General features: G+C 35.6%; 5 protein-coding genes across 9 annotated transcripts; 3 read left to right on the top strand and 2 right to left on the bottom strand.

Annotated features, from left to right (window-relative positions):
- Positions 1 to 6366: 6366 nt before the first annotated feature.
- Positions 6367 to 9305, bottom strand: LOC120626573. Its single transcript, XM_039894124.1, has 3 exons — positions 8908 to 9305; positions 8070 to 8271; positions 6367 to 7505 (listed from the first exon to the last, which is right to left on the bottom strand). Exons 1-3 carry the CDS (start codon positions 9155 to 9157, stop codon positions 6794 to 6796), a joined length of 1164 nt encoding a protein of 387 aa, XP_039750058.1. The 5' UTR covers positions 9158 to 9305; the 3' UTR covers positions 6367 to 6793.
- Positions 9306 to 11599: 2294 nt separating this feature from the next.
- Positions 11600 to 28506, top strand: LOC120626154 (geranylgeranyl pyrophosphate synthase). 2 transcript variants are annotated; one of them, XM_039893484.1, is made up of 8 exons: positions 11600 to 11816; positions 12521 to 12645; positions 16603 to 16747; positions 19771 to 19891; positions 21121 to 21260; positions 22857 to 22959; positions 23739 to 23866; positions 26445 to 28506. In XM_039893484.1, exons 1-8 carry the CDS (start codon positions 11772 to 11774, stop codon positions 26538 to 26540), a joined length of 903 nt encoding a protein of 300 aa, XP_039749418.1. In that variant the 5' UTR covers positions 11600 to 11771; the 3' UTR covers positions 26541 to 28506. The 2 variants fall into 2 exon arrangements, with proteins under 2 accessions (XP_039749418.1, XP_039749417.1); XM_039893483.1 differs by having other exon boundaries at positions 11601 to 11816; positions 12491 to 12645.
- Positions 28507 to 44111: 15605 nt separating this feature from the next.
- LOC120626153 (geranylgeranyl pyrophosphate synthase-like) lies at positions 44112 to 56121 on the top strand. Of its 4 annotated transcripts, none has more exons than XM_039893481.1 (10): positions 44112 to 44263; positions 44880 to 44995; positions 46846 to 47000; positions 48058 to 48199; positions 49082 to 49202; positions 50284 to 50423; positions 52047 to 52082; positions 52439 to 52538; positions 54170 to 54297; positions 55578 to 56121. In XM_039893481.1, exons 2-10 carry the CDS (start codon positions 44948 to 44950, stop codon positions 55644 to 55646), a joined length of 939 nt encoding a protein of 312 aa, XP_039749415.1. In that variant the 5' UTR covers positions 44112 to 44263; positions 44880 to 44947; the 3' UTR covers positions 55647 to 56121. The 4 variants fall into 4 exon arrangements, with proteins under 4 accessions (XP_039749415.1, XP_039749414.1, XP_039749413.1 ...); XM_039893480.1 differs by lacking the exon at positions 44112 to 44263 and adding an exon at positions 44270 to 44652 and having other exon boundaries at positions 44779 to 44995; XM_039893479.1 differs by lacking the exon at positions 44112 to 44263 and having other exon boundaries at positions 44270 to 44995.
- Positions 56122 to 64274: 8153 nt separating this feature from the next.
- LOC120626495 (geranylgeranyl pyrophosphate synthase-like) lies at positions 64275 to 92147 on the top strand. The gene is made up of 13 exons (XM_039894022.1): positions 64275 to 64319; positions 67599 to 67753; positions 68265 to 68406; positions 69948 to 70068; positions 71155 to 71294; positions 79596 to 79750; positions 81205 to 81346; positions 83507 to 83627; positions 86972 to 87111; positions 88513 to 88548; positions 89832 to 89931; positions 91124 to 91251; positions 92058 to 92147. The coding sequence occupies exons 1-13, from the start codon at positions 64278 to 64280 to the stop codon at positions 92145 to 92147; spliced, it is 1512 nt and encodes a 503-aa protein (XP_039749956.1). The 5' UTR covers positions 64275 to 64277.
- Positions 92148 to 93067: 920 nt separating this feature from the next.
- Positions 93068 to 101460, bottom strand: LOC120626494 (geranylgeranyl pyrophosphate synthase-like). The gene is made up of 9 exons (XM_039894021.1): positions 101410 to 101460; positions 100545 to 100705; positions 98662 to 98803; positions 98049 to 98169; positions 97463 to 97602; positions 95937 to 95972; positions 94212 to 94311; positions 93960 to 94087; positions 93068 to 93145 (listed from the first exon to the last, which is right to left on the bottom strand). Exons 1-9 carry the CDS (start codon positions 101458 to 101460, stop codon positions 93068 to 93070), a joined length of 957 nt encoding a protein of 318 aa, XP_039749955.1.
- Positions 101461 to 102306: the final 846 nt, after the last annotated feature.

Genomic DNA, 102306 nt, shown 5'->3' with positions numbered 1-102306 from the left:
CTCTTAAAGGACAGCTACAAGGTTGCTAACCGACTCCCTGACTGGTGGCTTGTCGTATTCTGTTATTCTCTGACAGGTTACCGACTCGTCGTCTTCATACAAGAGATAACTTGACGGTTACAATCTCGCCTCAAATTTAGCATCGGTCGCCATCGCGGGCGTACAGCTGTCAAAAAAGATAGTTACAGAATACGGAGGTTCGGTTTCGTTTTCACCCAAAACTTTAGATGACTCTCGATCAAGGTCACCGTTACGAGACGTCAGTTGGCAACTGTGTTGCGAGTCTTTTAATTAAAACGTAGAATCATATATATAATGATGGCTGTGAGGTAAATTATGTAATAATTTAAATTTATATTATGTAAATGAAAATATTAAAAATAGTAAGGAAAAATTTTCGCTATATCGCACCGGTCAGACGATGTCGTTTGCTTTGTATCGGCACTGACGTACGTTAGTTAGTATAGGCGTCCACAAAAATAAACCTAGACTGCCTAACGTTATAATGGTCAAACCTAAGGCATTATTTAGCCACTTATGAATTTTAGATGTTAAGTAATATATAAATGCTTTATGTACGTTTAATGTCATATAATAATTATAATAATCTACACGTTACGCCAGTGCCGAAAGGAGCAATAAGTCCAATGAGTTTACCAGATTTTGGACCGCCATTTTACGTCGCGGGTTGCCATTTTTTTATGTTCAACCTCCTCCTTTGGCTCACACATGCTCATTTACAAATTTTATTTCATGGCCTGAAATATACAAAAACATTTTGTATCATTTTGATTTTAATGAATATCATTATTGTTATCTCATGGCAGCCCAGGAACTCAAGCTCACAGCTTTCTTCGCAGTTGCTCAAATTTCGCATTATCTAACTCCATAATAATATCACCGCTTTTAGGAGAACATTTATAAGGTTAAAAACACCATTCACGCGGTTGGATATGAGGCGTTTAATGGCTGCCACTGACTTACACCACTTCGCTCAAGCACAGCACTCAACTCGTCATTCAAATGTGAACTTTATGTCATGGTTTGTGGATACAACATTGATCAATGACAGAACAGGGCTTGTGACAAGACCTATATTTTTTTAGGGGTCAAAGATACTTAAAAATAACACTATCAACACAACCACAACCGCGACGGTCAATCGCCCCAGTAAACGCCCACACAAAGAAGCCGCTCATGAATCAGTTAATGAACTGCGTTCTCTGATATCGTTATGAAATATAGACCGGTTAAAGTATTTTTCTGTATTTAAAGGATCTGGATAATCTGACAAACCTTCGACAAGAAATACGGGGTAAGCGAGCAGAGGCCCGCTGACTACATACATTAATTAGCTACAGCCAATTTTCTAATATTTTCAAAAGCTCAATGACGCGTTGATTAAAATTAAATATCCAAAACATCACATATGGACTGTATTTGTAATAATAGTGTAATAAATTTAATAAATTATGTAGCCGCCCAAAGTTATGCCCGCCGTCGATGCTTATGTAAAATGTCAAAATGGCCTTTTGACTGGATTTTCTCTATAATATTGTGGTCATTGAAAAAAGTATCTACTATTAAAATATACATTACAACAACGAGGTCTGAGATGTGCTGAAGCAATATGGCGTGGTTTAGTGGTGGAACTTAATGAAGGAATTTACGAGTTTCCATTCTCACATAAATTCTCTCTAGCATAAAGCCACGTATTAAATATATTTTTTAAAGACAAATTTGTTATTTAAAACGGAAACTTGTATAATACCTTATATTGCCATTGCTGTGTCTATAAAATCGAAAAGCGACGAAAATATTATCGCTTTTATAGTTACAGTGTTACTAGATCTGTAAGCCTATTCTATAAATCAGTTTATATCAAATTATGTCAGAAACATTAAAACGTTGTCATCCAATAAATAACCTATATTTTGTATTCTGTTACCTCAGATATTGAGTTAATCGTACCAATTCTGTTAAACACAAATCTCCAAACAAAACTAAATTGACTATTCTAATACGAGTGCTGTCCGTTTCATTGTGTTATTTGTGGAAAATAATAGCACTTTTATAGAATTGTCAATTCAGTTAAGAAATTAGTGCACACCAATGACGTCATCTCTGTAGAGAATTTTTAAGGTTACACAATTCATTATATTGGTTGGCAGAATCTAACATACTTGCATATAAACTTGATACAGAATAGGCCTAATGTACCCTTAGTACGAAGTGGCACAACTCGCAAACGTCTGAGTTTTTCAAAAACCGAAATACTTTACCGAATATACGACTTTAAAATAAGAAGTAATAAGTTTATTTTACTCTTACGATGGAGTGTTTGATATTCTAAAATAAAACGCTTGCGAGGTGGAGAATGATGCCATTCCTGTTGCCCACAAAAATATCTAAAAGAAACTAAATTGACAGGTCAAAATGTAACTCACTTGTCAATTTGGTTCAGTTTAGAAACTTGTGTACAACATAATTGACACAAATAAACAACTTCGTAATTAGGGTACTGAATAGCGAGTCAAATGTTCTGTGTTGCCGTTCTCGCGTAATATTACATAGTGTATATTAAAGATCTATATTTAACGATACTTGCCAGCTATCTATGTATTACCGAGATAAGTCTATGTAGACCACAGAAAAGGAAATTAATTTGACTTTTTATAGATATATTTAATGACTTAAGAAATGTTGTTCGGAAATACATACATAGACAGTCAATTGGTATGATTAAATGAAGATGATTAAAAACATTGATTCTTGTACAATAGCAACACTTCTCATACAAAATTGCCAAAAATGTCAAGCAAATATACCTCTTACGATTTTAGATACAGTATATGATGTTCGTCGACTGCACACTAAAGATAAACTAAATTGACACGTCATAAGGTGCCATTTTGTTGTAGTCTTGATAAAGATCATAGTTGGTTACCTGCTGTCCCCATGCCTCGTCCTAAATAAAAGAGATAAATATAGAGCTTAGACCCGCCACGTTGCTCGTTTTTGTAATTTGGCTATCAATAAAATTTAAAGTTATGTCTCCTTATACATGCATGCTCGATGAGGAACCATAATTTTGCGTCAATACATTCAAAATAGCTATAGTGAACTCAAAAAGGCTCTTTCAAAGACATTGCGCTCTAGTTACTTTCTTCAATTTAATTGCGTACCAGAGAAAAGAACAGCAACTCTCTGTCTCTATAAAAATATAAATGATGTGCAATAACTTAATACTTACATATATATTTTTTAATTATTTGTTGCGTTTTGCGGGCTTTTCTTTAGACTGGGCGGTCTATATCTACTGAAATTAAAGTTGATCTCTAATGAAATTACACCAACGGCATTATTTATGTCATGTCAATTTTGTTTCAGTCAAGCAAACCGATTTTTATAACCGTATATATACGATACGCTTCTTAAAATTCAAGCACACCTCAAATAGTAACAGACGCTCTTAGTGATCGTACAAACCCCCTCATTTAACATTTTGAGTTGCGCTTAAATTTTAAGTAATTTTTAAGTACCTATCCGGTCATTAGCTTGGTATAACTTTTGTAGACGGAAATGTTGCTGTGTACCAACCTAAATAACACAGATTAAACGAAAAAGACAGACAGGAAACCGGAAGTCGAAATTGAAATCAGCTTCTTTATATATTTGAAAAGCCATAAGCAAGTTTGAGACCCTGATTCATTATGACATTAAACTCGCAACACACTTAATTTATGACGTTAAATTCTGACGTTTCTGCTACGTTTATCTTCATTTATGGTGCTCTCGTTCAAATGGATATTATTTTGAAATAAAAGTATCAGCCAATTGTTAGCTAAAGTTCAGTGTGAAGTCGGCTGGTATGGAATGGATCTTTAAAGTCACAGTCCTATAACATCCTGGAGATGTAAACAGGATACTTTGAAATCAAACTGGCCCACGGGATTTAAATAAATATATAATACGTGATACACAAAAAGTTATTTTGGCACGTTCACGAAGTATTTCACTTACTTTCATTTTATAAAATAGCAATGGCATAGATGCACCGCAAAGCAATTTACCGTGCAAGTAAAATGCCTCGCCTTTTATAGGTTAGCGCACTTTCATCTTAGCCTGCATCGTCACTTACCATCAGGTGAGATCGCAGTCTAGCGCTAAAAATAAATAAAAAGGAAATTTAAAAAATGTTACAAAGAATCAGGGAGCTGCTGTATAGTGTAACTCTTCTCACCGGTTTGTCAACCAGTCGTCTTCATACAAAACACCGGATTAGACAGTGGCATTTGTAGACCCATATATTTTATATGGAGGCAAAGAATTACCAACGATTAGCAACTGGCAGAAAAGTTACATTTTTTACTTGTTACAGTTTTCACTTTTATCAACAAATTTGTTCTCGCGCTTCTTGTCTCGCTATTTCATCGGAGTCTGTGCTGGGCCCTAATTCTTTACGGCATAACAGCTTCCACACACTACATAAACTCAACTCGATCTCGACTCGAATTAAAGCATTGTAATACGAGGTATATTACATAGATATATCATAAAGTAATTTATTTAAAGTATTATAGTAGATATGTACTTTGTATTGCGAATAAATATCTATATGCATAAATCGAGCCATTACCGTTGACTAAAACATAAAAATTAATTTAACATTTTTAAGTTTTTGTTTACATTTTTGCATATACATGTGCTGTTTAAATATAATTTTATGATATAATGGTCAATAAACAGTACATTCATATGTTAAATATTATAATAAAATGGCTTCTGTAAAATTTGTATTTGTCGGTTACGTCAAACTCTTTTGTAAAAGTAGTTTTAGAGGATTGGACCTTATCCTAAGTGAAAACTAAACGACGAGTGTTACAAAGCTGGCATTCAATGCTTTAATTTGAGTCGAGTCGGTGTTGAGTTGATGTTGTGAGAAGACCTTTAAAATCGTTTTATGACGTCAAAGGGCAACTTTGACAAAATTTACGTCATGAAATGCATATCGTGCATAGAAATCCGTGTTGGTTGTGCGACAGAAATCGGGGCCTAGAACGACTACATAATATGTGGTAAAATGTAATATTACCCCCCGCCCCAGACTGTACGAAAAAATGTATCACCACAGAAACAAAATATTTAATATTGTTGATGTTGATTGTTAATAAAATGCAAATAATGTAAATATCAAAATAAATTCTGTATTTGTATTTGAACAATGTGTTTTATTTACTGCACGTTTTTCTATTTACTCTTAGGTACAGCAAATCAATTTGAATATTTTAATATGAAGATCTGCTTGACTACTGACTGCAACGTTTTTCTAAATAGTAGCATTAAACCTGTACTAATCAATCATCAATACAAATATATATGGGACAAAATCTTTAAAGATATAATTAAAGTATAATTTTAAGTCATCATCATCATCATCACCTCAACTAATTGACGTCCACTGCTGGCCATAGGTCTTTTGTAGGGAGTTCCACAATACACGGTCCAGCAGGGCTAGCACGGGCGGGAGATAAAAATTATATCCCCTGACAAGGCATATAATTAACGTGCCCACCTGCTAAATCACTGGAACATGGAATAGGAGAAGTTTACCCCGTTTATTAATACACATATATTATTTGGTTAGTATTTCCACTTGTGCGCCAGTGCTCTGAGAGTTGATAAAGCAATGGGAAGAGATAAATTTATATCCTTTCCCTGGGGTATAATTGTCTCCTGCTCATGCTAGCTGTGCTCTTGCCTCCAGCGGCTCTCAGCTACTCGCCTGATGTCATCTGTTCACCTCGATAGGGGCCGACCTACGCTGCGTTTACCGGTGCGGGGTCGCCATTCCAGCACCTTAAGACTCCAACGTCCGTCGGTTCTCCAAGCTATGTGCCCCGCCCATTGCCACTTCAGCTTCGCGACTCGCTGAGCTATGTCGGTAACTCTAGTTCTTCTACGGATCTCCTCATTTCTTATAATTTTAGGTATCAATGAAAATACTTAAAACTTAATAATGCAGTAGTAACATCATCATCATATCAACCCACAAAAAAACTAACCGACAAAAATTCAATTTCATTAATTACTTTTTTAAGTTCTTTAATTTAAATGTTTACTTAAAAACAACATCAATACCTTATTTTTCTTAAACACTTAAGAAAAATAAGGTATGATATTCGCGATTATTCAGACAGTGTGATTAGGCCAGTTGACTATGATGACTGAGAATTTTCTTAAGTTTATAAACTACAGGTTACTATTAATCAAATAAAAACCGATTATAAAAAATAAGTTTTAAACAATATAATATCTTCATATAATTGTGATAATATACTATTTTACAAGCACATCTTTTTACATAAATTAAAATAATGAGAGAAATTGTTTTCAAACAACAAATGCATTTTTATTCCTCACATCAAATCATACAAAAATAATAACTCAATTACCAACAAATAATTTGATTTGATTAGCACATACCAATAGATTTATAAATAATATAAACTTTTTCCAAAATAACATGACCTACCTATAAATTAGCTAACTAGAACTGCTATGTTAAATCAAATTTTTCAAGAGAATTATAATGAGTCAATGAGGGCAAAAATATTGCTGGATTGAATGTTGAAGTCATGGACATCAATAAAGAAATTTTCCTATTCTTGACTCTATTTGCTCACCCTGTATAATATTTATAAGAAAAACTTACCATGAACAACAGCTTAACTTAAAAATCTTGCTAATAACATTTGAAAAAGTTTAACCAAAAGAGGCAATTTTCACAATATCAGTGTTTTGCTTTTTCAGAATAAATTTTTGATGTGGGTTTCCTAGATTTATTAAACTTCCTAGCAGAACCAACAGTCACTTTTCTTTTTTCCTCTTCCAAGAGCAAAGGAGGCAGAGATACTTTCCTTATATGATAATGTTGCATACCATTACCCAGCTTACTAACTTCATTTTGGGACTCAGGTGTATATAAAGGCTCAAGTCTCGCCATGTCTCTATGCCTGGCTGTTAGAACTCTTGCATTCAAAATTTTACTATTATCTACTCCCAAATAATTTCTAGTATCTAATGAAACAAATGACTTTGCACTATTTCTCTCGTAAATTGAGGATTCTGGCCTTTTCCTCATCCATTTTGATGATGCTAAATCTGATCTGACTATAGACTGACTTGTCTTCTTCCTATATATTGGGCTTCGGATTTGTATTGGAGTAATATGTAGTAAAGAACAAAATGTATCTGGTAAATCCATTTCTTCGTGAAGTTTGAAAGACACTTTCTCACGAGATAACTTTGGTTCATGAATATCGCTTGTAAGTGAGATTCTTGGGGAGTTCTGTGGAGTCACATCAGTACTGCTTTGGGATAATCTGTCCTCACTTTCACTGAATTGTTCATAATTACTGTAATGCATTGCAATAACCTCTTCATGTTCTATCTGACGATAGGATAGTCTCTTTTCAGGTATTGGTACAGCTTTGCCAATAACCCTGAAATCATATACAAAGTTAGTAATTTAAAACTATTTTTTTAAGTTGCATGCAGAGCTTTATGGAAAAGAATCACAACAGACAGTATAATGGTATCAGTTGGAAAAGGCCTTCAACTGTAACTAGTTATCACTGCACTGTTGAAGGAATGATTAGACTGATTTAGAGTTTCTTATCACAATCAAATTAGGATTTGCATGTCATAGATTTTAACAAAACAATGACAATGTTTTACACAAATAAAGGAATATAATGAATAGTTGACACTAAAAAATAATATATACTATATACTACGACAATACACACATCGCCATCTAGCCCCAAGGTAAGTGCAGCTTGTGTTATGGGTACTAAGATGACTGATGAATATGTTTATGAATAATATACCTACATAAATACTTATAATATATACAAATAAACACCCAGACAGTGAAAACTTTCATGCTCATCACACAAACATGTTCCAGTTGTGGGAACCGAACCCACAGCCATGGACTCAGAAAGCAAGGTCGCTGCCCACTGCGCCAGTCGGTCGTTTAAATCACTGCAGAATACTTGTATTACCTAAGCTGCGGGTGCAGTTGTCTCCACTGCCTGCATTCCTCAAGTATCTGGGGCCGAGTACACTTTTCCCCGTCTTCATCATACAAAGTTCTTTCAATCCTCTCCCACTCTGTAGCTAAGCTTTTTGAAGCCTCTGCTGTGTTCCTCAAAAACGTCGACCCAGCACTGCTGTCACTTTCTTCACTATTAAAGTCTGGGGTACCTGAAATTGTTATTATTTATTTATGCAAGCAATATACCACAGGGAGACCCAACTGTTGCCCTGAGTGTTGTCTGTCTTCCCAGCAGAGCTAGCATGAAATTTAGAGCTACAAATGATCTCTACCCATTACCTTCTCTTAATAAAAATACAATAGGTAGAGATAACCCAGTGGCATGCATGCTAGCCCTACATGACTATAAAACTGAGTTTCTTGACAGCCTCTTCTTGATAGAATCTGCACGAGAAAGTGACAGAAATAAGCTTGACGAAGTGCTTATAAAATAGACCAACTTTGAAATATATAGTATACTAGCTGTTGCCCGTGACTTCGTCTGCGTTTGATTTTGTTTTTAAAGTATTCAGTATCGCTAAGCCTTAAATGATTATAGTAGTATATATATATATATATATATATATATATATATATATATATAACATGTGACTGTCAATTAATTATAGACAAATAATTTGCAATAAAATAAAATTGCGACTATAATTAAAGATCTAAGCTATCCTATCTCTTAAGTTGGACCAGACTGCTCACGGTGTGCCCATTTAATTCAAAATCGGTTAAGTAGTTTAGGAGTCCATCGCGGACAAACATCGTGACAGGAGATTTATATATATTAAGATTACCAGTTTCACTTCCAGAGAAAAAGTCTGAGAATGGAGTGCTCGCCCTTTCTAGACTATCTGCAGTGTACGATGGTATATTGTAGGAGAATAGTAGATTTCTGTTCATTAAACAACCAGCATTTGCCGAAAGTGCCGGTAGCTCTTGCCCGGGACGATACCCACACTTCTGCTGATTAATTTGCGGCAAATAATCAATAAGTTTACTAATATTTCTATCACGAGCGGATGTAATGTAATTTCGAGCCGACATAATACGTTTTTATTAACTACAACTAGTATATTTAGTATCCATGTTTTTTAAGGATCAACTTTTTTAGTAAAGTTGGAAATTGAATACTTTTTGAGTTATAAGAATTTATGTCGTAAGCAAATCAAAGATTCAAACAACTTGACCCAAACTTGACAATGACAATTTAAATTACTGAATTTGACAACAAACTATTCAGCTGGACTTAGATGCTACTGGCAACACTGATAGTCAAATAAAACATATGACAGCTTAAAAAGTAACATTTTTAACGAGAAAAGTAACATAACCTTATTGAATGTGAAAATGAATCAGGGATTATGTTTAAGTAACAAAACTCAAAAAAAATATAAACTTAATCGAACTGACGAAAGACGCTCGCTCGTCTGAGTGGGATAGATAATTTAGAAATACAAGCGAGTGAGTGAATCTGCGATATAGTAAAGTCGAATGCGCCAACCAACACGTCAATGATTTAGAAGTAGTGTTCGTTTTACGATAACTTCTCTTTTGCTGGAAATGGAAAATATTTATCAAGTTTGTTTAGCAAAAGTAGCATCCTGAGTCGTGTAACATACGCGATACTTCAATCACGTCAAAAGTATCGCAAAATGTTATAAATAACATTTTGGCAACGCTGATTACTATTGCTTGTATATTGATTATAATCGATAAAATAGAAATCCTGTTTGTACGACGACTAAATCAAATAAGATGGTGCGGCTCGTTATTAATTTTTTGAAAAAAGTCTAAGCTTTGTCTTGGTATTATGACGCATACAGTTTACACGTTTGAGGCTTTGGTATGACCCATATTTATCGGTAGTGCAACGTGTACCCGAGTACTGGTTTATGTTTTACAAATATTGATTTTATATCCTTCATAAAGTCAAAGTCAAAGTCAAAAATATCTTTATTCAAGTAGGCCCACAGGTGGCACTTTTGATGCGTACATAAGAATTACACGGTAGTGAGATGATGGCGATAACCACATTCGTAAACTTAAAACTAAAGCTACGAGGGTTCCAAACGCGTCCCGGTCTAAGAAGAAGCCCACAACAAACTTAGCCGGGTATATAATCTTGATGTCTATGTTTATTATTTATTGAGCCAAGCGGGCTGCTAAGCTAATTCAATATTATTAGGTACACTCTTTGGCTGTTATAAAACTTGCAATGTATCTAGAATAGTGTTTCCCATACTTTATACTTTATATATGTAGACCATATCGTTAACATTTTAAATTTTGTTAGGATGATAGGTAGGTCTATTGATTGAATATGACATACAGACAAACAGACAGACAGACAGAAGATAATATTTCAAAAATGTTTACGTTCTATTGCTTATTTCTATCGTCTCCTAGTTATCTTTAATATACTAACATGGCTAGTCTAGGATTTTATTATATGCATAGATAATCGACTGACTTTGTATCAATGAAGAAAAAACATGTCTGGTGACTCAGATGGTATTAGAAACGGTGGTAAATCTACTTACTATGACTGTTTAATTTAAAAAAAAAAAACAATTTTGACAGCTATTTTTAGAAACCTCCAACTAGAATGATACATTTTCTCCTGTAGTTGAAGCAGTAAATTATATTGCTTGATAAATAAAAGTGTAATGTGAGGAAAACAGTAGAAATAGTTCGTGAAATTGTTAACAAAATATATTAAAAGCATGACGCAAAGAATTTACTGGGCAAAATAATCAGAGAAAACCATCTAAAAGCAATTTACAGCATTATGCAAGGATTACTAATGTCAATCATGTGTTTATTATTGGCCATTATACGACATTGGCCCATTATATTTTTTTGAAGCTAAGAAACAATAATTTTACATATTGCGTTAAGAGTAGATGTTTTAGTAAATCTTTCCTGAAACATAAATTAAAATAATATGCTATAAAATTTGCATGATATTCGATGTAACCACTTTGATATTCAAATTTATCATCGTTGTAACTATCTATAAAATAAATACAACAAAAGTTTCAGTCGATTTTGAAATAACTGCCTCATATTATATGCAAGGGATATAAGGCGCTACTTTATAATCCAGAAATTGAAACCGTACCTGAAGAGGTTGGATTGTAATTGGAACATTATCTTATGCTTTTTTAAGTTAGGCACATTTATAAGATAAATTCAGTTAAGTAATTATTATTTATTATAGGGACTAAAACCTGTCTCTTGAGGAGTGAAATAGGGGGAAAGTTTACAAACATGGTTATCGCCATCATCTCACTACCGTATAATTCTCAATAATGCGTAATATACGCATCAAAAATGCCACTTATGGGCCAACTTGAATAAAGATATTTTTGACTTATCAAAAATATTAAGTATACGATGTCACGGAAAACCGCTAGTCATTTATGTATTTATGCTTTGTTAAAAGTCTACTGCATACACTCAGTATTCGCTATTACTTATTAGTCTGTGCTCGCTAAATAGCAATTACATTTTCCTTGCGGTCAGTGGTATAAGGTTTAGGTGTTTGCTCTTTGTAGTTAGAGAAATCGATTTTTCGTGTTTGAATTATTGTTTCGTTTTGTTAAAAAAAAAATATATAAATTAACACCTAATAAAGGCACAGCAAATAATTTATAAAATGTCTCAAATTACGACTAGAAGTGGTGATACGAGCCAGGACGAGGTGAGTGCTACAAATAATTATTTATTTAAAAATCTAGTGGTAATAAACTTCAGTTTTTTATGGTGTCCTTGTCATATTTCTTTTTATGTAGAACCCTGCTTTAGAAACAATATCTACTTATTATTAGTATATTAAAAGAATTAAATTGTTTTATTGAAAAATTTCAATATTGAAGTTAAAATTGTAACAAATGATTGATTTCTTAATTTTTATGAATTTAATTACATAGATAATTTCATAGATTATTTAAGACTAGTCTTAAGTTAAGAAAAATTAATATTATTTTATAATATATTTAAAAAAAATATGGGTAGCATGTAGCCTGATGTTAATACTAAGGCTTGAAGTAAAATTTTTAAAATTATAATTTCCAAGTTTTTTAAAAGCTGTTTGCCCATATTGTTTTAAAATTCATAACATTCCTTACCATCTGTCCAAGAAAGTGAAAAGGTATTCTTAATTCTTTGTTCTTAAATGAAAACAGAATTTAAAAAATGTGTATTTTGTCATGCTGCCAGATATTCAATTTATTGACATGTATTTTATTTTATGTCTAATTTTTTAGACAATTTAACAATCATGCTTTTTTAAATTAGCACTGAATTTCATATTCAACAGGCTACTTATAAGATTAAGGGTTTTCTCAAACAATATTCTGGTCTTTCTTTTCATAGAAATTGCTGATGCCTTTCATATATATACAGCAAGTTCCAGGAAAGCAGATCCGTTCTAAACTAACTCTTGCATTTAATTACTGGTTAAAAGTGAGTGACGAGAAACTAAGAGCCATTGGAGAGATTGTGCAGATGTTGCACAATTCCAGCTTACTGTAAGTATTGGTTTAATGCACTGTGAGTAACAATTTTGAGCAGTACTAAAGCATTTTGTGAGAGAGTTAATCTACAGCTACCAACTACATTGGTAGCTGTAGAATCACTCATTAGCTACTGCCAAACAGCAGTGCTGTGTACAGCTTTGAAGGGTGTTATTGATGTAATTACAGGCAGGTGGGGCTTAACAACTAAGACTCGGGTTGATGGACACAGACCTCCATTTTGTAGGATGTTTTCTGACATACATTTACATATGGAATACTTGAATGGACTGTAACAATATAAATATTAGAAGCAAAAATAAACTCATTGTGCAGTTTACTAGGCTACACAAAATTGCAAATTCATTCAAGGGCAATTGTATATTATTTTATAACAAATTACCAAATTAAATCTTTGAGATGTCTCTGTAAGCTTACAGATAAATCCTACTATAATATTAAGGATTACTTAAACAATAAAAAAGCTTGGGTGTGAATTGCTTCATAGCTTCATAGCTTAATATAAATTTACTGTGAGATGTTGATAACAAAAAAAAATATTCGACTAAGTTTGTTGTGGGCTCTTCTTAGACCAGGGCGCGTTTGGAACCCTCGTAGCTTTAGGTTTAAGTTGGCGAACGAAGTTATTACCATCCCCTTACTATTATGTATTAAAAATTTGTATGAACGCTTCATAAGTTTCTGTTATAGGCCTACATGAATAAAAAAAATTTGAATTTGAACATCAGAGGAGAATGGATCTTATTTGTACTGTTTTAAAGCTTAAATTTTGCCTACAACAATTTAGCTCGGGCGTTTGACAGAACGTATGTAAAACAAAAATCAGTACAGAATTTGCTACTCTAACACTAGTGACATTAGGTCCATATTACTTTGACGATATAGATTTTAATACTCAAAAACGACTTCGATTCTGAGCGAAGAAAATTGTACTATGGCTACTGTAAAAAGCCTAAGAGCTAAAGAATTGGAGGCAAAACTTGAGCTTTAACTAGGTGCAAATAAGATCTATTTTACTCGAGTCTCTCCATACTCGAAAAAGACTCTTCGATTGCGAGCGAGCAAATCTTATTCTAAGGCTACTGTAAAGGCTCTTAGTATTAGATTTATACGCTCGCCCTCGGAGAAGTTTTCGAGTATCGAAACGCTGTATTGATTGACAAAGTCACCATCTAGTGCCATACGGCTACTTTTTAACCCAGGAAAAGAAACGGCTTTCTTGGAGTTTGTAAGAAAAAAAACTATAACTAACAAGGGCAATAAAAAATAATAATAATAATATTATAAATGCGAAAGTGTGTTTGTTGATTTGTTTGTTTTTCCTTTCTGTACGCCCTACCAAAGCAACCAATCAACTTGATTTCCGTCATTGAATTTGTTGAAAGGACGGAGAGGAACATAGGCTATTTTATATTCCAGGAAGATAAAACTGTTCCCACGGGAATTATATAAAACCGTAATAAACACGGGCAAAACATTTTCTTGTCCTTGTCCCACGCTATTTTTGATCGGCACAACATGTCGTCATTGATTTCTATCTATCCGATATTTCTTGATCCACTTCTTTTACACGCATATCCTCTACTCTATTGAAGACCTATATTTAACATTCTTCTGGTAACATTACATTTTTCCTTCTACAATACATTACCATACCGCGGTTGCCTATTACTCCTCATCTTTTCTGTCGCTATTTTTTGTCTTCCTATTTTATTATGCTTATTTCTTATCTTATCCATTCTTGTCACCCCACAAATTCATCTCAAAATTCGCATTTCGTTCGCGTGTACTCTTTTTTCATCGTTCAACATTCTGATCCATGCAACGTGACAGGTCTTATAAATTTTCCCCTTGAGTTTTAGGGGCATTCGTGGGTCGCATATCCCTCCTAAGATCTGTTACCATTTCATTCATCCCACATTCATTCTATTACTCACGTCACGATCAATATTGTCGTGGTTTTGGAAGAGCAATCCGAGTTCGATTCGGCACAGACATGACCACGAGTCACAGAACAGATGGGCTGTTTTTGTTCGGCTGATCCTTAACCTAACGCTCGATAATTTCTCTTGGCACTATCCCAGACTGCTCTGGACCTAAGACGCTTTCCCCAACAAAAAAAGGCGTAAATCCGATCCCTGGTGCAATCCCTCTCCTACATTGTATTTATTAGTCAAACCAGTTTCTGACCGGACTTTCGTGCTCGCTTCCCTATACATTTCTTATACAAGCTTTACATACTTAAGGTATTCTTTTACATGTCATAGCCAATCGCAAAACGTCTCGAGGAACTCTATCAAATGCTTTTTCTAGGTCAATGAAGACCACGTGCAAGCTTTTATGTGCACCCCTGTATTTTTCGCACCGTTTTCGGTGTGCATATTGCATCCTTTGTTCCCCGCCCTGTGTGGGAAACAGATAGTAAAAAATGAAATAAGAAAAGGTTCGAGGACAAAGTTTGTTAAGCGCATCAGAGAATTAATAAGCGCATGCCAACACTGCCTACTAAACAACAAGAGATACTAATGAATTAATTGACGCTCGGAATTAATTGTGTCCATCACGCATCATGACTCACGGGCGACGGCACATTCTTTCATTTAAACAATCTAAACCAATTATTCTGCAGTGCACTTTATTTACTGGGCTTTGATAAATGTTAAAGTCAAGGTTGAGCCGCATTGGTCGGAAATGCGATATCCTATAGACTTATACAAGACTAGTTGTACCCTGCCACGCTTCGCTGTGGCACATTGCGATTGAATGGTTGAGAAAAATAAATAAAAACAACCCTTGATGCGTATTATATATCATTCTAATATTTCAGGCCGATCATTGTAGAACTTTTTGAGTTTTTGAAGCGTACACAAACCAACATAACATTTTTATATATATAGATATGTGTTTTAGCACTAAAGATGTCCCTACTACTTCCTACTACTTCCAGAGGCAACCAAAATTATTTGGAAATTAAAGATAGTTGCAATCATTGACTGCAAATCTTAGTACCTATTAAAGCATTTTGTGGCCAAGCTTATCCAGGGAAGTCCCTACTACCCCCATGCCTATTTAAGCTGCTAAGCTAAGTTCCACTCCGAAGGGTGTCATTTCATAGGATGTGTTCCTTGCATGGCATTCAAAGTGTTCCTCTGTTTATGTAACAAATTTTGGTTTTTCACTAATCATTAGGTTACCACAGCTTGGTCCATCATTTATTACTATAAAAAAAACCTTTAGGATGTTATCAACAATTATAATTATATAAATAATTTTCACACCCCCTCAATCTCCTCTAAGGCTAAAATTTATCGAAATCTGATAGTAAGTGGCCTTAATTTAACAAACAAACATGAAACTTTTATTAAATTTTAAGTCTGTGGGAATTTTAGTATAAATTTTTTTTATTTTTTTATTTTTTTATTAGCACCCCCGTAACCAATTTTGTGATTTAAACTTCATTCAATACATTCTTGTTTGCTCGTAACATAGCCCAAAAAAAATCTGTCCAAATTTCATGTCTAAAAGAGTTGAAATTCAAAATTTAGTTTTTTATGATTTTTTCTAATCATTAACGCCCCCGTTATACACTTCGGAGATTTAACACTTATAAAAAAGTTAGCCTATCCATTAAGTCAATGTATCCTCCACATGGTTGCAAAATTTCAATTCAATCGGATGTATAGTTTAATAGTTTTAACGGAACAACCGTAAAAACTATAGATTTATATATTAGTATAGATTTACACGCTCGCAATCGAGGAGTCGTTTTCGAGTATCGAAATACTTGAACATATGGATCTATTCGAATTGTACTCAAAGTTCAAATTCGCCTAAAACTCTTCAGCTCAAGCTGTTGATAGAACATTTATATGCATAAATCAATAATCAGAAGTACGATGTTTGCGATTCGAGCATGTTGTAAAAAATAATTTTCATTCTTTGTTACTACAGAGTAGATGACATAGAAGACAACTCGATCCTGCGGCGAGGTATACCAGTTGCGCACTCCATCTACGGCATCGCTAGTACCATAAACGCCGCTAACTTTGTGGTCATCATCGCTTTAGATAGGACCCTGCAGCTCGGACATCCTATGGTAACTTCCTCCTTTGTAGCACGTTACTTTAAGCTCAGAACTTTTCTTATTAAGAACCGTGGTGTAGCGGGCCATTGATAGAGATGTTTTTAAAGGTATACACCGTCGAGAGCAAGATAAGTTAAAACCGCTCTGACATTTGAAACTTGCTGTCAGTTGAAGTGTGCGAAAACACTGCTTAACCATTCTGACGTTACGCAATGTCTATTAATAAGGGGGTGAGAGACGGGACGATCAAGTACAATATCATACAGTTTAAAAAAAAATTGAGAACGCCAGTGGTTCGAGGTTTTATTGCAACATACTACAAATATATAATGACCTAGTCCAGTACCCTAAGTACAAGATTCGCTACGTCTTGGAGTCGTTTTCGCGTACCGAAATACTTGAACCACGGAGTAAAATGGATCTTAAATATATTATTTTAAGGCTCAAATTCGCCTAGAATTCTTCAACTCAGGCTTTTGGCAGAACGTTTGTAAAATAAAAATGAGTAGTACAGGATTTGCGACTTCAAACATAAAGACATAGGCCCCTGTTTACTTTGGCGGTATAGAGTTTGATATGCGGAAAGGAATCCTCGATTGCCAACCAGAAAATCTTGTACTGACGCTACTGTAAAAGAAAACGAAGATATTCAAAGACAAGCCAAAAACACCTGAAATAAAATTAGCTCTTTTCCAAAAAAACAAACCAACTTCTGCGTTAAGAAATTCATCAATTGCACAGTAAACTCCTAACGTTTATATAAAAAAAAAAAGAACTAAGCTAATCTTAAGTAGTATGAAACCTAATATGTAACAATTAATATTACATTAGTCATAGTGTGTTATACTTAGCATGTTTATCGAAATTTATCTATTTATTGTTCTTAGTTTATTTACCTATATTAATCTTGAGTGTCATTTGACGAAACATATTTGACGCGTAAACGATATTGTACCACCCTTATACAATGTTTCTTGCAAATTAAAATTATTAGTATTTTCTATCATGGGGCTTTTGAATGCCCAAGCAACCGGCGGTCAGGGCTCCAGAGTGAGGAACCTCCTCACAATACGCGCCGTTTCAAGGACTACTGTATCTGATCCTTGATCCAACAACCAAGCGAAAGCTTCTTAAGATGTCGGTCGAAGCTTTTCGCGAGAAGACCATGGACTGAAACGACAATCTGAACAACAACGGTCGTCTCAACATTCAACAACAACTTATTAGTATTATTATTATGCAAAATATTTTTTTAAACATATGCATGCTTATGTGGGTCCAAAATTATCTTAGGAATCATATTATACATTCATAATATACTCAAATCCCACACATGAATTATCTTGTGTATGCAGTGCAGTATCACACTGTATCTTTGTTGTATGCAGATTACATCATTTATCATAATTCAAAATAATAGGTTTTTTTGGTTAACGTAATATTAGATGTTATAAAAATTCATCGCGCTATTATGGTGATCTTTATGTGTGACATGAATCAAAGGATTGTTGTTTATCATTGTAATGCAATTTAATAACCTGGTCAGTGACGAATGAATTTGAATATTAAATCGAATTGTCAAGGTCAAGTGCGTATTGTACGTGCGTAAACGTACCAGCTACGTGGAAAACGTCGACTGAATAGGGCAGTTTGCACGAGTGTATTGTGCCAAATGTTTTTATAGTAATAGTTGACGGGCCAGGCCCACATGATGTTAAATGGGAAACCATCGCCCAGTAGCTTGCAAACATATTTTGTTTTGTGGGAGGCTTCTGCCGACAAAGACGTGTCGCTAAGTGATTAAGCCTTCCTGTATGTCGCGTTGAAATCGATTAGGGGGAGGGGGGGGTTAATATAATTGCCATACCCCTAATAGGTTAGCCCGTTACCATTTTACCTAACTAACTTTAAGCTAACTTGTAGTGAATTAAAAAAAAAAACAGTGTATGCATTGGGTATTAGCTGTAGTTGAGCTTTTTGTGGGGAAAGTACTACCACAATGTTTATTTCTGCCGCTAAGCAGCATTGTTGCAATGCTGTTTTGCAATTGTAGGTCTGAATGGCGTGGTTGCCGGTGTAATTACAGACACATGAGACAATCTGTGATAGCTCAGCGGGTAGGACATTGACTTCACTTTCGGATGGCCAAGTTCGAATCCCAGCAGCAACAACAGCATAAACCTCTAATTTTTCTTAGTTATGTGCAGCAGTAAAATATTACTTGCTAAAACGGTGACGCGAAAAATCGTGATGAAACCTGCATGCCTGAGAGTTCTTCTTAATGTACTTAAAGGCTTGTGGAACCACCAACACCCATTGGGCCAGCGTGCACAGGGTTTTCGACCAGGGTGTGCAACGGAAAATTAAATTGCATAAAATCCTGCCCCCTTATGAGTTACTAGCTGTTGCCCGCGACTTCGTCTGCGTTTGATTTTGTTTTTTGATGTGTCATTAAATTTAGTTGTACATCTAAAAAAAATTAAAGAATTCAGTATCGCTAAGCCTTAAATGAGGGGTTTGCTGCCGTCCACTGAGGAGTTCTGTCCTATATCTCCAACCACAGTTTGGGCAAAATTAAACACATATTATAACCTCTATAGTACAAAAATTAGTATTTAAATCGGTTATAATTTGTCGGAGTTATGGTGTATAATCGTCAAACACTCTTCCAAAGGAACCGAGCTTAAGGTCGGGATAAAAAGTATCCTATATTATATTACTTCTAACACTTCCATGAATATGTGTACAAAGTTTCATGAGGATCGGTAAAGTAGTTTTTGCGTGAAAGCGTAACAAACAAACTTACATTGACATTTATAATATTAGTAGGGCTACCAAAATTTTAGGGTAGGCAGTGCTTTTGTGCACGTATCAAGTGCACGTCACTGAGCGTGGAGCCCTGTAGTGGGCTAGTAATCGGTTCATGTCGTTTCAAAAGTGCTCATAAAGAAAGCCTACTTAAAATAAATGAATTTTGAATTTTTGAATTTGTATTGAATTTGAACATAATAAATAAATATGCTCTCTTGTTCCAGGCTACAACAGTGTACACGGAGCAGTTACTGGAGTTGCATCGAGGGCAAGGCATCGAGATATACTGGCGGGACAACTTCCAATGTCCCACAGAGCAGGAGTATAGTGAAATGACTATGAAAAGTAATATACTTATACTTACGTATGTTTGTGTGATTAATGTAAAAGTTTTCCAGTGTCTGGGTGTTTCATCAGCTATCTTAGTATCCACAACACAAGCTACGCTTACCTTATATTTATTTATTTATCATTTATAGGTACTTATTATATTTCATCATCATCTGAAATTTCAAAAAGTATTCTGAAAAAGGAGGAAATTTCGAATAAAAAAACTCCCAGTTACCGGAACTCTTTCTCCATTATTTAATTTAACGCTTAAAATACGTCTGCGCGCGACATTTTTGGCACATTTTTCTATGCACCATTCCGGATCCAATGAGCTACCTAATTTTAAAATTTTAAGAGCAGTGTCTCCATTTTGTACCATTCTCAACATGTCGCCTAGACTATTCTGGAATGTCGCAACGAACCTCGGGCGGAACCCACAGCAGGTCGGCGCAGTGGTCGCAGCCCGCGGGCGCGGCGGCGACCATTACCGGCCAACTACAGAGCACGGTTATCCTGCCACAATAAAAAAGGGATAAGTTGGTCATCGCAGTTGGTGGACCTCACGCCTTTGAGCACAATATGGAGAACTCCCTGAGAGTTCTCCATAATCAAGAGTCAAGAGTCAAGGCATCTTCTAGGCAAGCGCGCTCCACCTTAGGCTGCATCATCGCTTACCATGGTGTGATTGCAGTCAAGCGCTGTTCTATAAACATGAAAAAAAAACAAATAATGTGCTCAATGTATGGTATTTTATGTATGGACGCCAACAAGGCAAAGGTTTAGTTAATTACTTCATCATCATCGTCATCATCATCATCATACCAACCCATTACTACTCCCCTACTGGCTACGGGTCGTCTCCCACAATGAGAAGTGTGAAAACCGTAGTCCACCACGCTGGCCCAGTGCGGATTGGTGGATTAATCAAATAAACAGCAATAAATATAATAAGTATAAATAATAGATAATAAATAATAAATATATACTACGACAATACACACATCGCCATCTCGCCCCAAGGTAAGCGTAGAATGTGTTATGAGTACCAAGAGGACGATATGACTAATATACATAAATACTTATAACATAAAGATAAACACCTAGACACTGATAAACATTCATGTTCATCACGCGAAGATTCTCCAATTGTGGGAATCGAACACACGGCCTTGGAATCATTAAGCAGGGTCGCTGCCCACAGGCCAATCAGTCTTTAATCTCAGTCTATAATTTCTATCTTTCAGAAACCGGAGGACTTTTCATGCTGGCAATTCGACTTATGCAGCTATTCAGTGACAATAAATCCGACTTCGGTAAACTCTCTTCAATCCTAGGCCTGTACTTCCAGATTAGGGACGACTATTGCAATTTATGTTTACAAGAGGTGAGTGAGTATCATCATATCAACGATTTTAACGGACTTCAAACGCCTCTGTGTACACAATATATATAAACACAGTGTCCCGCGTTAGAACTTCCATTCCTATTTCGGCGCTAAATGCTTTGCTGACGGAGTCACCTCACTGTGACATATTTGCGGATCCTTGTAACACCGTTCTTAACCATTGCCTACAGTACTGTGAGAAATGTAATAGCACTATTTTTTAACATGATTGTGTAAGAGGATAGCATATTTACACCCCACCAATCGGTTTCCCTTAGTTTCCTAAGCCCAATTAACGTTGCCTGCAAGATATCACTACTAAGCGATAAGGCCGCCCTTTGTATCTTACTTTTTAAGTTTATTTTTATTGTGACCATTGTTTTTTTTTTCTTTCTGTGGTGTACAAATAAAGAGTATAAATAAATAAATAAATAATTACTAGTAGGTAAAACTATTGTAAAGTTAATTGAATTCTTATATATACGTTTTTTGTTTTTATTTTTATTTTTTTATTCTTTTGTTCTCGTTTTAATCTGTATAATTTAAACGTTACGTATTTAATTTGTGCAATTCGTGTTGACCGTACTAATGGAATTAAAAATAAATAAATAAAATAATTTAATTTGTTCCATTGGACTTAACCGTACTATAATAATAAAATAAATAAATAATAAAAAAAAATAAACAATCGACTTAATAGAAACGGTCATAAATTTGTCATGGTCTGTATCAGCATACAGAAAACTTTTGTGAGGCTGAGTATATGCTTTTATAACATGAAACCGATGTTACTTTTAGATTGACCTTTACATAAGTTCAAAGAATGTATAAAACACATTTAATACATCAAGGTTACTATACTACTGATGAATTTCTTAATGACATGTTTGCCTGGAAGCAAGCCGCTCCGCTTTCATCTCACACAAGATAGAACAATGATTGTTAAATTGTAAAATGATGTTGGAAAAGAGCAACTGCTCAGTTTCTTGCCATCTTCTCATCGGTGGAATCTGTCTTCCGAACCGGTGGTAGAGTCACTGGAAACAGACATATTTGACGTTTCAAAAGTGCTTATATTAGGTCTACTTGAAATAAATGAATTTTGAATTTGAATTTACAGTATGGGGAACTCTCAGTGAGTTTATTTTACTTCGGTACATAGTATGTAGTATAATGGTCCTGTATATTGAACTTTTGTGGCGGTTTTGTTCTTAATCGAAACAGTTAGTCAGTTTTGTCAAACTAAACTCATTTCCTATCTGTGTTAATCTTAATTTTCAGCGAGTATTTTTTTGTTATTCATAATGATTTATGTATTCTATTGTTTAACTCATATTTTTATTTGTTATGAATAAAATGTACATTGTTGATGTTGTAAAAGAGCACGTGCTGAGTTTCTCTCCGGCTCTTCTCGGTAGAATCTGCCTTCCGAACTGGTGGTAGAGTCACTACAAACAGACATACTACACGTATCCAAAATACTTATAGAGTAAGATTTCTTGAAATCAATGAATTTTAGTTTAGAATTATGTGTTTTTTTAAAAAAAACATACGTGCCTACATAAATACACACGAGGTTTTTTTTGTGTGTTACAGTATTCGGAGAATAAAAGCTACTGTGAGGATCTGACGGAGGGCAAGTTCAGTTTTCCAATCATACACGCGATACAAAACCAGAAAGGCGACAACCAAGTACTTCGTATCCTTTATAATAAAACTGGCCAAGTGCGAGTCGGACTCGCGCACGAAGGGTTCCGTACCATTATCTTTAAAGACGGCGACGGTGAATCATCATCTGTGAAAATTCAACTAACTATCATGAGATATAGCCTAGTGTCAGACGGATAGACGGAGGGACGGCAGGGTCTCAGTAACAGGATCCCATATACCTTTTTCGTACGGAACCCTAAAAACACCTCTGCTACAGTGTTCAGCGTTATCGCATTAGGTACAATTCTGAGGTCACAGGTCAAGGTCGAAGGATCAAAAATTTAAGGTTTTTAGAGGTTAAGAGTTATTACGCCGTATGTTGCGGTTTTCTCACAGGCATAATATACACCGTGGCTCTTTTGTCATTTCACATCAGTGACCCAGTTAATCTGTCCAATGTCTACGATTCCTTGGTATAAAGGAATAAACAAAAAAAGTTTAGTGTTTAAGAAGCATCCTATAACGAGTGTCAATGGCGCGGTGTGGCGGAGTTATCACTTCAATAAACTGCAGTCGTTTCATACCTGGGAAAAAAAAATTATTTAGTTTGATCTGCTGTTTACAAATTTCTAAATGCGGAATTTTTTAAATTTTTATCACTGGTGAAGAAAATTAATGAAGTTAGGTACCGTAGACGTACGACCATAAAATTACAAAGGACTATCAAAAAACAATCCTTAATCCTTTCGTTTTTGATACCGATGCCTGTTCCCAACAGTGGGCCTTGATAATATGGAGAAGACGATGATTATTCTTAACGGAGATCAGATATTCTAAGACAAAGGACAAGAGACGTGGAAGTGAAGAGGTACTGCATCTCGCTTTTGGAAAAGTTTGGCAGCTTCCAGTACACGAGGGAACGTCTGCAACAACTGGACGACGAGGCTAGAGCGGAGGTAAATTTTCTCTTCTCTCTCTTCTCCTATCTGTCATTTTGATAGCCGACTGGCGCAGTGGGACCCTGCTTTCTGAGAAGTGGAAAATGAATGTTTTTCAGTGTCTGGGTGTTTATCTGTATACAATGAGTAGGTACTTATTTAATTATATTATTTATAAAAATATTCAACAGTTATCTTAGTACCCATAACACAAGCTAAATTACATTGGGGCTTGATGGCGATGTGATGAGCATTAATAAATAAATAATAATAAATATACTACGACCAGTGGCGTGCATAGGGTTTTCGGTCAGGGTATGCATAAAAAAAAATAGGTACTGAACATGCTATTTTGATGTTACTGTATAATTTTATTTGTGAGTAGGTACCTAACCTAACATTGTTTGTGATACCCATGTAGATCTTCTCATCATCTCCTATTTCCAGTAGGTATAGTAAGCTCTGAGACGACCGACTAGCGAGTTTTTAAAATTGTCTGCCATTGCGGCAATTACATTAAATAATGTTTTTTAGTGTAAACAATAAACAAACATAGGTATTATTATAAATAAGTAATGAAACAAAACATTGATCACTGCTATTCGCCTGTTTCTGTAAGTCAGTCAGAGCTCTTTTTACGTGCCGCTCCTTGTAGGTGCATTCCTTCCTTTACGAATAATCTCAATTAAACGTTAGTTAAGAATTAGCTCTAAACTTACCTACATTTTCCAAGCACACTGAACCATCAGATCACACGCCGAATATAAGAACTTTCTTACACTAAGAATATTCCTCACAATCATTTACAAACAGTACACTGTCATGTTAACAATAATAATTGTAACTATTTACAAACAACCGTACAGCAAACGAAAAAAACAGTAATTACCTAATTCTAATTCGGTGAATATAAGTTGTTATGACAGAAGGTAAAAGGTAAACAATAATGGCGCTGAGCGATCGCCAGCGATAATGAGAATATCATAGTCAAAATATGTCCGTAATATTTTCTTAGTACACAAATGCTATTAAAAGTTGTCATTTGAAGAATATTACTTCATCAGTTACCAATGACACCTGGTATACGTTAATTATTTATTTAACATAATTCGGCAACTTTTAATTTGGTTATTTTAATATACTTTTTGAACAAATTAGGTACTTATAAATTTCTAAAGATCTTGAATGTAATAAAATTCATTGATAAATTTTTTAACTACAAAAAAGAATTATTGCCGTTTAAAACAATAACAAACAAAGCAAATTACTTGTGCTTATAAAAAAACAAAGCATACATTTGGATTTAAAATTTCCGTAAGCAGTGCTTTTAAGATTTGCACACAAGCGAAACCCCTATACTGGAAACCTGGAAAACTCGCACACATAGAAAGAGCCAAATATTGTGTAAGCACGCACGCGATTATATCACTACACACCAGAACTTCCTTGTGTGCTGGTGCACACAAGTAACGACAGATGCATTCAATCGCCGTGCTTCTATGGAGACCGCGGCGGCGCGGCGCATTAATTCGAGCGACGAATAAACGATTTGCCCGGCAATGGATACTTAATCGTGAAAACCCCAGCTAATTTTATGAGATTTAAATTATATTTAAAGCGTTACTTTTTATTTAGGGATACTGTTTACAACTCAAAATTAAAATATAGTCGAAATATTATGCAGTTTGTCTATTTTAGTTCTAAACCATGACACGGGACTTGTCCATTGATTTACATAGAAGTGCGGCCGGTTTTAACTAGATGGCGCTTTTATAGTTTTCTATAAATTGTTTAATTTTTTTTCAATTTTTCAATTTTAAGTCGTCCTTATGGTCTGAGAGGCCCTGAGGTCAGGGTATGCACTGCTTATTTGCATCTATGAGATGCACGCCACTGACTACGACAATACACACATCGCCACCTAGCCCCAAAGTAAGCGTAGCTTGTGTTATGGGTACTAAGATGACTGATGAATATTTTTATGAATTATATATAGGTACATAAATACTTACAAAATACATATAAACACCCAGACACTGAAAAACACTTATGCTCATCACACGAACATTTTCCATTGAGATTATCACGATTAGAATGCTAAACTAATAAGGCCTTGTGCCTTGGGTGTATTGAAATCTTCCTTCATATAGTTAGTTGCTACATTAATTTTATTTATTTCCTTATTTTGTCAAACAAATATTGGACCCTTAATGAATTTATCACAAATGTATTAATTAATACATAAATAATTAAATAATAACACAAATATTGATAATAAAAGAAGAAAAGAGAACTATCTAGACCGGATTTTTTGGGACGAACTATTTCTATTAGAAAGGTGAAAGTGAGGGCCTTTGACAGGGAAGGTTGAACCGACAAGACCTCTTAAGAGAATATATAAAAACAAATAAATTACATATATATGACTATGAAAATAACCTAAAAGCGCAACTTTAATTAACGCTTAAGTATAAGCGTCTAATTCCCAAAAGATTATGTTACTTGAACTTTTTTATCCTTGATACAACGAGCGAGCTCGCAAAATTTTTGTAGAGGTAATTATGATCTTTTCTTACTTCATATTAAAATTTTTCAGGTAAAACGCTTAGGAGGCAACCCGCATCTAGAAGAATTACTAGATGAGCTTCTGAGCTGGCGTCGAGACAGCAAAAAACGAAACAACGAAGAGTAACTGTCGCCCGTATAGTTTTTTTTTACTTTCAATCGTTTGGGTATGGTTGGTTTCGCTTTACAATTATTGAATTACGAAAACATCTCTGCCTGATTAAACAGGACTCACACGGAAATGCGTTTGGAGACCACCAATCCGCACTCACCCCGCGTGGTGGACTGCGGCCTAAACCCTTCTCAATGTAGAAGGAAACCCGTGCCCTGTCACCAACCTACACTACTAGGCCTAGCTTGCTGGCCTATGAAGTATATAATTAAATAACCTTCAGAAGTGGGATATCGAATGCAGGAAAGAATTCGCAAAACGCACGGGTTTCAAAGATAAGCGCATTCAAATAAACAAAAAAATAATCTTTCGCTTTGTAATTAGTATAGAAGGAATCAAACTAGAAATGGACTTTTGAGACGTAAAATAAATTTAATAAAAAAATACTGAATTTGCAATTGCACCAAAGTACTGTTGTTTGAACTGTTGAATGTTTACAATTTATGTTTTAGATATTCAAATACTCTTAATTTTTATATTGTTGCTAAATTTACTTAAATTATGTTCTGTACTTATATTATTGGCGTTATTTTGGTTTACGGATTTGTACTAATTTGAATTAAGAAACAATAGTTGTTTTTAATAAATTGTTACTATCCTGTATATATATGAGTTGGCACTGTTGATATAAACGTCGTGTTAAAGACACATTTATGTTCATGTCGGAGAGGCGAGGAGACGTACTATGTTGATGGGGTATTTGTTACCATTCAATAATATATTAATATATCATGTCTGTTATGTATAAGAGTTTGCATTTTGTGTTGATATAAACGACCATTCTGGGGTATATGTCAATATTCAATAATATATATTAATATAACATGCCTGTTATACATATCAGTTAGCACTTTGCGTTGATATAAACGTTCTGTCTTTGTAAATGTGGGAAAGGGGGGATGTTGGTGAGGTATTTGTTACTATTAACCCATAACTATTAATATATCAAGCCTGATATACATATGAGATGCAAAAGAGGGGGAAGGGGTACTATATCGTTGGGTATTACAGAAAATAATATAAAAAAAAAAATTCCACCACTTTATCTTTTCAATAAATCAATTAGGAGAATTATTGTACATAGCATACAGCATACACATATCACCGTTGATCTTATGGTTGTCAACGCGTAATTTAAAGAATTCTAAATATTTCTCTAAAATATTGATTTTATAGAGGCTTCGGCCGGGGCTAGTTACCACCCTACCGACGCCATTTAGCGTTCCGGTACGATTAGGGGAATCAGGTTAGCCCGCTACCATCTTAGACTGTCATCACTTACCATCAGGTGAGATTGCAGCCAAGGGCTAATTTGTAGTGCAATGAAAAAAATAAGCTTTTGATTCCAGGAAAACTCATTCCATCTGCATAATACCCCCGTTCTAAATAGTATTGTATAAAAAAGAGCTCCAATCACTACATTTTGTTCCACTAACATTCAATTAATACTGTTGTATATTTGTTTCGAATTCTTAAAATTATTCTATTAAATCTATATATTAAATGTAAAGATTATTTTCGTTAATTCTAATGTAAAGTATGTTTTAGTGTGAATTTGACTCGTTGGTCCAGTTTTTAAGCTGCTCATATAAATGTATCACATCACACATGGTCCTTAAGCCCTGGTCAAATAGTAAATTGAATACCTAATGATTGAGGCGATGTCTAAAGAAAGTAACTTCACCAACTTTTAGGCGATAACTATTGGTTAAAGGTATGCCTAAGTATATCCCTAGATTAGGCTTATTAGTGAAAAGAGAACGTTATTCGTCCCGGCCACCCACCACCTCGCATTGGAGCAGCATGGTGGGTCTTTTATCTAAAACCTCTATGGAATAGGGCTGTGCTAAGCTATGGGACATTCATAGGCTACGGATGATGATGTTTTAAAAATATTACAAAATAATAAAAAAAATACCTAAAGAAAATCTATAATTGGTTTATAATAATAATAATAATAATAATAATAATAATAATCTTTATTGAAAGGTATAAACCCAGTTATTAGAATATAAAAAGATAAATTAAATAACAAAATAATAATAATAAGTAACAGTATTGCAATATAAAAATATTGCAAACTCACGTCCGTCATAATAATAATAATTAATTACATAGTTCGTCATAGTTTATGGGTTTTCTTTTACCTAACCTTTACAAAATCACTACAGTTTATTTTCTATTTGCCTCACGGTGCACCGAAAGCCAGTGCTTGAAAATCGAGCAGTCCAGACCCTCTGCCAACGTGCTTAGGATTTCATTATCGGAGGCTCGCAAACGACTCCAAAATGTTGCTATTCGCGATCTCATGATCGCAAAGAAATCCGGTACTCTGGACCTAGCGAACATGTCCGACGCGCTGCAGTACCTTGGCAACTTCATCAAGATACATTTATGTGATGTTTATGAATGAGTATCTATATATTTTTAAAACATACTTTACAATTAGAAATAATAATATTTCTGTAAATTTTATTTATTACTTAATAAGACAGGAGAAAAAGAAATATAATTGTGCCGGTAATATACCTATTATACCGAGACAACGTATTATTTCCAATTCGTAATATTAACTTACTTGATCTACTTGTTATTTCTGTTATATCTAATTATTTAGATTAAACTAGTCAATGATTGCTACAAAAAGGAATAAAAATTAAACATAATATAAAAAACTTTAGCAATGGAGACGGCCTCGAAATATGTACTTAGTGAATAATAAATCAATAACAAAGAATTTTTATTGTTAGGTTTCTCCAATTTATCTTTTATATTATTTTTTAATTTTTTATGTTTTTTTTTTCAAATAAAGAGTTTTAAAACCACGCGGACGATGACACGGGTTACATTTATTATAAAAAAAGGGTTTATATTATATCCATTTGTATTTACTAGTTTTATTGTGAAAAAAATATTTTCATTATTTATTAATGTAAATTATAGTTTAAAAATAATAAAGACTTTTCTCTTTATTCATACACATACCCATTTTAATTTGAGCTAATTTTGAGACTTTTTTTTCCTAATTTTAAAACACCTTACACTAAAAAGTAATGAGAAGACAAGTTAGAAAAAAACAAATGATAATCTTTATATTTTTTGCTATTATACAATAAGAGACCGTCTTCCGCGTTAACATTTATTTGCATTTTGGCGTTGAAAAATTATAATAAAGGCAATCTCAGTTAAAATGTATTTTTTTTGTTCCTAAAAAATTTAATTAAAATAAAATTTGAATAATATTATTAAGTAGGTACTTAGTATTGTTTTGGCGAATTGTTATTTGTAACTGCCATTAATATAATATCATATATTTACCCGACTATGATTGGGTTATGTATTTAACAGGCTACTTGTGTGTTGCACCTATTGGGTTGATTAAAAAATGCGGTGACAATCGATTTGTCTATACAATAGTGTCATGGGCTTTAAGCCATCATAAGATATAATAATTGTATGCATAACTTTTATACATTCCCCTGTGAGCTGATCGCATATTATGAGACGAACTGAATGTAATTTTAAACGCAACCATATCGCGAATTAAAAAACTTTGCTTAGCTATTAAATAGGTATTAGTAGTTAATATTAATCAAGAATGTATTGCAAGCAAAATAAAACCTAAATACTATATCCTACGGCTCATAATACAATTCCAACTGTGCGAAACTGTGTGTTTAGGGCAAACTTGTGCGAGACGCTGCTGGTACCATTTAATAAACCGCGATTGCCATCACCATTAAAACACGAAAGGCGAAATTATGTTAAGATCGTACCGTAACAAGAAGTGAATATTAAACTAATGTATACGCCACAGTACGCACACACACAGGGCAATTGAATAAAAAATGGTCTTGAAATCGGACGTAGCTTTCGCTGTGTTTTCTATTTCAAATTACTTGAGATGCGCTGATGACGTCATCTGCATTTTTGGAACACGAGGAAACAGCAACGATTCGGTTTATAATGTGTGATCAGCATTAACTGTTAAACCAGTGGAGTCAGCTACATATAAAATTCATGATTTGATAACTGACATTCTCAAATGATGCGTTTTGTATGCTTTGCAAATGTAAAGCGTTTGCCAAACAGAGGCTGTCGCGGTACAGTTTACTCGAGCGGGCAGGCCAATGGCTAATGCAGTAATTTCGAGTTTATTGCAAGGTCCTGAGCCTTAGTAATTCCGTACTCACGAATATTCTGACCCAAGTTGAAAATGAAACTATAAGTAATCGTAATTATTAAAATCAACTAAAAGGCTCTGGTCTGCTGAATGACAGACTACCCGCAACCAAATCAGTTAACCGTCAAAATTTGAACTCAGGCGAATAATGTAGGGGTCGACGAGAACATTTTTTGTAAATTCTCCGCTTAATGGAGAAGGGACGCAGGGACGGGGGGGAACAGGGGAAGAAAGTTCATAATTTTTCAAGTTTCTATCCATGAAACAAAATTTTTGGAATTTTAATTTAAAATTGAAAATGTGACGTATGTGACGTATAATTATGACACTTACTCGTCATTGTAGATATATAAGGCGATACATCGATTCTGTTAGCTTCGTATAAAGATGAAATCCTTTTTTTAAGGCTATTTTTATTTGTTTCTGGCGATCGCGAAAGCCCGGCTTAAAGATCGTGTCTTACTCTCTTACTCTCCGTATAGGTACATCTGATTGCTATCGCGGCCGCCAACGCCTGTGTTTGGTTAACGCTTAACACGGCTTCTGATTGTATCTAAAATAATTGAATTATTATATTAATATAAAGAATTGCATGCTTGTTATATTATTAAAGTACTCTAGATTTCTTCATAATATTCACCGAATATTGAATGCAACTTAAATGTTATTAATAATTGATATATATCATAGTAGATTAGGGTTGCCATAGTTTTCAGGAAACAATAATATTTTAATTGGACGTAGTTAAACAAAAGAATCCAAGCTGCGTTGACGTAGTTTTGAGATATTTAGAGTCTTTCAAATAAATTTGGCATAATTTTGCGCAGCGCAGTTGGTAGGAGCGTGGCTTCTGTTTGGGAGGCCGAGTTCGTATCCCAGCACACACCTCTAATTTTCTAAGTTATGTGCGTTTTAAATAATTAAAATATCACCATGAATGAATGTGCATACATGCTTCAACGGTGAAGAAAAACATCGTAAGGAAACCTGCATGCCTGAGAGTTCTACATAATGTTTCAAAGGTGTGTGGAGTCCACCAATCCGCACTGGGCCAGCGTAGTGGACTACGGCCTAAACCCTTGTCATTCTGAGAGGAGAACTGGGCGATGTAGTCGGCCGGTAAAGGCTTAATTATGATGACATATTTTGCCACACTTCAAATGGCAGCACCTTTCAAAGTCATAGTGTGAAAAGCACTGCATAATTAGGTATTACAACGTTATAATAATAATAATAAATGCTTTTAATTCAGGCCTAATACCCATATGGCAAAAAAAAAATACAATAATACTCCAACTCCCACTCTCCCCTTCTCGAATCATTCAGTCCCAAATATGTTTTCAAAGATCCGTGAGACCGTGAACGGTCGCTTGTCAATTCTGATTAGGAGAGATTTGGTTGTTACGGAGGTATTGACCCTGCTAATTTGATTGATTTGATCTTTAATAAAAAATACTGTGATGAAAATAATACAAAAAATAAAAAAAAAATAGTGAAATTTAAAATTTTAATAAACATCCAATAACAAATTTATAAAACTAATAAATAAAATAATGAAAGCTATAAACAAAAAAAAGTTTATTTCCTATTCGCACTGCGATGTTGTTTCAACCAATGCAGGAAGAAGTTATGCCATATGTCCCAAAACTTTCTAAGTGGGGGTCGCATAATTTTCGTTTAACTACGTCCAATTAGAACCGTTGAAAGTAATAAAACATCTGGCTGCCCGCACACAGTCAATATTGTTGACAGTATAAATATTGACAATATTTTTTACCAATACCTCAACTATACCTACAATGAAAATTAGGCTCAATTTGTATACAGTCCGCGAAAAGCATAAGAATATGTACGGTATAATTTATAATTTCTTTAATCTATATCACACCAAACAGATCTTCGGCAATGTACTCTACACGCAAGTATCGCTTTGACACCGGAGCATCCTCAGATGTTGTTTTTACACTGAATAATTTTAAGGTTAAAAATTCGCCAAATTTGTTGTCATTTATACAAAGTATAGCAATCTGGAGTGGAGTATAAAGATTGAAGAAATTACAAATTACACTGTACAGATTCTCCTGCTTTTCGCGGAGTAGATATAGCATATTGAGCTTAATTTTCATTGTGTATCATGGAATTCCGCAATGTAACGCCTGCCAATAATACTTCAACTCTTCAATGCACGCACACGGGAAATATGCAGAATATTCTTAATAATGTTGACTTGTGTGCGGTCAGTCTATCAGTTTTAAGCCTTGTTTTGTGATGGAAACAATGGTTACAGTATCCAATAAGGCCTTAACAATTTAATGCCTTTCAGTATTCGGCCGCAAGATTATTAATTTATAGTCATAATAGATTAAGCCGGAATGTACTTAGTATTTAAAGGGTTTTCTAGTACATATAAACTATACCATAGACTACAGGTGCATGCTTAAATATAATTACTTATTACTAAAGCTAAGGAATGATTTGTTATAGCTTGTTTTGACTTAATTAAAGCAAGTGTAATTTTACTTCGTGTGAAATGTATAATGGCTGGCTTACATTGTTCCAGTAGTCAGTTCCAGTCCATTGGCTTTTTGAACACTAAATTAATAAGGGCAAATTAGAAAAATGTGCGACTTGTTAACTGTGGAATAGATAGTGGTAACTGTTCAGTTAATATGGGTTTGTTATGTCTAAAAGTGGATCTGGTAACTGGAATGTTGTAAACTGGCTGTGATATGGTATGGGTGTCTTAAAATATACAAATATGGTTGTTTGAAACCAACAGATCCCGCTAGGTATAATGGCTAAAATGTACGTGAAAACGCAACATTTAGGTATCTGAGACCTATGCTGAGGTATTGTGTGCATATTTTTATCTATTTATAAATCAGTCGTGTCCATACGAAACACATAAAGTAACAGCCGTAGTTGTACACTTTTTGTGTAACAAGTTGACAGCCGTTTACGCAATACCCATGTCAGCTGTCCGTTAACTAAAACGGAGCTTGTGTGTTTATACAATCGATATTGCACTTCTGGCATTAGGAATACTATTTAGGCGTGCAAAAGCGGTCTTATCGATTTCTTCCAGACAACCCTCTTGCACTTGGTTACGTTTTAGTTAACGAATAAAACAGTTTCATAGCTTTTTTTTATGTATAAGGGAGTATCAATTTACAAGTTACAACACAGTTCAGGGGGAGAAAAGGGATATAACGAGGGATTAATAATTCAATTAACCCGGTGCCGGATTTATTAACGGTTAGGTTTTTCGGTTTCGGTTTCGTTTATTTACGCCGTAAAATAGAGAAACTGTTTCTAATTCGAATAGAAGAGAACCGGATTACCTAGGGGACGCATCGCATTTTTTATTGCGACTTAAACCGTTCAATTGTATTGAATTGGACGTTATAAATCATAGCGGTTCTTTATAAATAGTTCAACCAATTAACCAGTAAAACCAAAGACTGCATTTTATCCGGTTAGTAACCTAAGTTTACCGGTAAAGTAAAAACCGATTCGGAGCCCTGATCTGAGTTATGCACGCTATGGTCTGGAATACTGATTTAATTTAGTTCAACAAATCGTCATGATGTTAGAAGAATGGCCTATCTGAATACAACTAAACTTCGCGTTTCTAGCCAGTTTAAATAATTTCCATATTATCAGTGCAAGAGTTTTGGAATAGTATAAAAAAAAAATGTACTTATAAAAAACTAAATGAACTAGTAGAACTATAAAATTAAAATGCAATAGAAACAACGGAGACTGCCACTTATCTATTACCGTGACGAAATGCTTCCCTGCAGGGCTAGCACAGTCAGGAGACAACAATTTTATCCCCCGGTTATATCCAAGGATATTTATATACAAGGGATATAACTAACGTGTCCACCTTCTAAGCACGGGAACAGGGAATAGGAGAAGTTTACCCCCGTTTATTATTACACATATATATTAGTTGGATATTATTTTCACTTAGCGCCAGTGCTCTGAGAGTTGATAAAGCTGTGGGAGAAGTTACACTTTAATCCTTTCCCCGGGGAGATAATTGTCTCCTGCCCATTCTAGCCACGCTGGTGGCTCTGGCTGTGGAAATGAGAAATGGTATGACTTTAAGCTTTACAAGAAGGAGGATTAGGTCGATTTTACTTTGATGAGGGTTAATTCCATGCATATATATAACGACTCAACACCGACTCGCTTGGAACTATGGAAATATGGAAAACTTTCCCATAGATCACGATGAGTGAGTGAGTATATTACATGCCATAAAGCTAACATTTCAAAGCCATAATTTTTTGTGTAGTCGGATATTGAATCGATAAATTGTTCCAAGGCCATAAAATGACTGACATTTAAGAGTTAAAAGCAGTGTTTGTAACTTAACGAATGTATGGGCATTATTTAGGTAATGAGATTCAGTATCTGTAGGTAGATAATTTAAAAAGATCGACTGATGACCTTTGTAATTGATGTTGAACATGATAATTTAAGTTTTTTTTATGTCAGTTTGGTTTTATTGGTTTATAAAAAATCACGTTAATTTTTGAATTTGTAATTAGTTTCAGAAACAAATATATTTTTTTTATTATTATTATTTTGTTTTTTTTTTATTTGGTTACGTACGTACCGACATACGGATAGTTTTTAATATTATAAAAATGTCTTCCATATAAATATGACAATACAATTTTGCTAGTAATGTAGATTTTAATATAACAAATAGTTATTAATATAGAATGCTGACAATATATAGTATTTCGCTTAACTTTAACTGATCATTTATTTTTATCTATGAAAACCTTCTTAAAACTACCTTATATAACAGATAGCGGGCAGCAGCGTGCTCTCTGCTACTTCTACCATCTATTACGACCATCAACCCTTGAGCGTTTTTGGGGGCGTCCATAGATTACATGAGTTGTTTTTTTTTCAATTTTCTGTTCCTCTCTCTTTCGAGCGAATTACTGAATGATCTTAATCGTGTTACGACTACCTACGCTTAAGATTAAGTCTTAAGCATGTACAATTTGGAATAAATGAACCAAAATAGTATTTTTTATTTTTGTTTCAATCAGGAAAAAAAACTGCGAGATATTTGTCGAGGCCCACCCTCTCTCCAACGTAGGATTAGATGAGATTTGACTCGACCCCCTCCCCGCCCCTTAAACATCTCACGTATTTTATGAACGCCCCCTTTCAAACACTGGTTTTTCCAGGATAGGCATAAAGCAGGCAGATGGCGTGAAATGAAAAAACGCCCCTCCTACACGAGTTATAATAAAAAATTTAAGGTTAGGCAGAGCTTTTGTGCATATATATATAATGCACGCCACTGCCAGTCTGGTGATTATGGACACACCCTCCCGTTGGGAGAGATCGTTAATCCAGCTGTGGACTTTTATAGTATAATGACGGTTATCGGTATGCCAGTAATTTATAATATCAACTGTGTGGGTGTCCTCATTTTGCACTGTGGAACGCCTTTTGCTTATAATACAATTTTTAAGGTTAGGCAGAGCTTTTGTGCATATATAAGATGCACGCCACGATGCCAGTGGAGTAATTATAGGCAATCCTTCACGACGGGAGAGGTATTTAGTCCAGCTATGGGCTGTTATAGGCTATTGATGATTATCTGGTATGCCTGTAATTTATAATATCAAATGTGTGGGTGACAACATTTAGCCCTGTGGAACGCCTTTGGCTTAGAGCAGAAACCTTCGACAGCTATTTTAATGCTGGACCTATTAAGAAAGCTGGCAAGTCGAAGACCTACGCAGAGCAGTAGCTAGCAGTTTCTTAACAAATATTCATTGTGAATTCAACATCTGAGTGTGCTCCAGTTTCGAAGCGAAACGTGCCTATAGAGTACATTGCGGAAGATCTGTTTGGTGTGGAGTATGAAGATTGAAGAAATTATAAATTGCACCATATGTATAGATTCTCCTGCTTTTCGCGTAGTATAGTAAATTAAGCTTAATTCTCGCAGTGTGCTACAAACTATCTGCCCTTTATTTATTTATTTATTACTACTACCTACTGATAAATACAAGAACAATTTATATGAGAATACACAAAACAGAGCAAATACAATAAATGAGCGAAATAGTAAGAACCGACCAAGAATGTCGGAGGAAAAAAGGAAGGAACACAAAAAAAAATACAAGAATAAGAGGCACTGAGTCAGTGAGCAATCGCTTGTATGTTGTACCTATTTAAAAAGGTAAATTAGTTATAACACGTTGGCGAAGACAAGCTTACACGATATTGCACCAATTCACAGTGGTAGAGTCACTACAAACAGTCATACTTGACGTTTGAAAAGTGCTTATAAAGTAGGCCTAACGGACAATATACATACTTTACCTGGGAAGGTTTTATTTCGATATTTTTATAGATAAAAGTTCAATTAAATTGAAATTTAAACATTAAGTTATGCTCAGTTTAAAAAAGTTTGTATATGCATAATTTGATTTTTAATTTAACCTCACATTTATCTGCAAATTAATTGAAATAAATACAACAGGAGTAAGAACATACAGAAATTGTCAACAATGCGAGGTCTATCATAATTTATAATAAACTACCGATAATCATTAGGGAAGAAAACTATGATATCCATTTTAAGAGGAAAATCAAAGAATGGTTATTACAGAAATGTTTCTACTATATCCAAGAATTTATAGAGGAAGAAACTTTATAGACCTCAAAATGCATTTTCTCATCAATTGTATATTGTAAGAGTAGATAGGAAAAAATAAATATACACTAATATTATGTTAAAAAAATTAAATAATCGCCTTTTTAAACGGTTTTATTTAGCTCACCCCGTTTGTTTTATTTATTATTCTTGGGTCAAATTTAGTAATTCAAATTTCACCCTCTTCCTGTCAACCGATTAATCTGAAATTTTGTATACACTTTGGATTTTGGTGACAATACAATTATGTTTGTTCATCTATCTATATATATATAATGAAAATGGTCTTCGTTTGAGGCTCAATCACGCCTAAACCACTGATCGTATCGACATGAAACTACCACCATTCGATGCGAAATTTTTCCTAGATGGTTTATGGCTATCTATTTTTTGAATTCCAACATTCCTTCATTTTTTTATTGCTGTTTTACTTTTATGAACATTTATCCCGCTAATAAAAACAAAAGATAAGCATTTTCTCTTGATTCTTTTGTTTTCATGGATTTCAACAGAGTGTATTAAACGGATTATGGTTTTTTACATTCAGCTAAGAATCTACTCACGGTAGTGGAGAACGGCTGGACCAATTGGGCTTTTTTTTATCTTCAGAATTGTCAGGAGAAAGTTTTGTATGTAAGAAAATTTTAAAAAAGCCCGATAAAAAGTTAAAAATTTCGATGATAATCGAAAAATTCCCATCTATATAGTCACTCACCACGAAATCTCGGCAACCATAAGACTTAGAAACGTGAAACTTGGTAGGAATGTTACTTTTGCTATGTAGAGGTCAGCTATGAATAGATTTTAAGAAATTTATTCCCCAAAGGGGATTGCGGGGGCGTTAACAATGAACAATTCCCGTTTTTAAACTATAGCTCCTATAGACTTCAAATTTGGTAGGAATCTTCTGTAAGAGGTGTAGAAATAGGCTATGAACGAATTTTACGATAGCTCACCCCACAGGGGGTTGCGGGGGTGGGTATTAACAATTAATATTTTTAATTTTCCAGCTAAAGCTCCTACAAGCTCCAAATTTTGTAGGAATTTTCTATAAGTGATGTAAAAATGATTTATGAACAAATTTTACGATATCCCACCCCAAAGAAGATTGCGGGGGCGTTAACAATGAAAATTTTCAATTTCCAAGCGATAGCTCCTATAGACTCCAAATTTAGTGAGAGTGTTCTATATGTAATATAAAAATGATCTTCGAGCGGATTTTACAATGAATCACCTCCAATAAGGTTCGCGGGGGTGGGTGTTAACAATAAAAAATTTCAATTTCGAAATATAGCTTCTAAAAATTCTAAATATGGTGGGAATCTTTTATTATTCACATAAAGAACATCTCAAAATGGATTTCAATAAAGTCTACTTCCGACAGGAATTGCGGGGGTGGGTAGTTATCATTATAAATTCAAGATGGCCGCCGCTACAAAATGGCGGATAATTTATTTTTTATTAATCCCATCAATATGGGTATCAAATGAAAGGGCTCAACAAGCAGAATACAATATACTATAAAAAATTGAAATCCAAGATGGCGGCCGCTACAAAATGGCGTATAACGTAGGTTTTATCGATCCCATCAATATGGGTATCAAATGAAAGTGCGCAACCAGTATAATACAATGTACTATAAAAAATTAAAATCCAAGATGGCGGCCTCTACAAAATGGCAGATAACTTAGGTTTTATCAATCCCATCAACATGGGTATCAAATGAAAGGTCTCAACAAGTAGAATACAATTTACTATGCAAAATTGAACTCTAAGATGGCCGCCGCTACCAAATGGCTGATAACAATTTTTTATCAATCCCACCAATATGGGTATCAAATAAAAGGGCTTGACAAGAAGAATACAGAGCACTATACAACCTCAATATTTAAAATGGGCGCAGCCACCAATTGGCGTATAATAATAAGAGTTAAATTTAGAAATTGAATCTGTAATTTAGGTATCTGATTAATCCAGCCTGAATCCACCACCCAAGTCAAGATTTTGTATCGTGTTGAGGACTGTGTGGCGTTAGGGTGGCTAAAATAAACTAACGGGCAAGAAACCTTGCAATAATGAAGCACTAAATGAATTAAACAGAATGCGAAATAAAAACTAAAAACTAGAAAATAAAAATAGGTAAAAAAACTTTTTAAGTTAAACGGTTTTATGTTAAACATACATTGCAATGTTTAAGATAAATGTACTAGAAACCAAAAAATAATAAAATAGATACAGTCGTGGGAATTATAAACATATGCATAGACTAGACTAAAATAAAACCGTGGGGCACGTCAATTGTCTACAATCGTTGATTAAAATGTTTGTTTTGTAATGTTACACTATAATTAGGCAGTTGTTCAAACGACAACGATGGACGTGTGATAAGTAGGGCTAGAATGTGGAAACAAGCTAGCAAGCTCGATTATAAGCGAGTTTTCATAGTGGTGAGCGAGTAGTACTTTTATCATATGTTTTGTCGATTAAAGACAAACTACGAGCAGTGAAACGATTCCTCGCCAGCCAGCAGTGTGAATGTCCAACGATAAACTAGTTGAAACATCTCTTTTATTTACATGGAGTGTATAACTATTGGAATTTCCATGAGCAAGAAAATAGTAAGTAATTTCCTCACCGTCTGCGGGCCAACTGCCTATTTTAACGACGAATTAAACGATTCTTCTATCGCACATTAAGTCGATAATTTGTAGACAATTGACGTGCCCCACGGATTTATTTTAGTCTAGTCTATGCATATGTTTACAATTCCCACGACTGTATCTATTATATTATTTTTTGGTTTTTAGTACATTTATCTTAAACATTGCAATGTATGTTTAACATAAAACCGTTTAACTTAAAAAGTTTTTTTACCTATTTTTATTTCAATTGATTTTCATGACATATAACAGTAATTGTTAACACAATAATTAATGACTAAACTTTTGGCTGAGCAATTATTTAATATTATAATAGGTTTATTAACTTTATATCTTTAATAGGAAGTAATAATTCTGACATCTGATAAATATATTTCTACTAACACTAATTAGAATCCCAAAAAAGATATCGTGTGGGTATTTGTAATAATTATAAATGTCAAACTGTTTCTTATTGCGCCCTGACAGGGCCCCATGACTATGTTAACGTATGGATGCAAGTAAATAAATAAATAAGATGGACAAGAATTCAGTGGATTCCCTCTCTGTGGAATGTGGTCTGATGGAGCACGGAGCTCGGGTCTCCTCAGAATCAGAAGAATGACTCAGAGTCAGAATGAGAAGGGCTTATGCCGTAGGTAAGTACATCACGCTGGCCAAGTGCGGAGTGCAATCTCGATTCATTCTTTTTACCGAGGAGTCTTCAAATGAATTCGCTAAAGGGTGACCCAGGTTATCTCGTATCTCGTGCGAGATCATGGCTGCAGATTGTTTTAATTAAAATAACTACCCACTAAACGGTAAAAGTCGCCTCAATTTTAGACCTCGCATCGTGAAGCAAATTAATTTATTGGAGGGTTCCGTTACCGAACCGCTTCACCAGATTACTAAGACTAGTAGCCGTTCGTCTTTTTAGGCCTTAAATTGTCGTACGGGTGGGACGTCAGCCAGTGCGCCTACCACAGATTAAAGATACACAATTTGCCAAAGACAGAGCCAAGGTCCCATGCTGTTGTACTGAACCGCCATGCATAAAATGCCGGTTTAGTTTCGTAGCTAGCCATAGCCCGCCGTTTTCTTGAAAAGGAAACAAAACTATTTCGTTGCACCTGTTTTGTTTTCATTTTGGTATCCTGTACACTTTATAGACTTAATTGTTCGGAGAAACCAAATTTTAATACGTAGGTAATGGATCATAGGAGGGCACAAATGTTCGTGGTTCAGCTCCATAGTTTTTAATAATCGCGGGAAGCGATCCAGCTTTAAGTATCAAATACTTGTTTCAAATGTTATTTATAAAAACATAAAATATAGATGTGTTACATTTTAAATTTCGCGTAGGTATCTCAAAAAACTGTTTAGTGAACTACGTCACATCAAAAGATTAACTTGACGATTAATCGACGCTAAAAGCTTCTGGTGAAGTACCTAATACCCACAAGTAAGATAAGTTATTGTGTCCGTCATTTTTATTTTATCATGTGAATGGTATCGAAACTTAATACATTATTTAAATAATAGATAAGTATATGACGCAGTTTACATACTTCTTCACTAGCAATAGACTAGTGAGAAATTCCAGTTTGCAGAAAGAGCCACGCACGGGGTTCGGAACAATGTGAAGGAATCTGAGGTCTGACATCACACACATTCTGTTCACTTATTATCTGTTACTTTTATTTTTCAGAATAATTTCTGTTACTTAAATTCATACCATCATTCATATGTAACTTAGGTAGGTAATTATTACTTATTAATAAAATAACTAAATAACAATAATTACAAGATAAAAGTAACTTTATCCTTTTTTAGTATGGAAAATTAGATAACGTTATATTTGGTCCATTGGTTTGGAGAAAATTTCGTTAAAGATTTATTCTCGGGTAAATATTGTATGGAACCACTTACGCGACGAAAAAATCGGTTGTCTGTAACGTCGGTTTACGGACGATAGTTGAACGTGACAACGCCATAAGTAAATACTGATGGAATGGTTGCATTTTTCAAAAGAAAATTTTAATTTTATTTGTTTGATAGATATTTTGTATGGATATAGAGAAGTAGGTAAATGGAAATCACAATTGAATTGATCAAGTTACACTTATTTGTACGCATAAATACAATTATGTAAATTTTTTATCACAATTGACACCACATTCACTTTTCACTGCACTACATACTTGACTAAAACATGTAAATGTATTATTGTATAGCAGCTGTCCACGCGGACGCATCGCTCACTCAAGCAGGAGAGACAGATGTCGAACGCGGAGGCCGATTGTGCTTCTTTGTCGCTCGTTCCACGCTCTCGCTTGCACTTCAAGCCTTAAATGGAACGCCTCAAAGAGAGGTAACGCCGCATGAGTCATGTTTTTTCGTGTGTGCAGCTGGCGCCATAGTTGACGTTGTCACGTCAAAATATATTTGCATTAAGTACTCAGCTGCCTTATTAAGGAGGATTGTAAATTGTTTGTTAACTATGTAACAGCACCTATGCGTCGACCCCAGTTTACGCGGGCGAGACCGCGAGTCAAAGCTACTTGCATCTAAATAAACAACATCGCTCTATATACCTACCTATACAATGAAATTCGGACAATTTTGACTAATTAATGGTTAATATATTCTTCTTTTTTAGCATAAATATGTAGGACCTACCTTTATGTTTATCGTGTTATTTCATGACAGGCCTACTTATTTAAATATCCTATAAATAAAACATAAAACTAGTAGAGATAAATCCCACGCAGAGGCAGATATAAATACCTGCGTCCGGGTCAAATTTTATATTAACTTCCTGCTCTAGTAACATTAAAATAGCAAGATCGTTAACTACCTAACATTTAGCAAATGCCATGAAAAATTTAAAGCAACATATTATGTAACACAATCTCCACCAGCGATGGCGTAACATAAACGAATCTGTAATAAAATTGATCAAATTCTCATAGAATGTGTAATATCAATATAGATGCACGCATCTACAACATTATATCATCGAGTATCCTTAAAATGTGACACTTGTGCAGTAAAATTAGATTCAAGGAAAAAAAACCCATAACGGAATTTAAAAAAAAAATGTGTACGTGTTATATATAGGTCCATAGGATGTTGCTTGCGATTTCATCTGCGTTATATACGGTTTTTTAATAATTGCTACGGGCTCGATTGTTTTCCGGGGATTAAAAGTATCCTCCAGAATACAAGCTTTCTCGCCACGATTGGTTTAGCTGTGCAGCCGTGGTAAAATAGTGTCCTATGTCCATTTCAAGGATTTTAATATACGTGCTAAACTTAATTATGATCAGAGCAGTAATTGGGTAAAACGTAACGCAAAAAATAAACATAGATCTCCCGTTTCTTATTTTAGTAGGTATTAATTTAACTTAAATATCGAAAGTGACTAAATGTCCCTTTGATATAAGAATAAAGAAAACTTCTATTTATTTATTTATTCATACAGAGTAAAACCGAAATTGATCGATTTTATGGCAAACTATGGGCAAACTAGTATTTGACGTATTAAGTTATTTTAATATGACGTTACGGCTTTAAAGAAGTCTGCCTTGAAAACATGCAGAGCAAAATCATTTAGGTGACGTGACGCGTTTCTGTGAAAAAATAACTAAAACTGGTTAAGTGCATGCGAAGGGTTCCGTACTAAGTTGCAGTGTGATACACTACGTAGTATTAACAATAGTTAAGATCGAGCTAAAATCACCAAAAAATCACGTTTCTTGTATCATCATAAAAAACGTGTTTTTTTGCCCTAATTTTTTTTTTCTTATCAAAAAAATAGTGATAAACTACTAAGACATCGGGAGGTATCTCTGCATCATTCGAGTCCATGTAGGACTGAGGTGCATCAATAATGCAGTCGTATTTATTTCAAAATACCCACCAACTCAATGTCATGAATATCAAAAGTTTAATTATTTACCCACTTTATAAATTTACCGTAACAATAGGCTGACGGACAGCGGAAGCGGATACGGATCCCTAAAAACATGTGATTTTTTTACAAATAAAATATAATCTAACTTCTGCATTGAACCAGTTTTAGCACGAATATTATACCTTTAAGGTGGTGCCTGTGGTCGTTTTTAATTTAGTGGATTGTGGATTACTCATAGTGGTACGCGTTTCTTGAAGTTTCGTGTTTTTTTATCCGTTCGCAGTGGTTTGTTCACGCTTAGACCAAGACATAAATGATTTTACCTTTGATGCTCTCCTGGCGAGCAACGATCTCAACGACACCATTTTTAACGTTTCGTTAAAATGGTGTCGGCAGCCCTAACCATTTAGCCACTCACGCGTGGTTAGTGTGTCCGTAAACCATCCATGAAGCAAAAACCTGGGTACAATTTAAAAAAGGAATTTTAAATAATGGAAGTTTAAAGCGTTTTTTATGTTTTTATTTTCGATGTCTAATTGCGATTATTAGTTAAGCACGTTTTAATATTTCTTAAAGTAAATCCTGCCTAACAACTACCATCATTATGTTAATTGTCCAAATACCTTGAGGTGGCTGTTTGTAATATTATAAATTACTTTTTTAATCGACTTATCTTAATTAGCTATGTAAGTGGCTTACGTAAAATAGGAGATAACTGCTTATTTATAAAGTTAAGTGGAGACTTGTGTTTTTAGGATATTAGTAGAAACTCTGTATAAAAAGTAACGTTTGTGCCTAATTTCAAGCAAAAGTAATTCACTATTTTATAAATTTGTGTGCGCTGCGTGTTCCTAAGCATTTCGACTGCAAACGTAACCTAGTTTTATTTATTAAGAAAAAAGTGTAATTATTACGTCAATAAATATGGATAACGAAACGTTTTGTGATAACAGTGAAATATTTTTGGAAAAAGTAAGTAGATTTGTGAATATAAAAATAAATAAAGTAAATAAAAAAATAAATAAATAAATATCTCAATTTGAATAATGAACTAAAACTAAAATTCCCACCATATCTATACTTATAATAAAACTGTAACTGGAAAATTTCTGTACATTTAATATATTTTGAATTTTTTTACCGGGGCATGCTTTGTAATCGATACTGAGACAAAACAGATTTATATTTAATTTTTGTCTGTCTGTCCGGGCATCACGTAAAAACAACTGAACGGATTTCAATAAAATTCGGTATACTTGTAGCTAATATTCTGGGTCAACATATAGAATTTGCATTCCGATAAACAATAAGTTTCCTCCGGGAAATGGGATGAATTTTTTTATAATTTTTTTTTTACAAATTTGAACCGATTTTAATTTTGAAAGTGTACTATCAAACATGTATTGTCTAATTTTTATGAAGATCTGATAAATATTGTCGGAGATAAAGGACATAACTCTTCGCTAATAACAGCAAGTAGCAAGGCATAAAATTCAAAAAAAAATTTTCAAAATTCAAAATTCAAAATTCATTTATTTCAAGTAGGCAAGCACTTTTGAAACGTCAAGTCTGTCCGTGTGTAGTGGTGGTAGAGTACCACCGGTTCGGAAGGCAGATTCTACCGAGAAGAAGCCGGCAAGAAACTCAGCAGTTGCTCTTTTCCAACATCAAAAATTTACATTTTATATTTTTACATATGGGACAACGATCGAATGCATGCGTACCATCCTACTAATATTATAAATGCGAAGTTTGTGAGGATGGATGTATGTATGTATGTACCAACTAAAGTAATGACAACTTACTAACTCAGTATACCGACCACGTAAAATAATAGTAGGTACATATCTAGCCACGATGATTATGATGTTAGGATCAGATCTATTCTAGCTTCTCGATTGACTCATACGCAAACGAAGTCGCGTGGGTCCGCTAGTTGTTAAATATAACTAATAAACTTACACATAGTATAGAATTATTAATCAGTCAAATATATTTTTTTGTACTGGAGAAATATATTTTATAAATAATGTTTGGCTTTGAATTCAATTGAATAATATGCGTGTTGACATTTTGTACGGGTAAAATATGTGATTGACCGATTCCATTTTTATATGCTGAAAGCCATTCCATTTTTATTAGCGAAAGTAGGAGAATCCCGACGGTGTAATTTATAATTTCTTCAATCCTACCACTCCACACGAAACAGATCCTCGGCATTGCACTCTCTGCGCACTTTTGCCTCCGACAAAGGAACATCCTCATGAAATAATTGTTTTACAATGAATAATTTAATCGTTGAACAATTCCATTGTAAATCATGGAATGCAAAATAACGCCTGCATCTATCCAAGATTCCATTTCAGTTTCCATTTCAGACGGCAGTCAAAAAATACAGAGGCAATTATATATATGCTGCCTCTGTATTTTTTTTATAAATTTTATACGTACTGCTATTTTAGCACTATAGATATGACGATATGGGTGTTCTTGCCTCGAGATGACCACAATCATCCAAATCTCTCCTCCTTTTGTCTTCAAAACTGCTGGTAATCTAATGGACTAAAATTTTATGTCGGCAAAATTGTATACCCATGAGACTCAAAGCGCATACGAGAACACATTGGCAAGAGTAGAAAAGGACAGTTGGCTGATGGTAAGTGCGACAAAATTGCTTCTTAACAGAAAAAAAACACTTCGCAGAGCATGCAAGGACCACAGTGCCGCTACAAATGTTAAGCCCCCAGGTTAGCCATAGCCATTCTGCTTGGCGGCAGAAAAAAGCATAACCCTATCAAAAGTTATTTGGTCTTCGTTTTCAGGAGCTGTTGGCTCCGTACACCCACTTGCTGAAAGTACGCGGCAAGCAGCTGCGAGTGAAGATTCCACTCGCCTTCAACCACTGGCTGCGGTTGTCAGAGGGCAAGCTGCGAGAAATCGTGGATACCGTCAACATGCTACATGTTGGAAGTTTGCTGTAAGTAACTCATGAGCCCCTAGTACCTAATTTATACTTTAATAGCTGAGAAAGGTATCGGGGAAGCGGATTATGATTTTTTTCTTGTGTTAGCGTTAACTGGGTTGATTGACCGTTCGTGTTCGACGTTTTGCTATAAAATCAGATACCTAATTCGCTGAAATGTTTGATTAAGTTGATTGATACGCATAGTTGGTAATTTGTAGAACGTTCTTTTTAAAATGCAAGAAACCGAAATACTTAAAGAGCATCTTCTTCTTATTTTTCCTTGGCCTGTCTCCGTACTTAGTTAGCTGGTCCGTTGTACATAGAGCCCTTGGTACGACTGGTCCCCTCCAGCCAGCTGGGCTCACTCCAGAAGCTTAGCAGGTCAACCAGGTCGCCAAGTGCTTCAGGTAGTGATGCAGAGGAGCCAAGGTATGCTGCGAATTGTTTTGCTACTCCGTTGCATTGGAGCATTACGAGTATCGGTGTTTCATCTGCCGCCATGCTTTTTTTTTAATGATTAATAATCGATGGATCAAGCCAAGCTGGAAGTGGTAAGTGGAAAACCATTGCCTATAAACAGAGCAACACTCGAGCAGAAATAAGCTAGGTGGTAGTACTTCTCCGGACGAGCTCTGTCACAAAAAAATCTACTATTGCTTGCTCTGCGCAGGGGACTATTGGCTATACCTGGAATAAAAAGTGGGCAGTAACCTATTACCTATAATAAGAGAGCATTTACTGATACATAATTGAGGTCTTATCTGTTACATCATTTCAGTTTCGTTAGAGCAAATAATTTGGGACCAATATCTCGAACCGCTCTTTAAACAGATTCCTGCACGAGTACATGGAGTCTTAGAAACATAAAAATAATGCATGTCAGTGCGCCACAACTACTGTTGAATGCTGCGTCGTACACAACCGGTCAATCAACCCAGTCAACGCTTACACAATGAAACTGCTCATTGCTGATTCATCATCATTATCACTTTAACCGATTGTTGCTAAGCGTGTTTGAGAAAAATAGACTTGAACACTGTCATAATATTACATACTTTTTATGTTAAAGGATCGACGACATTCAAGATAACTCCACTGTTCGACGGGGTCTACCATCAGCTCATTGCGTATATGGTCTACCGCTCACAATCAATACATCGGTTCACGTTACTAACCTTGTTTTGAAACGAGTTTTGAAATTAGGTCCTAAGGTATTTTTTGTAGCTAATGTCTTTATATCAATACTATTATATAGTAACGCTAAAGAGTTTTTATTTTGTTATTTTGAACGCGTTAATCTCTAGAACTATCAGCAGGTTAGGTTATATAAAATACCCTGATCGGTTTTTACGCGACAACGTAACGGAACGCTCAATCGCCTGGCGGCCTGTATTTGTCCGTAGGCTGTTAAGTAACCACGGCCGAAGCCTACCAGTTACCACCAGACCAGACCGGAGAAATTTCAGAAATTATAACTTCCCAAATTGCTGCATCCCCTGCTGAGAATCGAACCAGGTTCCACAGTGCTAGCTGAGGTCGTGAAAAGCTCCCTATCGATGTTATACTTCTTGTAGGCTAGCCAAATAGTTCAAAAACCTGTTAATGGTTCTTCTTCATAAAAGATTGCAATTAAAGTTATTAAGAAAAAAATATATAGCATTTAGTTTTTTGTTAAATAATTCAAAAACTATTAATATTTAAGAAAAAAGATCCCTTGATAGAGGGAAATTTCCATGGAAAATAAACTCCCAGAACTGTATGCTTATTTTTTTTTTATTTTATTAAACGCTGAAAATATTTCTCCGCGCAGCCGTTACGATATTAAGCAACGCCTCTTGTGACGTAGTATGTCACATAAAATTACTTTGTGATAGTATTAAGCAATAATTAAAAAATTTGATAATATTATAGTGTCATCAGAATACTTGAAAGAATAATATGAAGCCATATTCCCTAACAGTTTAGCCAGTTACCATTCTGGACATTTTCACTTCACTTACAACCTGGTTAGATTGCAGTTAAGGGCTAACTTGTAGTTGAATACAAAAAATACAATACACACTTTTTTGCCAGTTCTCCGTATTTTGTTTCAGGCAACAGAACTGTACACTGATATTTTCTTAGAAGTGATCCGGGGCCAGGGCATTGACATTTATTGGAGGGACAATTTCATCTGCCCGACGGAAGAGGAATATAAAAATATGGTCAAGCAAAGTAAGACGCATAGAATTAAACCTCAATTTATTTTATGTAACGTTCATTTAAACCAAACGTGTGACCCGTGCCACGGGTAGGGCTCTGAATCGGCTTAAATATTAAACGATTTTTAAGAACCCGTTTTTTTCATCATCGTCATCATCTTCATCAATTCAACCTGCGGAAGTCCACCGCAGAACCTAAGAAGCGGTTTTTATTTATTTATAGAAAGCAATAATGGGGTCTAAGTTAGGGCGCTTTTGTCTAGAAAATACCTATTCATTCTTGCCTTGAAGGCATTCATTTTGTACTTGTAGGAAACACCAATGCCGATAGAGCGTTCCAAACCTTAGCGGTACGTATCAGAAACGTAGATAAAAAGCGCTTCGTTCGTATAAGGATGCCACCGTCCACGGCGTCGCGTCTCACTGTTTTGTGGTAGAATCTTGACGGAGGAACAAGTTTATGAAGTTCCTGAGACACTCGCCATATATCCTGCAAAAATCCGATAGACAGGCAACATTACGCCGGTGTTGTAAGCTGAGAATTTTCTTGATCCAACGGCCATCGCACCTTTGACATACATGTCCTGCCCATTGCCAATCAATCAATCAATCTATTTAAATTTTTCTTGAATATGGTACATATAACATGTTTACATAGGTTTTAATTAATTTTTATAATTGACACATATCCTGCCAAGATTGGCGTCCAAATTTGTCGTTATTTGCCATTTCAAATTACTGTTAGCTTGCGCTATGTCAGTGAAGGTCCCGTCGTTTCTGATCTTATCCTTCAGGGAAACTCCCAACATAGCCCTCTCCATAGCATGTCGAGTGACGTAGATCAGACCATTCTTAAGCGTCCATATTTCAGCGCCATAACTGAGGGCCTTGGAGAGTCCCTGTATCGAAATTAATGAAGGGGAAAGATTTCATACAAACAAGACAAAAATTCTTGCATTTAATTAAAATAAATATTTAATGATTGCAAGTTAAAATTTAACTTACATAACAAACAAAGAAAAAGAAGATAACTACAAAAATTTGTCACTATCATGCAGGATGTACTTATTATAGGTTTTTTTTTTGTTTTGCAGAAACTGGTCACATGTTCTTGATGGCAGTACGCCTGTGTGAACAGTTCAGCGAATATGAACACGATTTGCGCGAACTGGTATTACAGATGGGCCTCTACTTCCAGATAAGGGACGACTACTGCAACCTTACGCAACAGGAAGTAAGTAGTTTATAGTTATTATTGACTTCTTAACGATTCTTTGAACTTTTCAGTTCATAATCTTTTATAGCCACACACATATAAATACTTAAAACGTTTCAATAAACTTGAACTCATATCAAGAATATTTTCTATCTAATATGTTGTGAAATATCTATGTTATGAAATTTTTATATCTATATCTATATACAACGTGTAAATGAAAACTGTAATAATACTTCACAGGCTTTAGTGATACATTATGTACTGCCTTTGAGACTTATCTGTGAAACTGAAAACCTAAAAGTTTTAGAGTAAATCACTGCCATAGTTTTTACTATAAGAAATCAGAAACAGTCCTAACATCACATGCACAATTAAAATCATGTGACTCCTCACACTTTATTACACGTCGCGCACGTGTTGGACTGTTATCTTCAATAGGATTGCCATAACTAGAATCTTTGTTCTGGGCATGGTAGGATACAACGAGCTTAGGGTAAGGAGAGAGCTTACACTCGTAACGTATGTTTTTAGAGTACTGAGGGGACAAATATGTAATGCTGATGTGTTACGCCTGGTAAGCCTGCGTGCGCCCGGCCGGTATGTTTAGCGGAGTCACCGGCCATCGCTGCTGGCGGTGCCGAACGGGGGCACCAAGCTACTGAAGGAGGCGCCACTGACGCGCGCACTCCGTACACTCAATGTGATAGCCGAGAAGACGGATTTATTTTGTTGCACTCTGAGTGAACTCACAAATATAGCGATTTGGAGTCTATCATATACACTATAGTTCTTCTTCTTCTTCTTCTTCTGGGCAGTTTCCGCACGTAAGCGCTTCGCTTGTTGTACGTGAAATTTCCCATTGTTGCCCAGGTTGCTGAGGACTTCTGGGATAGTGGCTGGTGATCCCAGGTAGATCTCGCGTTGCTCTGTCACGCCCGTGCACTCCAGCATCACGTGCGTAGGTGTTTCTCCATGCATGCTCTGCAAAGAGGGCTGTCGGTGACACCTATAATGGAAAGATGTCTGTTTAAGGAGCTATGTCCTGTTATGAGTCCCACCACCTTCCTAAGTTTGCTTCTATCCAGGCGGAGTAGTTTGTTAGTTAGATGTTGGTTTAGGTTAGGGAAAGCTATTTTGGTTTGTTTACAATCTTTTGCATTGGCCCAAAGTTGGGAATACACTATAGTTATATATATTATTAAAATTTACATAACATGCTCAGTGTTGTGCACTTGGTTTCTTACCGGGGTATGCATACAGCAGGAAAATTGCATAAAACGGCAAAAATCCTCCTGTTCTACGAGATATATATCCATTTTAGGGTATGCAGTGCTTTTGTGCATGTATGAAGTGCACGCCACTGAACATGCTGCATTGTATTAGGATAACTTTTTCCTGTAATGACAAAAATGTAAGATGGGAATAAATAAATAAATAAATAAGTAAGCACTTAGAATGTGTTTAATTCGTTTGTATGGAAAAATAAATATGCTTCTTTTAATTCAATATTTTTACACGTTGATTCCTTATGAAATATACTTATGCATGCTTCAACATTAGATCATAATTCGGTTACACGTTGTATATATGTTTATGAGTATCATAATAATTATAATATTGGATATTTTTCACTTGCAGGCGCTAGAAGAGTGGCCGGGTTTAGAAGATAAACAGGTATTTCTGTTACATTCCTATAAACTTTGGTCAGTAATCAACATAACACAGTGTTTTAACTACAATCTTAACACTATTATGAGAAGGGTTTTACGCCGTAGTCCACAACGCTGACTCGGTGCCAATTATTAGTCTTCACACGCTCTTAAAAACATAATAGAATACTCAAAGGCATGCAAGTTACCTCACGATGATTTCCTTGATCGTTAAAGCAAGTGATATTTAATTGTTTAAAACGCACATAATATTGCAAGGTTAGAGGAGCTGGGATTCGAATTCAGAGACCCGAAAGTGAAGCCGAAGTCCTAACCACTATCACCGCTTGTTATTTCCTTCTAAGTAAATATATTTTTAAGGTAAACAAGGTGGACAGTTTCTGTGAAGACATTACGGAGGGAAAGTTCAGTTTGCCCATCATACATGCGATGAAGACTTCGGAAGGCAAAGAGATATTGAGTATCCTTTTTTAAACCAAACCAAAACCAAAGGTGCAGACGTAAAGCGTAAAACATATTAATTTTGGAACTAAACGAGGGTATTTTAGCAGGGTACAGTATCAGTGAAAGTGAAAAACTTTTGGCTTTGCAACTTTTGGATCATTGTTGTGATAAATCAATTTTGGTACAAAGCATACAATTAAAAACAAACATAGCGCTCATTCAGTCATTATTGCATGCAGTGCATTGTGTCCAAAAACAGTGTAATCGGCCCGCGTACATGTCACTTCACACCCGCGGAATGTTGCTAGCTCACAAACTTTTTCCCATTTTCACATTTTCTTAGTATAAGTATTTCAAAAGGAATCACCCTGTCAAATATTAAATCAAAAGAAGCATATTTAGTTTTCCATACAAAATAATTCAAAACATTCTAAGTGTTTACTTATGACAACCCTATGGAAGATAAAAGATGGAAACGCGCATAGTACCTACGCTACGCGACGCGTACCTAATAAAGTGACAAGAGTCACATGATTGCATGTGATGTTAGTGATTTCTTTCAGTAAAAACTATGGCAGTGGTTTACTAAAAAAACTATTAGGTTTTCGGTTTCCAGATAATTCTCAGAGACAGTACATAATATACCTCTAAAGCTTGTGAATTATTATTTCTGTTTTGTTTTACATGTTGTATATAGATAAAAATAATTAAATCCCTTATGTTAGTCGCTAAAATGCGAGAGTAAAGTGCAAATAAGTATATCAAGGGTTATCTTAATATATATAAATCTCCTGTCACGATGTTTGTCCGCGATGGACGCCTAAACTACTTAACCGATTTTAAATTAAATTGGCACACCGTGAGCAGTCTTGTCCAACTTAAGAGATAGGATAGCATAGATCTTTAATTATAGTCGCAATTTTATTTTATTGCAAATTATTTGTCTATAATTAATTGACAGTCACATTTTATATATATATATATATATATATATGTATATATACTACTTTACTCATTTAAGGCTTAGCGATACTGAATACTATAAAAACCAAATCAAACGCAGACGAAGTCGCGGGCAACAGCTAGTATATTATATATTTATATTTTCTTATATATATTGTATATTTTCTTTACCCTCTTATTAATTAACCTGGTAAATGTAACATTGGAATAGCTACGCAGTGTTCGTTCTGATATTTAACAGTGGTGTCAGTTGAAGTGTGACAAAACACTGCATAACTTCTTATTGCGACTTTATGCCACGTTTATTAACAAGGGAGTTAAGGTTTAAATCCCGCTGGAACGGTACCCAAGTGCTCTTCCGACATAAAAAGCGTCCATTCTCGTCAATATCAGTGGAGCAGTTGAGCTGAACAGTAACAAACAAACGACGCCGTTGTAGGCTAGGCGAAAAAGTCAACTTATTTAGTTAAGATGCGTTTTGCTAAACTTTTCTTTGTTATTGGCCAAAAAATTAATAAAAACACACTAACAAATATGGACGTATGGATTTATTATATTATGGACAGGGTCGCCCTTGGAGGCAAGTTGAGAAAAAAGTCAACAAAAGTAAACATTTTGTTTGTTATAAATTATCATAATTCGCTTCAACGTCAATAAAAAAATAAGATTCTGAACTTTACAAAGGTATTTTGAGGCAGCGGACTCAAGACGTACAGTTGAAGAAGTATTGCGTGTCTTTATTGGAAAAAGCCGGTAGCTTGAAGTACACACGTAACGTTCTTTCGGAGCTGGATCGATCTGCAAGAGCCGAGGTATTTATAGTTTAAATTAATAAGCGTCATCATTATCACCGTTATCTTCATCATCACATTATTCATCATCATCTTCAACCCATTACCAGCCCACTACACCCACGTATCTCCTCCTCCGTCCGGTATTCAGCCATCCTCACCCACCCACTCACCCACCCAACTCACACTCTTTATGTCGTCGGTACGTTGTACTGAAGGGCGTCTCACCATACGCTTGCTTGCCATATAAATCCATTACCGGCCCATTACAGGGCACGGTTCCCCTCCCACAATGAGAAGAGGTTAAGGCCGTCGTCCACCACGCTGGGCCAGTGCGAATTGATGGACTCAACACACCTTTGAGAACATTATTAAGCGTCCTGGTTTCTACCACCGTTGAAACAAGTGGTATTTTAATTGCTTGAAACGCTCATAAATTACAAAAGTATGTGTATGATGGGATTCGAACTTGGCCCCTTGCAAGTGAAGCCAAAGTCCTAACCCCTAGGCAGTAGCGTGCACAGGGTTTTTGACCAGGGTATGCATAAAGAAGGAAAATGGCATAAAATGGAAGAATCCTTCCCCTTTATGAGTAATACAAAATTTTTAGGGTATGCAGTGCTTTTGTGCATGTATGAAGTGCACGCCACTGCCCCTAGGCTATCACCTCTGTGCTATGTGAAGCTGACATTAATAAGCGTTTATCATCATCATCGTCATCATCGTCAACATTATTAAGTGATCTGCCTTCTGCGGAACGGAGAACAGCTGACTTCCACTTCCGCCCCGCTTCCCTTTAGGATGTATCACCTCAACACTGAAAGACAACATTGCTTGCCACTTTGACTTGCTACCGATCTTTACGTCTATCACAATCGGCAGCGAGAGTGAATCTGAGCCTACCTTCATAATTGTCATCATCTTCACTTTGACTTAATGATAACCACTGGTTAACATAGGTATTTTGTTGGGAGGTCAAATTCCACGGTCCTGGGCCGCTTGTTTTCAATGGCTCCCTGTGATTCATTTGATGTCGTCTGTCCACCTCGTGAAGGCCTTAACAACGTTGCGTTTACCGGTGCGGGGTCACCATTACAGCACCTCAGTATTCCGAGATATTTTCCCCGCCCATTGCCAATTCAGCTTCGCGATTTGTTGAGCTATTTCGGTAACTCTTGTTCTTCTACTGATCCTCTTCATTTTTGGTTTTATCACGTAGAGATACTTCTAACATAGCGCTCTCCATCGCCCGCTAAGTTACTCTGGGCCTTACTAAAATATACTAAAATTGTATTTTTCAGGTCGCTCGTCTTGGTGGTAATCCGGCCATGGAGGCAGTGCTGGATGAGCTTTTGACTTGGAAATATTAACACATTAAGTAACTTTAATATCTACTATTGCAAAAAATTTAATCTTGCTCCCATGCCGCGTAACTGAGATTTAATGTACATTAAGAAATATTCGAGAATTGTATGGAAATACCGCGTAAGTGACTAAGTGAACGAACTTTTTCAAATATTAATTCTATAATTATAAGCGTAGAATGAGGCCAAACTCCAATAAAAAATAAGAATCTGCGAATTTAAATCCTCGAGTCTGAAATAATTATAATGTTGCGGGTTCTAAATTATGTATTTTATATTCTATACAATTGAAAGTAAAAATCCTTTAATAAAGAATAATGTTTAAGAGACAAAAAAAACTTAATTTATGTTAAGATTAATTTATATAGAGTAAACATTTTTCGCTCTGTTGGTAGAATTTAACAAAGTGTACTTACAATGTTAGTTACGCGGTATGCTAACATTAACGAACATGTTATTTATTTATTTTATATGAAGTAAAATATTTTTGTTAATCTTAATTAATTTATTTATTTTTATTGCGACATTTTGGAGCATTTCACTTATTTTTTGGATGACACGAAATAAAGTTTGTTAACTCTGTTTACTTTTCTTGTTTATAACTATTATTGAATGTGGTCCCTACCACGCAACGGCCTAAAATGTTATCTCCTCCCATTTTAATCCGTATCATCAACACGGATGTTAATAAAATCCAAATATACCTGCAATGAAAATCGAAATAACAGGTAGGTGTGTGTGTAAAAAAAAACGAGGGAAAACTCAATCAATCATTGATTTAAATCTATAGATGCGCCCTTTCATAGTAAAAAAATGGCATACATTGTTTTTTTTTGCAGTTTGTTTCATTGGCCTTCGGTCAGGTCAGGTAAGGTCCACCTTCGTTTTATCCCTTAGCAGGGAATATAATTGGGGGATATAATTTTTATCTCTTGCCTATGCTAGCAGTGGGTAAAAGTGAAGGAGTAGATTAAATTCCCGGGGAGAAAAACGTCTTCTGCCCATTTTAGCCTTGCTGGGTATATATTTCTCCAAGAGAAAGAGACAAAATGTTTATCTTTTCCCCACAGAATTAAGAACATGCAGAAACCGTGTACACAACCTATATTAAGGCATCAAAACTACTCCACTTTAGAGTTTAGTAGTGTTTCTTTTCGCTTAGTCACTTCATTCCATTTAGCAGTTGACAGTTAAATTTTACCTCTAATGTTCGTAACGTTTACCATTAAGGGGTTAAATAAGAAAAAGTTGGTGAGGTAGCAACTATACGCGGGTCTGTAACGAGACGTGCGCCGGGCATTTTCACTGTTTTTGGCCACAGCATGCAATAAAAGCTGAATGAGGATTCTTTCACTTTAATAATAATAATAACACACATAATTTACAAAACGCAATATCCGAAATATTTTCTAAATATACAGACCTTAAAGATGAGATAACGCGCATGTGGCGGCTTAATGAAGTTAACATAGTTCCCATAGTATTATCCACTACAGGTGTCATTCCCAAACAACTTCACAAGTCACTTTTTTTACTCAATTTACCGGAAATCACCTACATTTCTCACCCAAAAGCTGTAATCCCGAACACTTGCGGAATAGACCGTAAATTCTTACAGGCTAGTGAAGAGCCCTCACATGGAACTGGTGAATCCACACACAATCACAATAATGTCCAAACACAACCTTCTACACAGACACTTTCCACACACTATCGTGTTGTGTCGTGTCGTGTGTATACGGATTGTGTTCTTTTTGTAACACGATCCTACACACATACAAGCCCACAACCTTAGTAATTAAGTGAATTCATTATTAAGAAATAAAATAATGTTTTTTTTATGCTGGATGTGCACTTGGTTTAGGTCCGTGCCCACCTGAAATACCAGCTGTTAGCTGAGACACTAAAGTGTACACAGATAATAATAATAATAATAATTTAATTTTTAGTTGGTAACTATGACCCTTCTACACATGTAATACATCAAAAAACTAAACTAAATCAAAAAACTTACATGAAATATATATAATATATAATATAGCTGTTGCCCGCGACTTCGTCTGTGTTTGATTTTTTTTTTGATGTGGCATTAAATTTAGTTGTAGATCTAAAAAAAAATTAAGTATTCAGTATCGCTAAGCCTTAAATGAGGGGTTTGCTGCTGTCCGCACTCCGCTGAGAAGTTATTTCCTCTATCTCCAACCACAGTTTGGGCAAAATTAAACACATTATAACCTCTATAGTACAAAAATAATTATTTAAATCGGTAATAATTTGTCGGAGTTATGGTGTAAAATCGTCAAACGCTCATTCCTTCAACTTAATGTCGGGATAAAAAGTATCCTATATCCTATATTACTTCTAACACGTCCAAGAATTTGTGTACAAAGTTTCATGAGGATCGGTTAATTGGTTTTTGCGTGAAAGCGTAACAAACAAACTTTCATTGACATTTATAATATTATGACTATTCTATCATGGGCGCGCACTGGTGGAAATAATAGCCTGGTGGACTTTTGCTTTACTTTCGGGATGCTGAGTTTGAATCCCTCTAACTTATGTTATGTGCGTTTCAAACAACTAAAATATCACTTGCTTCAATCGCCAAAACATCGTAAGGTTAACCTGCATGACTGGAGTTCCCCATAATGTTATCAAAAGCGTGTAGAGTCCACCAATCCGCATTGGGCCCGCGTGGTGGACTACGGCCTAAAGCCTTCGCATTGTGGGAGGAGACCCGTGCCATGTGGGTAATGGGTTGATATGATAAAGTATTAAATCTGTGTTTAATATTTCAAAAGAGGTTTAAAAAAACTGCTATATTAATAGATTTTTTTAAACAAACTAAAGATGTGTCATTACTATTTAATTAATGATTAAACGAACTTACCTGTATGTGAAGTTCTATCATAATTATATTCGTGCTACGTCCTCGAATTAGTAACGTACAAATATTATTTAACACATGTAGTACCGCATAGGTGTCACCACTTCAGCACTGTAGTTTAGAGTTTTTTTTTTTTTTTTTATTATACCCACAATAGGACTACCTCCTTTACTCGCCTCATAGCCGCTGCTCCACCGCTTCTCATTTAGTTTAGATAAATGCGACGTTTCCACAACATTCTGGGCTAATAGGGAGGGCGGGTGTTACTAATTCTTCGGACGTAGCACTTCATATAATTATGATAGAACTTCACGTACAGGTAAGTTCGTTTAATCATTAATTATATTCGTGCTACGTCCTCGAATTAGTAACGTACAAATATAATTTAACACATGTAGATGTTGAGAGTCGTGGAGGAAACGGAGCAAAAAAATAAGAATGATGAAAGAAACAAATTTTTCATTTATTATTATTAACAAGAAAGTATTAGGAACTCGTACAAGAGTAATCATTAAAAATTTTAACATGTTAAAAATGTGGCTAATTTTAATTAAAGTGAACATAGTGTTCTTGCTAAGGCTGAGTTATCATCATTATTAACTATCGGCCTGTTGTAAAACTTTGCAAAGGTAGTGGAACTGCCGCTCAACCCAGCTGTCTGTCTTATAATATCTAAATTGACGCCAAGCTTAAACGCCATGGAAGTTGAGGCGTGTCGGGTACTGTGGGACGAAAACACAGAGACGTCAATTCCACTATCTTTCAAGGTGGCCTTAATCCATCGGCTGAGCGTTTGTGGTGAAACGCAATTGTGAGGTTTCCGTACGCTTATAAATAGTTTGTCAGAATTTCGTAAGTTTTTGGTTCTGTCCATGTATACAATAAGCGTCTCTGCAGGGCATATTTCTGAGCGTTCCTTGAAGAAAGGCAAGTACAAGATAGGTTGTCTTGTACCCGCTCTGGACGTTTTAATCAAATCGGTAATTCTTATCATTATTTGATCATTAGAAATAATTACTTGATCAATTTTAATTTTAGACAGCGTTTGCACCCTGTGTGCTGTAACTAGAGCGAGCAAAGTTGTGCATTTCTTTGAAAGCTGTTCTAGAGTCAGACTGTCATTAGGAGCCAAAGAGCCTAAGTGATTTAAAACTATATTTGTATCCCACGTGGTATTATACCTAGGTAATGGTGGTCTTAGCTTGTAAACCCCTTTACAAAATCTTGTGATTCTATCATCATCCGACATATTTCCAACAATTATGTTTTATAGTTTGCTGTTTATAGTTCTATATTGACCACCATTATTAAATATCTATGTGAGGAACTCTATAACGATTGGAATTGATGGTTCGTAAATGTTTACTGAATTTTCCGTACAAAAGTCATACCAACGTTTGAGGTAACCATTATATTGCTTAAGAGTGTTACTTGACCACGAAGCCATCATAATTTCTACGGCTGAGACTGGCACGCATCGCTGTAGCAATGCAGTCCGGATAAGACCCCGGCAACCAGGGTAATGTTGGTTTGGATGTTGCCATTGCTGGAACAAGGTATTACAACATCGTTAGAATTTAACTTGACTAAGTCTGATTTTAGCAAACGCATGAATAAAGGGTACCATGGTTGAGTGGGCCAATAAGGTACAACCATTATTCCTTCAGCTTTATCTACTACGATTTTTCGTAACGCTTTAAGTATAACAGCGCAAGGTGGAAAGGCGTAAAATAAATATTGGGACCAGTTTAATGTGAAAGCGTCAATTGCGAAGGCATCAGGGTCACTATACCACGAGACAAACTTATCACATTTACTATTTATTCGGGAAGCAAATAAATCAATTTGTGGGGCTGGAAATTTTGCCCTCAATTTTTGATAGCCCAAGTTCGTTAACTCCCATTCAACGTCAGGGTGTGTTTGACGAGATTCCCTATCAGCAATAATATTATCCTTCGATTTAATATATGAGGCTACTATAATTATCTTCTGAGATTCACACCACTGCCATATGTCCTTTGTGACCTTGTTCAAGTGAGGGTATTTAACGCGGCCCATGCGGTTAATATAGCTCACTGCAGTCGTGTTGTCAATCCTAAGTAATATTTGACAGTAGTAAAAACCTTTTGCAAATATTTTTAGTGCAAAATACGCAGCTAAAAGTTCCAGAAGATTTATATGTAGTAGACTCTCACTAAAAGACCAGCGACCACTAGCGGTTTGACCATTACATGCTGCTCCCCACCCCGTTTTTGAGGAGTCATAAAATATCTCTAATACATAATTGTCATTCATGATTCTATGATCCGAATGGTCAATAGCATTCACCCACCAATTTAAATCTGGTAGTAAATATTGTGGCACAGTCATGAATGCTTCGTAATTATCACCGGAACGCTGTAAGTTAAGAAACTTACAGCGTTCTAATTGTTTTGTATATAACCACCCGTATTCTATTGCAGGGCATGCTGAGACCAGCAACCCTAATAGCTTGGCAAATTTTCTAATTTTGCAGCATTTTAAGTTCATGATGGTTTGGAGTTCTGACTTTATACGAATTCGTTTTTGTGCTGGTAAGCTTAATCGCCATTTATTGGTATCTATATTAAAACCTAAATAATTACAAGACTTTGAAGGTATCCTGTAGCTCTTTACCCCGTTTATAATGAAGCCCAATGCCAAAAGTAACTTTTGAGTGGCCTCAATATTTTGCATACAGTCCTGGTAAGTATAGTCAACTAAGCATAGATCATCTAAGTATATAGATGATATAAACCCACATGAGCGTAATAGCTTTACAACCGGCTTCATCAGTTTTGTAAACATAAATTCCGAATGGTAGGACATTAAATTCGTACATTTTGTCACTAATTATAAAACGGAGATATCTACGTGAGTTCGGATGAATTTTAATGAACAAATATGCGTCCTTTAAATCTATGCTTGCTATATAGCAATCTTTGGATATAAGTTTAAGGACCGTACGAATATCCTCTAATATGAAGTGTTGTGTATTAATAAATTTATTGAGAGGTTTTAAATTTAAGATAAATCTCATTTTTCCATTTGGTTTCGGTACCAAGAACACACGTGATACAAATTGCCCAGGACATGGTTCACATTCAGAAATTGCTCCGATTTTTAATAGATTTTGAAGAGTATCTATCAAATTACGTTTCTCAGCATCCGTAAATATATTTGGCTTGGGCAAGCAAGTTTGATGAACTGGTCTATCAAATTTTATTTGATAACCCTTTATCCAGGACAAGACGGTACGGTCGCAGGTTATCAAAGACCATTGCTTATAATAATGGGCCAGGCGCCCAGCATAACGTACCGGGTCTATTGGCGGCGAGTCTGCTTGGGTCGCTGCGTGTAGCCTTGCGACGAGTTCCCGCGAGGCGGCACGTTCAGCTGGGCAGGCGGATGGTGACGCGGGGGAGGGGCCGTCAGCTGCCTGCGAGTCGCGGCCCTCGCCTTCCAGTTTAAATTCTTGCCAGATGTATTTGCCGATGTGGAAGCTCTTGGTTTCTTGGGAATTTCGGGCTTTAAGTCCGAGCTAGATTTCGAAACAGCCTTCGCTGTTTTAATGGTCTCCGGCAAGTTGCTTCCGAACAAGAATTTGTCAATCTTAGTAGCCGACAACTGGTCCTTTAATTCCCTCTTGACCGAATACAGTGCAAAGCTGCGCCGTGCTTCCGACTCGGAATGTTGGATGTCGCATAAGATTCGACTAACTTCCATCAGATCTCTGATCAAATCGTTGTTTTTCTCGGTGGCACATAGCTGATCCGATATTATTTTTCCGAGTGATGAAATACCGGCTGCTATCTGCTTCTGACGTGCTTCAATAGCCTTGTCCCTTTTGACGACCTGTTCAGAGACTGTGGCCTTAATCTCGTCATTAAGTTGTGGTGCAGCTATATTTGTACAGTTCCCCGGAACTAAGAATTTCTTCAAAAGTTCCTTACGGACATCTTTGTTTAAACCCACTTTTGCTACGTGGGTAAATCTTGTTGCCACATCCTTATTAATATCGGGCCCATATTCGATAGCTACTGATGGGTCTGCACCCAATATATCCAGGATTTCGGCATTAGCAGCACCTTCATCATGAACGCTCGATGCGATCGGGTCACCCGATACGTTATCGGATACAACGTTTTGCTCATTATTTTCCACTGGTGTCGGTTGTTCGAGAGGAATTGTATCATTGTGATCCATAGGGATCGAGGTGGCTTCTTCACCTAAAACAAGGTATGGAAGATAAGCCCAAATTATTGTGGGATACAAATGCGGCAAGATAGTCCTAACGACTACTCTGATGCAATTTGTAAAAACAAAGCTTTATCACAGCCGTTAATATTCAAATGCGGCGATATAGTCCTACAGACTACTCTGATGCAATTTGTAAAAACAAAGCTTTATCACAGCCGTTAATATTCAAATGCGGCGATATAGTCCTACAGACTACTCTGATGCAATTTGTAAAAACAAAGCTTTATCACAGCCGTTAATATTCAAATGCGGCGATATAGTCCTACAGACTACTCTGATGCAATTTGTAAAAACAAAGCTTTATCACAGCCGTTAATATTCAAATGCGGCGATATAGTCCTACAGACTACTCTGATGCAATTTGTAAAAACAAAGCTTTATCACAACCGTTAACATTCAAATGCGGCGATATAGTCCTAAAGACTAATCTGATGCATTTTTTAAAATTTATGCCATTTACGGCTTGTAATTTAAATGCGGCGATATAGTCCCTGAGACTATTCTGATGCATTTTTAGTTAGACCGTAGCATAGCATGTAAGGGTAGAACGAATGTTTTGAAATAATCCCGCAGAGAATTTTGATACATTTTCAAGTTTTTTCTTTATCGTTATAATTGCAGGTAATTAGGTACTTACCAATAGCAATAATTCCCTGAGAAGTGGCTGACCTCGATGAATTTGACAAAGATTCCGAGGATTGGCTTGATGACGATGTAGAACTTAACGTGAAGGAGTCACGTTTTTCTTGTCGTGAACGTTTCACTTCCTTTTCTAGTTTTCTTAATTTCTTCACAATAAATTCCAAACTACTTACGTTTGCACGTTTCGACATAGTTACTTATATACTTAACACGTGCGAAATACTGAATAACTGAAGTGGTTGAGCACTAAAATGCGAATGAGAAGCGGTGGAGCAGCGGCTATGAGGCGAGTAAAGGAGGTAGTCCTATTGTGGGTATAATAAAAAAATAAAAAAAAAACTCTAAACTACAGTGCTGAAGTGGTGACACCTATGCGGTACTACATGTGTTAAATAATATTTGTACGTTACTAATTCGAGGACGTAGCACGAATATAATTCTTTTGAACACCACTATGAAGTTAAGAAAATAAAAGAACAATAGATAATAGGGGAGGATGAAATTTTATCGGAAAAAAAGGATTAAAAATTGATTGCGGAAGAAGTAATGGGTAATCTCTAGTATTTAACTAAATCTGAAGATCAAATAAACATAAGCTTTAAAAAATTACACAAAAGTTTAATTGTGCTAATTTGTAATATCTTCTAATTATAACGTTAACGATGCCTTATCGACTTACATATTACATACTTAATAGCACATAGCTCCGTCAGTACCTGGCCAGTTAGTAAGAGTATTTAAATAAAACTCATTTGATACTCGAAACTCAAGGTGCACACACGTTTTAATTATTTTTGTTAAATTTAGTGCATAGAAAGTACTTTGCACAAATGGCGCAAGAAATTATCAATCCAGAGTTATATTTAGAAAGGGTAAGTTTCATATTTGACATTGAAAGTGAAATTATAAATATATGTGTCTGGTGAAAAGTTCAATAATTTTATTGTTAAGACCGGAATGTCAGTGAAGAACGTTTCCAACTGGAATCGGCCGACTGGCGCAGTGGGCAGCGACCCTGCTTTCTGAGTCCAAGGCCGTGGGTTCGATTCCCACAACTGGAAAATGTCTGTGTGATGAGCATAAGTGTTTTTCAGTATTAGGGTGTGTGTAAGTATTTATGTATATTGTTCATGAAAATTTTCATCAGTCATCTTAGTACCCATAACATACCCAAGCTACGCTTACTTTGCGGCTAGATGGCGATGTGTGTATTGTCGTAGTATATATATATAAACTACATAACCCTGGTGTTTTTGTCTTTATTACTAATAGTAATAACAATAATATTCTTATACCTATTCCAATTTCCATCCAACAAACTAACTAATGCTAAGATGTCTCTGAAAAAGTTCAAAGTTTGTATTAAACGTAAGCTAATAGTAAAGTCCTATTATAGTATTAAGGACTACGTCAACGATAAAAATGCTTAGGTGTAAATTATTGCTCTAACCAGGTTGCTTCTTTAATAGTTTTTAAATGACAATGTGAGATGGTGATAACAACCGGCTAAGTTTGTTGTGGGCTTCTTCTTGGACCAGGGCGCGTTTGGAACCCTCGTAGCTTTAGTTTTAAGTTGACGAATTTATTTATCGCCATCAACTCACTCCTATGTCATATTTTACATGTAATGTACGCATCAAAAGTGCCATCTATGTGCCTATTTGAATAAAGAAATATTTGACTATTGACTATTAATTAAAATACCTATCAGATTAAAAACTAAAATCATAAATGCAATTGTTAATATCAAAATAGTTAAAAGGTAATTACATTAAATAATTGCCATAAAACGTGCTTAATGCAACATACCACATTCAGCTATTATATACAATGCATTGTTTCAAAAACAGTGTAAACGCCCTGCGTACGTCCAACTTCAGAGCCGCGAAAAGTTGCTAGCTCATAAAACTTTCCCACTTTCCCCATTTTATAGAGTTAACGTTTACTACAAAATGGGGAAATAAAACATTAGAGATATAATAATTACTGTCAACTGCTAAATGGAATGACGTGACTAACTGTCTGTTCGAGAAACACTACCAAAGTGGAGTGGTTTTTGATGATTCAATATTAATAGTGTACAAAGTTTCTGTCTGTTCTTAATTCTTTGCTTTTTACTATAAGTAATAAAAAAAACTATTAAATAAGTCCTACTCATTCGGTTTCCTCATTAATTATTAATTTACTCCAAATTGTTTTCATTACGCTATTCGGATATATATATTATAACTAGCTGTGGCCCGCGACTTCGTCTGCGTTTGATTTTGTTTTTAAAGTATTCAGTATCGCTAAGCCTTAAATGAGTATAGTAGTATGACTCTCATGTGACTGTCAATTAATTATAGACAAATAATTTGCAATAGAATAAAATTGCAACTATAATTAAAGATCTAAGCTATCCTATCTCCTAAGTTGGACCAGACTGCTCACGGTGTGCCAATTTAATTTAAAATCGGTTAAGTAGTTTAGGAGACCATCGCGGACAAACATCGTGACAGGAGATTTATATATATTAAGATATACATAGTACCCATAAATTATTTTTCTTTTTTTTGTTGGACTTTTTATCATAATTATATCGCTATTATCTACTGAACATTCAAAAATCTAATGTGGCACTATCTTACAATAATAACTACTAAAAACTAAAAATTATTATCTGACTAACATACTTTGCCATTACTACTTAAACAAAAATGAATTTTCATCTTCTTTCCATAATGAAGTTTACTTTCTTTTATAAAGTTTATGTATATATCTATTTTTTTTTTATTGTTTTTATATGTGATTTCATAACTGGACTTCCCTCAACTAAATAGGTACTGACAGAATACCAGCGTTGTGGGTACATTAGTATCCGGAGCATTAAGCTGAGTCAGAACCTTTTTATTGGCACGACACATCATAGACTTAAGCTATTAATAATTAAGTACAATTTTTTTAAGTTACTCCGTATGTAAGTCTGTTTGTGTTGTTCTGGACAATGTGAGATGGTGATAACAACCGGCTAAGTTTGTTGTGGGCTTCTTCTTAGACCAGGACGCGTTTGGAACCCTCGTAGCTTTAGTTTTAAGTTTACGATTGTGGTTATCGCCATCATCTCACTACCGTGTAATTCTTATGTACGCATCAAAAGTGCCACCTATGCCTACTTGAATGAAGATATTTTTGACTTGGACTTTGACTTTACTTAATTTCGGCTCAGCCGTTGAATCAATAGGATTCATTTTATCCACATGAAAATTAAGGCTTCCTGCAGTAGTTGGTGGGATTCTTTTGGCAGAGCCCCATTCCGAGGCAACCCAACAAGCCCGCGTTACGCTGTATAAATCATTAGGGATACCTAATCAGCTAAACAATAAAAAAAAGGGTTTCATTTGCATCATCGACAGTCGTTAGTAGAAGTGTGAAGAAAAATATACAATTTAACACTAAAACGAAAGGAAAAGAACGGCGTTTTCCTGAAAAAACTAAAAATAAATAAATGCCCCTTATTCATATTTAGCACTCCACAAACAAAGTCCATACGCAATGTCTATAAAAATATTTAACCATCTGCCAGATTTTATTAGGAGCAGTTATAATGAAAATGAGTTAATTACAATATTAAAAAAAATACCTCGTAGAGCTTTTATTCCGTAGTAAATGTTTTTTTTTTTTTATTCTGAGTATCCCAATTAAAATCAGTTCTTACTATACGATGTCTTCAATCCGCACTAGTGTCTAGTCCACCAATCCGCACTAGGCCAGCCACAGTTGCTGGCCTATAATATGGTAGAAAATCTCCAGTACGAGTCATAAATACTTAAGGTTAGGCTTTTAATAACTCTTACAATGTCTATCCTTACGTTTTTTATAACTTTGACAGAAGATATTCTTCATTTTATATCATCTGCATACCCTATGCCTACCCTCTAAGCACGCCTTTGCATGTAATAAATAAAAAATAAAGACGTGCCGCTAAGCGATATAGCATTCCGGTACGATGTCGCGTAGAAATCGATTAGGGGTATGGAGTTTCAAATAACTGCCATGCCCCTAAGAGGTTAGCGCCTTACCATCGCAGACTGCATAATCACTTGTAGGTGAGACTGCAGTCAAGGGATATCTTTTAGGAACATTAAAAAAAAACATCAAAAAATCGTTTCCAGGAGCTCCTAGCCCCGTACACACACCTGCTGCAGATCAAGGGTAAGCAGATTCGAGTGAAGATCGCGGTAGCCTTCAACCACTGGCTGCGAGTGCCAGACGAGAAACTCCAGTACATCGTTAATGCTGTCAACACCCTGCACAACGCGAGTTTGTTGTAAGTTGAGGCAAATAATAAATGATTACACTGTCATTGTAACCAGTTAGTTTTTACACTGAATAGGTCAAATTGCCTTATCGCTGCATAGCGATCTGTTCCAGGCAGCCAACATCTCAAGAAGAGAGTTCGGTGGTCCATATAAATATCTATACAACGTGTAAATGAAAACCGAAATATTACACCAAAGGCTTCGGAGGCACAATATTTACTGTCTCTGAGACTTACCTGTAAACGGAAACGCTAATTCTTTATAGAGTAAACCTCTGCCATAGTTTTTATTGAACGAAATCACATCGCATGCAAAATTAAGATCAAGTGACTCTTGCCACTTTATTAGGAACGCGTCGCGTAGCGTAGGTACTATGCACGTGTCGGTCTTTATTCTTCTGTATATAAATCATATAATTTTGACCCGTGGGCGACCACTATTAGTTCTCGAGTGTCACCATTTGCTGCCTGGTGTTATTTTTAAGTAGACTAATGTATATTTTAAATTTACTGCTTATAGAATGGACGATATTCAAGACAACTCTACTGTTCGGCGCGGTGTACCAGCGGCCCACTGCGTCTTTGGATTACCGTTGACACTGAATACTGGCATACACGTCTTTTTTCTCGTGCTGCAACGAGTCATGCAACTGGGCCCTGTGGTACAGCCTGTTTTATTTCATAGTGTCGGCACACCGGCAGGAGAATTTGGCAGTTTACATTTATGCTTTTCTATGCTATTCTTATGGTATTATAATAAATACAAGTCAAGTTAAAGCAAAAAATATTAGTAGACAAACGAAAGTAAAATAGACACTATTTTTCACAGTACCTATTTATAATAAAGTGTGCAACGTCATTGCCCTCTCAATCCTTACTAAAATATCGATACCTAGCATAACAGCTGTTCGACGTAGGTACTACATCAAGTACGGAAAAACATTTTCTGCCAAAGTCAAAAAACAGAAGCTTTCACTACGGCATGGCATTTCTTTATAAAACGCCAAATTCTCGTGCGGATGTACGCTCACAGCATGCCTGAGAGTTCTCCATAATAAATAAATATACTACACACATCGCCATTTATCCCCAAAGTAAGCGTAGCTTGTGTTATGGGTACTTTTATGAATAATACTTATACATAAATATTTATAATATACCCACATATAAACATCCAGCCACTGAAAAACGTCCATGTTCATCACACAAACATTTTCCAGTAGTGGGAAATGAACCCGTGACCTTTGAAAAAAAAATATGGACTTATTAATGCTCTCAAAGACATGTTAAGTCCACAAATCCGCACTTTGCTAGCGTGGTGGCCTTATTTTTTTTAATAGATAAATAAGTCAATATATTTCGACCATACACACATCGCAATTTAACCCCGATGTAAGCTTAGCTTGTGTTATGGGTACTAAGATAAGTGATGAATACTTATATAAAATATACTAGCTGTTGCCCGCGACTTCGTCCGCTTTTATTTTTGTTTTTCGAAAGACATGTGCCTCATAAATGTGGCAGCACTATATTTATTTAGGTTAGCAAAGCCTGGTGTAAAATCGTCAAACAACTTCGTCCCCTCTCCCAAGAGAACTGAGCTTAATTTCGGGATAAAAAGTCTTATATTATCCTATATTACTTCTAATACCTTCAGGTATATGTGTACAAAGTTTCGTGATGATCGGTTTAGTAGTTTTTGCATGAAAGCGTAACAAACAAACTTACATTCACATTTATAATATTAGTAGGGATAAATATAGACTTGGGACAGGAGAATACCAATAACGAGGAATAACAAGGACAGTTATACGGAATGGGGGAAAAAGAGGAATAATGATTTCCGTTGGCCTTAATGCAAGTTCGCAATCGAAGCATCGATTTCGAATAATAAACTCTGTATCGTTAAAGTAATATATACCTATTGCCACTTGTTTCAAAGTCTCAAATCCTGTACTTCTAATTTTTGTTTTGCAAAAGTACGAGCTAAAGAAATTATTGTTAACACTTTACTCCGATGTTCAAGTAAGTATTTTCATACTCGAAAACGAAACCTCGGTTATCCTAAATTTAAAGTTACACAATACCTGAGGATACGCAGTTTATGCAAGAACTGCAAATATAGGTTCAAATACAAAATCAAAATTATAAATTTGAATTTTAGTCTAACCTAACCTAAACGACAAATTGAAAATTGTTTCAGGCAACAGAGATATATTCAGAGGAAATGCTAGAATTAATTCGTGGTCAGGGCATTGATATTTATTGGAGGGAAAACCTCATCTGTCCCACCGAAGAGGAATATAACAATATGGTAGAACAAAGTAAGTAGTTTTAGTAGAAAGCTCTACCAGCTTTTTGGGAAGGAGCTCGTCCGGGGAAGTACAACTTACATGATTATTTCTCCCGCCAAGTATCACTGCTGTGTCCTGTTCTAAAGAGAGTTTTTGCCGGTGTAATTACAGGCGCATGAGGCTTAGCACCTTCTTGTTAAACCATAATATATTAAATAATATACTACGACAATACACACATCGCCACCTAGCCCCAAAGTAAGCGTAGCTTGTGTTATGGGTACTAAGATGACTGATGAATATCTTTATGAATACTTAATATACATAAATAATTAAAATATACATATAAACACCTAGACAATGGCAAACATTCATGCTCATCACACAAACATTTTCCAGTTGTGGGAATCGAACCCACGGCCTTCGGCTCAGAAAGCAAGGTCGCTGCAAACTGCGCCAATCGGCCGTCTATGAACTCATAATATGAACTTTAATAATCCAATGTAAATGTAAACGTAAAACAATCCAAATAGTCCGTTGTAAGATTGTCAAATGTCCAATGTAAGCATGCCAATCTCTACTGATCTATTGCATTTCTGCAAAGAGCTATCATAAAGGTTGCTTATCTTCGCAGATTAGGTACCTACAGATGGACTATATAAAATCTCCAAACAACTCACAGTCAACAACTTGACAACTGTATATCAAACGTGGTCTACTCGGTACCACCGGACCAATCTAACTCCATCAATTCACCCCTTCGAACAACGTCAGTTTTACTATTTAGGAACTATTATTGATATTCGAATGCATTTAGTTCAATACTGATATTTTGAAAATACTAACCAACACAATCGTATTTTCAAATATTATTACCTACTTGCCGACTAGACGGCTGACTGGCGCTGTGGGCAGCGATCCTGCTTTCTGAGCCCAAGGCCGTGGGTTCGATTCCCACATAACACAAGCTACGCTTACTTTGGGGCTAGATGGCGATGTGTGTATTGACGTAGTATATTATTTATTTATTTACCTACCTGTTTAACCTATATGTTATGTAGGTATATAAATTGGCACCAAAAACTATTGATGTATTCCTCTTTTTTTTTTTTTCAGAAACTGGGCATATGTTCTTATTGGGCTTACGTTTGATGCAGCTCTTCAGCGAATGCAAAACCGATTTCAGCAAGTTAGCTCTGCACCTCGGTCTCTACTTCCAGATAAGAGATGATTATTGCAATCTGAGACAGCAGGAGGTAAATATGACAAATTCATCATGACAACCAAAAATTTATAATTGCACTCTCTCTCTCTACGTCTTGTTCCTCATTGCTAAGGGTCGTGACCCCTTCCACTTACAACTTTTTGGAAGATTTTGTGCCATTTGACTCGGCTTTGAGCAACCTTTAAAGCAGTATGCACTTTGCTGTGTCGAGAGCAGTGCGGATAATAATTGTACACCATAGAGAAAATTGACAGAGATATAGATACAATAGAGCATTAAGGTAGAACGTACATACGTCTTTTGTAGAGTGTTCAAATACCATTGCGATCGTGTGCCGCTTGAACTTGAGCTCCATTTTTTACTCTCTGAGACTTATCTGTAAAACCGAAACACTAATAGCTTTTGAGTAACCACTGTCATAGTTTTACTGAAATAAGTCAGATACAGCCCTAACATCACATGCAAAATTAAAATCAAGTTGACTCCGGTCACTTTATTAGAAACGCGTCGCGTATCGTTGGTATTATGCGCGTGTCGATCTTTTATTTTCAATAGGGTTGTCATAAGTAAACACTTAGGGTGTTTTGATTCGTTTGTATGTAAAAATAAATATGCTTCTTTGTTTTAATATTTTTACAGTGTGTAACAATATTTCGTGATTCGATGACACGTTGTCAATTTTTATTTTAATAATATTTTTAATGTTATTTATAGGCTCTAGAAGAATGGCCGTCAGAAGAAGACAAACAGGTAACTAAATAACAATTTATAAAAGCGTACGGTAGTCTATAAGCCGTTTTTTTATGTTATACTTCTTTTGGCGTGTTAGGGTTATGAGAGTAAATTTTTACGATGCGCGCGCACATCGTCACAAGAAACCGACACCCTGAAGTTGGCTATAGTCAGTCAAACGTTTTTTTTCCAAAGAGGTGTGACAGTGTACAATTTCAATTGTCAAAGTCTGCGGGGTTATTCTGGTGATTTCATTGATTAAATAGTACAAAAATCTTTAATTTTAACGTTGAGTGAAACTTGTGAAAGTTGTCCGATAGTGAGATAACTAGATAATGCGGCATAGTGAAAATTTAATTAATAAAATAATAATGAAATACCTATTGTTAAGTATATGAATCCAATAGCCTATGGGAATAATTAAATAAATGAATATATCACGACAATACACACATCACCATCTAGCCCTAAAGTAAGTGTAGGTTGTGTTATGGATACTGAGATAACTGATGAATGGTTTATGAATAATATTATAAAATATACTTATAAAATACAGATGACCCAGACACTGAAAAACATTCATATTCATCGCAAAACCATTTATCCACTTGTGGGAATCGAACCCACAGCCTTAGACTCAGAAAGCAGGGTCACTGCTTACTGCGGCAATCGGCCCTAAGTTCGTAAGTTGTAGTTTAAGCGTCGTAAGGTTATCATTAGTTCTTATGCTATAGTTAAATAGTTTGGCGGCGACTCTTTGTCAGTAAGGGTTGTATCTAGTCACGGCCTCCCAGACCAGAGAATCCAAAAATTATAAATTCCTGTATTACCCCTGATGCGGATCGAACAAGGGACTTCTTACTTATAAGAATACAACTGCCCAGTGCAGTAATTACGTATCTCGCGCATAAGGACCGCAGGGAGATTACATATCCCGCGGCAGGCTTGCGACAAGCGTGAATCTCACGATCACTGCTGGCAAACGTCACTTTTCTATACAATAAATATACATACCGTCGTTATATTCAAATATTTAAAAAACATGCATTTTCCTATCTGTCTGTATAAGTCGAAGTCAAAGTAAGTATTTCTTTAAATTTAGGCACATAGGTGGCAATTTTAAATTCGTCTACTTAAAACTAATGCTACGAAGGTTCCGAACGCGCCCTGGTTTAAGAAGAAGTCTACAAGCCAAGCCAAGCCAAGCCAAGCTAAGCCAAGCTAATTTTTTCCATTTTTCCTTAAATGCTTTACTTGTATTGATTAAGGTATTTCTTCTCTAGGCATCCAAAGAGCTCAGCTACTGCGAAGATCTAACGGAGGGCAAATACAGTTTGCCGATCATCCACGCAATGAGCAGCTCAAAAAGGGAGGAAATACTAGGTATAGCGTGGACAGGCTGTCTCAGGCTGCTTTATCCACTTTCGAGCATGTGCGAACGGGTCTAAATGATCGTCATCATCATCATCTCTTAGAACATGAAGAATTTACGAGTGCCTTTTATTCAAGAATAATAGTATCGCATCGGAGTTCGGACTCCGGCATCTCTTCGGGTTAGATTTCAGGCTTTCATTTATGTCTGTTTTGTGCAATAAAGTATCACTTGCTTTTATGGTGTAGGAAAATATCGTGAGGAAACTTGCTTGCCTGAGAGTTCTCCATAATGTTCTTAAAGGCGTGTGAAGTTTACCAAATGGCACGTGGTGGACTACGACCTAAACCCTACTCATTCTGACCTGTGCCCTGTAGAGCTGGCACAGGTCAGACGGCTGGCACGGTTTCCATCCATTCAAACATTGAATGGATAGAAACCGTGTGTGACCGAATGAAACGTAATTTCCATTTGCCATAAGAGTATTATGCGAGACCGAAATGAATTGACCCAGAAATTGTTATATTAGCGCAACGTTCTGCACTATTTAGTGTGTGTACTAGTAGCTTTAAATAGTACCACTATTCCAGAAACAGTATTAAAAAAAATCTCAACGTAACATAGATATTCTCCGGCAAAGAACGCAAGACGTTGCAGTGAAGAAACACTGCATAGCCTTACTGGACAAAGTCGGCAGTTTGCAGTACACACGTGGCGTGCTTGAGAATCTCGACCGATCTGCTAGAGCTGAGGTGTGTATGTATAGTTCTATGGCTTTAATATTATAAAGCCGAAGAGTTAGTTTGTTTGAACAACTATTTCGAATTGAATTTGTTAGATGGTGCATTTATCCCTATCCCTATCCCTACTAATATTATAAATGTGAATGTAAGTTTGTTTGTTACGCTTTCATGCAAAAACTACTACACCGATCATCACGAAACTTTGTACACATATTCCTGAAGGTATTAGAAGTAATATAGGATGCAATTTTTATCCCGAAATTAAGCTTAGTTCTCTTGGGAGAGGCGACGAAAGTGTTTGACGATTTTACACCAGGCTTAGCTAACCTAAATACTTAAAGTGCTGCCACATTTAGGAGCAAAAGCGGACGAAGTCGCGGGCAACAGCTAGTAACTCTATAAGGCTATATTATAACATTAGGGTGATGTTCTAAAGAAACTAAAACCTTTTTTTTATAGTTATCACATTCGTTCTATAATAATTTATTATCTATGAAGGTGTTTTTAAAAGCATGATTTTAATCATCATCCTAATAAATACGTTATTCATTAGTATTGTTAAAAAACGGAAAACAACGTGCAAGAAGCCGCGGGAAACAGCTAGTATTTGAAACAAGTTTTATTATTAGCCGTAGGTATCCAGATACGTTTCGCTATAGCTAATTCTGGTAATAATTTTTTACCCGTGGGAACTCAGAGATAAAAAGCTTAGAATACTCTAGCATATATCGCTGTCGGCTCCATACAATATTTAAAACTATTTTATGTTTTTTAAATATCCCTTAAAGGCTGATGATCTCCTAGTACCTACCCTCTTTCGAACAATATCTTGTATAAGACAGTAATTTTGGGATATGTTTTAGGTGGCCCGCCTTGGTGGTAACCCAGACATGGAGGCTGTACTGGATGAACTCCTATCTTGGAAACACGAATGAACGAATGAGTGAATGTAAAAATCACCATATGATTTTACTATTTACAGTATTTGCATGCGGCTTAGGATTTTTTATACTCTGGCATGAATTTCTGAATTTTTACTGAAAAAGTAACAAAATGTTCAAATGTTAAGACAAAATTACATTAATAATGAATTAAAAGAGATGCTGGTCATTATATCTAACAGATATCTACTCGTAACAGATATAATGATCTCCAAAGCTATGTGTTTTTAAGTAACTTTTATATGGTACAATTTTTTACGTTTAGGTTTTATTTTATTTATTAGGGACAGAAAACAATTACATAGCAGCATTAGAAAACAAAATAATAGCTATTAAATCTAAACAAAAAGTGTGAGTTAATATGTAATCCACAATACTACCCACGTAATATTGTAAGGAGCAGTAGAGCGATACGATGTAGATACAAGTTACACTTACTATGACAGATAATCTTAACTGTAGGTGAATCAAAAATTAAAATTAGCTCAAAGATAGATTTTTTTTTAATTATTAATAATCTTTGCCTGATAATGACTTTCTTATATTTACGTACGACGGACCATTTACGTCAGTTCTCTATATTCAATCTATTTGTAATCAGTTTATGGGCGAAGTAAAAAAGTATGGATATTTTTTGATAATAACAACGAAACCAAGTGTGTAATTTTACAGATTGTAAATCTTACGGATAGATTGAATTTTTTTTTTATATAAACCAACGAAAAATATATTTTTGTAAGGAAATAATAATTATAAACTGAAATTTTTATTTACAACAACTATAAGCCGTCTAACTGTTCACTTATGGGCATGGTACCCAAAATGCTGGCGCTATTGCCCCTTTGAATTGCTAGACTTAGCCGTTGGGCTAAATAAGCGCCAGCTCTTGGGTCACCAGACGTAAGGACCAATTTTTGTGCCACACTGTTAATAAAATTAAAAAAAAATAGGTATCCGTAATATACTAATGGACATTAGTCAGCGCACGCAGATAAAACAGCTCATTTGAGCATCTTCTTAACGGACTTGCTTAACAAATATAAAGGTACCAAATTACCTAAAAATGATTTAAGTTACGCTCTCAAAATACGCGCCGCGTGTATGGTGGCCCATTTTTAATTTACAAAAACTAAACTATAATTACATTTATGAACATTTATGTATTTTTTTTACTTCAGTGAATAAGTATGGTAATCTAAGTTTAATTTTGGTTGTATGTAAATAAATAAGGAAAGAATATTTTTGTATTACTTATGGTTTTCATCCCATTCATGACCTAAACTAATCCATGCCCACGAGTGACGAGATAACGAGCAGATTTTTCTCCAATGCTGATTTGCATAGTAAGGCTTGCGAGAGTGCAAATCTTGTACTAAGGCTATGGTATTGCTCAGAATTGCTCTAACTTCACAGCGCGACATTAACTCTACTGTGAGATGGTGATAACAAAAAAAATCCTGGCTAAGTTTGTTGTGGGCTCTTCTTAGACCAGGGCGCGTTTTCCTGTGAAAAAGCTAGCCACATTCCGCGTTTGTGAAGTCGGACGTGCGCCGGGCTTTCTCAGTGTACAAATTGTGCACTTGATGCAATAATGGTTATTCTGTATGTTCTTAATTCTATGGTTTTAATGTTATTGGTGATCATTTATGATGTTAGTAACAAGTATATTTTACTTTATCCAAATAAGCGATTAGTAAAATTTACTACACAAATAACCTTACAAAACCTAAATTAGCCTTAACCTAAATAAACGTTACTCAAAAATTTGCATTTCAATAAATATGTCTACTTAACTTTATATATATTACTAGCTGTTGCCCACGTCATCGTCCGCGTCTGTTTTTGTTTTTAAAGGCAGTCATCATCTTCACTCCAACCGATTGAAGTCCACAGCTGGACATTTTGTAGAGAGTTCTTAAATCCACGGTCATGGGCCGCTTGTTTCCAGCGGCTCCCAGCGACTCGTTTGATGTCGTCTGTCCACCTCGTTGGGGACAAGAGCGGCGTGCACTTCATACATGCACAAAAGCACTGCATACCCTAAAATTTATATATATCTTGTATAGCGGGAGGATTATTGCCGTTTTATGCAATTTTCCTGCTGTATGCATACCTTTGTAAGAAACCAAGTGCACGCCACTGGACGCACCACACCTTAGGACCTCAACGTCCATCGGTCCTGGGAGCTATATGCCCCGTCAATTGCCACTTCAGCTTTACATCGAATTTCCTGTATCCAAATTTGATCTTAAGATACATCTTTAAAATTCTTTTTATTAATTCATAGTAATTAAAAAAAAAAGATTTATCTGATTTTTTTTTCTTACTACTTAATTATAATTTAAAAGATTTATCAGATTTTTTTTTCTTACTACTTAATTAAAACCTTAATCGGCTTCCATAGCTAATATTATAATGCGAAAGTGTTTTTGTTTGTTTGTATTTTCTTCACTCTCTAACTAATCAACCAATCAAAAATTGTTTGGCAGTGTCAATCCGTCGTTGAAAGGATTATTCCATCACGTTCTAACAAAGCACTCATCTTTATTATTATTATAAGCTCGTTATTATTATAATAAAAGCAAATATACCTGTTTATGAACATTTTGGTTAAAGATAAAAAAGTATCTTCGTTCAGACTGTTCAAAATAATGCATAATCTGTGGTCGGTATAAGTTGGAACTTGGAGTAGGAATTCAAAATGACGAACCCAGATTTAAAAAGGAATGTCATAAAAAATGGCGGGAAAAATAGTGGTCCAGACAGAAGTGTCAAGGGAAGACTGAAGAAGTTACCTCTTTGTAGTGAAGTAACAGTGTGCTATAAATTCAGATAGATTTATGTCTAATTTTATAATGTGACTAGCTGTTGCCCGCGACTTCGTCTGCGTTTGATTTTGTTTTTAAAGTATTCAGTATCGCTAAGCCTTAAATGAGTATAGTTGTATATACATATAACATGTGACTGTCAATTAATTATAGACAAATAATTTGAAATAAAATAAAATAAAATGTGTGACTTTACTTAAAGATCTAAGCTATCCTATCTCTTAAGTTGGACCAGACTGCTCACGGTGTGCCAATTTAATTTAAAATCGGTTCAGTAGTTTAGGAGTCCATCGCGGACAAACATCGTGACAGGAGATATATATATATTAAGATATGTTGTAATTAGAGATACTAAAACGATTAAACGTTTTACGATATGAATATGGGGTTTCTTTTAATTATACCTAAGTTTGTTTAGTTTTAAACATACGTTCGGGTCAGCAACTGATTATGATAAAAGTTTTCACCGACATTGTGGAAACAACAGACAAGACTTTTAGAAAACAAAAGCAGACGAGGTCGCGGCTCACAGCTAGTTCATATTATACCTAACTACTTGATGACAGTTAGACAAAGAATAATACACAAGACATCGTTTCGCTCCTCGGTCAATGTAGGTAAGAGAGTATATATATAAGTGAATACAATTACCAACTTTAACCATTTTGTTAAAACATTCCGAGGTAGGTACATTACCTACATCCAGCACAGTGAAGTGATTAATAATAATTAACTGTCAGATAAATTAAAGGCCATCTAATAAACATGGCGCAAGAAAATATTAACGGAGAACCGAAATTAGAAAAGGTATGTAAGCATTTTTTTTTTAAATAATTATATAATGAGGCTGTGGAACCTGTTTCCAACCTTTGTTATTTTTTCGCAATTTTCGGTAATTTGCGTTACCTCACCTACCTACCTAGACATAAATTTATAATTTATTGACTGTAGTTATAGAGTTGATTGTTGTTGTGTGGGTTCACTTCTTTACTTCGAACCTTTTTATTCAATGATATATAATAGATAATAATTAATAAATATACTACGACAATACAGACATCGCCATCTAGTCCCCAAAGTAAGCGTAGCTTGTGTTATGGGTACTAAGATAACTGATGAATAATTTTATGAATAATAAACATAAATACATAAACACCCAGGACACTGAAAAAACATTTATGTTTAAAACATAAACATTTTCCAGTTGTGGGAATCGAACCCACGGCCTTGGACTCAGAAAGCATGGTTGCTGCCCACTGCGCGAATCGGTCGTCATTGATGATAAAGCTTCTATCACTAACAGTGAGTCGAAATCTTAAGTCACCTATTCTGGGTTGACTCGTTTAAGAATGATATCCAATTAATGGTTCCCTTTTTCATTTGAGGACGGATCATTTCGTGCTTGTCTGTTTCTATGTCTATAAGGAAGTATCAAGTTGAAATTGTTCTCCTGTCTGAGGGGAGTGATTGTCTGTGTAATTATTGGCACATGAGAACAGACAATTACTCCTCATGTTAATGGAAATAGGGCGGAACTTTGTAGGACGTATTCCTGTTGCTGTCGAAATGTTGCTTTGCTGAGAGGCGATGGTTTTCCAGTTACCATCTAGTAAGCCATCTGCATAGTCCGTCAATTACAACTATGAATAAAAGTTACCTAACCCTTGGCTCTTAAAGCCCATGAGATAGAACCGAGGTTACATGAAATGTTTCTAGGAGCTCCTGGCCCCGTACACCCACCTTCTACAAGTCAGCGGGAAGCAGATGCGAGTCAAGATCATCCTTGCGCTAAACCACTGGCTGCAAGTGCCTGAAGACAAACTGCGCTTTATCGTCGACACTGTAAACATGCTGCATAACGGAACTCTGCTGTAAGTAAGCGCCAAGTGCGAAGTGGTGGATGAACCCAAAACCCTATCAGGTTTTGATTCAGGAAATTTTTCTTCTCAGAAAGACAGACAAAAATTTTTGTCAGTAATTCTTGCCAGTGCAAGGGACAAAATTTACTTGTCTGCCTGCCAGTGCACGGTAACAGGGACAAGGAGACGTTTACCCTATTTAAGTTTCAGTAAGTCCCAGTACTTGTAAATCGTACAGTTGTTGCTCTTTATCTATTATACAGAAGCTATCAAAAAGGCGGAGGATAGAACAGAATTTTAATACAGCCTTCCAGGCTATTAAAATTGCTACGAAGGAACTTGAATCCGGAAACGACCTTCAGTAATGAAGTAAACTACGAAGAGAAGACCCTGTTTAATATTACACGTATATTATTTGGATATTAATTAAATTCGTGCGCCCATACTCGGAGAGTGGATAAAACTGTAGGAGAAGATAAACATTTGGTCCTTTTCCCGTGGGGATTTTTTTTTAGAATACACAAATTTAGTACACTTGCCCTAGGAGATTAGGTAGGGATGCGCTTGCTATAACGTTTACATATCGTCTGTTAGTATGTTGACCAAATTACTGATGCTAGCAACTTGCACATGTTACTTACACCTAATATTTAAAAGCTAAACGAAGCAGGCAATTGATAGAACAGGTACCTATGTGTGGATAGCTAGCACTCTTGGGCCTGCACGTGAGAGTGTGGATCCGGCTTAAGTGTTTATGATTTCATCACAATTTATTTCACTTTCTTCTTTTCATCGTGTCTTAAAAAAGAAGAGAACTTGGTTGTTAATGTATTTTCTTCATTACTGAGCTGTGATGACGTCTTTAGGATGCTTATATATTATAACTAGTTGACCCGTGCAACTTCGTTGCACCAAATCGGTTATTACCGGAAAGCACGAATAAAATGACATTTTCTAAAATGAATCTAAATCTAGATCGATTTATCGATCCAGAAACCACCTGTATACTAAATTTCATGAAAATCGTTGGAGCCGATTCCGAGATTTCAATGATATATATACAAGAATTGCTCGTTTAAATATATAAGATTATACATCGAATCTTCCAGAATATAATTATTATTGTCAAAAATGGAATAATTATGTTCTAAATTTAAGTTTGTAAATAATCCTTTTAAGAAAGCAGATAATTCTTATCAGTTTGGTAGATCCGAGATGACAAAAGACTAGGTCTTTACGGTTAGGGTTTTATCTCTACACAACATACGATGAGGTATAAACCAGCTGCCGCTATCAAATTACGCAATTTGTATAACGACGATCACAACTTGTTGGAACGGCAACAACTGGTTGGAAAAGTTAGTTTAAAGGGCAGCAGTCATCTTAGGGGTTATTTAGTCATTCTACAATTTTCTTACCCAATGACTACGTAAAAGTCTAAAATGGGTCTATTCTATCTGTTCTAGAGTTGACGATGTGCAGGACTCTGCAAATATACGACGTGGTATACCAACGGCTCACCGCATCTATGGAGTACCCATCACGCTCAACGCTACGATGCATATAATTTTGTTATCACTAAAGGAAATCATGAAATTAGGTCCCAAGGTATGTTATGAAAACTAAGCTTAATATTCTATACTCCGCGAAAGGCAGGAGAATCTGTAAGAAATTCCAAGGACTCATCATCGTCATTGGTCCTATTAATGTCGGCTAATTTAAGGCGGGTCCACATCCACATTCACATAACACTTTCAATCTACACTTGGACAAACTATTTATACATAGCCTAACTACCTACGCTTCAGGTTGATGAACACAGGTATACTCTGTTCTTGTGGTTTGGGACGCTTTGTAGGACGTATTCCTTACATACCCTGTAAAGTATTGCGTGTTTATAAGCGATGGTTTTCCACTACGATAAAGTCAGTTGTTACATAAAAAAGTTAAGGTTACGTTTTAACTAGCTGGTTATTCCTGTACTTACTTTGTTTCCGAATAATATTGAATTTTGGCTTTCAAAATCGTTTTCGTCACCATCATCATCATACCAACACGTTACCGGCCCACAACAGCACGGCACGGGTCTCCTCCCACAATGAGATGGGTTTAAGGCCGTAGTCCACCAAGCTGGCCCAGTTTGGATTGGTGGAATCCACTAACCTTTGTGCACATTATGAAGACACTTTATTTCCGACTAACCTTGTATTTTGGCTTTCAAAATCTTTACATTTTCGTTATAATCATCATACACATTACAGTCCCACTATAGCACGGTACGGGTCTCCTCCCACAATGAGATCGGTTTAAGGCTTAATTCCACATAGCTGGCCCAGTTTGGATTGATGGACTCCACACACCTTTGAGCACATTATAAATAAATATAAATAAATAAATATACTACGACAATACACACATCGCCACCTAGCCCCAAAGTAAGCGTAGCTTGTGTCATGGGTACTAAGATGACTGATGAATATTTTTATGAATTATATATATACATAAATACTTAAAAAATACATATAAACACCCAGACACTGAAAAACACCTATGCTCATCACACAAACATTTTCCAGTTGTGGGAATCGAACCCACGGCCTCGGACTCAGAAAGCAGGGCCGCTGCCCACTGCGCCAGTCGGCCGTCAAACGTCATTATGAAGAACGATAACGGCATAAACTACTCCACTCCCACGCATCCTCACGATATTTCCCTCCGCCGTTGAGGAAAGTAATATTTTAATTGCTTAATAGGCACATAGCTTAGAAAAGTTAGAGGTATGTAGTGGGGTTCGAACTCGTTCCCCCGAAAGTGAGGTCGAGCTCCTACCCACTGGGCTAGCGCCGCTTACTTAGCTATCACGTTTCAATAATGATTTATTAATTTATTTAATAGGAAGCCAACGTTATATACAATGCCTTAAATTTATTATAAACATAATGGTAATATTATGAATTATACATTGTATACCCCACATACAGGCTAACTCTGCATGCATCATGAAATATAGACGTTCTTCAATATAAAGAACATAAAACTTAAGAGATAAATTTAAAATATACAAAAGATATAACACTATATTAAAAATAAAAGAGGATAACGTAACATACAGTTTTTTAATTTTGCGTTTAAAACTCAGTGCGGAATTGTGAAAAAATCTAAATCAGCTTTTTTAAATGCACAATTGTAGGCTGAGACAATTCTATCTATCGGGGCGGACCTGCAAAGATTAGTTTTTGTGGATGTAGGCCTAAAAGTTTGCTTAATCTTGATATAAGATCTCGCATTATACCTAAGTACTGCCAATCTTACTCTGTCCGCTAAACTTGAACAATCAATACCACCATTAATAATTTTATGTAAGAAACAAAGATCTATCATGTTTCTGCGATTCGTGAGTGTAATATTTAATAGGTCATTATAGATAGTATCTTCATTCAATATTTTGTCCTTGTTGGCGCAGTTTGCAGCGACCTTGCTTTCTGAGCCGAAGGCCGTGGGTTCGATTCCCACAACTGGAAAATGTTTGTGTGATGAGCATGAATGTTTGCCAGTGTCTGGGTGTTTATATGTATATTCTAATTATTTATGTATATTAATCAGTAATCTTAGTACCCATAACATAAGCTACGCTTACTTTGGGGCTATGTGTGTATTCTCGTAGTATATTTATTTTATTTATAGTGAGGATTCCATGCAATAGAGCAGTATTCAAGTCTGCTACGTATTAATGAATTGTACAGTGCTAATGAATAAAAACAATTTCAGGCATCAGAAATATACGTCCAGGATTTCTTAGAAGCACTCCGGGGCCAAGGTACCGATCTATACTGGCGGGAAAACTTCGTGTGCCCTACTGAAGAGGAGTACAAAACGATGGTCGAACAGAGTAAGCGCTATTAATTTACAACGTGTAAATGAAAACCGAAATGTTACAGCCTTTAAGGTACATTATTTACTGTCTCTGAGACTTCTTTGTGAAACCGTAACGCTAATAGTTTTTGAGTAAACCATTGCCATAGTTTTTACCGAAAGAAATCACATATATCACACTTATATCACATGTAAAAGTAAAAACAAGTGGCTCCTGTAACTTTATTTGGTACGCGTCGCGTAGCGTTCTATGCACGTGTCGGTCTTTTTTCTTCAAAAGGGTTGTCATAAATAAACACTTAGAATGTTTCGAATTAGTTTGCATGGAAAAAAAATATGCTTAGTTTGATTTAATATTTCTGTTAGGTGACTCTGTATGAAATATACGTATGCACTCTTCAACAGTATTTCTTAATTCCGATACACGTTGTATAAAACCAGCCGTATCTGTCCAAATATACCTTCTATGATCGACGCCGATTCGGATGTAGCAAATCATCTAAACGTAACTAATACATTCATTTATTTATTACCTTTTCCATGCAAACAGTACTTTTTGTTTTTACACAAAAGAGTAATATTGTTTTTTTTTTTATCATATACTTAAAGTATAAACCAAAAAGTAGTTATACATATACGATAACATTAAATAAAAAAGGCTTAGGGATAAACTACCAAGCCAAAATGAAATAAACTAAATACGTGACTATGTTTGTGTTTAGAGAATTTAATATTACAGATGTTTTCCTTCACCGTTGAAGCAAGTGTCATTTTTGTTGCTCTCGCAGCATAGACCCTCCACGCTGCTCCAATGCAGGTTGGTGGGCTTTAACGACTAATATCCAAAGTGATAATAACGGGGCCTGACGGCTTAAAGTGCTCTCCGAGTTGCGGGGGGTGACACCGCCAACCACCTAACTCCGGACTGGGACTGAAAGTTCTTAAACAGAAAACGAACAATTTTTTTGGCATGTCCCGGGATTTGAACCCAGGACCTCGTAATCTTATGTTGAAGATTACCACTAACCAACGAGGCAGTTGATAGTGATAAATAATGTATTAAATAGTTTTTATAAATAATTATTCTCATTTATATCTGGAAAAAAGTTCAATTAAACATAGCATATTTAAATTAAATTAGATTAACAGTTATAACAATGGGTTATACTAGGAAATCTACTATGGCTATCATGCAGTGCATTCTTTTATTTGTTAAATTTTTTTTGCGATACAAAAATATCCAATACAATAATATTGTATAGATATAGATAGCTAGGTACCTACGTAGTATTCCGTGGCATTAATGCGTGCAAATAAATTATTTCATTTTACCATCTAACTAAATAAAATCTAAAAGGTCCTCGAAACCACCGCAGCGAGGCACAGTTCCTAAGATGCTGGCAGCATTGCCCCTTTGGATGGCCAAACTAATTCGTTGGCCAAGGTAACTGCCCGCTCTAGGATCACCGGTAGACTCGATAACCCTTTTCGATAATTCTTTGAAAAGGGCTCTTGCCTCCGGACCCCACGGTCCCAAAGTCTACTCCAAAAGGCACAAATCCAATACAATATAATTACGTTGTTATTAATTATAATGGTGACACTTCAGTATAAGCACAGTCTAATCACCTAAAACACACCTATTTTTTTGTACCATGAACAAGCAAAAAAAAAAAACATTAATAAATAAATAAATAGTCTATATCATGTAGGTTATATATATGCTAAAACGTTCTACGTTTAAAATGATTTTTTGTGTGATTTTGTTCGCCACGCTGCGCTTGCCGAATCTGTAGAACTCTCAGTAATGTCTCTCGCAATTAAGAACATATTATCACATTATTAAGAACATATAAAAACCTCATTCAGTCATTTTAGTATGCGCATTTTACAGTGCAGTACTCACTTCTCACCAGCGTTAAAGTTGCTAGCTCCCATTTCTCCCATTTTATGATAAACGTTTAGAACATTAGAGGTAAAATAATCTGTAAAAGTAAATGAGTTAGTTAGGTAAACGCCTAGCCTGAAGAGAAACACTATGTTTTTGATGCTTCTACATTAGTCGTGTTAATTATATTATTGGTTACTGCATGTGCTTAATTCTGTGATTTTAATTGGATAAATTAAAAACGCACATAACTCCGAAAGGTGCGTTCCGGGAATCGATTCCCCTAGAAGGAGACCGAACCACTAAACAATACGCTATCACCGCTTTTCAGTCTATATCTAGCTATATTTATAATAAAACTGTCAAATTCCGTACATTCATTTTTTTTTTCTATAACCAAAGTCAAAGTCAAAGTCAAAAATATCTTTATTCATGTAGGCGCATAGGTGGCACTTTTGATGCGTACATTACTCACGTAATGAGAAGAAAACTGTAGTGAGATAATGGCCATATTCGTAAACTTAAAACTAAAGCTACGAGGGTTCCAAATGCGTCCTGGTCTAAGGAGAAGCCCACAACAATCTTAGCCGGGTATTTTGTTTGTTATCACCATATCACATTATTATTTCAAATGATTAGAAGGGCTACATGATTAGAGCAATAATTCACACCTAAGCTTATTTATCGATTACGTAGTCCTTTATATTATAATAAGACATTTCTATAAGCTTACGATAAGCTAACCGATATAGAACTCAAAACAATGCTGATTGGAGATAGAGGACAGAACTCCTCAGCTGACATCAGCAGAACCCTCTCCAAAGGCATAACAATACTGAATACGTAAAGAGTTGCCACATTTATGAGGACTTCAGTGCTAGGACAAAATAAAAATCGTTAGAAATGTCCTCGGTAAACCTTTAGTATACGAATCGACTAAGATTTCGATTCTTCCTTTAATGATCGCAGTTATTTGTTAATGATAGGGGCTGAGACTTATAGATACCAAATTATCTTTCAAACTTCAAAAGACGGGTACCCATCCATTTTTCAAATTTTTTTACAAACATTTTTCAAAGTATTTTAAATAAGCCAAAACGAGAGTAGGTTATCGGGACGGGTGTTTGTGTTTTGCAATCTACGTGATTGAAGGTTTCAAATAGTAGGTGATTAAAGCTCCAAGAGCACCTGTTCTTGCTCTATATTATTCATCCACACCTCAGCCGTTTATTTAAATTTGTTGAAATGCTATCTGTACATAAAAACATACGTATCATGGATATTTGGCACTTCCAGTACGAAATAAAACTGTTCTTGCTTGAATGCACTTTATTTTTCACTTCCCAGGCGGATTTGTAAAATCTTTTTACATTTACACGATAGGATTTTTATGAAGGGTAACTCTTTTTTTCACCCCCAAGGGGATGAAATGGGGGATGAATGTTAGATTTGAAGGATTTTTTTTGTTCCAGAAACTGGACGTATGCTAACGTTGTCTTCACGTGTGTTGCAACTTTTCAGCGAATTTAAAACTGATTTAACCGACTTTGTGTTGCACCTCGGTTATTACTTCCAGATGAGAGACGACTATTGCAACTTAAAACAACAGGAGGTAGGTTTAAATATTTAAGAGAAAGATTTTAAAGAAAATGTAAAACTATAAACTTCTTCCCTTTAAAACTTCATACTGTATACACATTTATCCCACGCAAGTCTGCGATGTAATGGCGATAAGTCAAAGTTAAAGTCACATATTTATTTATTCAAATAGGAACATTGATGACGCGTACATTACATGAAAAATATGACATAGAAGTTGGTGGCGATTACTAAATTAGTCGAAGTCGTAAGTATGTCGTAAGTAATACCTAATGTGTTCGTAAACTACGTCTTTTCAAGATGTAGGACGGAAAATCCTATCCCCGTCCGAAAAAAATCCTGTTCTTTCAAATACTTAGATGAATTTAATAGAATCCCTCTCTCACGCTTAATTCGATGCATGCGACTTTTTCAATTGTTAGAACTTTTGAAACGCAAAGTACTTATCTTTTCGCAAATCTCTCAAAACTCCTCACCGACACGTCTAATTGTGTTGTGTTATTATAAATTCAAAAAATTCTAAATTCATTTATTTCAAGTAGGCCCAGTTTATAAGTGCTTTTGAAACGTCGAGTCAGTCTGTATGTAGTGACTCTACCACCGCTACCGAAGGCAGATTCCACCGAGAAGAGCCGGCAAGAAACTTAGCAGATTGCCCTTTTTCAACATCATTTTACAGTTTACAATCTTTTAAATTTTCTATCTTGTGAGAGATGAGAGCGGAGCCTGCTTTCAAGCAGCCTGTTCGCTAAGAAATTCATCACTCGTTTTGTAACCACGATTTATTAAATATGTTTTAACACATTGTTTAAACTTACGCATTGGCAGGTCCAAAAGCACCTTGGGAATCATGTAATAAAAGCATATACTCAATCCCACAAATGACTTCTGCACCTTTCGCAAACGATATGCAGATGTCATTTACTTATGTGACATCTGCATATCGTTTGCGAAAGGTCCAGAGGGATTTTTTGGGATTGGGATAAATTAATTAAAAATAAATAAAATAAAAATAAATTCAACTTGTAAACTATCTAAATCTTGGGCGCCCCTAAACCCCTCTACACTCTTAAATCCCTCATTACACTTTGGATTTGTAGAGATTTGTTACGCTTTAGATTTTGGAGTTTAGCGCTAATGGCTATTCATTGTATCTAGAAAACTAACGAAACTCACTTGGGTATTTTCTTGTCATTTCCATATGACCGCTGATTGGCGGTGGTGCAGTGGGCAGAAACCCTGCTTTCTAAGTCGAAGCCTGTGGATTCGATTCGTATTAGTGGAAAATGTTGTTTGATTATTTTCAGTGTCAGGGTGTTTATTTATTTTTGTGAATAATTATATGATAGGAATCGTGTTGTTTCTCGAAATAACAGCACATATCTATAATTTCGTTATTATTTGATATTTGCAGGCACTAGAAGAGTGGCCCGGTCCCGAAGACACGCAGGTAATATGGAGTTACTTCTATACAGACCTGTTGCAAGATCGTTTATGTTGTAGATAAACCGAAAAATATATTTTATAACCATTTAAGGTTTAAATATGGAATCAGTACTAACCGGCGAAAGCAAGCTGTAATAGAATAGTGGGTAGGTCAGCTTTCCTTATAGCAGGGAAGAAGACAAAAATCGTATCCCAAAGTCAAAGTCAAAGTCAAATATTTCTTTGGCACATAGATGGCACTTTTGATGCGTACATTACATGTAAAATATGACATATGAATGAGTTGATGGCGATAAATAAATTCGTCAACTTAAAACTAAAGCTACGACGAGGGTTCCAAACGCGCCCTGGTCTAAGAAGAAGCTCACAACAAACTTAGCCGGTTGTTATTTTTATTTGTTATCACCATCTCACATTGTCCTTTAAAAACTATTTAAAGAAGCAACCTGGTTAGAGCAATAATTTACACCCAAGCATTATGTGTCAACCTGCTAAATCACAGGAACAGGGAATAGGAGAAGTTTATCCTCGTTTATTATGACACATATATTATTTGGATATTATTTCCTCTTGTGCGTCAGTGCTCTGAGAGTTGATAAAGCTGTAGGAAAAGGTAAATTTGTATCTCCGGGGAGATAATTATCTCCTGTCCATGCTAGCCGTGCTGGGGGAACGAGTTCAAGACCCGGCACGCACCTCTTACTTTATCTTTATTTCATCTATCTATTAATATAGCGTATCATAATATACACATGTATATGTGTATATATATATATATTTTATTTTATGTTTTTATTTGTGTATATTTTGTTTATGTATTTGTATGTAGTTATTTACCTACTTGTTCACCACCTATTTGTTCTCGCTCTTGTTGTCCTAATCCTACGGTTGCTTGGCAGAGATCGCATTTAAGCGATAAGGGCCTCGGGCCTTTTTTATTCTACTCCAGTTTTTGTGTTTCTCTCTATTCGTCCTTTATTTTCCTAACTGTGTAGTGGTGTACAAATAAAGAGTTTTAATAAATAAATAAATAACTTTTCGGAGTTATGTACGTTTTAAGATTGTTTGAAATGTCGCTTAAGCAATAAAACCATCTTGAGTAATGTTTACTTTATGAATGCCTAAGATCTCTCTCTGTGAAGTCTACCAATCAGCACATGGCCAGCGTGGTGGACTATGGCCCATTGCCTTAGGGCCCACTACTGGGCATGAGACTCGTGCCCACTAGTGGGCGGATAATGGGATGCTAATGATGATGATGATGAAACCTATTATTTATTTATTAAGGCTATTAAGGACGCCACTTTCTGTGATGACATAACGGAGGGCAAGTTCAGTTTCCCGATTATACATGCGATGAAGACTCCAGAAGGCAGTCAGATATTAAGTATCCTTTTAAATCTCGTAATAATAATAATAAAGCCTTTATTTCGAACTATAAAATAACAGTTTTAAGTCGTACAAAGTAATTAATAAATTTATTCATTAGAAATTCAGTCAGTGTGTATCAAATTTTACAATCATTAACTATTGGCGCAGTGGGCAGCGACCCTGCTTTCTGAGTCCAAGGCCGTGGGCTCGATTCCCACAACTGGAAAATGTTTGTGTGAAGAACATGAATGTTTTTCAGTGTCTGGGTGTTTATCTGCATATTATAAGTATTTATGTGTATTATATTCATAAAAAAATAATTATCAGCTATCTCAGTACCCATAACACAAGCTACGCTTACTTTAGGGCTAGATGGCGATGTGTGTATTGTCGTAGTATATTTATTTATTTATTTTTTTATTTATATGTATATTATAAGTATTTATGCATATTATTCATAAAAATATTCATCAGTAATCTTAGTACCCATAACACAAGCTACGCTTATCGTAGTAGTATATTGTCGTAGTATATTTATTTATTTATTTATTTATCTTCAATTCAATCTTAATTATATTTTTTAACCTTTTAAATCTACAATATATCATATTGCATACCAATATATAGCTGAAGAGTTTGTTTGGTTGAACGTGGTAATCTCTCTCACTGCTTTGAATTGGAAAAATCTTTTTGTGTTAGTCCATTTATCAAGGAATGCTATAAGCTAAAGAACGTCACGCTACGACCAATAAGAGCGGAGCGGAGCATCAATTTCCAATAATATTGGAAAAAAATATATACAGAGCTTCCGATGCGTGCGATTTGTAAACGGTTAAAGTTACGCCGAAATAACGTATTACAGAACTATTGCTCTCTATAAGTTCTAAATCTGCGATAGCCTGTCTATGTAAGGACTCATACACGGGCGAAGTCGCGGGGGACCGCTCGTTACAAATAAAATATGTATAAGTCGGCTTGATATCGTTTTTAAGTAGTTGATGTTACATGCTTTTTATGTTTTTTTGTAAGAGCTCGTCCAGGGAAGCCGTGATGCTAGTGATTTTTAAAAAGTTGGTAAATAATTAAACTTTTGATAACTATGAATTCATATGGGCCAGATATTTTATTAAACTGATTAGGTTTCTAACAAATACGCCAGTAATTATTATATATTTAATAAATAACAATGAATCCTGAACGGCGCAAAGATATTCTACGGCAACGAACTCAAGACGTCCAGCTTAAGAAGTACTGCGTGTCTCTACTGGAAAAAGTTGGCAGTTTGCAGTACACACGCGATATACTGGCTAAACTTGATCGGGCCGCAAGAGCTGAGGTATACATGGCCATGAGAGCGTTTATGTACCTATTATTAGTAGCGGTGATAGCCCAGTGGTTAGGACTTACGCTTCATTTTCGAGGAGCCGACTTCGAATCCCAGCACGTAACTTTAACTTTTCTATATTATGTGCGTTTTAAGTAATTAAAATATTACTAGCTTCAACGGAGAAAACACCAAGAGGAAATCTGCATCCCTAAGAGTTCTACATAGTTTTCTCAAATTCTTGTGAAGCCCACCAATCCGCACGGGGCGCAGACCATGCGGATTGGTGGGCTACGACCTAAGCCTTTCTCATCGTGGGCGGAGACCCGTGCCCTGAAATGGGCCGGTAATGGGTTGATATGATGATGTCTTATTATTTGAATTATTTATGATTATTTAAATTATATATGACTAGCCTGCCACGCTTCGCTGTGGCACATTGTGATTGAATGGTTGAGAAAAATAGATAAAAGCAATCCATGATGCGTATTATATATCATGCTAAAATTTCAGCTCGATCGGTGCAGAACTTTTGAGTTTTTGAAGCGTACACAAACCAACATAACATTTTTATATATGTAGATAATGCAGTCCAAGATGGCCAACTTGTTAGAGTTCCTAAAATCCTAATCGACTTCCACGCTACATAATGGCGGCGCGTTTTTCTCGGTAGGGTAACCACGGTCAAAGCCTCACACCAGACCAGCGAATATTCTGAAATTATAAATTCTAAATTTCCCCTGCCGGGTTCGAACCCGGGACCTCACAGTTCGTTCGTCATATTGTAGTGTACTTACATTGGACATTTTAATTTCAAGGTGGCACGTCTTGGTGGTAACCCACAAATGGAGGCTGTACTTGATGAGCTCATGTCTTGGAAAGATCGACATATTCAGGAATTATGTTAACATTATTAAAAAATTATAAAAAATATTTTGTTAAAATTAAATGTATTTAGAAAAAAAATCTGTTGTTTTTTTATCTATCCATATTTTTATTTGCACTTCTCACTACTTCTCACTTCTGTGTTTTTATTAAAGGACTTTCTGCGGAACACAAATAATAAAAGAAAGAAAACTCATTTATTTACTGTGCAACATAAAACTTATAAATGTTGTTATACATTGGTATATTTTTTAGTTATATATTTCGCACCACCTAACTTCCATCCCTACTAATATTATAAATGTGAATGTAAGTTTGTTTTTTATGCTTTCACGCGAAAACTACTGAACAAATCTTCATTAAACTTTTTATAGTATACTTATCATTGAAAAAAAAAAATTACGTAAGATGAAAAAATGTTTGTGCAAAAACCGCAGGGCACATCTATCTATATATTATATAGCTATGTTCTTTATCGCCTTGGGTTCCCTGCAAGAGATCGCTAAGTAACGAAAAAAACGCGTCGTACTTTTTTGAAGAATAAACAAAATAAAAGAACACAAATTAGGAGTTAGGTATTTGTATTAATAAAATAATTTTGATTGAGACATAGATTTAAGTTAAGTACCTGTTTTTCCTGCGAAACCTATTTTAAAACTTTAGCTTAACTTAACAATTATTCATTGTAAAGTCAACATCTCCTGAGGATGATCGCATCTCATCTCCCGAAACTTGCATAGCGGGTACATTGCCGAAGATCTGTTTGGTAATAAATTACACCATACAGATTCTCGTGCTTTTCGTGGAGTATAGCAAATTAAGCTAAATTTTCATAAAACTTTAGCTATTATTTTTTATTTGGCTGAATAAACGATAACCATTTTACTTTATTAATTAATTTATTTAACTTGTTAAGGCTTATAAATATATCTTACAATACAAGTTATTTTTCTTCATGTTTCCAAGAGAGGAGCTCACCAAGTATGACCTCCATGTCAGGGTTACCCCCTAGACGTGCTACCTGAAAAACAACAAACCTGTACATTTTGTTATGGGTAAGATTTTGCCTCGAGGTAGAATTGTATGAGATTCTCTTTTCTGAAATTGATATTTCTTTGTTACGATCATTTAAGGACACACAAGGTCATTTAAGGAGCTCGGCGAATGCACACAGGGCATTCGCCGAGCTTTTACGAAGGTCGCAGTTACTAATAAGTACATGAAAGCCTTACCTGAGTTTCGTGAAGAGGCAAACTCCACGGGAAGGAGGGCGCCTTCCCTTGGAGCAACAACGTTTCGCGACACAATCATACAATCACAATCATATAGCGGTTCTGTACTTATACAACCACAGAAAATTTACGTTACACTCGCAATGCTGTTACTGGAGGTAACTTTATTCATCACTATGGTCGCAATACTTCATTTATTTATTTATTGTTATTACAAAACTAAAGGTAGATCTAAATATCAATAATAACAAGTTTTGTTCTAAGCTAAAATCCAACGTATAGGACACACTTGGAATTAAAGACAGTCGGCCTACACCTACTCTTCTTTCACCGATGGTCGTCCGAAACATCACGTTTGCGTCTATGTAGACCCTGAATCGTTACTAAGCGGTTGTAATTCATTTGTCTGGTGGGAGGCTTCGGCTGTTCGGGTGTTGTGGATGGATTTAGCGTTTCTGTAGGATGTCGTGTAGAAACCGATTAGGGGTAATATACCCTTAAAGGTTAACCAGCTACCATCTTAGACTGCATCAGCACTTACCACCAGCTGCAGTGACATTGCAGTCAAGGTCTAACTTGTTGTGAACTTATAGCTTTACTTACTTCGGCTCTCACAATTTGATCCAGCTCGGAAAGTACATCACGTGTGTATTGAAAGCTTCCAACTTTATCGAGTAAAGATACGCAGCGTTTCTTGACCTCAATGTCCTGAGTTCTTTGTCTTAGAATAGCTTTCATATATTCAGGAAATTCAATTAAAGCCTTTTTTCACGCCAAAATAACATCAATTATAAAGGCAATTAGGTCCAATATTATAAATACAGGATCTTCAATGTTTTGTTTTAAAAAGGATACATAAAACCTGTTCTCTTACTGGGGTTTTCAATGCGTGTATGATTGGCAAGCTAAACTTGCCTTCGGTTAGGTCTTCGCAAAAGATGGTGTCCTCTTGCTTCTTGAAAATAAAATAATTCATATTACATAGAATAAACAATAAATAAATTTTAGCCAATCACAATGCTAGATACAGAATTACATGAAACGTTCTCAGCTTGGAACCGAATTGTGAGCGGGATAGCATGAGTTATTGTTTTGTTGTCTTCTATTTCAAATCTTACCATGAACAACAACGCATGAATTACATTGGTTAATAATAATTTTTAGTTGACCGTTATTTTACTCCTCTCCGCATTAACGAATATTAAACATCAGACACACGTCTGAAGTATGTTAATAGTAGTATAGCTTTTTGTGATCCGGGGAAGTACTACTACCGCCAATATTATTTCTGCGGCCGAGCAGCATTGTTGTGTTCCGGTCTGAATGGTGTGGATGCCTCATGTGCCACTTAGGCACGCCTCCAGTTGACGGACTACTCAGAGGAGATGGCTTTCAGCTCACCGTAAGGTGTCCATTAGCTTGCTCCGTAAATAATATTATTACTATGAAAAAAAAGGCTCAGTAGCTGGCCAAGCAAGACTGCAGGATGCTGTGGACAGCTTTGGGGAAGGTATTAAAGGCGACCCCGACGTGATCAACACATGAGAACAAAGGAAACGGCTGAGATCTGAAAGGCGATTATCGCGCAGGCTGAGGTAACTAGGCTGTACTAACTTTATTCTCGAACACGTAATTCGTTTGTCTTACCCACATATTTTTAATCTTTTTATTTTGCTTAATGATCATTCGTACAGTATTTTCCTTAAATTAACAATTAATTCACATCATTTCACGCCCTTCTTAATATATTTAGTGCAATTTTAAAATATTCTATTGTAAAATTGGCAAACTAAGTTATATACCTACCTGGTTAGTATGTAGATTTTTTCGATCGAATCATTTCAAAGTTCCCTTTTTATCGTATGACTAACATAAAAATCTTTGTTTCTTTTGAAATAATCTTTGTTTCAGTTTGTCATAGTACCTAGTAATCCGTTATTTACCATATATTTGCCGACCATTTCAGAATCTCCGGGAGTAAAGCGGTGAGAATTTGGTTCGTGTGCCGGCCGCGTCGCTTTGAATACCTACCTACCGATTGCCGCGCGCGCCGTACATCGAGACGACGGTCCCGCGCAGTACTTATTACGCCCGGTTGGTACCGGGGTTCGAGGTTGGTTGATGCATTGTTGAATTCCTCTATTTTTAATATATTTTTTTTTGTGCCATCGTATATTGTTGTTTGCGCTTACACAATGACGGATTTACGAGAGCTCATTGCCCAAAGGGGACGAGTAAAAACACGAATTACTCTTTTCGAAAAATATTTAGCACCTCTTTTAGATTCCAAATTGAATAAATGTCAGTGCAATGAACTAAATTTGAGATTAAACAAGTTTCAAGATTTATCATATAGTTTCGAAGAATTACAGTCTAAAATTGAATCGTTAGACAAGGATGAGGATTCTCAAATGCAGGAAAGAGAGGACGTAGAAAATAGATTTGAACAGAAAACGCTGAAGTTTGTCCATGAGAATGGCAGACGGAGTAAGGGCTACGGTTGCGTGAGTACACCAGGATGGTAGCCGACACTTACGAGTACCAGCAATTGGTGAAGATACGTTTTTCGTAGTAGCTTACCGGTTTATCTTCAACTGTCGGCCAGTCTTCCAACGCCTGCAAGTAACAGAAACAAATATCTAGAAAAATTGTATATTTTTAGAATAAAGAATTCTTTACTCTATTTATTTATTTATTTTGCATCCATGCCTTCACATAGTCATGAATCCCTGTCATGGCATAGCAATAACAAACAGTTTGACCCTTATAACTATTACAAATACACGATCTCAGGACTCTAATTATTAGTGTTAGTTGAAATATATATTAGGTGTCAAAATAATTAGTTACTATTAATTAATAAATAATAATTAATCGTCAGGTTAATAAATCTATTTTAATATTAAATAATTGCTCAGCCAATTGTTTTGTCACTCTTTCACAACTAGGGACAGGAAATAAGAATCAAATATAATTAAATTACAAAAAAAAAATAGTGGCCCTTATTCGACATATGAAGTATATAATAACGATATAAAACTTTCATTAAGTGTTTGGTAGCATATGATATATTTACTGAAATCTTAGCCACTAATCATGACACCCTTTTCGGCAGAGTGGGCATTGTCGTATATCTTCACAACGTTCTGTATCATATACTTGGTACAGTTTGTACAGTACCTTATGTAATAATAATCTATTTATTTTGGTTTCTTGCCTGAAGTTTTCTTCCTAGAGTCTTTCATTTGTATTTTGTGTTCTTTTTCAGTTCCTTGAGATTTGTTTTATGTTATTATGTCCTTTTGGTTTGGATTTATTTATTCTTTCCTTCTCTTTAAGTAAATCTTTTGAAAACATAACAAAGAAATAATCCAATTATATGCACTAAGTATGTCAAAATATCTATTTACATTCGTAAGTCTAATAAGGGCCGGCCAGCGCCCATTGCCCACCTGGAATGCGGCTCTTGTTAGATTCCTTAGGCTTGTTTTATAAAATTTAAAATTAATGGTAAACTTTCCTTGATTCGTTCGTAACAATGATATTCTTGAAGTCCTTAATTAGAGATTACGAGAAATTTGTATATTTTAAGCTTTAAATTTTTTCACTTTACCCAAAATTTTTGCTAATGTGTAACGTAGACCTACTCATCGGACGGCGTCGTGGCTATTGACGAGATAGCTGATCGCGTAATGTTGCGCTTTTAAATATTAGGCTTCTGATTGGTCCTTTAGAAGTGTTCGTAAATGGAATCTAAATAAATGTGTTTTTGAGGCAATGGACCTTGATAGACACCGGCTCTTTCTACCCACAGGTACCTTATATAATTTCCCTAAAGATTATGTGGAATAGTGCTTAATAATTTGATATTAAAAAAATATTTATCCTTTTGTTAAAAATATTGTTGCAATGCTGTGTTCCGGTCTTCCATTTTCCATCAGATGGGCATTGCTTGGTCCTTCAATTATAACTAAAAAAAAGCGTAAACTTAAAGTATTTCCGCACTTTTCTGTCCCAACCGGAAATCGAATCCAAGACCCCCAGAACACGGAGTCGATATGCGAACAAGCATAATGGAATAGATTATCAGTAGCAGTATTACTTACCTCCTGCACCATCAGATTACAGTAGTCATCTCTGATCTGGAAGTAAAGTCCAAGGTTCAATGCTAAGGGGTTTAAATCAGTTTGATATTCACTGTGAATCTGCATCAATTTTACTGCCATGGTGAACGCTCTGCCAGTTTCTGCGAATATTTTTTTTTTTAAATAAAAGCAGAAATAATGTTTAGCTTAATTTTTTTTTTAACAATACACACTACGCCATCTAGCCCTAAAGAAAGCGAAGCTTGTGTTATGGGTGCTAAGATAGCGGATAAATATTTCTATGGATACAATACACATAATTACTTATAATATACAGATAAACACCCAGACACTGAAAAACATCAATGTTATCACACAAACACTTTTCAGCTGTGGGAATCGAACCCGCGGCCTTTGACTCAGAAAGCAGGGTCGCTGCCCACTGCGCTGACCGGCTGTCAAATTATAATTTGATAATTTGTTAAATTATAAAATAATTTCTTGAATCTTTATCTTATCTTTTTAAACCACACACTTCAGTCTTGTTTTTGAATTTTAACGGCCCCTGGTGCAATCAAATAACTTATTGGTGTCCTAATTTACTTACTTTTTTTTAGCATATCTTTATATTCCTCTTCATCGGGGCAGACAAAATTGTCCCTCCAATAAATATCAAGGCCTTGTCCACGAATTGCGTCCGTCATTTCCTCTGTAAATATTTCTACTGCCTAAAACAAGGTATTCATAAAAATTAGTACATTTTTGAACAAAACAAATGTCCCCGGTATTGCCGGTCGGAAAATCATCGTCGGTTTGGTCTAAATTACGTTATACTGTTAAAGAATATTTTTACATAATTAAAAATATATATACCTATCTATTTTTAAATCGCGCGACTTGCTTCGTTTTCCCCGAATAAAGAATATGCGCCTCCAGAAAGTATGTTATCTCTGTGCTAAATTTCATTAAAATCGGTGCATTCGTTAAGCCAAACAAACACGCATCCAACGCATTTATTGTATTAATAGTATAAACATTTATCAAAAGAGCAGCCAATAACGTGCTATTTCGTTCACACAATATTTGCATCTCTGTTTACGCCCGTGTATTGTGCGAAAGAGACAGCACGATCTCTTATAAATCATTTTTTAATGATAATTGACTGACATAATATGCACAAGCATTATACAAACGCACAAACAAATATAGAATGATTATACCTTATGGCCTAAATCTATAATCCGTGCCAATACTAATAAGACAATATGCATTGAAGTATTGATTGTCAGCGGTAGTCCAAAGACGCTGTGAGCTGCTGGTATACCCCGCCGTATGTTGGAGTTGTCCTGAATGTCGTCCATCCTATAACATATAGACACGAAGTTTATTAACACCTAAAATTAATAAACAATCTTATCCCAAATCATCAGATGGCAGACAGAATTTAATTGTGCTAGGAGAGCACTATTAAATACCTTTACTTATCTGTAGGTAAGGATATCACTATGAAATTCATTCGCACAATAAGCAATTTTAATAAACAACTAAATTTATACCACGACAATACACACATCGCCATCTAGCCCCAAGGTAAGTGTAGCTTGTGTTATGGGTACTAAGATAACTGATAAATATTTTAATGAATAATATACATAAATTCTTATAATATACAGATAAACACCCAGACACAGAAAAACATTAATGTTCATCACACAAACATTTTCCAGTTGTGGGAATCGAACCCACGGCCTTAGGCTCGGAAAGCAGGATCGCTGCCCACTGCGCCATTCGGCCGTCAAAATAAAAACAGTGTAGCGGTCTCCACGTTACAGAACTAGATGGCGCTACAACAGAGAATTCCTATTATAGTATAAAGGACTACGTTATCGATAAAAAAGCTTAAGTGTGAATTATTGCTCTAACCAGGTTGGAATGTCAATGTGAGATGGTGATAACAAAAAAAAAACACCCGGCTATGTTTGTTGTGGACTTATTCTTAGACTAGGACGCGTTTGGAAACCTCGTAACTTTAGTTTTAAGTATACGAATATGGTTATCGCCATCATCTCAGTACCGTGTTATTCTCATGTACTCATTAAAAGTGCCACCTATGGGCCTACGTAGTGCAGATTAGACTTGACACACTTTACAGAACGCTATGGAACTCCCAAGCATGCAGGTTTCCTCACGATGTTTTCCTTTACCGTTAATAATAATAAAGCCTTTATTCAGACACCGTTTTTTTTGTTTTTTACAATTTACACTAATATCTGATATAGAGTGAGTGTAAAGACACCGACAACTTAGTCTGTTTTCCCAAATTTGGCAAAAGACTCTCCCATTCTTTTCCACTCTTTTCTGTTTAAAGCTTTCCTAATCCATGTTTTCCCTGCTACTGCTTTCAATTCGTCTTCCCACCTTCGAAACTGTCTACCTCGATTCCTTTCACCTTTCACCGTTAAAGCAAGTGATATTTTAATTGCTTTAAATAAAAATAACCGGCCAAATGCGAGTCGGGTTCGCTCAGGCAGGGTTCCGTACCTATATCTATAAAACGGCACAAATGTATCTGTTGTATGGAAGCCCCTTTGAATATTTATTTCAATCTGCTTCTTAGGATTGTATAGCAGCCACATATACATCATATTCAGTGAAAATATCTACTCTGTTACAATGACGGTTCATGAGATACGGCTGGTGACAGCTAGACAAACAGACGGACTGACAGTGAAGTAATACAGTCCCGTTTGACCCTTAAAAACAAAAGAAATCACAAAATTACAACGGCATGGAATAACCACGGAATTAAGAACATACGGAAACCGTGTACACGATTAATATTGAAGCATCAAAAACCATTCCACTTTAGTAGTGTTTCTCGAATAGGCGTAAGGTCACTTCATTTATTTAGCAGTTGACAGTAATTATTTTACCTCTAATGTTCTAAACGTTAACCATAAAATGAGGAAAATGGGAAAGTTTGCAAGCTAGCAAAATTACACGCGCGTGAACGTGAGTCGTGCGCGGGGCGTACATTCTGTTTTTGGACACAATGCACTGCATGCAATAATGGCTGAATGAGGATTCTGTGGAAATAACTTACAGCAAACCGGCATTGTGTAGCATTTTGAGAGTTTCCACGATGTAACGCAGCTTGTCGTCCGGCAGGCGCAACCAGTGGTTGAAAGCTAGCGCGATCTTCAAGCGCATCTGTTTGCCGCGCACTTTGAGCAGGTGATAGTACGGCGCCAACAGCTCCTGTAAGAGGTGTTATTATGATATTAAAAGAAAAAATGGTCGAATGTTGATTTCAATGTAAAGAGGAAGGTATGCTATAATAATGGAAAACAATATCAGCCAAATAGAGTTATAGCCGGAAGTAAATATACAGTAAATTGTGCAAGTGTACTTGCATGTGGTAACGAGACGGTATCTGTAATGTCTTCAATCGCCTGCTATGCTTGGTTATAGAAAAGTCCTATTATTTTATAAATGACTACCTAATCGATAAAAAGCTTGGTTGTGAATAATTGCTCTAACCAGGTTGCTCTTCGAATAATTTTAAATGACAATGTGAGATGGTGATAACTAAAAGAAACACCCGGCTGAATTTGTTGTGGGCTTCTTAGACCAGGGCGCGTTTGGAACCCTCGTAGCTTCAGTTTTAGGTTTACGAATATGGTTATAGCCATCATCTCACTACCATGTACTTCTCATGTAATGTACGCATTAAAAGTGCCACCTATGGGCTTATTTGAATAAAGATATTTGTGTCTTTGACTTTGACTTGGACCTTGGACCGCAAGTGCAGTTTAAATACCTACTTGCGTATTTGAACATACACTGGCAGTTCAACAACGCATTGGTCCGCGTATGGCATCACACGAAACAATTCCAGCGATAATGTTTACATTACAAAATAAAATGAATATAAAATATATGTGGTATTATCATTGAAAAGTACCTACTTTTTCTAGATATAAATTATTGTCATTTTTACTCTTGGCTCCTTGCTCCATTATCCTTATTTACAAACACCACAATTTTTTCGGCAACAAAAATAATTTTTTGCAATTAATATTTCGATTTAAGCACAAAATGTTGAAAATAAAACGACCCCAAATGTTATATATCTACATGTGTATGTACATATAACATAGTACTTACGTAAGTAATAGGCACCTCCCACTGCGCAGCAGCCTATAAATAAAAAAAAGCTGTCAAGTGCCAGTAGGCCCGCGGTCTGAGAGGGTTCTGAACCATTATTTTTATTTATTACATATATTTGTCTGAAAATAGATACAGAAATGCTTCCTAATATAAACAAAGTATTTGTCTATATTTGAATATAATAAATTTAGCAGTTGACAATAATTATTTTACTTTAAATTGGAGAAAATGTGGAAAGTGGGAAAAACCACTCAGTAGGTATGAAGTGAGACGTGCGCAAGGCCTTTTCAATCTTTTTGGACACCATGCACTGCATGCAATAATGGCAGAATGAGGGTTCTGTATGTTCTTAATTCTATGTATTTACGAATATACATAACTACTATATAAGTAGTTATATTGGTAAAAACATAAACAATGAAATATATGGGTAGGCCATATAACATGTACGGATTGTTGACGTGTATGTTGACAAGGGCGGTAGGAAGGTTATTTTATACGAGTTCACGTACCGAACTTTAAGACTACCTCTCTAAATAGAAGACATAAAATAGTACACCGTCGTCAAGGCTTCTTTTTTTTTCTTCTTTCTCTGGGCTTGTCTCCGGTGGGCCGGAACCTTCCGTTGTGCGCAGTGTCACTGGTACAGCTCCACGCTGGGTCACTCCAGCCAGCCGAGGTCACTCCAGAAGTTT

Source organism: Pararge aegeria, chromosome 9 (genome assembly GCF_905163445.1).
Source record: "Pararge aegeria chromosome 9, ilParAegt1.1, whole genome shotgun sequence".
NCBI classification, from domain to species: domain Eukaryota; kingdom Metazoa; phylum Arthropoda; class Insecta; order Lepidoptera; family Nymphalidae; genus Pararge; species Pararge aegeria.
Note: the sequence above shows the minus strand (reverse complement) of the source record. Positions and strands in the feature narration are given on the sequence as shown.

What these genes read in the sequence shown, in the direction of transcription:
- LOC120626573 (XM_039894124.1), bottom strand. Translation starts at nt 9,157, where the DNA reads ATGTCGGCTCGAAATTACATTACATCCGCTCGTGATAGAAATATTAGT. An exon ending in TTTCTCTGGAAGTGAAACTG is followed by an intron (nt 8,272 to 8,907) that starts GTAATCTTAATA and finishes TAACAATTTCAG; the next exon opens with GTACCCCAGACTTTAATAGT. An exon ending in CAACTGCACCCGCAGCTTAG is followed by an intron (nt 7,506 to 8,069) that starts GTAATACAAGTA and finishes ATATGATTTCAG; the next exon opens with GGTTATTGGCAAAGCTGTAC.
- LOC120626154 (XM_039893483.1), top strand. Translation starts at nt 11,772, where the DNA reads ATGTCTCAAATTACGACTAGAAGTGGTGATACGAGCCAGGACGAG. An exon ending in GTGATACGAGCCAGGACGAG is followed by an intron (nt 11,817 to 12,490) that starts GTGAGTGCTACA and finishes TTCTTTTCATAG; the next exon opens with AAATTGCTGATGCCTTTCAT. An exon ending in TTGCACAATTCCAGCTTACT is followed by an intron (nt 12,646 to 16,602) that starts GTAAGTATTGGT and finishes TTGTTACTACAG; the next exon opens with AGTAGATGACATAGAAGACA.
- LOC120626153 (XM_039893478.1), top strand. Translation starts at nt 46,596, where the DNA reads ATGTCGGCAAAATTGTATACCCATGAGACTCAAAGCGCATACGAGAAC. An exon ending in CTACATGTTGGAAGTTTGCT is followed by an intron (nt 47,001 to 48,057) that starts GTAAGTAACTCA and finishes TTTATGTTAAAG; the next exon opens with GATCGACGACATTCAAGATA. An exon ending in GGAAGGCAAAGAGATATTGA is followed by an intron (nt 52,539 to 54,169) that starts GTATCCTTTTTT and finishes AACTTTACAAAG; the next exon opens with GTATTTTGAGGCAGCGGACT.
- LOC120626495 (XM_039894022.1), top strand. Translation starts at nt 64,278, where the DNA reads ATGGCGCAAGAAATTATCAATCCAGAGTTATATTTAGAAAGG. An exon ending in GCAATCTGAGACAGCAGGAG is followed by an intron (nt 71,295 to 79,595) that starts GTAAATATGACA and finishes AAATGTTTCTAG; the next exon opens with GAGCTCCTGGCCCCGTACAC. An exon ending in AGAAGGCAGTCAGATATTAA is followed by an intron (nt 89,932 to 91,123) that starts GTATCCTTTTAA and finishes AACGGCGCAAAG; the next exon opens with ATATTCTACGGCAACGAACT.
- LOC120626494 (XM_039894021.1), bottom strand. Translation starts at nt 101,460, where the DNA reads ATGGAGCAAGGAGCCAAGAGTAAAAATGACAATAATTTATATCTAGAA. An exon ending in TAAAGATATGCTAAAAAAAA is followed by an intron (nt 97,603 to 98,048) that starts GTAAGTAAATTA and finishes AAATATTCGCAG; the next exon opens with AAACTGGCAGAGCGTTCACC. An exon ending in AGTAAGAGAACAGGTTTTAT is followed by an intron (nt 94,088 to 94,211) that starts GTATCCTTTTTA and finishes AATATATGAAAG; the next exon opens with CTATTCTAAGACAAAGAACT.